This window comes from Taudactylus pleione, unplaced genomic scaffold (genome assembly GCF_031769625.1).
Source record: "Taudactylus pleione unplaced genomic scaffold, aTauple2 ptg001362l, whole genome shotgun sequence".
Taxonomy (NCBI): Eukaryota; Metazoa; Chordata; class Amphibia; order Anura; family Myobatrachidae; genus Taudactylus; species Taudactylus pleione.
This window is the reverse complement of record NW_028285762.1, coordinates 622,294-766,472: the sequence shown is the minus strand read 5'-3', so window position 1 is coordinate 766,472 and position 144,179 is coordinate 622,294. Positions and strand designations below refer to the sequence as shown.

Below are 144,179 nucleotides of genomic sequence, written 5' to 3'. Positions count from 1 at the left end.
CTATAGTGTCAGCCCTCTCCCTCTGTGTCTCTATAGTGTCAGCCCTCCCCCTCTGTGTGTCTCTATAGTGCCAGCCCTCCCCTCTGTGTCTCTATAGTGTCAGCCCTCCCCCTCTGTGTCTCTATAGTGTCAGCCCTCCCCCTCTGTGTGTCTCTATAGAGTCAGCCCTCCCCTGTGTGTCTCTATAGTGTCAGCCCTCCCTGCATGTGTCTCTATAGTGCCAGCCCTCCCCCTCTGTGTCTCTATAGTGTCAGCCCTCCCCCTCTGTGTCTCTATAGTGTCAGCCCTCCCTGTGTATGTCTTTGTAGTGTCAGCCCTCCCCCTCTGTGTGTCTCTATAGTGTTAGCCCTCCCCCTCTGTGTCTCTATAGTGTCAGCCCTCCCCCTCTGTGTCTCTATAGTGTCAGCCCTCCCCCTGTAAGTGTCTCTATAGTGTCAACCCTCCCCCTCTGTGTCTCTATAGTGTCAGCCCTCCTCCTGCATGTGTCTCTGTAGTGTCAGCCCTTCCCCTCTGTGTCTCTATAGTGTCAGCCCTCCCCCTCTGTGTCTCTATAGTGTCAGCCCCCCCTCTGTGTGTCTCTATAGTGTTAGCCCTCCTCCTGCATGTGTCTCTGTAGTGTTAGCCCTCCCCCACTGTGTCTCTATAGTGTCAGCCCTCCCCCTCTGTGTCTCTATAATGTTATCCCTCCCCCTCTGTGTCTAGATAGTGTGAGCCCTCCCCCTCTGTGTGTCTCTATAGTGTCAGCCCTCCCCCTCTATGTGTCTCTATAGTGTCAGCCCTCCCCCTCTGTGTGTCTCTATAGTGTCAGCCCTCCCCCTCTGTGTCTCTATAGTGTCAGCCCTCCCCCTCTGTGTGTCTCTATAGTGTTAGCCCTCCCCATCTTTGTGTCTCTATAGTATCAGCCCTCCCCCTCTGTGTGTCTCTATAGTGTCAGCCCTCCCCCTCTGTCTCTATAGTGCCATCCCTTCCCCTCTGTGTCTCTATAGTGTCAGCCCTCCCCCTCTGTGTCTCTATAGTGTCAACCCTCCCCCTGTGTGTCTCTATAGTGTTAGCCCTCCCCCTGTGTCTCTATAGTGTGTCTCTGTGTCTCTATAGTGTCAGCCCTCCACCTCTGTGTGTCTCTATAGTGCCGGCCCTCCCCCTCTGTGTCTCTATAGTGTCAGCCCCCCCCCCTCTGTGTTTCTATTGTGTCAGCTCTCCCCCTCTGTGTGTCTCTATAGTGTCAGCCTTCCCCCTGTGTGTGTCTCTATAGTGCCAGCCCTCCCCCTCTGTGTCTCTATAATGTCAGCCCTCTCCCTCTGTGTCTCTATAGTGTCAGCCCTCCCCCTTTGTGTGTCTCTATAGTGCCAGCCCTCCCCTCTGTGTCTCTATAGTGTCAGCCCTCCCTCTCTGTGTCTCTATAGTGTCAGCTCTCCCCCTCTGTGTGTCTCTATAGTGTCAGCCCTCCCCCTCTGTGTGTCTCTATAGTGTCAGCTCTCCCCCTCTGTGTGTCTCTATAGAGTCAGCCCTCCCCTGTGTGTCTCTATAGTGTCAGCCCTCCCTGCGTGTGTCTCTTTAGTGCCAGCCCTCCCCCTCTGTGTCTCTATATTGTCAGCCCTCCCCCTCTGTGTCTCTATAGTGTCAGCCCTCCCCCTCTGTGTCTCTGTAGTGTCAGCCCTCCCCCTCTGTGTCTCTATAGTGTCAGCCCTCCCCCTTTGTGTCTCTCTATAGTGTCAGCCCTCCCCCTGCATGTGTCTCTATAGTGTCAACCCTCCCCCTCTGTGTCTCTATAGTGTCAGCCCTCCGCCTCTGTGTCTCTATAGAGTCAGCCCTCCCCTGTGTGTCTCTATAGTGTCAGCCCTCCCTGCGTGTGTCTCTTTAGTGCCAGCCCTCCCCCTCTGTGTCTCTATTGTGTCAGCCCTCCCCCTCTGTGTCTCTATAGTGTCAGCCCTCCCCCTCTGTGTCTCTGTAGTGTCAGCCCTCCCCCTCTGTGTCTCTATTGTGTCAGCCCTCCCCCTTTGTGTCTCTCTATAGTGTCAGCCCTCCCCCTGCATGTGTCTCTATAGTGTCAACCCTCCCCCTCTGTGTCTCTATAGTGTCAGCCCTCCGCCTGTTTGTGTCTCTATAGTGTCAGTCCTCCTCCTGCATGTGTCTCTGTAGTGTCAGCCCTCCCCCTCTGTGTCTCTATAATATCAGCCCTCCCCCTCTGTGTCTCTATAGTGTCAGACCTCCCCCTCTGTTTGTCTCTATAGTGCCGGACCTCCCCCTTTGTGTCTTTTTAGTGTCAGCCCTAAAGTCAAACTCAGATGTTACATTTTACAGCATTGCCAATGTGATCTCTTCGCCATCCACATGGACTCCTACAGATGTTAACTGCTGTGATATGGACATCATTCTGCCAATGTAATCACTCATTCACATAACTTGTTATTATTTAATACATGTCTGAGATCAATTCTCATTAGACCCCCATCTTCATATGCTGCCTGCACGGTTTCCACATGTCTTTTTCCGAAATTGTTCCATGTACTGTATGATAGAATACATGTGTTGCTCTACACTTAAACCAATTGTAACAATGGCTCTCTCTACATCATCTGGGCTTGGACTTTCACCTGGATCCACTATAACTTTCCACTATCTTTAACACTTTAATGGCATTTCCATTGCAAACATCCATGTAGTGTAATTCTCTGCACCCTTCAGTTTGCTGTGGATGCTCTATATTGCAGGGTCTCATTGAGCGAAGTGGAACACATCCATGTTCCACAGAAGCGCTTTGACACAGTGACAAGATGGTGCTACATATGCACAGAATCACAAATGGCAGCCATCTTGGTTAGGGAATGAAGTCTCTTTAAAGGGCATATTTATCATAATACACATCTCAGATGCAGATGGGATGTGATAATATCACCTAAATTTGCAATTCAATATTTCAATACATCGCAAGGATGTATACAGCATGCAGGGACAGGGGGCCTGATTCAGACCCACTTGCAAGTACTATGCGCTCGCAAGTGGGTCAATGGCCGGGCAGTGCGCATGCACGGCATGCGCAGTGCGCATGCGCGAGCCTCGGAGCGAGCGAGAAATCACTCGCTCCGGCGCTCGCATCCAAAAGGGGCGGCCGTCGATGTTGAGCGACAGCTCGCCCCATTTGGTAGGCGGGCCGGGGGGGTGGCTGGCCAAATGGAGGCGTTCCCGAAGGAATGCCTGCCATTTGGGGGCGGCCCCACTGACATCACGAGTGATGTCAGTGGTGAGCTTCCGGCTCTATTAGAGCTGGAAGCTCACTGGGGCTTGCAAAGGATGAGACCCTACCACAAGTGTCTCTTCGCAAGCCCGATGGTCGCGACCGTCGTGACCATCACCTGGCGGCTGACAAAAAGCTGTGGGTGGTCACCCACAGCTATGCGAGCAGCCAGGAGGGCGGTCAAAAGAAAAAGACCGGCCGCCGTGATTCAGAGCGAGCGCTCGCTTTTTGCGAGCGTCTCTGAATCAGGGCCAGAGATTGCAAGAAAGCTCTGTCCCTGCCAATCTTCTCCCCACACTTCTCAGAGTATTATTTAGCAAAAAATAACCTGAGAGTGTGACCACACATGCATCACCTGCAACCCAACAACCCCCCCGCCCTTAGCTAACACTTACCTGCATGGTAATTTGTGATCTCAATGGCATCTGAAACAGCATCTCATTTTACAGCACAGAGCAGCTGACTGGGGTCACTGAGCAGATGCACAGCGGTCAACTGACCAGAGGATATCACCGATCACCAGCTCTTGGTGCAAGTAAGTGTTATTATAAAATTTTATTATTCTAATTTTTATTTTTCTTTGTAATCAGCCTGTGGTCTATTAGACACACAGGCTGATCACAGAAGCCTACTCCAGGTTCTGCTTTCCCTGTCAGCAGGCAGGGAACGCTGAGCTGGAGCAGGGGAAAGGGGGGGAACCCTGCATAACGCCATCTTCAGTATTGTTACTGCTGGGCAACCTCCCGGTATTTTTTCACAATTTCTTCTAGTTAATCTGAAACAGATTGCATTTTCCATTACAAGTATGGGAAAGAAATATGCTTACTTAAAGAATGTGAATTTAAGAGCTTGGAGTAGTTTTTTATGAAAACTGCTCCAAAAGCTCTTTAATACAATTAAGTAATATTAAAATAATGTGAAAAGGGTGTGAAAACACCTGTTTTCACATTAGTTTAGTAAAAAAATTTTGCTAAATATGTTCCTAAAGAAACTAATATGGAGATTGGCTTCAACAATACTGGGTCAGTGATATAGTCAGTGATTAAGACAATTTGGCTCTCTGAGCCTGAGCCGTATGTGTGTCATGGCTGCCCTAGTCCGTGTTTGTCACATATCCCTTCCTCCCACTCTAACTCTGTCACATATGGGCTCTGCGCACATTCCCACTCATAAGTACCATCAAGGGGAGATTCTCGCTCGGATGTCCCAGACCCCACCTGACATAATATTTCAGTAAACTGCTTGTACCATGGGACAGATGGAGTTGGAGCCATCGAACGAGATTTCTCCATCCATCACATCTATTATAATCTGCTGTGGTGAGATCAGGTGTGTCAGGCACTTAGAAAAATGGTTTAGCCCTCTGTACACTTCCATCTTGCCAGCAGAGGCGTAGCATGGAACCTAGCAACACCTATGAGTGCAGCAGTAAAGTGGGCGTGTACAGGGGCGCCGAGAGGGGGGGGGGAGCGGGTACAGATTACCCGGGCCCGGGCTTCCTGAGGGGCCCGGCGGGGGCCCGGGTACGGCGCCGCTCCCCCTTCCTCACAGCAGCCCAGCACACAGCGTGTGCTGAGCTGCAGTGGAGACTGCTCGTGGCTGCCGAGCAACAGCCACAGCAGTCTCCTAAGCCTGTGGGGGGAGCGATCACACTGATCGCGCCCCCCCTGGCTTTGCGCTGGGCTGAGGGGGGAGGGCTGCATATCTTATTTTTCCGGGAAGGGGGCGTGGCCATGTCTCCCACGATTAGGCCACGCCCCCTATTACCCGGGCCCGTCGCAGCTCTCAGCGGGCCTGGGCGTGTCATAAAGGTGATTTACATTCAAATGTAAAAAGCCCCAAAGCTGTTAGCAAGATCTACTTGTTGATGAAAACACACTGGTACTTTTCAGAATATGCATTTAGCCATAGGGATCATTGGCCCTCATTCAGAGCCGTTCGCTATTTGTGGTCGCTCGTTTAAAAACAAGGGGTGGCTATTCAAATGATCCGTATGCACATTGTAGTCTGTTCACACCTCTAAGTCTGAACGAGCGAGCAAAACATACGCTCGTTTATTTGTTAAAAACGCCCCCTGGCCGCTCGCATCCTACGTCATGTCCGCTATTTATTAGATTAATCGAGTACATCGACCAGCGTATGAACTGCTCGCTATTCTTGTGGTTGGTGTTTGCTACCACAAATTTGCGAGCAGTTCTGGCTAAAAAATAACCCAGTGACGTGGTCACTGACGCTGCTGTTTTAAATATGCACACCCATAAAACGCCTGTTTTGACCTTTAAGCACGCCTGCGTTCGGATCTCCACTCCCCATTTTCAAGCACCTTCCCCTGTTACCACCCACATACGCCTCATTCTGTCACTCAAAATAGCAGGCACTCGCTATATTGCGTACCAACGATTTTCGGCCGCACTGACTGGTTCGCGCATGCGTACTAAAAACCGTACGCATGCGCAGAGGTGCAAACATCGCTCGGAACGAGCGTACTGCCGCTAACGAGCGGCTCTGAATGAGGGCCATTGTGCCTTATAACTAATGCAGGATAATTCTATTAATCATCCCATTTAAAGTATATATATATCTCTGTTATTTTGTTAATAACAGCTTCATAATGACTGTAAGATGCAATGAGGGAGATTGCTAGACTCTTCAGGGAGACAGGGAGATTGCTGCTATATCAGGGAGTCTCCCTGACAATCAGGGAGAGTTGGCAAGTATGCTGCAGGGGAACACTGAAGTGAAAAGAAAAACAGCAAACAGTGGCAGCATCACGCTGGGCATTGAGGTACCATTGGGGGAATAGAATGCTTTGGTGATGCACTATCTGATAATAAGGAGTAGTTCCTTTGGCACTGCTTTATTTATGTATAGCACCTAGGATCTGACTTTTATCTCCTTTGAATCATTGTTATTAGCCAATAGAGGAGATTGTAATATATATATATATTCTGAGCATTTAACTTAAATTGACAGAATATGTGTGCTAGAGTTAAATTCCACAGGGTGCACAGCTTATTACTGCAATTACTGCCCCAAGGAGCTGTCACTGGAGTGGGAACACCTATAGGAAACTCCATTCTCAACTATACACTTACTTCGCAAATTTACATTGCACCTATATTAATGTGAGTACTACTAATCATGTTCTGTCTACCACCATTATTATTATTTCAGGTCTCCTAATATATTTTAAAAGACCTTTCAAATAACACTGTGTGGTCATGTCTGGGAACACCTCCATTACTTTAAATAGCAAAGCAGTGACTTTTGTTTTTTAATCTCATACCTTATAATTGATGTTTAGGACTTTACCTCAGATGTGTCACTTTTAAGTCCATTGGAGCACAATGAATGAAAGGGGAGAGAAGGAGGGAGGGGATCACACAGGGGAAGGGGAAAGGCAAAAAGTCAATCAGATAAGGGTTTTGACAGAAACCAATAAGTGAATAGATGGGAGGGGCAAAGAGTTGATCAGAGAGGGGTGGTGACAGAAGCCAATAAGAAAAGAGAGGTGAGGGGCAAAGAGTTGATCAGAGAGGGGTGGTGACACAAGCCAATAAGATAGGAGAGGGGAGGGGCACAGAGTTGATCAGAGAGGGGAGGTGACAGAAACCAATAAGGAAGGAGTGGACAGGGGCAAAGAGCTGATCATAGGGTATAGAGGGGAGGGAATTCAAGAGGTGAGAAGTGAATGTAATCAATCTGACAGGAAAGGGGAGGTGACAGAAGATAATCACAGAGGAGGGAGAGCCGGAGGGGAGGTGACAGAAGATGATTACAGAGGAGGGGGGGCCGGAGGGGAGGTGACAGAAGATGATCACAGAGGAGGAGGGCCGGAGGGGAGGTGACAGAAGATGATCACAGAGGAGGAGGGGCCGGAGGGGAGGTGACAGAAAGGGAACTGTAACATGGGAAGGGGGGGTAACTGTGTAACATGAGAAGGGATAACTGTAACATGGGAAGGGGGGGTAACTGTGTAACATGAGAAGGGGGTAAATGTGTAACATGGGTAACTAACATGGGAAGGGGGTAACAGTGTAACACGGGAAGGAAGGTAACTGTAACATGGGAAGGGGGGTAACTGTGCAACATGGGAAGGGGGGCTAACTGTGTAACATGGGAAGGGGGGTAACTGTGCAACATGGGAAATGGGTAACTGTGTAACATGGGAAGGGGGTAACGGTGTAACATGGGAAGGAAGGTAACTGTAACATGGGAAGGGGGGGTAACTGTGTAACATGGGAAGGGGGGTAACTGTGCAACATGGGAAGGGGAGTAACTGTGCAACATGGGAAATGGGTAACCGTGTAACATGGGAAGGGGGGAAACTGTGTAACATGGGAAATGGGTAACTGTGTAACATGGGAAATGGGTAACTGTGTAACATGGGAAGGGGGGTAACTGTGTAACATGGGAAATGGGTAACTGTGTAACATGGGAAGGGGGTAACGGTGTAACATGGGAAGGAAGGTAACTGTAACATGGGAAGGGGGTTAACGGTGTAACATGGGAAGGGGGTAACTGTGTAACATGGGAAAGGGGTAACTGTGTAAGATGTCAAAGGGGAGGTAACCAGGGGCGTAACTAGGTATTTTAAGGTCCCATAGCAAAAGTTTGTAAGGGCCCCTACTTACCACCCAGTGGTAAAAAATGTATACAACAAATGTAACTTTGACAAGGAAGATGGGCCTCCCTCAGGTCTGGACCCCATAGCAGCTGCACCCCTTGCATCTATGCTAGTTATGCCCATCGGGGTAACTGTTATATGGGAAGAGCTACCTGTGCAACATGAGAAGGGGGGCAACTGTAACATGATAAATGGGGTAACTGTAACATGGGAAGGGGTGCTTGTCTATATAACATGAGAAGGGGGGTAACTGTAATATGATAAATGGGGTAACTGTAACATGGGAAGGGGGGTACTTGTCTATATAACATGAGAAGAACTCTAATATGGGGAAGGGGATAATTAACAAGGGAGGGGGGATGTCTGTAACATGGGAAGGGGGACTGTAGCTGTGGAAACACAATCAGATACACTAATGATCTGAGATACTGCAGAACATTGTGCCCTACTCACCCCTTCATCAACCTGTCCTTTTCAACACCCCGGCCTCCATGCAGTGGCATTAGTGATATTTTTTTTCTGCAATCTGTTTTTATTGAAACAAAGGTAGAATAGCACATACTGTATATGGCCCACAACGGCCTACATAGACACAAAATGAGTAAGAATAACAATACAAAGTCAGTGAATAAACATACTCACAAAAAAACATGAAAAAAAAGTCCCAAAAAGACTAATATCTAGCCGTACTTTCACAACATTGCTAAATAAAATAAAAACAAACATAACTAATAAAATAATATATATGAAAATAAAAGAAATATAATAGATAAATTATACAAATCTGGTAAGAAAAGATAAAGAAAAAGAAAAAAAGGGAAAGAAAAGCAGTAGGGAAAGTCACTATGTCACAGGGGGCGTAGAGGTAATATGTGATCTATACTTAGAAGACTCTTTAAAATTCAACCAACCATACCAAATTGCTGTAAAATCAGAGGAAGGTAATCTTAAAGAGGAGAGAACGTCCATAGACATATACTGGTCTATTCTCTGGAACCATCGAGAGATAGGAGGGCAAGTCGGAGATCTCCAAAAACACGGTATAGTAGCCCTCGCAGCATTCACCAGAAGACGTAGCAAGGATTTTTTGGATATGGAGATAGAGAAGTCCGATAGATTTAGCAACCAAAACTCAGGCGTATCAGATAAGGGAAGACCAGTGATCAGCTCCGTTATCTGTCGAACAAAAAATCTTCAGTGGCATTACAAGTGGGATGCGGGCCGCACCCGGGTGTCACCCGCTGAGGGATGATATCAAAGTGCCGACTCCTCAGTGACAGGAGCTGGGTCCTACACTGTAGTATTATGTACAGCACTCGGCTCCTGTCACAGTGAGGGAGCCAGCACTGCACACAGAGTGGTCCCCGGGGGCAGTCCGCACCTCCGTGACCCACGGAGTGACTAAAACTGGGGTTCGGGTCGCAAGGCCATGCCCCTTACCCACGAGGCCACGCCTCTTGTCTGCGAGTTCCAGCCCCTTTTTGCCGGTGCACCGCCTCACCGCATGCTCTAAAACTCTCCCCGCATGGGGTGTCACCACGGGGAGGGACACCACTGAATTCTCACACTGGCTCAAACTTGATGACCTGTTAATTCTCTCCTGGAGAAGCCAGCAAAATAGAGCCAGCTGACCATTAGGGTAGGGTCCAGGCCAGGCTTACCGACTTTCTGGCTGCCCCTTCCGAGGGAGCAGCCAGATCAGCATGACAGAGGGGCATGTCCAGCACAAGGAGGCGGGGCCGGCCAGACGACAGGTATTTATGGGCGGGGCCACACAATTGCGTCATTTTGGCCCCGCCCCGCTACACAATGCTGATATTACAGGCATTGTGAAGCAGGGGGCGGGGCCAAAATTAAACGATTCAGCGTGAATCGCGTCACCGCCCCCCCCGCTGCGGGTGCTTTAAAGATAATTGCGGGGTGGATAGGAGGGGTGGGCAGCAGCCGGGAGGATTGCCTGCCTTCCCAGGAGGTCGGGAGCGGTACCCGATTTTCGGTAGGCTGCCGACCAAATCAGGAGGGTAGGAAAGTATGGTCCAGGCTCTTTACTTCATTAGGCCACGTGGTTGTGTCACTTTAGCCAGGTCCCCTCTATACAGACTTGCGATTCCCGGTAATTATCTCCTCATCCTGCTCACTAGGAATCCACCCACTGGTGTCACAAGGGGAGTGCGGGGGGGGGGGGTGCGGGCCGCACCCGGGTGTCACCAGCCGAGGGGTGACACCAAAGTGCTAGCTTCCCCTCAGTGACAGGAGCCGGGTGCTGCATTACGTGCAGCACTCAGCTCCTAGAACAGTGAGGGAGCCGGTACTTCACACAGACTAGTCCCCGGGGGGCAGCCTGCACCTCCGGTGTGACAAGAAAGCGGGGGTTGAGGCCACACCCCTACCTGCGAGGCCACGCCCCCTTATTTGGCTGAGCCGTGCACAGTACAAACTCCCCGCACCGGGTGAAGACAGAGTTAGGGACGCCACTGAATCCACCCACTCTTCTGGGGGTGTGCGGGATTACCTGAAAAATCAGGTGTCTGGAGTCTCCTGCAACTTCTGGGAGAGTAGGTGAGTATGCACCGAGTGCTAGTCGACCTGGAGCCGGCGCTGCATGGTGATGACCTCTTTCCTCTGCAAAAATGCCCGAGGTTACCCCTGCTTCATAAATAGACCCCTAAGTATATATTAAATCCCCTGTCTATAGCCTTTACACCTCCACTAGAAGAGACTATTCCAAGTGTCCCCTAATCCTGTTACCCTCCAGTCTGTGTGCATGTCCTCTTCTTCTAATACTTCCCTATGCTGAGGAATCCTGGCCGCCTCTAGTTTATTACAGCCATTGAAATATTTTAAAGTTCCATAACCCCCTCTCCCTTCTCTGTTCCAAGCTTCAGAGTAATAACAACCTCTAAATTAAGAAAACTATAAACCTTTAAATGATTTAGAGTGAGAACAGCACCGAGTGTAAGCATGCATAATGAGCAGCGTAATAAAGCTGCGAGATCTTCCTTACGGCACACTGGGCCTGATTCAGAGATGTGCGCTAATCCCGTCGCTGCTGCTATGAGAAAATATGCAAATGTCGCAGCTGAGCATTTGCGTAAAACCCGCAGCATCTATACACATATACGCAGCACGGGCCGCAGATCATCCGATTGCTGCGGCCCTGAGTGAGTCAATGTGCGCGCAGAATGGCTGTGGGGATTGAGAGGCCACAGCCATATTCCTTCTTGCGTATGGGATCACAGATTCAGGGTGAGACACGATTCTGAAACGGTGGTGACACGGGATCAGCATGAATGACTGCAGGACCTATGCCCGGCGGTTCAAATCCCGACGGTGGAACCCCGGCAGCAGTGACAATCCCGATCAGTAAGTAGAGGACTATCCCTAACCCTTTCCCCTCTAACCCTCCCTTAGGTGTGCCTAACCCTATAACCCTAACCCCCCTGTAAGTGCCTAAACCTAACTCCCCCATCCCCGCAGCCTAACCCTAACCTCCCCCCGTAGTTGCCTAACCCCCCCTTCCCCTAGCCTAACCCTCTCGGGGGGTGCCTAACCCTAAGACCCCCTGGGGGCCCTGAACCTAACCCTCCCCCCCAGCGGCGGTCCACGGCGTACCTTCGTTCAGTATGCCTGGCGTCGGGCTCCCGGCGTAGGGATAATGATAGGCGTCGGGATTTCGACGCCAATCATTAGTCCCCTGTCAGGATTACACAGTCGGGAAGCCGGCGGTTGGCATTTCGACCTTCCTGACTGCATCCCGGTGACACACCTGCTTCCTGACTGCATCCCGGTGACACACCTGCTTCCTAACTGCATCCCGGTGACACACCTGCTTCCTGACTGCATCCCGGTGACACACCAGCTTCCTGACTGCATCCCGGTGACACAACTGCTTCCTGACTGCATCCCGATGACACACCTGCTTCCTGACTGCATCCCGGTGACACACCTGCTTCCTGACTGCATCCCGGTGACACACCTGCTTCCTGACTGCATCCCGGTGACACACCTGCTTCCTGACTGCAGCCCGGTGACACACCGGCTTCCTGACTGCATCCCGGTGACACACCTGCTTCCTGACTGCATCCCGGTGACACACCTGCTTCCTGACTGCATCCCGGTGACACACCTGCTTCCTGACTGCATCCCGGTGACACACCTGCTTCCTGACTGCATCCCGGTGACACACCTGCTTCCTGACTGCAGCCCGGTGACACACTTGCTTTCTTTACCGCCTCTTCCCGTTACCTCCCACAATGGCTCCCTGACTGTCAATCAAACTGCGAGCGACTACGGTAGAGGTACTTTATGAGTGCGCACTGCAAGTTCAATACAGGCGCGGTTTACCGATAATCAATTACCTCCGTACACATTGGACTAGTGGACAACTTTGAGTCAGGACCCTGATTCAGTGGTGGGCAGTAATACAGCCGCGACTGCGTCTTTAGGCCGATAAGATTCGTACAGAGATGCCCACTGGCTGCGACTCAGATCCGCTGCTTTGCGTAATGAGATGCACCATCGGATGCATATCGGTCACAACATCGGACATTAGAGCAGCCCTTTGGTTGCTGAGAATGTCCGTCGGCAGTGGCGTAACTAGGGAAGGGCGAGCGGGGTGCGTGCCCCGGGTGCAGTTGGACCGGTGGCGCGGGGGGGGACGCCGCCGGCCACGGTAGGTTAGTTAGCCAGTGTAGCGCCGACCGCAATGAGTGCGGTTAGCACTACACATTTACAGCGCCGGTCCTGTGCTGCACACCTGAGCCCGTTCCCTCCCCCTGAGCGTTTGCCCAATAGCGCTAGGAGGCGGGCTCAGGCAGTGCATAACACACGCATCGCTGCCAGCGATGGGGGGGACCTCTACTGGGGTTGGGGGCACAACGGGGGAGAGGTGGCTACTACTGGGGGCACCATTATTGGGAGGACCTCTACTGGGGGGGGCTACTACTGGGGGCACTTAATCGGGAGGGGGAACCTCTACTGGGGACTACTACTTGGGGGGGGAACTACCACTGGGGGCATTATAAAAGGGGCCTACTACTAGAGGCACTGCACTCTGGGGACCACTACTGGGGGCAATAATAGGAAGGGCCACTACAGGGGGCACTGGATAGTAGGGATCACTACTGGGTGCCTGCATAAGGGGACCACTACTGGGAAAACTGCATGGGGGGACTACTGCTGGGGGCTCTATATAAAGGGCACTGCATAGGGGGGGACTACTGCTGGGGGCACTATATAAAGGGCACTGCATAGGGGGGGACTACTGCTGGGGGCACTATATAAAGGGCACTGCATAGGGGGGGACTGCTACTGGGGGCACTGCATAAGGGGGAACACTACATGGGGCACTGCATTTGGGGGGGCCACTACTGGGGGTACTGAGTAAGGGGAACTAATTGGGGGCTGTATAAGGGGGACCACTACTGGGGATACTGTATAAGGGGCACTACTATGGGCCTGCATAAGAGGGACCACAACTGCATACTGGGGGTACTGTATAAGGGGTACTACTGGGGTTAAGGTGCATATGGATAGGAATGTTCAGTGTGAAAATAAAGGGGTGTGTCATGTTGACACGCCCCATTTTTAAGTGACCACGCCCATTTTTTTGCACTTCGGCGCGCGCGCACATCGGGGGAGGTGGGGGGCTCCCTTTTCAAATTTGCCCTGGGCTCCAAATACCCTAGTTACACCACTGTCCATTGGAAAATGACCACAGTGGCCAGTGCAAGTGCAAAAATATGCGCAGTCGCTGACCGCGATACACCCGCGTCTAGCTAGCCATCCCGTTACCACCCAGGAATGCCAACAGAAATTGTCTCTCTCTACGTTAAAATTCGTTCTGCGTCTCATGGCGGTAACCATCGGACACATGCGCAGTGCGAGCTGGACACACGCGCAGACCTATAGCTATAGGCAGCGTGTGCCACCATTACATTATGGGACCCATACTGCATTTCCCATCCTGAAGGGTTCTCAGGTCATTTTGTCTATAATCGTAATGTCTACATGGTTATAGGGCCTGATTCAGCAAGCAACGCAAAGGAGAGAACGCACGCATTTGGCCGATGGTTTTGTACTGCGCATGCGTATGCATCGTACTGCGTGAGCATGAACCAGCCAGTATGATTGGGTAAGCATACGCAGACTACACACAGCGTGTACGCAGACCCCTTCTGATATTAATTGACAGGAAGTGCCGTTTGTGGGTGGTGATGTGGGGTGGTCGGGTGAACGCAGGCGTGCCTGTGCATTGGGACACCGTTTTAGGGGTGTCCATAATTAAGCCAGTGCGTCGACGGATGCAGTGATGAGACTCCGTGCACACAGGAAGTTACCAAGATCCTGCACGAGGTCTGGTCAACCACTATTATTCAAATGTGGTCGATGGTTCTCGATGTTACCGATGTTTACGCTATCTTGTGTACTGATCAGGCTGTGAGTATAGGGAGATGGGCGGCTTAATATAGGGCTGCGCGTCTGCATCTTCTGCTGCTGTCTCCGTGCGTATGCATTGATTAGCATATTCTCGCAGCGGATGGGTGCGTGCGTTCTCTCCTTTGCGTTCCTTGCTGAATCAGGCCCATAGTGCTATAAGAATGGCCTTTATACTGTTGTGATGGGGGTGATTCCACTGATGTTCTGATGCTCCACTGACTCTCACACCAGACTAATACAATTGTAATTACATTACTGGGGCATACTTGCTTACTTTTGAAAAAGCATTTCAGGGAGAGTGTGAAAGCAGCACCTATGAGTGCGGCGGTAAAGTGGGCGTGTACTGCTACATCTGAGAGGCGTGTCCTAATACTGACACATCCAAATGTAACAAGCCCCAAAGCTGTTAGTAAGATCTACTTGTTGATGAGAACACACTGATACTTTTAAAAAAATGCATGTAGCCATAGGGATATTTGTGCAATATGACCAATGCAGGGAAATTATACTAATTATCCCATTTGAATGTATATCTCTGTGGGGTTTTTCTATGTAACAGCTGCATAATGGAAATAAGGTGCAATCAGGGAGATTGCTAGACTCTTCAGGGAGTCAGGGAGATTGCTGCTATTTCAGGGAGTCTCCCTGACAATCAGGGAGAGTTGGCAAGTATGTACTGGGACAGACAAATCTCAGGTGCACAACTCCAAATTACTGATAATATATAAATGCAATAACATTTTGCGATCAATAGAGGTTTTTAGCATAATCATGGCCAAGGTTATGGGCCTACCCACCAGGTAACCTCTTTCGGGTAGGTCCCTAACATACTAGGGTTCAAATCCAGAGCGCAGGACCCCCCCAAACTGGCCCAGCTAAGCTGCCCCAGGGCACCGCCATAGTAAGAAAAGTGCAGTGTAAAAGAGATAGTTAAGAGCAGCCACAGCTGCATATAAAGAATGAAAATAAAAAAGTGAGGTACATATATATTAAACACACAGTGAAGGGTTAAAATGTGTTATAAAAGAAAAATGTGTTATAATGAGGTGCTCCGAAACAGATCAACCAAAGCAATCCAGGGGGACCCACGCCCCAATAATGAACCAAAGTTGCACTACAGTATATAACTTGTAGGACTTACCTAGAATTGTGCCTAATACCAGTGTGCATATACATTACCAGACTCCATGCTTTTAAACCAATAAGGAAGGGTGCTAATCTAGACTGAGGGCGTCTCCTTTCCCTCAGATGTGCACACCAGACTAATACAATTGTAATTACATTACTGGGGCATACTTGCCTACTTTTGAAAAAGCATTTCAGGGAGATTGTGAAAGCAACACCTATGAGCGTGGTGGTAAAGTGGGTGTGTACTGCTACATCTGACAGGCGTGTCACAATACTGACTTGAAATGTAAATGAGCCCCAAAGCAGTTAGTAAGATCTATTTGTTGATGAAAACACACTGTTACTTTTAGAAAAATACATGTAGCCATAGGGATCATTGGGCCTGATTCAGAGCCGTTCGCTATTTGCGGTCGTTCGTTCAAAAACAAGGGGTGGCTATTCAAATGATCCGTTCGCAAATTGCAGTCTGTTCACACCTCTAAGTCTGAACGAGCGTGCAAAACATACGCTCATTTATTTGTTAAAAACGCCCCTGGCTGCTCGCACCATACGTCATGTCCGCTAATTATTAGATTAATCGAGTACATCGAACAGCGTATGAACTGCTCGCTATTCTTGTGGTTGGTTTTTTCAACCGCTATTTTGCAAGCAGTTCTGAGTTAAAAAAAAACAAGTGACGTTGTCAATGACGCTGCTGTATTAATTATGCACTCCCTTAAAACGCCCGTTTTGACCTTTAAGCACGCCTGCGTTCGAATTCCACTCCCCCGTTTACAAGCACCTTCCCCTGTTACCACCCACATACGCCTCATTCTGTCACTCAAAATAGCAGGCACTCGCTATATAGCGTACAAACGATTTTCGGCCGCACTGACTGGTTCGCGCATGCGTACTAAAAACCGTACGCATGCGCAGATGTGCGAACATCGCTCAGAACGAGCGTACGGCCGCTAGCGAGCGGCTCTGAATGAGGGCCATTGTGCCTTATACCCAATGCAGGGAAATTATACTAATGATCCCATTTGAATGTATACAGTATATATTGATTTTGTTTGTTTGTTTTATACAATATAACAGCTACATAATGGGGATAAGGTGTAATCAGTGAGATTGCTAGACTCTTCAGGGAGTCAGGGAGATTGCTGCTATTTCAGGGTGTCTCCCTGACAATCAGAGAGAGTTGGCAAGTATGTCTGGGGCCTATGAATGACCTGAGCTTAGAACTTTTCCTTCTAATCAGTAATAGATCTGTCCACTTTATCAGTAGTTTTCTCTGTCACTTGTCTGGCCCATTGCCCCTTATCTGTCTGACTGTGCCCGCCCTTTTATTTTCCCTTTCAAACTCGCTCTCAGCAGAGAAACTTGTGGGTCCATTGAAACCCATGCTATGGGGCTCACACATCTCGCTCCTGAGCGTAGTCACACCCAGGGGGAGATGTCTCGAGTCTTGGAGAGAGATAAAATAGTTGCCCATAGCAGCCAATCATCTTCTGTCACTTATCTTGCATCGTCTGTGAAATGAGAGTTAGAAGCTGATTGGTTGCTTAGTAAAACTTCACTTTATCTCTCTCCAAGGCTTGAGACATCTCGCCCCCAGTGAGAGTCCTTGTAAGGGCAGGAGGGAGACTACAGAGAGATAAAGCAGCTGCTGACGGCATTGATAATCTTTATAGCTAATAAACGTTATCTTTCACATTCAGCTGAAGCTTTTGGGAGCCTCATCGGATCTCCCTCACAGTGACAGAGTTTCAACTACAGACACTATTACACTAATACAGTTATTTAGGATAAATGTAGGCAGATGTCCTTTATGGTTAATCTTAATTTTCCTAATCTCGTTGGTTGATCCAGAGGAAAGCAAAACCCAATAAAGTGTAGTCACAGAGAAAAGTAATTCCTTCATGTCTCTATACTACAGTACAGGCATGGGGACGGAAGTTACCTTCCAGGTGCGTCTAAATTTGACCCACACTTGTCGGACTCGCTGATGACGTATTGAGAGGAGATATCTGAATGGCTTAGATCCCATTGAGGACTGTCTGCCTAATTTGGAGATGGATGCAATGGCGCAGGCATATCGCAACAGTTTTTGTGTGGTGTCTCTGGCCACGACTGCGGTCCCGTACTCAGTATGGCCGACCATTCTGCGCTACCATAGGGTTACACTGAAGTCCGATAATCCTCTGGTCTGCGACCGATGCTGTATACAGTCGCTTGCATTTGCAAAGCTGCTGGTGGGCGTCTCAACCCCAATGCAAATCACGGCGGCTGCGGCACTTGGATATTTTCGCACAGCCGCTGCGTACAAATTCACAGCTGAGGCGGCATTAGCGTCCATCTCTGCATCAGGCCCTGTGTTTGCTGTGTGAAACTGGACTTCGGATGAAACGGGCAATTTTCTTGTATAGACTATGAGGTCAGAGCTGTTATGAGAGACCGTGAAGTCCGAAGTGTGATTCTTCAGGAGGCCTATTTCCGCTTCCCACCCAGCCCTTTGGGAAACATGAGACTTGTATGAAACATTGCTGCAGGCAAAGACCACATAGTAGGGGATTAACCACAGTAAAAGTGAAGGGAATTCTGCTATCCAGAAGGTAGGTGGCCTTGTGCTGCACCTACTTTTTTATGGTTGACCTCCAGGAGATTTGTTGAGGTCCAGGTGGGAGGTGCATTGGACGTGGCGCAATGATTCCCATCATCGTAGCCCCACCCACTTGGCATAATGACATGATTCGCTGCCAGTAGGAGCAGATTTACCACATATTTCGGGAGATTAAGCAAACATGCTTAAAATGGTAGTGACCACTTGGCTGAGATGCCATACGCGGCAACCAGGGAAGGCAAGTCAGTGCGGAACAGTCTCTGCTCCCACAAATCCAACATCCATACCCTCAGAACCATCCCTTACATTCTCTACATTTGAAGTTTATGCTATACGCCTCTTTCAACCAGCACACCTCTGAATAGCTGTCATTTACCATCCTCCTGGTCCTCTCACCAAATTCGCAGACAACTTCGCTTCTTAGCTCCCTCACTTTTTCTCCTCTGACCTTCCCTCCATTAACCTAGTTGATTTTAATATACTAATTAACAATCCCACAGAATCCTCTGCCTCTAAACTTCTTACCCTCTCATCTTCATTTGGTCTCTCCCAATGGACCTCCTCACCCTCACATCTGAGTGGGAACTCATTTGACCTGGCCTTTACTCACCGTTGTGATATTTCTGATTACTCCAGTTCCCCATTCTCCTCTGACCATCACCTTCTCTCTTTTAACCTATCCCTCTCTCCCTGCCCTCCTCTACCTCCTAAGGCTACTATTACTAAGCGTAACATTGAGGCTATTGATACTGTTGCTTTTTCCTCCCTGCTGGACTTGCTTCTCTCCCCTATCCTTTCTGTCTCCTGACCTGAACTGGCCACGTCCCTATACAATGCCTCCATTACTTCTGCTCTTGACTCTGTTGCTTTGGCAATCACTACTCACCCTCGCAGATCCACACCTCAACCCTGGAATTCCAAGTGCACCAGATAGATGCAAAAGTGTTCACGAACTGCTGAGCAACAGTGGAGACAATCACGCACTATGGCAGATTTCCTCCATTACAAATTTATGCTCTCATCCTACAGTGCTGCCCTTTCCTTCTCTAAACAATCATATTTCAAAAACCTAATCTTCTCCCAATCCTTAAACCCCTGGCGTCTCTTCACCACCTTCTACTCCCTCCTCTGCCCACCCCCTCCTCGCCTCCCCTCCACACTCTCTGCCCTTGACTTTGCCACCTACTTTACATCTAAAATTAACTCCATACGTCAGGACATTATATCCCACCAGACCCTCAGCATTCCTCTCCCTCCTTACCCTGATCACCCCTCCCCATCCATCTTACTGAATCTGACATCCTTCTCCCCTATCCCTTCTCACCTCCTCCGCTACCTTTCTCCCCTTGCCTGTTCCCATCTCGCCCACCTCCTCAATGTGTCTCTTTCTTCTGGCACTGTCCTTTCTACATTCAAACATGCCCTTGTCTCCCCCACTTTTAAAAAACCTACCCTTGATCCTAACACTCTCCCCAACTACCGGCCCATCTCTCTCCTCCCTTTTGCCCAAGCACCTTTCTTTCCTCCCACTCCCTGCTTGACCCATTTCAATCAGTCTTCTGTTCTCTCCACTCCATGGAAACAGTCCTTACAAAAGTCAGCAATGACCTCCTTGCTGCCAAATCTAAGGGGCCACTACTCTCTGCTCATTCTCCTTGACCTCTCTGCTGCTTTTGACACTGTAGACCACCCTCTCCTCATGCAGATCCTTCACTCCCTTGGTCTACATGATACTGCCCTCTCCTGGCTGTCCTTCTACCTCTCCAATCATTCCTTCTCTGGCTCCTCTCTTGTCTCCTCTCCCCCCCCCCATTTCCACTAGTGGTAGGTGTTTCCCAAGGTTCTGTTCTTGGACCTCTCCTATTCCCCCTCTATACATCTTCTTTAGGTGATCTATCAGCTCTTTTGCCCTCCATTATCATCTCTATGCTGATGATGCTCAGATCTACCTTTCCTTCCCTGACCTCGCCCCCTCTCTCCTCACTCGTATCTCCAACTGTCTCTCTGCTATCTCTTCCTGGATGTCCCAGCGCTTTCTTAAACTTAATATGTCTAAGACTGAGCTGATCATCTTCCCACCCTCCCGCATAACCTCACTGCCCACAATTTAATTATCTATTAACGGCACAACCATCTGCTCTAGCCCCCAAGTGCGCTGTTTTGAAGTTATTCTGGACTTGCTCAGCTCATCTTCTTCTCCAAATGTTCTTCATCTGCATTCCCTCTCCAACAAGCCCTATGGGTCATTGCATGCCAGATCACCACAAAAAAAAGTAACTTTTCAACCCGACCGTCCGTGAAATTTGGTAGGGTGATAGACGGCATAAAGTAACTTTCATATGTTAAATTTTAGATCTCAGTGATACACAGTGTTCATGCTACAGGGTTGCAAACATGACAAAAAGTGTAAAATTTATGCTTACAAGGTCAACTAAAATGAATCATAACTTTGCTTCTAATTGTGGTAGAGCTTTCATGTTGGTCTTGCTTTGAAGCTAAGGAACCATAGTTTTCCTAAAAAAAAATTTCAATTTAAATATTGACTTTTACATTTCAATTTCACATGATGTGACCTTTGACCTTGAATATCTAAAAAAAAAAAAAAAGGTGTATGTTTAATTTTTTTGTACATAAAGTATGTTAGACACTTAAATACAATCTCTCTTTGGTATAAGTTTAATTTTGGAGACCTCTGGGAACAGGAGTAAAAAAAAATATAAAGTATGGCATTTCAACTCTTCTTGCACTAACTAGGCAACTGGCAAGTTCAGACTTGTCTTGTAGTGTCTCTCTCTGTGGGCCTGATTCAGAGCTGAACGCTCTGACCAGAGCGCTCGCTCTGAATCAGGGCCCTCCTACCTTTTTTTGGAGCGTCCTCATGGACGCTCGCATAGCTGTGGGTTACCACCCACAGCTATAGCAAGCGTCCAAGATGATAGTCGCAATGGTCTTGACCATCGCGACCATCGGGCTTGTGATGGAGACCCTGCGGTAGGGTCTCGCTGCCGCAAGCCCTGATAGAGCCAAAATCACTCCCACTGACATCACTAGTGATGTCAGTGGGGCCGGCTTGAGACGGTAGGCGTTCCCATGGGAACGCCTCCGTCTGGCAGGCACGACCCCAGCACGCCCACCAAAAGGGGCGTGCTGTCAATCAACATCGACAGCACGCCCCCTTTGGTGCGAGACCCGGAGCGATGGAAAGCCCGTCGCTCCCCGGGTCACGTGCATGCGCACGACGGAGCTCCCTCCGTCGTGCGCATGCGCAGTGGGGAACATCGACCCGCTTGCGAGCATACTGCCACTCACGAGCGGGTCTGAATGACCCCCTGTGTTCTAGGGATGGTCATCGGTGGTTTTCCATCGATGGTCACCATCATTGATAACCATCAATGCTACAATAACAATCTGTGGTGAACCATCAATGGTTTGCACCACTCGGTAGCCATTGCTGCCGGGTGTCTGGCAAGCCGCAGGCTAATGAGAAAACAGGGGACAGGGCTTATGTGGCGGGGCTTAGCGGACAGGCAGGGGGTGGGTCTAAACTCTGTGTCATGAGCAGAAAAAAAAGCATCAGGTTCCACTTTGCCATCGATGGCAGAAAATAATTGCCTCCTTGTCATCGGTGGCAAAACAATCGACCATCGTTAGTGAACCATCAATATTTGTAAACTATTGATGGTCGATCTCTATCCCTACTGTGTTCTTCTCAGTCTGGCTGCAGCTTTTGCATTGAGAACTAGTGATAGAAAGCACTAGGACAGTTTACCTAATACAGTTTATCAGTGAATAGTGGTAGTTTGATCAAGAGTGTGACAAATGGATAAAAAGCACATTAAGACCATACTTGCCGACAACCTGGCTGCTCCTTCCGGGAGGGAGCAGCCAGATCAGCAGAACAGGGGGCGTGGTCGGCAAAAGGGGGCGGTCCAAACGAGGTGAGGTCGGTTTGCGGGCGTGACAGGGGCGGGGCCACGTGATCGCGTCATTTTAGCCCCGCCCCGCTACACAATGCAGGAAAAAAAGGCATTGCGAAGCAGGGGGCGGGGCCAAAATGACGCGAATCGCCTCAGCGCCCCCCCCCGCTGCGGGGGTTTATCAGGTAATTCAGAGGGGGGGTCGGGGGATCGGCGGCAGGCGGGAGGCTTGCCTGTCTTTCGGGGGGGCGGGAGCTGCACCCGTTTGGTGCCTTGCTCAGCAAGCAGATTTCACGAATGCGTGGCCACATCATGATGCGACTGCGTCATGACGTCATTACGCAATGTCACGACCAAGCCCCATGGCAATGGGGGCAGTGGGAATCTGTCAGCTGCCCGGGAGGAGCCGCATGAGGAGCTGAGGCAAAGTACACGCCATTCAGAGGAGCCGCACTTCCGGGTTCCATGCTGTTAATGAAACACGGCCATCAGCTAGTACAGTGCAGCAGGACGCTGTACTGCATATGGTGACTAGGTAAAACCTCTGTACACTTCAAAACTACATAAGGTATCTCTCTCTGCCATCTACACCATTAATTTCCTTCTGTCTCTCATCTCACCTTATTCCTCCTCCTCCTTTTCTGTTTCCCCCTATTCCCATCTCATCTCCCCCTATTCCTAAACTCTGCTGCCTGCCCTTATTCCTCCTATCTCCATTCTCACCCTATTCCTACCCTCTATCTCCCATCTCCCTCTATTCCTCCTCTCTGTCCCAGCTCCCCCTCTTTCTCCTATGGGCTCGATTCAATACAACGCGAATTGAATAGCGCTGGGAATGAGCTCCCAGAGCTATTAAATTCTGCGAGTTGTTAGGTCGGAGAATACCCATTTCCCCCCCCCATCGCGCCTTAAACAGGGTGTTTAGTCGCGAGAACGGGCATTCTCTGACTAAACTTCCTGACGCGATGCTGTTTCCGCCGTGCTAAGGGCAGAAAACATTGCGCCTGGACTTTTGTCTGATTTTTGCTTGCATCCCAGAAGGGATGTGAGAAGAAATCCTTAGTCGGGCTTAACAGTGCGCTGAATTGAATAGCTCCGGGAGCTCATTCCCGGCGCTATTCAATTCGCGTTGAATTGAATCGAGCCCAATGTTTCTCTCGGCTTTCCCTATTCCTTCTCTCTCTTTCTCCCTCCCAGCTTCCACTCTTTCTCCTATGTCTCTCCTGGCTTTCCCTATTCTCTCTCTCTCTCTCTCTCTCTCTCTCTTTCTCTTTCTCTTTCTCTCTCCCAGCTTCCCCTATTCCTCCTCTCTCTGCCATCTCCCCCTATTCCTTCTCTCTCTTTCCCAGGTTCCCCTCTTTCTCCTATGTCTCTCCCGTCTCCCCATATTCCTCATCTCTCTTCCAGCTTCCCCTCTTTCTCCTATCTCTCCCGGCTTCTCCAATTTCTTCTCTCTCTCTCCCAGCTCCCCCTATTTCTCCTATGTCTCTCCCGACTTCCCCTATTCCTCCTCTCTCTCTTCTCTTTCCCTATTCCTTCTCTCTTTTTCCTAGGTTCCTCTCTTTCTCCTATGTCTCTCCCATCTCCCCCTATTCCTCCTCTCTCTCCCAGCTTCCCCTCTTTCTCCTATGTCTCTCCCATTTCCCCCTATTCCTCTTCTCTCTCCCAGGTTCCCCTTTTACTCCTATGTCTCTCTTGGCTTCCCCTATTCTTTCTCTCTCTCTCCCAGCTCCCCGTATTTCTCCTATGTCTCTCCCGGCTTCCCCTATTCCTCCCCTCTCTCTCATCTTTCCCTATTCCTTCTCTCTCTTTCCTAGGTTCCCCTTTTTCTCCTATGTCTCTCCCGTCTCCCCCTATTCCTCCTCTCTCTCTCTCCCAGCTTCCCCTCTTTCTCCTTTGTTTCTCCCAGGTTCCCCAATTTCTTCTCTCTTTCTCTCAGCTTCCTCTCTTTTTCCTAGGTCTCTCCCATCTCCCCCTATTCATACCCTCTATCTCCCAGCTTCCACTCTTTCTCCTATGTCTCTCCTGGCTTCCCTTCTTCCTTCTCTCTCTCTCCCAGCTTCCCCTCTTTCTCCTATGTCTCTCCTGGCTTCCCCTATTCCTCCTCTCTCTCTTGTCTTTCCCTATTCCTTCCTACTCTCTCCCAGCTCCCTGCTCCTATGTCTTTCCTGGCCTCCCCAATTGTTCTGTCTCTCCCGGCTTCCCTTATTCCTTCTTTCTCTCCCAGCTCACCATATTTCTCCTATATCTCTCTAGCTTCCCCAATTCCTACTCTCTTTCTCTCGGCTCAACCTGTTCCTTCACTCTCTCACAGCTCTCCCTATTTCTGCTCTCTCCTGGTTCAACCTATACCTTCTCTTTCTCTCCTGGCTCTCCCTATTTCTTCTCTCTCTTCTCCTATGTCTCTCCTGGCTCCCCATATTCTCTCTCTCTACCCCAGTTCCTCCTATTCCTCCTCTCTCTCTCCTGGCTTTCCTTAATTCTCCTATGTTGGGTCCCCTCTTTCCTTCTCTCTCCCCAGCTGCCCAAATTCCTCCTCTCTTTTTCTCCTGGCTCCCTCCTTTCCTCCGCTCTTTTTCCTGTCTCCCTCTACTCCTTTTAGTATGTTGCTATTTCAAACCTGCAGATCCATGTAGTATTAATATTAATAGTATACAATATATTGTTTATAATATTTATTTTTCATAATATATGTTATGTGCAAATATTCATGTTGGTGTATGTGAATAAGGGACACTATTGTGTGACATAATGTGAAAAAGGGACACTGACGTAATGTGAAAAAGGGACACTACTGTGTGTCGTAACATGAAAAAGGGACACTACTGTGTGTCGTAACATGAAAAAGGGACACTACTGTCTGATGAAAGGTGAAAAAGAGCACTACTGTGTGATGTAAGATGAATAAGTGTAGTATGATGAAGGGACACTACCGTGTGGTGTAATGTGACTATGGAACACTACTGTGTGACGTAACGTGACTATGGGGCACTACCGTGTGACATAATGTGAAAAAGAGACACTACTGTGTGACGTAATGTGAAAAAGAGACACTACTGTGTGACCTAATGTGAAAAAGAGACACTACTGTGTGACGTAATGTGAAAAAGAGACACTCCTGTGTGACGTTTTGTGAAAAAGCGATACTACTGTGTGACGTAATGTGAAAAAGAGACACTACTGTATGACGTAATGTGAAAAAGAGATACTACTGTGTGACGTAATGTGAAAAAGAGACACTACTGTGTGACGTTTTGTGAAAAAGCGATACTACTGTGTGACGTAATGTGAAAAAGAGAATCTACTGTGTGACGTAATGTGAAAAAGAGACACTACTGTATGACGTAATGTGAAAAAGAGATACTACTGTGTGACGTAATGTGAAAAAGAGACACTACTGTGTGACGTAATGTGAAAAAGAGATACTACTGTGTGACGTAATGTGAAAAAGGGACACTACTGTGTGACGTAATGTGAAAAAGAGACACTACTGTGTGACGTAATGTGAAAAAGAGACACTACTGTGTGACGTAATGTGAAAAAGAGATACTACTGTGTGACATAATGTGAAAAAGAGACACTACTGTGTGACGTAATGTGAAAAAGAGACACTACTGTGTGACGTAATGTGAAAAATAGACACTACTGTGTGACGTAATGTGAAAAAGAGATACTACTGTGTGACGTAATGTGAAAAATAGACACTACTGTGTGACGTAATGTGAAAAAGAGACACTGCTGTGTGACGTAAAATTAGATGGCTACGCCCCTTCCCAGCAAGACCACACCTGAATTTTTTTGAAGGCACGCGCTCTCCCTGCTCTGCCTATGGATGGCGATACATGCGCAAAATGTGTAGTTATGGCTCTGCGTTGGTGTGCACAGATGTGTCCTCTGCGTTCAGCACCCCTGCCCTATAAACGTCCTACAGTGAACACTATCTAATCTTCTACAACTGCTAAACTAGGGCTTGGGAAAATGCTTTCCCCTTTCTTTGTGTATGACCTACACCAGTGAAGTGCCAGCTTTACCTATAGATATCTGTCCAATCTGTCTGGTGGGAAAGAAAATCTGGTCCATTTTCCAGCATCTGGGAGCAAATTTCTATTGTTATTTGCTCCTATACATTCCCACATTTTCTGTCCCACCACACGAATTGGACAGATAGGTGTGTACACAGCTTAACAGAACAAACACAATACCAAATGGTACGCGATCACAGTTAGTAGTTCACGCACACGCACAACAAAGCACACGCATGCACGTACACAGAACATCGGGCCGCTTGTGAGCGCATGCATATAGGGAACGGGTCTGAATCAGGCCCTTAGTCCTTTGTATCATACTTGCCTACTCACCTGAAATGGCTGGGAGCCTCCCAAAATCGGAAAAGCAGGCAAGGCTTGCATCATCATGGCCTCGCCCCTTGCTTCACAATGCTGGCAATCTCGGCAGTGTGTAGCGGTGGTGGGGCCAAAATGATGTGATTGCCTTAAAATGTAGGTTAATATCTCTAGCCACACCCTCTATGCTGCCCCCCCCCATTATGCTGACCTGGCCGCCCCCTCCTGGAGGCAAGTATCTCTTGTATCACTAGTTCTCTATGCAAAAGCTGCAGGTGCAACCATCGATAGTTCACCATAGATTGTTATTGTACCATCGATGGTTATTGATGGCACCATCTAAGGTGACCATCGATGTAAACCCACCGATGACCATCCCTAGAACATAGAGAGAGACACTACACAATTCTGAAGTCTGAAATTGCCAGTTGCATGATTATTGCAAGAATGTTTTAACTGCCGTTACTTAATATTTTTTTACTCCTGTTCCCAAAGTCTTCCCAAAATGAAACTTATACCAAAGAGAGATTGTATTTAAGTGTATAACATACTTTATGTACAAAAAAATTTAACATACACTTTTTTTTAGATATACAAGGTCAAAGGTCACATCATTGACCTTGAAAAGTAAACATCAATATTTATATATATAAAACTATTTGTTATGAAAACTACGGTCCATTAAGGTGCGTACAAAATCGTCCTGTGTGTCCCCGGCAGGGGTGTGCTCAGTGTTGTTAACAACACTGGGCACAAACAATGATTTCATTCAGTGCTGGGCTCCCTCCCTCATCCCCGAACATGTTCAACCTGACAATATCGTCAGGTTGGACAGGAGGTTCGGGCGATGAACGGCAACTACCAGCTGCAAACGGGAGCATGCATTGGTATGAGCGGCAGTTTCGCCGCGCATGTACACACCTAACACCAGCTTCTCGGGGCTGCATTGTTTGCAGTCCCAAGAAGTCCTGTAGGGCTGCCCGAAAGACAGAGCAGCGGTTTCCACTGGAAGCCGCTCTCTGCTGATCGCAGCCCGGACTGACAGTCACATGGGGGGGAGACTCCTCCCCCTGGCTGCCTGTCTACAGCATGACTGGCATGTGGCGCTTCCACTAGGAAGCCACCGCCAGTCACAGACTGCACTGGCTCACTGAACAGTGGAGAATTTTACTGGGGGGGGGGGGCTGCGGCCTTGCCCCTAGGTAAGATCCACCACTGATAATTAGGTGAGATGGAGGCCACTGATTAGTCAGGTTAAAATTAGAGATACCAGCATCAGATGCAGTTACTTGCACTGGGAGAGCCCAGCATTGTTGAACCTGGTAGTAACTGAGGGAGGAAACCGTTCAATCAGCTACATGCTTTGGGGTGGTTTCAGCCGCCCATCAATGCTCCAGAACAGGTGACCCAGGTTCTGCTTATGGATTGAGTTACACAGGGGCTCAATCTGACACTTGTGTGTTGGGTAGGACTAGAGTGACCCTCACAGTTTGGGTTTGGTATTATGCGGAGAATACTGAAACCTAGACCTCAACAAACAATGCCAGCATTATATCAGAGGCAGCTTGTAGAGCAGTGTTATAACGGGGGCAAGGGGTTTGGTTTGAATGTGGCAGCGTCGGGAATATACGGGTACAGGGTCGAGTGCTACGGTATCTGATGGACAGCAGTATGCTCTAGCCCAGAACTACAACAGTTATTGTACAACCCTCTTGTCACCTACAACCGACCATGCTAGTTTGAATTCTCACAAATCTCTTTTTCTTCCATTCCTGAATAATCCCGACTTCCAAGAAGGGCTAGCTGGGTACCCATTTACTTTATGGCGGGTTGGGGGCATTACTAATATAGGCTGTTTAATTGATAAAAATACAAAGCAAATACTATAATTTACAGACTCTGTGGAGAAGTATGCCACGTTACCTGGTCATCCCCTGGCTTTTCTTCAGGCCAAGCACTTTATTCATACAGTAGCTAGGCATTTTTCAGGCAAGGAGTGGACTCTAGACTCGATACTGTCACATCCTCCTGAAAAAGGCTATCTCCTGCTACTATGTCTTTTTTCATGAAGACATTGGCCCTCATTCAGAGCCGCTCGTTAGCGGCAGTACGCTCGTTCCGAGCGATGTTTGCACATCTGCGCATGCGTACGCTTTTTAGTACGCATGCGCGAACCAGTCAGTGCGGCCGAAAATCCTTTGTACGCTATATAGCGAGTGCCTGCTATTTTGAGTGACAGAATGAGGCGTATGTGGGTGGTAACAGGGGAAGGTGCTTGAAAATGGGGAGTGGAGATCCGAACGCAGGCGTGCTTAAAGGTCAAAACGGGCATTTTATGGGTGTGTATATTTAAAACAGCAGCGTCATTGACCACGTCACTGGGTTATTTTATAGCCAGAACTGCTCGCAAATTTGTGGTAGCAAACACCAACCACAAGAATAGCGAGCAGTTCATACGCTGGTCGATGTACTCGATTAATCTAATAAATAGCGGACATGACGTAGGATGCGTGCGGCCAGGGGGCGTTTTTAACAAATAAACGAGCGTATGTTTTGCTCGTTCGTTCAGACTTAGAGGTGTGAACAGACTGCAATGTGCGTACGGATCATTTGAATAGCCACCCCTTGTTTTTAAACGAACGACCGCAAATAGCGAACGGCTCTGAATGAGGGCCATAGACTACTCCATTTCTACTACAGGGATGGCACAGTGGCTGCCACGATCTTTTTTGTTTGTTTGTTTATTGTTTGATTATATCAGTGTGAATTTATGTTCTTTTTCTTTTCTTTTTCTCTATGACCGATCCAAGAATGTTGTATAAATAAATAATAAATTCTTATTACTTTTAAATATGTCATTTATTTTCCTCTGTGTATTTTTATGACGGACCTATAGTTCTGTGAAAGCTTTTTATGGTATCTATTAAGTACATTAATTATCTGAAAGCTGTATGAAACGACAAAAGGATTGTTTATATATTTTGCACAGTACATAGCACTTTTTAGCACTGTTTGCACAATTGTAGAGTAACTAGCTGCTGCTATAATTAATCTGTGCGGATTCATTGATTTTGTTGATATATGTTTGACCCTTCTTTTTATACATGTGAATAAATTGTTTTAAAGCTATTTCCGGAAGCTAAAACTAATTATTTTATGTACTTTATGTCACAATATACTTTTTGATGAATATAGCTCGTATACTGTATATATTGCAAATTTTTGCACTTTATTTCACTAAACAAGTTGATATAGATTACCTATGGTGTGTTTTTTCAACACGCCAGTCACTTGGATTGACTATGTGTAACAATAATTTATATATATATATATATATATATACACATACAGTGAGGTCCATAAATATTGGGACATTGACAGAATTTTCAGATTTTGGCCTCTATTCACCACCACAATGGTTTTGAAATGAAACAAACAAGATGTGCTTTAACTGCAGACTTTCAGATTTAATTTGAGGGTAATTACATCCAAATCGGGTGAACGGTGTAGGAATTACAACGGTTTCAATATGTGCCTCCCACTTTTTAAGGGGCCAAAAGTAATGGGACTATCAACTCAAAAGCTATTTCATGGACAGGTGTGGGCTATTCCCTCGTTATTTCATTATTAATTAAGAAGGTAAAAGGTCTGGCGTTGATTCTAGGTGTGACATTTGCATTTGGAATCAGTTGATGTCAACTCTCAATATGAGATCCAAAGAGCTGTCACTATCAGTGAAGCAAGCCATCATTAGGCTGAAAAATCAAAACAAAGAGAGATAGCAAAAACATTAGGTGTGGCCAAATCAACTGTTTGGAACATTCTTAAAAAGAAAGAACACACCAGAGAGCTCAGCAACACCAAAAGACCCGGAAGGCCACGGAAAACAACTGCGGTGGATGACAGAAGAATTATTTCCCTGGTGAAGAAAAACCCCTTCACAACAGTTGGCCAAATCAAGAACACTCTCCAGGAGGTAAATGTATATGTGTCAAAGTCAACAATCAAGAGAAGACTTCACAAGAGTGAATATAGAGGGTTCACCACAAAATGCAAACCATTGGTGAGCCACAAAAACAGGAAGACCAGATTAGAGTTTGCCAAATAAAATCTAAAAAAGCCATTACAGTTCTGGAACAACATCCTATGGACAGATGAGACAAAGATCAACTTGTACCAGAGTGATGGGAAGAGAAGAGTACGGAGAAGGAAAGGAATTGCTCATGATCCAAAACATACCACCTTATCAGTGAAGCGTGGGCATGTATTTTCTGCCAATGGAACTGGTTCCCTTGTATTTATTGATGATGTGACTGCTGACAAAAGCAGCAGAATGAATTCTGAAGTGTTTCAGGCAATATTATATGCTCATATTCAGTCAAATGCTTCAGAACTCATTGGACAGCGCTTCACAGTGCAGATGGACAATGACCCGAAGCATACTGCAAAAGCAACCAAACAGTTTTTAAGGCTAAAAAGTGGAATGTTATGCAATGGCCAAGTCAATCCCCTGACCTGAATCCGATTGAGCATGCATTTCACTTGATGAAGACAAAACTGAAGGGAAAATGCCCCAAGAACAAGCAGGAACTGAAGACATTTGCAGTAGAGGCCTGGCAGAGCATCACCAGGGATGAAACCCGGCGGGGGTGATGTCTATGCATTCCAGACTTCAGGCTGTATTTGCCTGCAAAGGATTTACAACAAAGTATTAAAAAGTGAAAGTTAGATTTAGGATTGTTTAGTTTGTCCCATTACTTTTGGCCCCTTAAAAAGTGGGAGGCACATATAGAAACCGTTGTAATTCCTACAATGTTCACCCGATTTGGATGTAATTACCCTCAAATTAAATCTGAAAGTCTGCAGTTAAAGCACATCTTGTTTGTTTCATTTCAAAACCATTGTGGTGGTGAATAGAGGCCAAAATCTGAAAATTCTGTCAATGTCCCAGTATTTATGGACCTCACTGTATATATATATATATATAGAGAGAGAGATATATATATACATATATATATATTCTTTTTTATATTATTATTAATTTAATTTTCTCAAATATGGGCTGGAATCTAAGTCTGGGATTCAAATTCTGCTTGGAATGTGCGTAAGACCCGCGTCCTCTTGCCGCTGCCAGCCAGCACTTTCGGGGAACTTAGCATCAGCAAACTTTTTCTCGTTAAATTTTATCAATAGAAGATCTTCTATCGCTGGGACAAGCAGTTATAGAGAATCTTTTCTACCGACGCATAATGATAGTAGAGCTCTTAGACAGCAGCATAGATTAGATGAAGGGATGTATTTATCAAGCTCCTTTCCCTTTAAAATCTGGGCAATTCAGCTCTATTTACCAAGCTCTGAAAAGTCCTGCCCTGTTAGGTAGCACCATCTTCAGATGATGTTCACTGTGCTGTACCGAGAAGTCATTACACTTATTATCAGTGACATTATTGTACAAGCAAAGGGTATCAGACTAATACAGTATGTCCCACTAGGTATGGCTTGGTGATAATTTATGGAAAAAGGCCCAGCTGCTGAGGAGTTAAATTAACCCTATAAGATGTGAAACAGCTGAGTGAGAGAGTCACTCTCACCACTAACAAAGGATAAGAACAACAAGGACAGCCGTCGCATCTGAGGGTTTAAATGAATATCACTCTGAACAGTTCTAACTGTAATTACAACATTTATTACTACAATAGACACATAACAAGGTAAATAATAAAAAAGCAGATGTAATATAAAACTGCAACAATGTAAAATTGAACATGTAATAATACTTCAATAATCAATTGATCCTGGAGTCCAGACCACTAAGTGATGGATTGTTAAAATGTTCCTTGTTTAGGAAAAAATATCCATATTGGGTATATTAGAGATGGTGCACGCACTAAGTAAATATAATTCCAGATAAGCACGTATTGTGTGGATAATCCACAGCACTGGATAATACCTGCAAGAATGATGGTACCATCCCGTTTATAAATGAGTGGAAATCCGGCAATAGCGGTACAGTAAACCACGTCCACGGATGGCTGGCTCCGGTGTTCAACCCAATCTGTGGGGAACTTACATGGAATGAGGAAGCCGCTCTGGAGGGTCCGTGTGACAGGCAAAGTCCGGGAAGTCTCAGGTGGAAATGTTATCCCAGGAGGACGTCGAAACGCGTAGGTGCTTCATACCTATCTTCTCATGTCCTGTGAGCACTGAATGGAAACACCTGCACTTTTCTCAGCAGACTGACACGGAGACTGCTGCCCCAACTATTACAGCCTGTGAGCGGCTTCACCTACAGCCTCACATGCATGTCTCCCACCTACCTGCGGATAACATTTCCACCTGAGACTTCCCGGACTTTGCCTGTCACACGGACCCTCCAGAGCGGCTTCCTCATTCCATGTAAGTTCCCCACAGATTGGGTTGAACACCGGAGCCAGCCATCCGTGGATGTGGTTTACTGTACCGCTATTGCAGAATTTTTAGAAACCAACCCCCCTCCCTCCCCAACTTTTTGTTTTGTGGCATGCTTGAGGAGCGTTCTCCCAGGATGGACCTATATGGATCTTTCTTGGCTCTGGAAATGTTTCCTCTTCTTTATTTTTAATTATATATTTGCAAATAAGTCATAATTTTTCATTATGTTTCACTCTGGTGTGCTGAGTTGACATCATCAAAAATGGGCCTCATGGAAAAGGTCAGTTTGTTTCCTCGCAGCAGCATTTGCAGGAGAAGCTGAGAAACTGAAGCATCAGCTGAAGCAGGAGAAGTCGCCGTGTCACGTGCTACTTGAGCTGAGAACTTGCTTGGAAGGAACACTCTCTTAAGATCTGTGTCAGCTGGAAAAAAAGACATTATGTATGAACTAAACCAGTGTGGTTACCAATTTGTACTGATTCAATTGCAAGATGTTGCAAACCCTTTGGTCCTGGCAAAGCGAATAAAGAACTTGATCTACAAGACCAACATGCATAGCAGAATTGCTTAGTTTCATCTCCTCCTCCAGCTTCTCTAGCTGCTTTTCCAGTAGTTTAATTAATGGTATGACCTGACTCAGACTGGCAGTGTCTGAATACACTTTATTGATTATAATTTCAAACGGTTTCAGTAGCTTGCATAAAATCGATAGTATTCTCCAGTGTGCTACAGTAAGGATGTAACATGTCCCCCCTTTCTCTAGTTCATGCCTTGATGTCTACATCATGATGGCTTGTTTCTATTCCTTCAATCACTGAAGCATATAAAGGGTGGTATGGTTACTACCTCTTACTTCAGTTGGTGCATTGGCAAAGTGAACTTTTCTTGCGGCTGCTGCAATATTCTACATGCGGTTGCTGAATGCCGAAAATACCCAGAAATTTGATACCAGAATGCTTCTTAGTGACACATATAGAGAGGAGCCTGGCTGTGAATGAGCTGACATTGTATGTAAGATACTGCTGCTGAAGGCGATACACCCACCCAGTGGGCTCTCACAGGCATAAAATATTTAGTTTGACCAGTACCACTTGTCCACATACAGTATTTGTAGTTTAGTGGATAGTAAGTACAATGGCATTCTCTAGGCAAAGAAAAACTTTTTGTTTAATGTCCCAGTACAGGTGAGGACACTACTGTGTGGTGTAATGTGAATTGGTACTTTTGTGTGGCCATGTCATTTGCCCATGAGGCCACGCTCTTTTATTTTTGGCACATGCCTTTGCACTATACCTCTTTAAAATATAGGGAGGGAGGTAGGGCACCAAAGTTCTTCTGGCACAGGGCACCAAAATGCCTGGCTATGGCTCTGGATCCATGTGGTTCTCATCATGCCCATGACGGAACCATCTGAGGCAGTTATCTTTACAGCACTGCATAGGTTACATCTGGAAGGATGAGCAACTCATAGCAGTATAATATCCAGGTGAAGAAAATAAAATTCTGAAATCAGAGGCATAAATGGCAGCATTAAATCAATGGCAATATAAAATCTATGTAAAGATTAACTCACAATTAGAAGAAAAGACAAATACAAATTGCAACAAGTCCTGCGATTCAGCAACCATGACACAGGGTCCATTTCAGCATTCACCATGCTGCATTGCTCAGTATGTCCCAGTTCCAGGCGGTCCAGCAGATTGCATGGGGAGATCATTTAGGAGTGGATCAGGAGGGCAGGGGAGGGGATCCAGGAGCAGACACAATCCAGAGGCAACAGGGTGAGAGTGAAAATGGGGTGCAAGGCAGCAGGCTGCAGACAGCGGTGGAAATCCAAGATGGCGCCGGCAACATGCACCGCACCAGTGGCCTGGCCCAAATGGAGGTGACCTAGCAGTTCAATGTGGAGCTCCACGCTGGGGCAATCAGCCAATGCAGAAGAGCTGGTGCAGAGGGGCTTACCCCCCGCACCAGGGTCCATTAACCAGAGTGCGTCCGCCACATGTCCTCTCTGAACATGCACTCTGCAGGCTTCCGGGTGTCCTCTCCAGCTAAGCCCTCCCCAGGCCGGCGACCAGCATGAGCGGCTGACGTTACTATGGCCACGAAGGCATCAGCAGAGGCAGGTAAGTGGTGTGCAAGGGATGGCCATACTTTAATATGTTACATGGGTAATAAGACATTTAGGACCTGGATAGCTGTATAAACTGTTACAGGTGTAATAAGACACTGAGAAGCTGGGTTACAGCAATAAAATGTTACCATAGTAATAAGGCACTCAGGAGCTGGGTTACTGTAATAAGATGTTACAGGGGTAATAAGACACTCAGGAGCTGTATTACTGTAATAAGATATTAAAGGGGCAATATGACACTCAGGAGCAGTCTTACTGTAATAAGATGTTACAGGGGTAATAAGACACTCAGAGCTGGGTTACAGTAATACGATGCTACAGAGGTAATAACACACTCTTGGAGGTGAGTTACTGTAATAAGATGTTACAGGGGTAATAAGATACTCATGAGCTGGATTACTGTTATAAGATGTTACTGGGGAAATAGGACACTCTGGAGCTGTGTTGCTATAATAAGATGTGACAGGGGTATTAGGACACTCAGAAGCTGGGTTACTGTAATAAGATGTTACTGGGGTAATGAGACACTCAGTAGCTGGGTTACTGTAATAAGATATTACAGGGGTAATATGACACTCAGAAGCCGGGTTACTGTAATAATATGTTGCAGGGGTAATGAGACACTCAGGAACTGGGTCAATGTAATAAGATGCAACAAGGGTAATTAGACACTCTGGAGCAGGGTCACTGTAATAAGATGTTACATGGTAATAAGGTACTTAGGAGCTGGGTTACTGTAATAAGATGTTACAGGTTAATAAGATACTTAGGAGCTGGGTTACTGTAATAATATGTCACAGGAGTAATAAGACACTCAGGAGCTGGGTTACTGTAATAAGATGTTACAGGGGTAATAAGATATTCTGGAGCTGGGCTACTGTAATAAGATGTTACAGGGTAATAAGGTACTTAGGAGCTGTGTTACTGTAATAAAATGTCACAGGAGTAATAAGTTACTTAGGAGCTAGGTTACTGCAATAAGATGTTACAGGAGTAATAAGCTACTTAGGAGCTGGGTTACTGTAATAAGATGTTAGAGGATAATAAGATACTTAGGAGCTGGGTTACTGTAATAAGATGTTCCAGGATAATAAGGTACTTAGGTACTTAGGAGGTGGGTTACTGTAATAAGATGTTACAGGATAATAAGATACTTAGGAGCTGTGTTACTGTAATAATATGTAACAGGGGTAATAAGACACTCAGAGCTGGGTTACAGTAATACGATGCTACAGAGGTAATAACACACTCTTGGAGGTGAGTTACTGTAATAAGATGTTACAGGGGTAATAAGATACTCATGAGCTGGATTACTGTTATAAGATGTTACTGGGGAAATAGGACACTCTGGAGCTGTGTTGCTATAATAAGATGTGACAGGGGTATTAGGACACTCAGAAGCTGGGTTACTGTAATAAGATGTTACTGGGGTAATGAGACACTCAGTAGCTGGGTTACTGTAATAAGATATTACAGGGGTAATATGACACTCAGAAGCTGGGTTACTGTAATAATATGTTGCAGGGGTAATGAGACACTCAGGAACTGGGTCAATGTAATAAGATGCAACAAGGGTAATTAGACACTCTGGAGCAGGGTCACTGTAATAAGATGTTACATGGTAATAAGGTACTTAGGAGCTGGGTTACTGTAATAAGATGTTACAGGTTAATAAGATACTTAGGAGCTGGGTTACTGTAATAATATGTCACAGGAGTAATAAGACACTCAGGAGCTGGGTTACTGTAATAAGATGTTACAGGGGTAATAAGATATTCTGGAGCTGGGTTACTGTAATAAGATGTTACAGGGTAATAAGGTACTTAGGAGCTGTGTTACTGTAATAAAATGTCACAGGAGTAATAAGTTACTTAGGAGCTAGGTTACTGCAATAAGATGTTACAGGAGTAATAAGCTACTTAGGAGCTGGGTTACTGTAATAAGATGTTAGAGGATAATAAGATACTTAGGAGCTGGGTTACTGTAATAAGATGTTCCAGGATAATAAGGTACTTAGGTACTTAGGAGGTGGGTTACTGTAATAAGATGTTACAGGATAATAAGATACTTAGGAGCTGTGTTACTGTAATAATATGTAACAGGGGTAATAAGACATTCAGGAGCTGGGTTACTGTAATAAGATGTTACAGGGTAATAAGGTACTTAGGAGCTGGGTTACTGTAATAAGATGTTACAGGGTAATAAGGTACTTAGGAGCTGTGTTACTGTAATAAAATGTCACAGGAGTAATAAGTTACTTAGGAGCTAGGTTACTGCAATAAGATGTTACAGGAGTAATAAGCTACTTAGGAGCTGGGTTACTGTAATAAGATGTTACAGAATAATAAGACACTCAGGAGCTGGGCTACTGTAATAAGATGTAATAGGTGTAATAAGACACTCATGAGCTGTGTCACTGTAATAAGATTTTGAAGCTTTATAAATAATTTGCTTAGGAGCTGGGTCACTCTAGTAAGATTTTACATGGGTTATATAATAAGACACTCAGGAACTGGGCTATTGTAATAAGATGTTACAGGGATAATAAGACACTCGGGAACTGGGCTGGTGTAATAAGTTGTAATGAGCTGGGTTAATGTAATAAGATATTACAAGGGTAATAACACTCTGGAGCAGGGTCACTGTAATAAGATGTTACAGGGTAATAAGGTACTTAGGAGCTGGGTTACTGTAATAAGATGTTACAGGTTAATAAGATACTTAGGAGCTGTGTTACTGTAATAATATGTCACAGGAGTAATAAGACACTCAGGAGCTGGGTTACTGTAATAAGATGTTACAGGTTAATAAGATACTTAGGAGCTGTGTTACTGTAATAATATGTTACAGGGGTAATAAGACATTCTGGAGGTGGGTTACTGTAATAAGATGTTGCAGGTTAATAAGGTACTTAGGAGCTGTGTTACTGTAATAAGATGAAACAGGAATAATAAGCTACTTAGGAGCTGGGTTACTGTAATAAGATGTTCTAGGCTAATAAGGTACTTAGGTACTTAGGAGGTGGGTTACTGTAATAAGATGTTACAGGATAATAAGATACTTAGGAGCTGTGTTACTGTAATAATATGTAACGGGTAATAAGACATTCTGGAGCTGGGTTACTGTAATACGATGTTACAGGTTAAGATACTTAGGAGCTGTGTTACTGTAATAAGATGTAACAGGGGTAATAAGACATTCAGGAGGTGGGTTACTGTAATAAGATGTTACAGGATAATAAGATACTTAGGAGCTGTGTTACTGTAATAAGATGTAACGGGTAATAAGACATTCTGGAGCTGGGTTACTGTAATAAGATGTTACAGGTTAAGATACTTAGGAGCTGGGTTACTGTAATAAAATGTTACAGTACAGTATAATAGGACACTGGTGAGCTTAGTTACTATACTAAGATATTACAAGACTTTAGAATTGTTCAATGATCTATTCCACTCGTTTAACTTAAATAAATAAAGATGTATATAATAAAGACGTGCAGGGAATTCCAGGCATATACTATCCTTATAAGTACAGATGTATATATACAAACATCTGTACGTAAACGCTGGAGAAAAGGCGCTAATGGATCTCTTCAGTCTATCGCTGGAAGAGGAGCAGAGCATGACATGCTTCTCTGCGGAGCTTGCAATCTAAAAGAATTGCACTGCCTCCATTTAACCCTAGCTGAGATTCTCTTCCCTGGAGAACCGTCGCCTGGATCCTCCCCTGTTCAGCATGAATCTGTCCCAATCTCACTCTTGCTCCTCTGCTGTTCACTTTCCCAAACTGTTCCCTGATATATTATACCCAGTGGCTTGTCCCCTTTATTGTTCTAACTTTGTAGCTCTATCTCTCCTACAGCCTGATCCTCCCCCCCCCATCACATTAACCGTTTACAGTCCAACCTTACTTAATTTCTATCTCCCCCTGTTTTCTTTTTATCAGACCCGTCTCCATTCCTCTCTTCCCTCTCATGCTTTCTCCTCCCCCTCTCTCTACCATCATCGCTCCAAAAATCCAAAGTTGGAAAATATGACACACTCCTGATATCTCTCACTATATAAATAATATATATATATATTTCATCTCTTTTTTTTTTTTTAATACCAACACGTTGACATCAGAGGAAATTCTGTTCCACCATTGGCCAGGGATCGGACCAATCTCTGTTGCTTTTTCCAGACACACATCTCCCAGAGATTGAGACATTTAAAACTTGCAGGAAACGTTTTGAGAGCATCTTCTGACGGAGAGAGGCAACAAGACAGATCAGTCAACATGTCTGCTCACTTTAACAGAGGCCCAGCCTATGGACTCAGTGCGGAGGTTAAGAACAAGGTGAGGATTTTGGCCCAAGAGCGTACACTCTATTGCCAGCTGAGAATATAAATATATATATATTTATATATTATATGTATATGTGTGTGTAAAATCAATAATTGTTGCTTCTGTACATTATGCAAATATTGTAATGTGTGTCTATTTAACAGACACAAGATGAGGGTTCCCAAGAGCTCACACTTCACTTAGTTAACTGTTTGTTACATTGTGGTCTAAATCACTGGCACTTTTTTTTAAATAATAAATTATTTTTATTAAAATTTGATTGAGTCTAAGTGGTAAATTTACTAAGATGGGAGTTCTATTAAGAAGTAATGTTGCCCATAGCAACCAATCAGATGCCAGGTATTATCTTCTAGAAGGTACTAGATAAATGGCCAACATCACTTCTTAATAAAACTCCCATCTTAGTAAATTTACCCCTAAGAGCTGACATTTTATTAATATAAAGGGATGTTTTTGTCTTGTTTAAAGAGACAGCACTTTAATTGTGTTGTCGTGAGCTGGTCTAAAGAGCTGATGCAGTATTTTGATTTTTGTCCGTTGAGCTAACATTCTAGTTACACGACTTTTTTGTTGCTGTCACATTTGAGTACACTAAGCTGTTGACAGAGTAGTTTAATACACTTAATGTGTAATCTGAAGCATATATAAAGATATATTGTGTCATTTTGATTATGGTGTAAAATGACCCTGTAACTGGTCTATTTATAAATATGATAGAACTAAAATTCACATTACTCGCCACTGTCCATCTTATATGAAGCTCTATTGAATCCATATACCCGGACCTGGACTATAAGGTACAGAGTGTATTCTCTATAGAGAATAGTGTTTTCTACTTTAGTCGAAAGAGCTGACACTTTACTTATATAAGTGTACCTGACACCCCTGTTCTCAGGGGCTGACACTCTATTCAGGTGACTGATGTAAATATTGGACGTTTTAGAGTGTTGTGAATACATGTCTCAACCAAAGAGCTGACACTCTAATTACATAGGTACCTATTTATTTTTTAGTGGGAATCTACGTATCAGTTTGCCATTATTCTGGCACATGTGTTGCTAATAGATTGTGTTGACTATTGTATAATAATGTGTACTAAACGCAGAATCTAGAACTGCAGTCAGGGTCCGACTCACAGGCTTTCACCTATGATTTATTAGTCTATATTAATGTTTATAGAACATGTAGACTTTTAATGACTGAACTGTAGAGCTGACAGTCTATATTGTAAATGATGGTCTAGTTGATTGTAAGTATTAAGTACCCCATGACTTTTCTGAGTGGCTTTGTAATAGCATAATAAACCTGTCTTGAGAGATTTATTTGTTTCTTGGATAAAAACAGGTGAAACTACTTTTTACCATCAGAGCAGGATCCCCAAAATCATCTGTGCTGATGCTGACTACACACTGGCCGACATATCGGGCGTACAATTGAACGGACGATATTTTGCGTGTGCGTCGGCCAGTGTGCACAGACGATATGTCTGTGAACTACACTGTTCACAGACATATTGCATCCGGCTCATCGTGCTGTATGTACTGGTGGTCAGCCAATCGCCCGTACACATGTTGCAAAGGCCGCGGGTCACTGACATCACGACTCCACGGGTACATGGCCGCCCAGTTGTGATGTCAGGCACGACACTTTGGGGCGAAGATTGGTAAGTGTGTATGCTTTTACCAATCGTAAGATAGGACGGTGGATCGTTCGGTGGGCTGATCCGTAGTCCGAGTGTGTACCCACCTTTAAACGACAACTAGTATTGAATCTCAAGTGTGGTGTTGAAAAGTCTCCACTTGGTGAAAGAACATACACACAGTTGATTAGAAGTAAATCTAGTTGAGATAGTAACAAATGAGACAGACATCTTGGACCCCCGAACATACCTCTACTTATCTCAGAAACACCCACCTCCCCTTTGGTTCATGCTGTCTGCCAGATATCGTACACACTCATGTCACCTCACAGCCACTATAGCCTGGGGCCCTTTCCCATCTTACGTCCTTTATAAAGATATTAGTAGTCACCATTTAGTTCATAGCATTCTTCTTGTACCTGGTGCTGTTCAGTAACTTCTACCATCCTTACAGTAAGGGTATGTTGTTCCTTATGATACATAGATTTATAGCAAAACAAAATTTAGAGGAAAGTCTTCTTTGACTCGGTTCTCCATGTGCTTCGGTCATTTCGTGGATCCCACCTCTCAAGGGTGGCACTGACTGTCCAGCTTGTGCCATGTCTGTAGCTCCCTGGAAAGACCTCTGTGTCCTCTCTGGACTCACTCTGGCCTCCGCCAAGCTCTAGAAAGGGTGTTGTTCCATTTCTGGCTAGAAGACATAATGTGACTGATGGATAAGCTCTGGGAACACCTTGCATCAACAGTGAGCCAGCTCAGCACATGTGGAAATGGGGTTCTCCTTGGGTCCACACCTGGCTGTAACAGAAGTTTCAGGACCTGATTTATGAAGTGTATTGGATGCACCCACTGTCTCTCTCACCTCATCTCCCTTGTATGTCCTCCCTAGCTCCTGCGGTTCCACTCACCTCTCCTCTTCCTATCTGTGGACTTTGACTAATGAAACCAATTCAGTAGTCACTGGAACATTATCATCATCATCATCACCATAGAGAGCTAAAAATTGGATAGGTCCCTATTGCCTCCAGGTTCTTATACCAACAAACTTAATCAATGGACCCTAGAACCCATGTAGCATATAGGGGTCACACGTCTAGTGGGACTACATGTTCAACAGAAGACAACGCAGCCCCCATATCTGAAGTGTATCTAACTGGCATATCAAAGATGGCGTGTTTTACTTTAAATATCATTGCTGGTTTAAATTTTGGATTCAAACCTGCTGCTTAGTAAATTTACCTGTATATTTCCTTTTTATATTGTGGACAAAAAGAAAGTCAACCAGCAGCCAGGGACTAAATAGGTCTGATCTGCTGCTCGTAAAGTGCCTCAGACCTCATACAGCACCTCGTACAGAATATTCTTTCACGGGACGTTCCTAAACTTTGGTTCTTCTCTTTAACTTTAATAGAACAAAGTGCAAAGCCAGGGTGACAGGGTGAATGTACTGACAACCATTAAAGATATTTAACATTTTCAACCATCCGGCAGATAAAAAAAAATGGCCAGAAACATTCCTCCTGCTTTAGGTGGGCATATTTGTGTGGGCAATTGCTGTCCTAGTTCCCCGCTGAGACAATAAAGTTACGCAAGAACTCTAGACATAAAGAAAGACCAACCCAGGATGAAGACTCTATTTAGAGTCACCAAGATGAGCCTAAGGAGCCATAATCCATACCACTTACGCCGGCAATGGTGACCCAGCAAGAGCCTTCCAGGCTTTGCTGAGCCCCCAGTCGGTGAAAGTGCACTACACATATGTAGGGCATGCACATTACTCATTAGCCTATCGCTTGCTGCCGGTTTTAGTATCGCTGTTAAAGGGAGCCTCCAGTCTACAAGAATACAAAAAAAATAGAAGGTTTTTTTTTTTAAATAGTAATTTTTGATAAAGTGACCTAATATATTTCATATGGGAAACTACACACTCACCAGTTTTGGGTGGTCCTGTAGATGATAGTGCAAGGCATTTCTGGAACTCCGTTGTGACAGACAGGGGGGCGATTAAATTGTTTATCCGGCGGCAATTTTTTTTTAAAGCCGCTCGAAGGAGCAATTCAATTACTGCTTCATTCGGGCGCATTAGCCGTCAATGCTGACATTTCTGCTTGCACCCTCAGGAGGGTGCGAGCAAAAATGTGCTATAAACTCGTGGTTAGGGTGCCAAAACACTAGTTTGGGCTCCCTAAACAGGACTTTAGACGGGTCGAGCTGTTTTACACGGCTAAATCCAGTCTAAAAGGGCGTGAAGACCGTGATAATTAATCGTCGCCCAGAACAATTGAATTGCAACACTGGGCACCTATTAATTATCATGGCTTAAAAAACAATTGAATCACGCCCAGTTACTGCAAACCTCCGAACTGATTTCAGCAGCATCTGGAAAGTTATGTCCCATTTACCACTGTTCTACATATTAGAGCAGCAGTGAAAGGATTTGCAGCATTCAAAGCATACTTACCTAGTCTCCCAGAACATCGGGGAGCTCCTGAATCTCGGTTGGCTCTCCCAGATGGCAGTAACAGTAGTCAAATCTCCCGGAGGCTGACCGACTGAAGTGGACGGTCCAGGTGGCTTGATGATGTGATTTGTGGTGATTCTACAGCGCCAGTAATTGCAGCATCGCTGACCTGGGAGCCCTTTCTTTGTCGGCAAGTATGATTTAATCAGGAAGAAATATGATGGGGGTCAGTCCAGCACATTGGAACCGCTGGTTATACATTGTGACACAAATGCTCTGGTCCCAATTCCAATGGGGTTAAATCTTGGGAGGTATGCAGATACTAGAGCATTATGTGACAGAGACAGGTGGTGACATGGAGTCTGTCCCTCCCCCCACAGAGTGACACAGAATGGAGGAGCTATGTGACATGGGGTCTGTCCCTCCCACCACAGGGTGACACAGACAAGAGGGGGCTATGTGACATGGAGTCTATCCCTCCCACCACAGGATGACACAGACAGGAAGAAGCTATGTGACATTGCGTCTGTCCCTCCCACCACAGGGTGACACAGACAGGAGGGAGCTATGTGACATGGAGTCTGTTCCTCCCACCACAGGGTGACACAGACAGGAGGGAGCTATGTGACATGGAGTCTATCCCTCCCACCACAGGGTGACACAGACAGGAGGGAGCTATGTGACATGGGGTTTGTCCCTCCCACCACAGGGTGACACAGACAGGAGGGAGCTATGTGACATGGGGACTGTCCCTCCCCCCACAGGGTGACACAGACAGGAGGGAGCTATGTGACATGGAGTCTGTCCCTCCCACCACAGGGTGACACAGACAGGAGGGAGCTATGTGACAGAGACAGGTGGTGACATGGAGTCTGTCCCTCCCCCCACAGGGTGACACAGAATGGAAGGAGCTATGTGATATGGGGTCTGTCCCTCCCACCACAGGGTGACACAGACAGGAAAAAGCTATGTGACATGGAGTCTGTCCCTCCCACCACAGGGTGACACAGACAGGAGGGAGCTATGTGACATGGGGTCTGTCCCTCCCACCACAGGATGACAGACAGGAGGAAGCTATGTGACATGGGGTCTATTCATTATGCTAATTATTGGGGTTCGAACGGACCACCATAATTGGCATACTAACCCACCGCGAGCGCCGGAGAAATTCATCATTGCTGTGGCGAGGAGACAGCTGATCCAAAAATCAGCTGTCTCCCCGAACGCCTTCACTTCGGAGCAGTGAAACTTACCACTGCCAAGTTGACTCGGCAGTGCTAGTGTGCCTGCGTAACTTAGAGTTCATGCAGACACACAAACCCCTGACGCCCGGCGGAAGGAGCCTAACAGGGGCGGAGGGAACTGAAAGGATCCCTTTTTGCAACCCAGGGCTCCTTCCCATAGGAGAGTAGCTGGGTGTGCTCTATGATTGGGAGCAAACACCATCTGAAGATGGCAAATGCACCCGCAGTCAAACTCTGAAAGTATTGTATTTTCAGCGCTTGATGAATTTCTGTCCCCGTACTATTGTATGGGGACAGCTGGCCACATCAGGAGAGACAGGCAAGTAGGAGATATATGTGATATCTCCTACATTACCTTTTTGATGAATGGCCCCGACACTTAATTTCTACAAAAGCAGGTGAAAATGTTAATTTCACCTGCTTTAGTAGAAATTAAGTGATAATGAAAAGACCCCATGGAGTCTGTCCCTCCAACCACAGGGTGACACAGACAGGAGGGAGCTATGTGACATGGGGTCCTATCCCTCCCCCATAGAGTGGCACATACAGGGGGAAGCTATGTGACATGGAGTCTGTCCATCCCACCACAGGGTGACACAGAAAGAAGGGAGCTATATGACATGGAGTCTGTCCATCCCACCACAGGGTGACACAGACAGAAGGGAGCTATGTGACATGGAGTCTGTCCCTCCCACCACAGGGTGACACAGACAGAAGTGAGCTATGTGACATGGGGTCTGTCCCTCCCACCACAGGGTGACATTGACATGAGGGAGCTGTGTGACATGGAGTCTGTCCATCCCACCACAGGGCGACACAGAGGAGGGAACTATGTGACATGGAGTCTGTCCCTCCCACCACAGTGTGACACCAGCAGGAGGAAGCTATGTGATATGTAGTCTGTCCCTATGTGACATGGTGTCTGTCCCTCCCACCACAGGGTGACACAGACAGGAGGGAGCCATGTGACATGGAGTCTGTCCCTCCCACCACAGGGTGACACAAACAGGAGGGAGCCATGTGACATGGAGTCTGTCCCTCCCACCACAGGGTGACACAGACAGGAGGGAGTTATGTGACATGGAGTCTGTCCCTCCCACCACAGGGTGACACAGACAGGAGGGAGCCATGTGACATGGAGTCTGTCCCTCCCACCACAGGGTGACACAGACAGGAGGGAGCCATGTGACATGGAGTCTGTCCCTCCCACCACAGGGTGACACAGACAGGAGGGAGCCATGTGACATGGAGTCTGTCTCTCCCACCACAGGGTGACACAGACAGGAGGGAGCTATGTAACATGGAGTCTGTCCCTCCCACCACAGGGTGACACAGACAGGAGGGAGCCATGTGACATGGAGTCTGTCCCTCCCATCACAGGGTAACAGACAGGAGGGAGCTATGTGACATGGAGTCTGTCCCTCCCATCACTGGGTGACAGAGAGAGGAGAGAGCTATGTGACATGGAGTCTGTCCCTCCCATCACAGGGTGACACAGACAGAAGGGAGCTATGTGACATGGGGTCTGTCCCTCCCACAACAGGGTGACATTGACATGAGGGAGCTGTGTGACATGGAGTCTGTCCATCCCACCACAGGGTGACACAGAGGAGGGAGCTATGTGACATGGAGTCTGTCCCTCCCACCACAGTGTGACACCAGCAGGAGGAAGCTATGTGATATGGAGTCTGTCCCTATGTGACATGGTGTCTGTCCCTCCCACCACAGGGTGACACAGACAGGAGGGAGCCATGTGACATGGAGTCTGTCCCTCCCACCACAGGGTGACACAGACAGGAGGGAGCCATGTGACATGGTGTCTGTCCCTCCCACCACAGGGTGACACAGACAGGAGGGAGTTATGTGACATGGAGTCTGTCCCTCCCACCACAGGGTGACACAGACAGGAGGGAGCCATGTAACATGGAGTCTGCCCCTCCCACCACAGGGTGACACAGACAGGAGGGAGCTAAGTGACATGGAGTCTGTCCCTCCCATCACAGGGTGACACAGACAGGAGGGAGTTATGTGACATGGAGTCTGTTCCTCCCATCACAGGGTGACTCAGACTGGAAGGAGCTACTGTATGTGACCTGGAGTCTGTTCCTCCCATCACAGGGTAACAGATAGGAGGGAGCTATGTGACATGGAGTCTGTCCCTTCCATCACAGGGTAACAGACAGGAGGGAGCTATGTGACTTAAAGTCTGTCCCTCCCATCACAGGGTAACAGACAGGAGGGAGCTATGTGACATGGGGTCTGTCCCTCCCATCACAGGGTGACACAGACAGAAGGGAGCTATGTGACATGGGGTCTGTCCCTCCCACCACAGGGTGACACAGACAGGAAGCAGCTGTGTGACATGGAGTCTGTCCATCCCACCACAGTGTGACACCAGCAGGAGGAAGCTATGTGATATGGAGTCTGTCCCTATGTGACATGGTGTCTGTCCCTCCCACCACAGGGTGTACACAGACAGGAGGGAGCCATGTGACATGGAGTCTGTCCCTCCCACCACAGGGTGACACAGACAGGAGGGAGTTATGTGACATGGAGTCTGTCCCTCCCACCACAGGGTGACACAGACAGGAGGGAGCCATGTGACATGGAGTCTGTCCCTCCCACCACAGGGTGACACAGACAGGAGGGAGCCATGTGACATGGAGTCTGTCCCTCCCACCACAGGGTGACACAGACAGGAGGGAGCCATGTGACATGGAGTCTGTCCCTCCCACCACAGGCTGACACAGACAGGAGGGAGCCATGTGACATGGAGTCTGTCCCTCCCACCACAGGGTGACACAGACAGGAGGGAGCCATGTGACATGGAGTCTGTCCCTCCCATCACAGGGTGACACAGACAGGAGGGAGTTATGTGACCTGGAGTCTGTTCCTCCCATCACAGGGTGACACAGACAGGAGGGAGCTATGTGGCATGGAGTCTGTCCCTCCCATCACAGGGTAACAGACAGGAGGGAGCTGTGACATGGAGTCTGTCCCTCCCATCACAGGGTAACAGACTGGAGGGAGCTATGTGACATGGAGTCTGTCCCTCCCATCACAGCGTAACAGACATGAGGGAGCTATGTGACATGGAGTCTGTCCCTTCCATCACAGGGTGACTCAGACTGGAAGGAGCTACTGTATGTGACCTGGAGTCTGTTCCTCCCATCACAGGGTAACAGACAGGAGGGAGCTATGTGACATGGAGTCTGTCCCTCCCACCACAGGGTGACACAGTGTACAGACCAGGCACTAATAGATGAGATATACGTCTATACCACACACAGTTGCACTGTGACCTGTACAGAATGCAGAGAGCAGGGCGCTCTCCCTCCATCCTGACATGTAGACAGGGAACAGGTAAAATAACTCTAGTATAAATGACATATTTACCAGTCTGGGAGCACAGTATGTAGACTTGGTTATTTTAACTCTGCGTGTTCCAGCCATGAACTGCAGGGCCTTACAAAGTACATAATCTGCCCTGGAATAGAGTGCAGACCATATAAGGCTGCCTGTGCTCTCACATGAAATATCTCTACTATATAAGGGTATTGGTGAAATCGAGTCTATAAGGGGGATAAACCAGGTGTGAATTGACCCCCTCCTTCCCCTGTCACTATATTTTCACATCCCCCCATTCATACTGTCTGCCCAGCCTGTTAATTAGCAGCTGGCAATTAGAAGGGATCCCGGAGCAGAAGATTCCTGTATGGGAAATTCTCAGTCGCCAGCCTCTGCACTCTGCAGCTATTCTTAGGCAGCGGATTCTCTGGCAGACTGCTTACTTTGGGGATATTCTGAGGGAATATTTGGGTTCATAGAGACTTTCCCCAGGACTCAGAGAAAATGGGCCAAACATGAGATGCTTACTGCCAGGATTATAAGATTACTGCCCCTGTATCTGTTTGGGAAAATGAAATGCAAAAAAAAGTTCTCTGTAGATTCTATGCAATGTTGGTGCTCAGCTCATTATATAGTGCAATGTGATCACTATCGGTGTATAGATACTCAGTATCATTATACAGTGCAGTGTGATCACTATCAGTGTATAGATACTCAGTATCATTATACAGCGCAGTGTGATCACTATCAGTGTATAGATACTCAGTATCATTATACAGCGCAGTGTGATCACTATCAGTGTATAGATACTCAGTATCATTATACAGTGCAGTGTGATCACTATCAGTGTATAGATACTCAGTATCATTATACAGTGCAGTGTGATCATTATCAGTGTATAGATACTCAGTATCATTATACAGCGCAGTGTGATCACTATCAGTGTATATATAATATCATTATACAGTGCAGTGTGATCACTATCAGGGTATAGATACTCAGTATCATTATACAGTGCAGTGTGATCACTATCAGTTTATAGATACTCAGTAACATTATACAGTGCAGTGTGGTCACTATCAGTGTATAGATACTCAGTATCATTATACAGTGCAGTGTGATCACTATCAGTGTATAGATACTCAGTATCATTATACAGTGCAGTGTGATCACTATCAGTTTATAGATACTCAGTAACATTATACAGTGCAGTGTGATCACTATCAGTGTATACTCAGTATCATTATACAGTGCAGTGTGATCACTATCAGTGTATACTCAGTATCATTATACAGTGCAGTGTGGTCACTATCAGTGTATAGATACTCAGTATCATTATACAGCGCAGTGTGATCACTATCAGTGTATAGATACTCAGTAACATTATACAGTGCAGTGTGATCACTATCAGTGTATAGATACTCAGTATCATTATACAGAGCAGTGTGATCAGTATCAGTGTATAGATACTCAGTATCATTATACAGTGCAGTGTGGGCAGTATCGGTGTATACATACTCAGTATCATTATACAGCGCAGTGTGATCACTATCAGTGTATATATACTCAGTATCATTATACAGTGCAATGTGATAATTATAAGTGTATAGATACTCAGTATCATTATACAGTGCAGTGTGATCACTATCAGTGTATAGATACTCAGTATCATTATACAGTGCAATGTGATAATTATCAGTGTATAGATACTCAGTATCATTATACAGCGCAGTGTGATCACTATCAGTGTATAGATACTCAGTATCATTATACTGTGCAGTGTGATCACTATCAGTGTATAGATACTCAGTATCATTATACAGTGCAGTGTGATCATTATCAGTGTATAGATACTTAGGGGTAAATTTACTAAAGGTAAATTTTGCATTTTTGTACAATTTGCCATATAGTTTGCAAATCAGAGATTTACTAAAGTCAAAACTGTTGCAAAATCAATAAAAAATGTGACTTTAGGACAGTATAGAACAGTAGTTCTCAAACTGGGTGCCGTGGCACCCTGGGGTGCCTCAGGACACTTGCAGGGGTGCCTTGGGTTGGTGGTCCAGTACCAAATATAAAGATACTTAGTCAGTGTGATAGGCAAAGCTGGTGCTAATGACTGCCAATCAACGTGCCCAAACAATAGACCTGCCTGGGGCAGGCAAGTTTGGGAGAAGCACAGCTCTATCACTATTATCTGTGAGAAGGCTTCCCAGGTTTATTAGAAGTGAAATAGTTACAATTAAAATATAAAACAGGGGGCCTGATTCAGAGCCACTCGCAAAAAGCGAGCGCTCGCTTTGAATTAGGGCGGCCACTTTGTTTTAAAAAAACCGGCCAGGTGATGGTTGCGACCATCTGGCTTGCGACGAGACCCTTGTGGTAGGGTCTCATCTGCCGCAAGCCCCAGTGAGCTACCAGCTCTAATAGAGCTGGAAGCTCACTACTGACATCACTCGTGATGTCAGTAGGGCCGCCCACAAAAGGCAGGCATTCCTTCAGGAACGCCTCTATTTGTCCAGCCACCCCCCCCCACCCCGCCTACAAAACGGAGCGAGCTGTCGATGAACATCGACAGCCACCCGTTTGTAGCGAGCCCCGGAGCGAGAGAATTTCTCCCGCTCCGGGGCTTGCGCCCATGCGCAATGCCCCACCATCGACCCGCTTGCGAGCGCATTGCGCTTGCGAGCGGGTCTGAATCAGGCCCAGAGTGTAGTCACCCCCTAAATCCATATTTATTATCTGTCAGGTTTCAACTTCAATTGAAACCCGAAGTCGATGTCAGTTGGATTTGGCAGGTGTAAATGCCGTCGGTTTTGAACTTTCAGTTCCAAATCTGCGCCTTACTCGTCCAAAAAAAGAAGCACTAAACAGATCTATATGAAGTGTGCAGGCTTCTTAGTGTATAAAAAAATTAAATAGTTAAAAAAAAAAATGGCTGTTCACCTGTGTGGTGTGTACGGACGGCACAATATGTCGTCCATTGCATCTGCCGTAGGCTGGATCGTCATTCGCGTCTTCCGCCATCTAATGTGTACCCACCTTATGTATAGCGCTAACAGGGATCTGACACTTCCCACGTGGGACACTGCACTACACAAGGGTCAAGCACTGATTGGCTAAGAGTTAGACACTGCTTGCTGCCATAAAACATGTCCATTGATTGGCTGAGACTATCTGGCTCAACTGTTAGATCCCTGTTAATGCTGTACATAGTGTACAGCGTGTCCATGGGCTCGGGTGTTAGCATTTTTTTTTTTTTTTTACCAAAACCCTGGACTTCTACTGGACTATGGGACCGAGCACATCCAAGGAGTAAGTAAATATGAAGTGTGAGTGTGTGTAATAAAGAGTTAAACCAATCGGTGTGTGTATCCTGTCGAGTGTGTAATATTTCTCCACAGTGCTCCGGGCGGCTCAGCAGCAGTGCTACTAGCTGCAGGGTGCCATTCTGTAATCCACTTGCATGTACTGTGGGGCAGCACCACTTGCACACCCCTAGTTATGGCCCTGAATGCACTCTGCAATCGCTGACTGAGGGCATTACAATCAGTGTGGCATAATGTGACCTATTGAGGGCAGGGGTGTAACAGGGAACAAATGCACCCTGTGCCAACTCTGACCCCTGAGTGCACGATGCCATGACGTTGCGCAATAGGCACGGTGGCGGCAGCACCAGAACAGTGCTGACCGGGCTTCCTGAGAGCACCCGGTCAGCTGCAGAAATTGCAGGCACTGTACAAGCAATCCTGGCTGCAGGGTGCCGGAGTATTACAGTGTGGCATGGTATTACAGTATGGCATAATGTGACCTATGGGGGTATTATATTGTGGTATAATGTGACCTACAGGGGTATTATGGTCTGGTGTAATGTGACCTACAGGGGTATTACAGTGTGGCATAATGTGAACTAGGAGGGTATTACAGTGTGGCATAATGTGACCTAGGAGGGTATTACAGTGTGGCATAATGTGAACTACTGTAGGAGGGTATTACAGTGTGACATAATGTGAACTAGGAGGGTATTACAGTGTGGCATAATGTGAACTAGGAGGGTAATACGGTGTGATCTAATGTGAACTAGGAAGGTATTACGGTGTGGCATAATGTGAACTAGAAAGGTATTACAGTGTGGCATAAGGTGAACTAGGAGGGTATTACAGTGTGGCATAATGTGAACTAAGAGGGTATTACAGTGTGGCATATTGTGAACTAGGAGGGTATTACAGTGTGGAATAATGTGATCTGGTTGCACTACAGTATGGCATAATGTGATCTGGGGGCACTGCAATGATAAAATCTGATGGTACACCAACATGAGGCCACCGGCAGAATTTTTCTCCAAGGCCACTTTATGTTTCCGAGCCACCCCGGATCAACACCCTTTTGACTGGTTTCCAGAAGACCAAGGAGGTCTATTGATTACAATTTCCCCCGGTTACATGTAATTTCAGTCACAATTAAATAATTTTTTAAAAGAAGCATAAGCAGGACAGCTCTTCAGATAAGAAGCTGTCCTGGCATGGTCCCCACTTACGGGGGAGGGATCAGACCCTTCTCTGGGCAGGCTTCCCTCATTGGGGAAAGAGGGCTATTATCAGCTAACAGAGACAATCTCCTAAAAACATTGCTTGCTAAATAGTGCCTGAGGACCTGATTCAGACCCGCTCGCTAAGATACATTCGCACGCAGCCAGACGATTGTTTGCATTCTGCGCATGCATACGCATCACAGTGCGCGAACCAGTGCGAGAGATCGGGAAGCGTTCGCTCGTTGCGCATAGACAGCCCAGCTGAAGGAGTGACAGGAGAAGCCGTTTGTGGGTGGTGACGGGGCTGGACGCTAAAAACGGGGGAGTAGAGGTGCAAACGCAGACGTGCCTAAGCGTCTCAACGCCGTTTCAGAGGCGTGCATAATTAAGAGGCAGCATCGTTGTACATGTCACCTGGCTGAAATTTACACTGAAGCGCTCGCAGTGCTTGCGGCAGGGTATGGTCTACCACAAGTGCTGCGATCGCATTCGATGGTACTCGATGTTACTGATGGTTGCATACACTTCCTGGAGATAACGTGTGCAAGTGGGTGTCTTAAGACATGCTTGTGGGCGTCTGCATACACAATGAGATCTCACGCTAAGATATAGTGGGCTTGCTAATGCCTTGCCGTGCGATTGCCTGCCTTGCTGAATTTACATACGTATCTAGCGAGCGAACGCATTTAGTGAGCGGGTCTGAATCAGGTCCAGATTCCGATGCATACAGTGTAATTAATTGTGCAGTTCAGTGATTACTTGCGCAAAACGTACTGGAAACGCCTATGGTGCAGGTGTGCCACTGAGTGTAGGCAGAATTGTGTGTTGCATACGCAATCGCACTCATTTAAGTTGGCAGCAGAATGCCATGGGCAATCCTTGGAGGTGTCTGTGACATAGCCTGAAATGAACGCACAGGGTCCTGGGGGTGGCACCGTCACTGTCCCACGGCATCTGGATGTGGCTTGCAGGGTACCTGGAATGGCAGCCTGTGGAGTCCCCCTCTCCCCGCCCTCCTAGAAATTACGTCATGATGACATGTGTTTAGGAGCGGGGTCGGCACAGGGGGGCATGGAACCCTGCTTCGGCCCTGGCTGTGCTGACCATTGTTGTAAATGTGAAACACGAGAAGAGTTGTGTATTGGTGTAGTCTTGTTTTTAGCATAGTGTATTCTATATTGGATTTGGTAAAATACCCGCAACCAGTGTAGGGACTCACAAAGTGTTACAGCAGTACAAAACCAGTCTAGCCGCTGTGTTGGTCAGGGGAAGACCGGCAAGGAGGCTATTGCATTATTCAATGTGGAAGATAATGGGAGCGTGAATTTGTTTTTGCGGAGTCCTGTGTCTGTGTGAGATATGTGTATTTTATGCAAATGTTATTTAGCTGAACTGTATGTAGCAGGAATTGAATACAGATTGGGGGCCTCAGGTAGAGTTGGTCGTACGCATCACCAAACAGACAATAAATGTATCCCTCCACCAGTCCTATGCTAATAGCACTTCGGCTCTTCCTAAATACTCCTGGGCTGTGGATATGGGGTACAGTGGGTGTGCTAGCGGTGCCACCACACAGAAAGCAGTGCCTTGTGGGTGGCACCGCCGCTCACCCACAGCCCTGCATCTGACCAGCAGGGTCCCTGGAACCAGAATCGTTGCTTCAGTGCCACTGGACACTCCAGGCAGACACCCTACAGATCTAACAGCCCCCCAGAGCATCCGCTTTAGAGAATGTTCTGGTCACATGCTCCCTGATGGGGTAATAAAATTGCAAAAGTACACATTTATTGTGAACCTGTTTACAAATGATTGCTACATTCATTGTAGCATCCCCAAACCTGGCTTGGCCAAAAAAAACTAAAAAAAAAAACTGCATAGAATGACGATAGAGTCTCTCCGAAAGGAACCGCAGTGTGTATGACTGTGTTAAGTTTGTCATTGTGGGTCCTATTATTATTACCAGTTATTTATATAGCGCACACATAGTCCGCAGCGCATTACAGAGAATAGTTGGCCATTCACATCAGTCCCTGCCCCAGTGGAGCTTACAATCTATGGCCCTGATTCCGAGCCGGACGCTCTGACCAGAGCGCTCGCTCTGAATCAGGGCCCACCTCCATTAATATGGAGCGTCCTCCTGGACGCTCATATAGCTGTGGGTCACCACCCACAGCATATACGAGCGTGCAGGATGATGGTTGCGATGGTCTTGACCATCGCGACCATCGAAACTGCGAGCAAAAGCCTGCGGTTGACTTTTTCAACCGCAAGGCCAGGAGTGATTTTGGCTCAGAGCTCACTAGTGATGTCAGTGGGGCCGGCTTCAGACGGTAGGCGTTCCCCTGGGAACGCCTCCGTCTGGCAGGCATGCCCCCGACACGCCCACCAAAGGGGGCGTGCTGTCAGTCAACATCGACAACACGCCCCCATTGATGAGACACTCCGAGTTAAGGAAAGTCCTTCGCTCGTCGGGTCTCGCGCATGCGCACGACAGAGCTCCCTCCGTCGTGCGCATGCGCAGTGCGGACCATCGACCCACTTGCGAGCGGACAGCCACTCGCGAGTGGGTCTGAATGAGGGCCAATGTTTCCTATCACATGCTCACACACATACACACTAGGGTTATTTTTTGTTTGTTGGGAGCCAATTGGCCTATCAGTATATTTTTGGAGTGTGGGAGGAAACCGGAGCACCCGAAGGAAACCCACGCAGGCACAGGGAGAATATACAAACTCCACACAGTTAGGGCCGTGGTGGGAATTGAACCCACGACCTCAGTGCTGTGAGGCAGTAATGCTAACTGTTACACCGTCTGTGCTGCCTATTCATCATAACTAAAATATCGATGGTGGTAATTAGGTTTAGAACTCGCATGGAGTTCTACCTAATTACCGGAGGAATTCATCATTCCTCCTCTCCATAATTATCTATTCCGAAAAGTTGTAATTTTTGCGATGACGGCTCTTCGGAAAATAGATACTTTTCCCTCTCTTCTCTAACTTACCGCAGCTGTAATCAGTGCTGCGCATGCGCCGTTATGTTCAGCTGCTGTACACTAGTATCACAGATATCACCTACTTACCTTCCTCTTGTGGAATGGCCCGCTGTCCCCATACACTAGTATCACAGATATCACCTACTTACCTTCCTCTTGTGGAATGGCCCGCTGTCCCCATACACTAGTATCACAGATATCACCTACTTACCTTCCTCTGGTGGAATGGCCCGCTGTTCCCATACACTAGTATCACAGATATCTCCTGCTTACCTTCCTCTGGCGGAATGGCCAGCTGTCCCCATACACTAGTATCACAGATATCTCCTACTTACCTTCCTCTGGCGGAATGGCCCGCTGTCCCCATACACTAGTATCACAGATATCTCCTACTTACCCTCCTCTGGCGGAATGGCCCGCTGTCCCCATACACTAGTATGGGGACAGTATTTATCAAGCTCTGAAAATATAATATATTCGGAGCTTGACTGCGGGAGCATTCACCATCCTCAGATGGCGAATGCTACTGCTCCGGCATCGCAACCTGCTCCTTCCCTATGGGAAGAAGGTCCGGGTTGCGAAGAAGGATCCTTTTGGATCCCTCTGGCCCTGTCCGGCTCCTTTTGCGGGACGTTGGCGCTCTTGTGCGCATGCGTGACCTGTAGGTCAGTGTCTGATTGTGTCAGCCATGTCTATGTTGTTGCCAGAAGGTTGAGGTTTTTAGAGACAACTAAAGGTCATGGATGAAGGTTAGTGTGTTACACACAGAGCCTGCACTCCATAGGGCTCTTTCAAATGAGACAGCACTAACACATAACAATGCACATTATATACCCTGTAACATTAGTGAAACTTCAATAGTAGGCTGAATAATATAGTGCATGTAGGGTAGTAATACCACTCTGACCCTGTGCATGGTACATGTATATGCTGGTGGCTTCGGGATAATGGAGGTGAGAAGTGGCAGACTAAGTATTGGTACTCACCCCCCGTAGATAGCTGCGGTTCTACCTGAAAATGATCCTCTGGCAGACTGGTGGTGCAGAGACTGCTGAATCATAGAACTATTGTGCATAATGCACGGGGGTCTTTAAATCCATAGTATGCCAGAAGCTATACAGCGCATGAGAAGATGCAAATGTACACATTTTTTGCGTATCTACGTCCTATTCTGAGTTGGACGGAAATTGGATCTGTATTTCCTTTGAAATAGGCGGAAATTGGTCGGCAACAATACGAGCGCATGGAACTGCCCTGCGTTGTGGGAGTTTCATGGGCAGTTATGTAAAGTTGTGTGCGTACAGAAATCCTGTGCCCGTGCCGATATTAATGATGGCGGTTGCAGCAGCTGGTGGAAAATCAATGGGCAGCACAGGTTCCACTTTCAGACGCAATGGACCCCCGCATTAGCCCTACGGATTGTCACGGTATCATAAGGCAGTACATCTGGCTTACGCGACTGCCCGCAAATACAGCGCGCTTTGTATGCATCTCAGTATCAGCCGATGTGAAACAGACCCAAAATAGGGGGAATATGTTACATTTTACTCACTTTGTGTGTAGGTCCACGAGCCCGCTGCGGTGAGCCGGCTCCTGCACACGCCTATGATCATCGCCTTACACACTACATGATCCGCCATACAATGACACGATATATCATTACATGCTTCATGTAACAGCACCAGGTCGTCAGTGGAATCATCCTATTTGAGTTTTACTTGGATTCAGCTATTGTTAGCCATGCGAAGCAAATGAATGGCGATTATGCTCTCGCACAGAAGATTCACTCACAAACTGGTAGTCAGCGTTTGGGAGAGGTAACGGGGGGTGTTTAAAGAAACATAAGCGTGTTGGTAGCGTTTAAACACTGTTTTCTGGGCACCATAAATTAGCCCCTGCTCGCAGGAGGAGAGCCCTCTACATATTTGGAGGCCCACTGTGTCTGCGTCAGCTTAGATTAGCTCAGAAGGCCGATGGCCGCCGGATCTGCATTCGATGTTTACAATGTGTGTGAGTGGCGGGTGTGAGATGCTATCAGTGGGCGTGTCTAAGCACTGGGCGGCAGGTGAGCCATTCGAATATGTTCGCAATTGCGATCAGTGAGAGATTGCAGGTGCGACGGCATTTGTGTGCGGATCTGAATCAGGCCCAGCGTGTACCCAGCTTTAGGATAATTATTATATATAATGTAGTGTTATTATCACTATCACTATGTTACACTTGGGCAACTGCTAGCGCTCTGCACCCTTTGTATGCTGCAAGACATACGTTCAACCAGGTTGCTTCCGTCTAGTGTAGATATTCACTATCATTATATAGCGCAGAGCGCAGTAGACTCTAGACCCTGAGTACTAGATATACTGTCAGTATGTATGATGGGTGAGAAGTCTGGCAAATGCACCTGTAGAAGTAATAGTGATACTCAGTGTCACTGTATGAAGCAGCGTGTGCACTTTGGTGCTGTCTCTTGTCGATTTTTATGTCTTCTGCATAGTTTGGTAGATTCCAGATCAGTCAATGTTTAGGTTGGCAGAACAGAGAGGGAGAGGGGGGAGAGTATGTTTAATGTCACTACCTCATCATCCCAGCCCTCTGTTCTCTCTGCTATTCCTCTGCTCTACTGCCCCCCTTGCTATCTATCCCACTGCCCTCATTCTGTTATTCCAACACTGACAGCACAACAGCTGTCTCTGCTATTCCTCTACTGCGGCTACTGTATATCTGCCCCACTGCCCTCATTCTGTTATTCCAACACTAACACCATAACGGTTCTCTCTCTGCTATTCCTCTACTGCCCCTACTGTATATCTACCCCACTGCCCTCATTCTGTTATTCCAACACTAACACCACAACGGTTCTCTCTCTGCTATTCCTCTACTGCCCCTACTGCTACTGTATATCTACCCCACTGCCATCATTCTGTTATTTCAACACTAACACCACAACGGTTCTTTCTGCTATTCCTCTACTGCCCCTACTGCTACTGTATATCTACCCCACTGCCTTCATTCTGTTATTCCAACACTAACACCACAACGGTTCTCTCTGCTATTCCTCTACTGCCCCTACTGCTACTGTATATCTACCCCATTGCCTTCTTTCTGTTATTCCAACACTGACACTACAACAGTTCTCTCTGCTATTCCTCTACTGGCACTACGGCTACTGTATATCTGCCCCACTGCCATCATTCTGTTATTCCAACACTGACACCACAACGGTTCTCCCTGCTATTCCTCTACTGCTACTGTATATCTACCCCACTGCCTTCATTCTGTTATTCCAACACTGACACTACAACAGTTCTCTCTGCGATTCCCCTACTGGCACTACGGCTACTGTATATCTGCCCCACTGCCTTCATTCTGTTATTCCAACACTAACACCACATACAGCACTGTCATTACATCCCAGCCTGCCATTATCTCTGCTGTTACTCTACTGCTCCTGTGATATATGGTCAAATGGTTGACACAAAAATGGCCGACACATGGGGGTCTATGCACTAAGCCTTGGAGAGAGATAAAGTTGACAGAGATAAAGTGCCAACCAATCAGCTCCTAACTGTCACTTTAAAGACCGTTTGAAAATGACAGGAGCTGATTGGTTGGTAGTTTATCTCCGTCCACTTTATCTCCCCCAAGTCTTAGTACATAGACCCCCATGGTTTTTTATGTTTTTTTCAACATCTTTAAGGTCAGGGGTTAGGATTAGGCACTTGGGAGAGGGTTATGCTAGGGTTAGGTTTAGGCACTAGGGTGAGGGGGAGGGTTAGGCTAGGGTTAGGTTTAGGCACTAGGGGGAGGGTTAGGCTAGGGTTAGGATTAGGCACTAAGGGGAGGGGGAGGGTTAGGCTAGGGTTAGGTTTAGACACTAGGGGGCGGGGGAGGGTTAGGATTAGGCACTTGGGAGAGGGTTAGGCTAGGGTTAGGTTTAGGCACTAGGGGGAGGGGGAGGGTTAGGCTAGGGTTAGGTTTAGGCGCTAGGGGGAGGGTTAGGCTAGGGTTAGGTTTAGGCACTAAGGGGAGGGGGAGGGTTAAGCTAGGGTTAGGTTTAGGCACTAGGGGGAGAGGGACGGTTAGTCTAGGGTTAGGTTTAGGCACTAAGGGGAGGGGGAGGGTTAGGCTAGGGTTAGGTTTAGGCACTTGGGGGAGGGGGAGGGTTAGGCTAGGATTAGGTTTAGGCACTAAGGGAAGGGGGAGAGTTAGGTTTAGGCACTAAGGGGAGTTGGAGGGTTAGGCTAGGATTAGGTTTAGGCACTAGGGGGAGGGGGAGGGTTAGGCTAGGGTTAGGTTTAGGCACTTGGGAGAGGGGGAGGGTTAGGCTAGGGTTAGGTTTAGGCACTAGGGGGAGGGGGAGGGTTAGGTTTAGGCACTAAGGGAAGGGGGAGGGTTAAGTTTAGGCACTAAGGGGAGGGTTAGGCTAGGGTTAGGTTTAGGCACTAGGGGGAGGGTTAGGCTAGGGTTGGGTTTAAGCACTTGGGAGAGGGGGAGGGTTAGGCTAGGGTTAGGTTTAGGCACTAGGGGGGGGTTAGGCACCAGTTGGAGTGTTAGATTTAGGATTAGGGTTAAAAAAAACATTTGGGTATCGAAGATTTTAACCCTTCAACCATTTAACCCTGTCGACTTTTTGCACTGTCAACCTTTTGTCCCTGCTGACCTATTGCATGTCGACAATTTGGTGTCGACCTATTGATTGTCAATCTTTTATGCCACACCCCTTTACATCCTGCTGTCTCCACATCTATTCTGAATGTTATTCTCTTTACTATTCCTACTATTGTTACAACATACCTACAGCACTTACACTACACCTCCATTATGCACTGTAGCACCTGCTACTATTCCTATTGTTACAGCGTAATCACTACTCTGACAATACACCTCCATGTTGTCCTGTAGCTCTCTCTACTATTCCTATTGTTACAGTGTAATCACTACTCTGACACTACACCTCAATGCCGTTCTGTAGCTCTCTCTCTACTATTCCTTTTGTTACAGCGTAATCACTACTCTGAAACTACACCTCAATGCTGTTCTGTAGCTCTCTCTACTATTCCTACTGTTACAGCGTAATCACTACTCTGACACTAAACCTCCATGCTGTCCTGTAGCTCTCTCTACTATTCCTATTGTTACAGCGTAATCACTACTCTGACATTACACATCCATGCTGTCCTGTAGCTCTCTCTACTATTCCTATTGTTACAGTGTAATCACTGCTCTGACACTACACCTCAATGCTGTTCTGTAGCTCTCTCTCTACTATTCCTATTGTTACAGCGTAATCACTACTCTGACACTACACCTCCATGCTGTCCTGTAGCTCTCTCTCTACTATTCCTATTGTTACAGCGTAATCACTACTCTGACACTAAACCTCAATGCTGTTCTGTAGCTCTCTCTCTCTACTATTCCTATTGTTACAGCGTAATCACTACTCTGACACTAAACCTCCATGCTGTCCTGTAGCTCTCTCTACTATTCCTATTGTTACAGCGTAATCACTACTCTGACACTACACCTCAATGCTGTTCTGTAGCTCTCTCTACTATTCCTATTGTTACAGCGTAATCACTACTCTGACACTAAACCTCCATGCTGTCCTGTAGCTCTCTCTACTATTCCTATTGTTACAGCGTAATCACTACTCTGACACTACACCTCAATGCTGTCCTGTAGCTCTCTCTCTACTATTCCTATTGTTACAGCGTAATCACTAATCTGACACTACACCTCCATGCTGTTCTGTAGCACCCATCTCTATTCCTATTGTTACAGCGTAATCACTACTCTGACACTACACCTCAATGCTGTCCTGTAGCTCTCTCTCTACTATTCCTATTGTTACAGCGTAATCACTAATCTGACACTACACCTCCATGCTGTTCTGTAGCTCTCTCTCTACTATTCCTATTGTTACAGCGTAATCACTACTCTGACACTACACCTCAATGCTGTCCTGTAGCTCTCTCGCTACTATTCCTATTGTTACAGCGTAATCACTACTCTGATACTACACCTCAATGCTGTTCTGTAGCTCTCTCTACTATTCCTATTCCTAATCACTACTCTGACACTACACCTCCATGCTGTCCTGTAGCTCTCTCTCTACTATTCCTATTGTTACAGCGTAATCACTACTCTGACACTACACCTCAATGCTGTTCTGTAGCTCTCTCTACTATTCCTATTGTTACAGCGTAATCACTACTCTGACACTACACCTCCATGTTGTCCTGTAGCTCTCTCTACTATTCCTATTCCTAATCACTACTCTGACACTAAACCTCCATGCTGTTCTGTAGCTCTCTCTCTACTATTCTTATTGTTACAGCGTAATCACTACTCTGACATTACACCTCAATGCTGTTCTGTAGCTCTCTCTACTATTCCTACTGTTACAACGTAATCACTACTCTGACACTACACCTCAATGCTGTCCTGTAGCTCTCTCTCTACTATTCCTATTGTTACAGCGTAATCACTACTCTGACACTACACCTCCATGCTGTTCTGTAGCTCTCTCTCTCTACTATTCCTATTGTTACAGCGTAATCACTACTCTGACACTACACCTCCATGCTATCCTGTAAGCTCTCTCTACTATTCCTATTGTTACAGCGTAATCACTACTCTGACACTACACCTCCATGCTGTCCTGTAGCTCTCTCTCTACTATTCCTATTGTTAGAGCGTAATCACTACTCTGACACTACACCTCCATGCTGTCCTGTAGCTCTCTCTACTATTCCTATTGTTACAGCGTAATCACTACTCTGACACTCAACCTCCATGCTGTCCTGTCGCTCTCTCTCTACTATCCCTATTGTTACAGCGTAATCACTACTCTGACACTCAACCTCAATGCTGTTCTGTAGCTCTCTCTACTATTCCTATTGTTACAGCGTAATCACTACTCTGACACTCAACCTCAATGCTGTTCTGTAGCTCTCTCTACTATTCCTATTGTTACAGTGTAATCACTACTCTGACACTACACCTCCATGCTGTTCTGTAGCTCTCTCTACTATTCCTATTGTTACAGCGTAATCACTACTCTGACACTACACCTCAATGCTGTTCTGTAGCTCTCTCTACTATTCCTATTGTTACAGCGTAATCACTACTCTGACACTAAACCTCCATGCTGTCCTGTAGCTCTCTCTACTATTCCTATTGTTACAGCGTAATCACTACTCTGACACTACACCTCAATGCTGTCCTGTAGCTCTCTCTCTACTATTCCTATTGTTACAGCGTAATCACTAATCTGACACTACACCTCCATGCTGTTCTGTAGCACCCATCTCTATTCCTATTGTTACAGCGTAATCACTACTCTGACACTACACCTCAATGCTGTCCTGTAGCTCTCTCTCTACTATTCCTATTGTTACAGCGTAATCACTAATCTGACACTACACCTCCATGCTGTTCTGTAGCTCTCTCTCTACTATTCCTATTGTTACAGCGTAATCACTACTCTGACACTACACCTCAATGCTGTCCTGTAGCTCTCTCGCTACTATTCCTATTGTTACAGCGTAATCACTACTCTGATACTACACCTCAATGCTGTTCTGTAGCTCTCTCTACTATTCCTATTCCTAATCACTACTCTGACACTACACCTCCATGCTGTCCTGTAGCTCTCTCTCTACTATTCCTATTGTTACAGCGTAATCACTACTCTGACACTACACCTCAATGCTGTTCTGTAGCTCTCTCTACTATTCCTATTGTTACAGCGTAATCACTACTCTGACACTACACCTCCATGTTGTCCTGTAGCTCTCTCTACTATTCCTATTCCTAATCACTACTCTGACACTAAACCTCCATGCTGTTCTGTAGCTCTCTCTCTACTATTCTTATTGTTACAGCGTAATCACTACTCTGACATTACACCTCAATGCTGTTCTGTAGCTCTCTCTACTATTCCTACTGTTACAACGTAATCACTACTCTGACACTACACCTCAATGCTGTCCTGTAGCTCTCTCTCTACTATTCCTATTGTTACAGCGTAATCACTACTCTGACACTACACCTCCATGCTGTTCTGTAGCTCTCTCTCTCTACTATTCCTATTGTTACAGCGTAATCACTACTCTGACACTACACCTCCATGCTGTCCTGTAAGCTCTCTCTACTATTCCTATTGTTACAGCGTAATCACTACTCTGACACTACACCTCCATGCTGTCCTGTAGCTCTCTCTCTACTATTCCTATTGTTAGAGCGTAATCACTACTCTGACACTATACCTCCATGCTGTCCTGTAGCTCTCTCTACTATTCCTATTGTTACAGCGTAATCACTACTCTGACACTCAACCTCCATGCTGTCCTGTCGCTCTCTCTCTACTATCCCTATTGTTACAGCGTAATCACTACTCTGACACTCAACCTCAATGCTGTTCTGTAGCTCTCTCTACTATTCCTATTGTTACAGCGTAATCACTACTCTGACACTCAACCTCAATGCTGTTCTGTAGCTCTCTCTACTATTCCTATTGTTACAGTGTAATCACTACTCTGACACTACACCTCCATGCTGTTCTGTAGCTCTCTACTATTCCTATTATTACAGCGTAATCACTAATCTGACACTACACCTCCATGCTGTTCTGTAGCTCTCTCTCTACTATTCCTATTGTTACAGCATAATCACTACTCTGACACTCAACCTCAATGCTGTTCTGTAGCTCTCTCTACTATTCCTATTGTTACAGTGTAATCACTACTCTGACACTACACCTCTATGCTGTTCTGTAGCTCTCTCTCTACTATTCCTATTGTTACAGCGTAATCACTACTCTGACACTACACTTCAATGCTGTTCTGTAGCTCTCTCTACTATTCCTACTGTTACAACGTAATCACTACTCTGACACTACACCTCAATGCTGTCCTGTAGCTCTCTCTCTACTATTCCTATTGTTACAGCGTAATCACTACTCTGACACTACACCTCCATGCTGTTCTGTAGCTCTCTCTCTCTACTATTCCTATTGTTACAGCGTAATCACTACTCTGACACTACACCTCCATGCTGTCTTGTAGCTCTCTCTACTATTCCTTTTGTTACAGCATAATCACTACTCTGACACTACACCTCCATGCTGTCCTGTAGCTCTCTCTCTACTATTCCTATTGTTACAGCGTAATCACTACTCTGACACTACACCTCCATGCTGTCCTGTAGCTCTCTCTACTATTCCTATTGTTACAGCGTAATCACTACTCTGACACTACACATCCATGCTGTCCTGTAGCTCTCTCTCTACTATTCCTATTGTTACAGCATAATCACTACTCTGACACTCAACCTCAATGCTGTTCTGTAGGTCTCTCTCTACTATTCCTATTGTTACAGCGTAATCACTACTCTGACACTACACCTCAATGCTGTTCTGTAGCTCTCTCTACTATTCCTATTGTTACAGTGTAATCACTACTCTGACACTACACCTCCATGCTGTCCTGTAGCTCTCTCTCTACTATTCCTATTGTTACAGCATAATCACTACTCTGACACTCAACCTCAATGCTGTTCTGTAGGTCTCTCTCTACTATTCCTATTGTTACAGCGTAATCACTACTCTGACACTCAACCTCAATGCTGTTCTGTAGGTCTCTCTCTACTATTCCTATTGTTACAGCGTAATCACTACTCTGACACTCAACCTCAATGCTGTTCTGTAGGTCTCTCTCTACTATTCCTATTGTTACAGCGTAATCACTACTCTGACACTACACCTTATGCTGTTCTGTAGCTCTCTCTACTATTCCTATTGTTACAGTGTAATCACTACTCTGACACTACACCTCCATGCTGTCCTGTAGCTCTCTCTCTACTATTCCTATTGTTACAGCATAATCACTACTCTGACACTCAACCTCAATGCTGTTCTGTAGGTCTCTCTCTACTATTCCTATTGTTACAGCGTAATCACTACTCTGACACTCAACCTCAATGCTGTTCTGTAGGTCTCTCTACTATTCCTATTGTTACAGTGTAATCACTACTCTGACACTACACCTCCATGCTGTCCTGTAGCTCTCTCTCTACTATTCCTATTGTTACAGCATAATCACTACTCTGACACTCAACCTCAATGCTGTTCTGTAGGTCTCTCTCTACTATTCCTATTGTTACAGCGTAATCACTACTCTGACACTCAACCTCAATGCTGTTCTGTAGGTCTCTCTCTACTATTCCTATTGTTACAGCGTAATCACTACTCTGACACTACACCTCAATGCTGTTCTGTAGCTCTCTCTACTATTCCTATTGTTACAGCGTAATCACTACTCTGACACTACACCTTATGCTGTTCTGTAGCTCTCTCTACTATTCCTATTGTTACAGCATAATCACTACTCTGACACTCAACCTCAATGCTGTTCTGTAGGTCTCTCTCTACTATTCCTATTGTTACAGCGTAATCACTACTCTGACACTACACCTCAATGCTGTTCTGTAGCTCTCTCTACTATTCCTATTGTTACAGTGTAATCACTACTCTGACACTACACCTCCATGCTGTCCTGTAGCTCTCTCTCTACTATTCCTATTGTTACAGCATAATCACTACTCTGACACTCAACCTCAATGCTGTTCTGTAGGTCTCTCTCTACTATTCCTATTGTTACAGCGTAATCACTACTCTGACACTCAACCTCAATGCTGTTCTGTAGGTCTCTCTCTACTATTCCTATTGTTACAGTGTAATCACTACTCTGACACTACACCTCTATGCTGTTCTGTAGCTCTCTCTCTACTATTCCTATTGTTACAGCGTAATCACTACTCTGACACTACACCTCAATGCTGTTCTGTAGCTCTCTGTACTATTCCTATTGTTACAGCGTAATCACTACTCTGACACTACACATCCATGCTGTCCTGTAGCTCTCTCTCTACTATTCCTATTGTTACAGCATAATCACTACTCTGACACTCAACCTCAATGCTGTTCTGTAGGTCTCTCTCTACTATTCCTATTGTTACAGCGTAATCACTACTCTGACACTACACCTGAATGCTGTTCTGTAGCTCTCTCTACTATTCCTATTGTTACAGTGTAATCACTACTCTGACACTACACCTCCATGCTGTCCTGTAGCTCTCTCTCTACTATTCCTATTGTTACAGCATAATCACTACTCTGACACTCAACCTCAATGCTGTTCTGTAGGTCTCTCTCTACTATTCCTATTGTTACAGCGTAATCACTACTCTGACACTCAACCTCAATGCTGTTCTGTAGGTCTCTCTCTACTATTCCTATTGTTACAGCGTAATCACTACTCTGACACTACACCTCAATGCTGTTCTGTAGCTCTCTCTACTATTCCTATTGTTACAGCGTAATCACTACTCTGACACTACACCTTATGCTGTTCTGTAGCTCTCTCTACTATTCCTATTGTTACAGCGTAATCACTACTCTGACACTACACCTCAATGCTGTTCTGTAGCTCTCTCTACTATTCCTATTGTTACAGTGTAATCACTACTCTGACACTACACCTCCATGCTGTCCTGTAGCTCTCTCTCTACTATTCCTATTGTTACAGCATAATCACTACTCTGACACTCAACCTCAATGCTGTTCTGTAGGTCTCTCTCTACTATTCCTATTGTTACAGCGTAATCACTACTCTGACACTCAACCTCAATGCTGTTCTGTAGGTCTCTCTCTACTATTCCTATTGTTACAGCGTAATCACTACTCTGACACTACACCTCAATGCTGTTCTGTAGCTCTCTCTACTATTCCTATTGTTACAGCGTAATCACTACTCTGACACTACACCTTATGCTGTTCTGTAGCTCTCTCTACTATTCCTATTGTTACAGCATAATCACTACTCTGACACTCAACCTCAATGCTGTTCTGTAGGTCTCTCTCTACTATTCCTATTGTTACAGCGTAATCACTACTCTGACACTACACCTCAATGCTGTTCTGTAGCTCTCTCTACTATTCCTATTGTTACAGTGTAATCACTACTCTGACACTACACCTCCATGCTGTCCTGTAGCTCTCTCTCTACTATTCCTATTGTTACAGCATAATCACTACTCTGACACTCAACCTCAATGCTGTTCTGTAGGTCTCTCTCTACTATTCCTATTGTTACAGCGTAATCACTACTCTGACACTCAACCTCAATGCTGTTCTGTAGGTCTCTCTCTACTATTCCTATTGTTACAGTGTAATCACTACTCTGACACTACACCTCTATGCTGTTCTGTAGCTCTCTCTCTACTATTCCTATTGTTACAGCGTAATCACTACTCTGACACTACACCTCAATGCTGTTCTGTAGCTCTCTGTACTATTCCTATTGTTACAGCGTAATCACTACTCTGACACTACACATCCATGCTGTCCTGTAGCTCTCTCTCTACTATTCCTATTGTTACAGCATAATCACTACTCTGACACTCAACCTCAATGCTGTTCTGTAGATCTCTCTCTACTATTCCTATTGTTACAGCGTAATCAATACTCTGACACTACACCTGAATGCTGTTCTGTAGCTCTCTCTACTATTCCTATTGTTACAGTGTAATCACTACTCTGACACTACACCTCCATGCTGTCCTGTAGCTCTCTCTCTACTATTCCTATTGTTACAGCATAATCACTACTCTGACACTCAACCTCAATGCTGTTCTGTAGGTCTCTCTCTACTATTCCTATTGTTACAGCGTAATCACTACTCTGACACTCAACCTCAATGCTGTTCTGTAGTTCTCTCTCTACTATTCCTATTGTTACAGCGTAATCACTACTCTGACACTACACCTCAATGCTGTTCTGTAGCTCTCTCTACTATTCCTATTGTTACAGCGTAATCACTACTCTGACACTACACCTTATGCTGTTCTGTAGCTCTCTCTACTATTCCTATTGTTACAGCGTAATCACTACTCTGACACTACACCTCAATGCTGTTCTGTAGCTCTCTCTACTATTCCTATTGTTACAGTGTAATCACTACTCTGACACTACACCTCCATGCTGTCCTGTAGCTCTCTCTCTACTATTCCTATTGTTACAGCATAATCACTACTCTGACACTCAACCTCAATGCTGTTCTGTAGGTCTGTCTCTACTATTCCTATTGTTACAGCGTAATCACTACTCTGACACTCAACCTCAATGCTGTTCTGTAGGTCTCTCTCTACTATTCCTATTGTTACAGCGTAATCACTACTCTGACACTACACCTCAATGCTGTTCTGTAGCTCTCTCTACTATTCCTATTGTTACAGCGTAATCACTACTCTGACACTACACCTTATGCTGTTCTGTAGCTCTCTCTACTATTCCTATTGTTACAGCGTAATCACTACTCTGACACTACACCTCCGTCCTTAGCTATGGTCTATCATCTACAGTGACTGTTGTGACGGTGTACACACAGCTCTGCCCTCCACCTTCCTGCAGTACTCAGCATTACCTACAGCGCCTGTATCAGTCACCTTTATTTATATAACACTGACACATTGCACTGTACACACATACATTACGGAGCTGCCAATCTACCACAATGTCAGGGGACAGTCCCAGGTTTTCCGGATGTCTCTTCCGTCCTGAGCCCTATCCTGCATGTTACAGGCATTTCTGATATATAACTGGAGTGTTTTATATATAGCAAGTGCACTATTATCGCATTCAGCGACTATGGATGATGGGGACTGTAGTCCTTCAATCAAGTATGAGTTGCATAATTGCTCCGGCTCTGCTGTAGTATTACCTGGAAAATATTTCAGAATGTTGGCATCTGTGTTTATACTATTTACACGTGACAGCACGCCCAGATACAGAACACTTTGTCACTGCCCAACTGAGTTTTCCTGTCACTGGGATTCATACTGGGATTAGGCTTATATACTATTGTGTTCTATTAATAGCCTGTCTGACACAACAATACAAGAGGCCACTGGTCCTATAGGTGCTGCTGTGTGGTCCTAGCAGCCTGGCATGCAGTGAATGTTGGCACGCCCGCCTGGTAATTTCTCACAAAGCTGTGTACTTGGCTCATGCTGAGATTTATTGGGTCATTGTTCTTTATATAAACCTCACATATCCCCGAATTATGCCCCTAAGGCTGGAATTTGCCCGACCCCCTCCTCCTCTCTCCACCCACACATTCTTCTATACCCCCTACATTCCTTTCTTCCCCATCCCTCCTGGCATTGTGTCTGAATGCTACACACATACAGGGCTTACATTTAACACTCCCCTCACGCCTGGGTGTGCAGCCAGAACAAGTCACACGACCTGGGCTCCACCGCAGGTGTGCAACCAGAACAAGTCACATGACCTGTGCTCCACCGCAGGTGTGCAACCAGTACAAGTCACATGACCTGTGCTCCACCGCAGGTGTGCAACCAGTACAAGTCACATGACATGACCTGTGCTCCACCGCAGGTGTGCAACAAGAACAAGTCACATGACCTTAGCACTGTGGCGGATATGTGGATGGAGCAGGTGATACGGCCTTTGCTGTCAGGGGAGAGGATGAGTTGTTGCTATCAGCAACGCATGTTTTTTTTTCCTACGCCCCAATTTTCATAATAGCACAGAAACATAAGTAAGATAAAATGTGCATACGCTACTAGAACAGCTGGATACAGCATAGTAAAATATATTAGTTTCCACTCCTGAATGATATCTAAAATTATGATTCTGTGTACTACAAATTATTGGAACAACCAACACTTTGAAATGAGACCTCTGCCATGAAATGACCTGTTGAATCTTCAGAAACACACTGTTGCTGCCATATGACAGATATGTATAATACTGACCTTCTTTAGCAAAGTGTGGACTACACTGATTGTTTCCATAGTTACAGGGGTTGCTAAGGAAAGTCAGCCATCCAGAAACCAGCAACTATTTAGGTAATTTACGAGGGCTGATTGAAAAGTAATGGGACGGTTTTTTTTATTCAGAATCGGATGACGCCACAGAATCTGAAAATTTTTCTTTTTCAAAGTAGCGTCCTTCATATTCAATACATTTTTTGCAGCGTTTCAACAACGATTCAAAGACGTGCAGTATACTGTTTTGTGACATCACTGTTAGTGCTGCAGCTGTGGCATTTTCACCTCATGATCTGTTGAGAACTTTCCGCGCAGTTGTTTTTTCAGGTTGGGAATATCCAGAAATCACAGGGCGCTAAGTCCGGGCTATTCCAGTACTACTGTCCCAATAATTAGTCAGTGCTGTCAATGCAGCAACAGCAACATGTGGTCGGGCATTGTCTTGGAGCAAAAACCACTGTTTCTTCGGCAAATGTGGTCTTTTCTGCCTCATGGCTCCAGGCAAATGGGTTTTCAGGACGTTTGCATAGTAGTCACCATTAAGTGTCTGTCCACGATGCATTACTTTACACGGCAAAGGAATCGCACAGAATTTTTGTGGGCGGTGGCGAATTCATTTGTTTCCATACACTGGACTGTTGTTTGGATTCGGGATCATAATGACCAATCCACGATTCACAATCGTTGTCAGGAAATCGACATTTGAACGGTGTTCTTGCACAATTCAACCATACTTGCCAACAAGCCTCCGGGAGGAGGCAGCCTAGATTGGCATAGCAGGGGGGGGGCGTGACACTAAATTGGGGGTGGATCGGGGGCGTGACTGCGCGATCGCATCATCGCGTCCACGTCCCCACCACAGATTACCAGCATTGTGCAGCCGGGGGCGGGGCCACGGTGACGCAATTCAGTGCAAATCGCGTCATTGGCTTACAAGGGGGAGGCGGACGCCTGCGGGGGGATACCCACCTGGCACACATGCGAAGCATTTTCAGTTCCTTTGTCACAATATGCTGAACCCGCTGGAATGAGATGCCAAGTGAAGCCGAAAGTTCACGTAAAGTTACCTTCTGTCATTTTGCAACATCTCCGCAGCTTTGGCAATGTTGACATCTGTATCCATGGTGGATGATCTCTCAGAACGCGCTTCGCCAGTCACTCGCGTATTGCCCTCTTTGAAGTGCCTCCACCACCGATATACTGCAGCACGGCTAATTGTTTCTCCACCCTATGCTTGAAGTAACATTTCATGAGTTTCATTTCCACTTTTTCCAAGTTAACATAATATTCAGTCGTACATCTCTGACGTAATCTCGCAGGCACGTCTTCCTCATTCGCCATGACGAAACGTACGAAGATCTTCCACTTGCTGTAACCAAACAAAGAAGACTACGGCAGTCCAACCGCAGGTTCAGACACATCGATGTATGAGCTTCACAATAACCAGCATAGCGTTGTCACATCTACCTATGGGGCAGAAAAACAGAGGCAGTCTCATCAATCAGCCCTCGTATGTTGTGTAAACTTTCTGATAACACATACAACAGCTTTAGACCCCAATGGACTCTTCCATGTGCCAAATGCACTTAGATTTCTCTCATGGGACATTGGCCCTGATTCAGAGCCGGACGCTCTGACCAGAGCGCTCGCTCTGAATCAGGGCCCTCCTCCATTAATATGGAGCGTCCTCCTGGATGCTCGTATAGCTGTGGGTCACCACCCACAGCATATACGAGCGTGCAAAAAGATGGTCGCGATGGTCTTGACCATTGCGACCATCGGAATTGCGAGGGAAACCCTGCGGTTGGGTTTCCCAGCCGCAAGGCCAGGAGTGATTTTGGCTCTATCAGAGCCAAAATCACTCCCACTGACATCACTAGTGATGTCAGTGGGGCCGGCTTCAGACGGTAGGCGTTCCCATGGGAACGCCTCCGTCTGGCAGGCACGCCCCCGGCACGCCCACCAAAGGGGGCGTGCTGTCAATCAACATCGACAGCACGCCCCCTTTGGTGCGAGACCTGGAGCGATGGAAAGTCCTTCGCTCGCCGGGTCTCGCACATGCGCACGATGGAGCTCCCTCCGTCATGCGCAGTGGGGACCATCGACCCACTTGCGAGCGTACTGCCGCTCGCGAGTGGGTCTGAATGACCCCCATAGAGGGGTAAGGTAAGGCAGAGTCCCAGTGTGTCTAAGGGCAAGATGTACGAAGCAGGGCCGTAGCTAGGGTAGTGCGGCTGGTGCCATCGCACAGGGCACCACAGGTCAGGGGGCGCTGTTTGGGCCTGCCAAATATCTGTTTATTATCATTCTTGCTTGTAGCTTCCTCTTATTTCATCCCCAGGATCTCCTGGCCTCTCCTATCTCTTCCCTGGCCCTTCCCCATGAAGCCATGGCCCTTTTTTGGGTGCATTATGTCCTTGAAAAATGAGGGGGGGCGCCAATGCTTTTTCTGGCACATGGCACCAAAAAGTCTAGTTTTGGCTCTGGTACTAAGCATCGCATTAGAAATGCGGTACATCCCCCCACTCTCACTCTGGGTACATACCGCGGTTCATTACTGCAGTATGTAACTAGAATTTCGCAAAGGACAGCTCTCCCGACAAGAGATGTCTTTTGCGATGCTACCGGGCAGAGGAACTTCTGGGCATTACCCATCGGGCGAAGCACCGGAATGCATCACATTCCAGGTGCTTAGTACATTTGAGGAATGCGGTAAAACACCCCAAAACTGCATTTTTGGGGGGTTTTACCTTTAATACATCCTGCCCTAAGTATTGTGGGGCTGGGAGCCTCAGGCATCTGCACTACCAGTTTGCAGAGGCCGCATGTGGATGGAAGATGTGGAACTTCTTGTGGGAGGACCAACAAGGTGCATTGGTGAAAATCCTATGTGTATTGCCGCCCACATCAAGGGCCTTATTCCTAGTTGCACACAACGCCATTATGAGGACAGATTTCGCGATTTTTAGCACCGCTCATGCTCCGACACTGGGCGTACACAACTGTGAGCAACTTCGAGTCTTTCAGAGTCATATATGAATCTCAGTAGCATCTGCACATATGAGGGCATTTTATGGGCATGTAGGCAGACTTGCGGGTTGCGCAGAGTTGAGCGCACATAGATCTCCGATCTCTTGCACCATGTACAGGGTAGGTGTAAGCGCAGTCTGATAGTGATGATGGCTACTTTTACAAGCAAATGGATTGGAACGGTATGCCCACATATTTGATGTGAACAACATCTGAACCTCTTGATCATGTTCGCACCCCTTTATGCTTCGAGTTGCGGCCATATGATTGACTGATTAGATATTTGCATTAGCAGGTGTACTTAATAAAAGTGACAACTGATAGTAATGGGCCTGATTCAGCAAGGAACGCAGTTGCTTATATGCCCGCAATCGGATGATTCACACGCACTGCGCATGTGTAAACGGAGGATACGGAGACCCATGGCAGGGTGATTGACAGGAAGTGCCGTTTGTGGGTGGTGTTGGGGGGGTGCCCGTGCGTTCGCACACCATTGCAGTAGTGTGCAAAAATTAGCCACTGCGATACCATACGCAACCTGAGGACTCATAGACTGCGCTGAAGTAAGCAGCTCCTGAGTGAGGTCTGATCTGCCTTAGCTGTGTGTATGGGTCCGATGTTACCGATTGTTTTGCTATATCACCCAAGTATACGGATGTGAGTAAGGGTAAGTGGTCGTCCTTATATTAGGCTGCGATCGCAATGCCAATGCAAACATTTACATATCACCGCTAATATAAGCAACTGCGTTGTGTGCGTATAAACAGAATAGCGATCCATGCTGAATTAGGCCCAATGTGCCTTCACTTGTTTTCCCTGCAGCTTGCTATATGTCCATTAGGTGGCAGCATGGAACACAGGGTTTTCTCTGAGTGGAACATACAGGAAATTCAGTATTGCACCCTATAGGCCAGTGGTTCCCAAACCACGATGCGCAAGTAACGGTAAAGTTCAGCAAGCCACCATGTCCTGGCTTCACTGATTTTTTTTCTATGCCAGGCTAGATGCCTTGGTGCACCGTTAGAACAAATGATTAGACAAGTATGGGGATCATGTGGAAAAATAATCTCTATCAAGGCCATACTATTGATTATTCGTATATGTTGAAAGAATTTATGCAATGAGAGGTTTTGTTACATATATATGTAGTAATATATGTATGACTTGTACATGTGAGATATTTTACCTGAGGACTTACATATTTATATGGCCATAACAATGGCTGCTGAAATGGGCGTTGTAGTATCTATATAGATAGTTTATGTGCATTGTCATGTAATAGTAATATGAGGTAGTGTATCAGGATATAACAGGCGTGGCCACACCATGTTGGGTGTGTGGCTGTGTACCTTTGTTAGGACTGAGCCCTGGTACTTTGTAAAGCCCCCCCCTCTACGCCCGTCAACCTACCTTCAGTGCACATGGCAATTCAAAAGGAAAAGAAGCGGGTTGGGGGGCAGCCTAGCTATTTGAAAGTGCTAAGTATGCCCCCCAGTGTGGTGTGACTGTGCTCCCAGTAGCGTGCACATGGTGTCCCAATTTGGACCAGAACCCAATGTTAGGAGGCATGGTTTGCAGACATTACTATAACAATTTTCCAATCATCTATACTGGTTTTATCTGAAGTCAAATCTGGATGAGAATTATTGTTTCCAGAGAATAGCAACGTAATGTGCTGTAGAGTATATGGGCAGCACAGACTATCCAGGAGCGGAAGGTAGTAATAATGACAGTATTAGGTCCTCGGTGCATTAAGCAGAGGACTAGGCATGTAGCGGATAGAGACATATGATGGGCCAGCAGGATGCCGTATTGAGTGACAGATATAATGGTGCTGGGTCAATGGATCATTTTTTTACATGTTGCTTTGTCTGCTTCCAGCTGGCTTCAAAGTATGATCCTCAGAGGGAGGCTGAGCTGAGGGAATGGATAGAGAGCACCACTGGGAGGAACATCGGAAACAAGTTCATGGAATCGCTGAAAGATGGAGTCATCCTGTGCGAGTGAGTCGAGTTTCATAAAAAAAAAGAGAGGCTGATATCTCTTCCTTCTCCATAAAGACAGGCAGCTGTTCCTTCTTCAGGCCTCAAAAGAGAGGCTGACTCCTCTAACTTCTCATGAATAGAGTATGCTGTCTCATCCAGTGCCTCATAAAGAGAGGCTGACATTTGTTACTGTCTACATGAGGGGAGGCTGCAGTCTATTCCTACACTATATAAAGGGAGGCTGCAGGTTCTTCCTGTGCTACGTGAGGGAAGGCTGCCATCTTTTCCTGTGCTACAGTATATAAAGGGAGGCTGCAGTCTCTTCCTGCGCTACAGTATATAAAGGGAGGCTGCAGTCTCTTCCTGTGCTACAGTATATAAAGGGAGGCTGCAGTCTTTTCCTGTGCTATGAAAGGAGGCTTCTGTATTTCACTGTACTACATGAGGGATGTAGTTATGTCGCAGGTCACAATCCCGACTGCTGAATGCCGGCAAAGGATTCATGATAGGCGTTGAAATACCGACACCTATCATAATCCCGGAGCAGTAATCCAGGAGTATGTATGCCCGAACAAGGTAAGTACGGGCAGCGCCTCCTCTTAGCCGCCGGAGGGTGGGGGGGAGGGCTGGTTTAGGGCAGTTAGTGGGGTTAGTGTTAGGTTTTGGGGGGGGAAGGAGGTTAGTATTAGGCACCTCTAGGGGGGAGAGTTAGGTACCCCCAGGGAGAGGTTAGGGTTAGGCAGCCCACAGGAGGGTTAGGTTTAGGGAGCGGTAAGGGGGGTTAGGGTTAGGCACCCCCGGGGGGAGGTTAGGGCTAGGGCAATAGGATGGAAGGTTAGGGTTAGGCACCACTATGGGAGGATTAGGGTTAGAGGGGGGGCAGAGGAGGTTAGGGTACTTACCCGCCTCTGTCGGGATCTTCATTCTTCCGGGGAAGCCGCTGTCGGGATTTGAACCAGCGGCATTTCAATCCCATTCCCTACGTGAGGGGAGGTGGGTGTGGATTGATAGATGCAACTGGTAAACACCTAAAAGGTCAACATGTTGTTTTTTTTTGTTATTTTAACCTAACCCTAACCCTAAAAATCATGAAAAACCATAAAAACATTTGTCAATATTTTTATGTTGACCATTTACCTGTCAACCTTTTAACCCTGTCGACATATTCACTGTCTACCTTCTGGTGTCTATCTATTGACTGTCCATCTAGTTACTGTCTATCTACCATCCGGAAACTGAGGAGGCTGCAGTCTCTTTATGTGCTATATAATGGGAGCCAGCAGTCTCTTCCAGAGCTACATGAGGGGAGACTGTGCTACATGCAGTCTCTTCCTGTGCCGTGTAAGGGTAGGCTATAGTCTCTTCCATTGCTATGCGAGGGGAGGCTGCAGTCTCTTCCTGCGCTACGTGAAGGGAGGCTGCAGTCTCTTCCTGCGCTACGTGAGGGGAGGCTGCAGTTTATCCCTGCGCTGTGTGAGGGGAGGCTGCAGTTTATCCCTGCACTGTGTGAGGGGAGGCTGCAGTTTATCCCTGCGCTACGTGAGGGGAGGCTGCAGTTTATCCCTGGGCTGTGTGAGGGGAGGCTGCAGTTTATCCCTGGGCTGTGTGAGGGGAGGCTGCAGTTTATCCCTGCGCTACGTGAGGGGAGGCTGCAGTTTATCCCTGGGCTGTGTGAGGGGAGGCTGCAGTTTATCCCTGGGCTGTGTGAGGGGAGGCTGCAGTTTATCCCTGGGCTGTGTGAGGGGAGGCTGCAGTTTATCCCTGGGCTGTGTGAGGGGAGGCTGCAGTTTATCCCTGGGCTGTGTGAGGGGAGGCTGCAGTTTATCCCTGGGCTGTGTGAGGGGAGGCTGCAGTTTATCCCTGGGCTGTGTGAGGGGAGGCTGCAGTTTATCCCTGGGCTGTGTGAGGGGGGCCCTAGGCATAGGCATTATACGCAAATGCCTAGGGCGGCTGGAATGCCTAGTGGCATTCCAGGGCTCTGCCGCTGCTGCGATTGGCGCTCAGCTCTGACAAGGCAATGCACCTGTCAGCCGGTCAGATGACTATGACTGCACAGAAGCTCATTCTGTATACAGGAGCGGGCAAGATGGCGCATGCCCAGCCGCGGACACAATCCTCTCATGGGCATTTGTGGAGTAGAGCTGTTAGTGACAACTTACGGGCTCTGCCTCTGTTATCCGTACCCCTACCCTACAATATGACCCATTCCATCAGGTACACAATGCTCTACTCCTGGACTTCCCACCTACTGTATGATTGCAGTCACCTGTGTTGAACTAGTTAATTGATGAGAAGGGAGTTTCAACACAGGTGGCTGCAATCATCAATTAAGAGGGAAGTCCAGGAGCAGAGCATTTTGTACCTATTGGAAGGGGTTATGTTGGCGGGTCTGCGTACCCAGCCATCGGACCGGGCATCTGCAGTGCAGCAGGAGCAGCATTAGCTGCATCAAGAAAGAAGGTGCCAGCCAGGGCGAGTGAGTCCTTTCTCACTCTTGGCAAGTTTAGCTCAGGCTAGCTGGGAGACAGTATGAGAGAGGCGGTGGGGCCACCATCCACTGGGCACTGGGGGGCAGAGAGGGTTACTGGCCCATGAGTGAAATGGCGCAGAGTCCCAGTCGCGGCGCCTTATATAGAAACTAACTCTCGCAAGAATCTGACGTCGGGAGGATGACATTCGGCTTTGAAGTGGGATCCAAGTCAGGCTGGAACACCCGGATCCCCGGTGTTCGGAGCAGTTTGGATTCCACAGAATCCGAACCACTCATCTCTAATATATATAATATATACACAGTATAATTTATTCCTTATCTTGCGCTAAAATCAAAAGCAGCAACCTCAAAGTGAATCTCCTGTTAGTGGGCTCCAAACAACATACAATGGCACAATAAATACTTGAGGGCGTTAGTGCATTGTAATACATCGATCAGCCTTAATCAATTCGATCAGCATAAAGAATAGTCCTTATTTAAGCATTCAAGATGATTCACTGGAAGCCATATGATTTCTTTATTCAATTTATGAGTGTTTCTTCGCATATCAGATCGAAAAATTTAATATCCTGGAAATACACCCGCTCACCAGAAAATCACCCAAGAAAACTGTCCGAATGGCCTGTCATTATTAAATGCCAAAAGCATCTATTTGGATAAAATACAAATACATGTACAATTGCGTATATTTAAAACATGATGTCAAGAACCCCACTGCTTTTGTAGGACAGATGTTTTATCCCACCAACATCCCTGCAGATGTGAGCTCACTGGTGGTAGGCCCCATAGATGGCAGAAGGGATCGAATGTCTCTACCCATCCGTTTCGTCCCGTAGATGGGACTTCCTCAGGGGTACAATCCAACACCAAAGCTTAGACAATTGAAGGCAAAATTTTCCCCCAATATTATATAAAAAGGAGAGGTTTAGTCACCGTAAGGCAATCTCCTTCACGTATGTATGTATGTTTATATATATATACAGTCAGGTCCATAAATATTGGGACATTGACAGAATTTTCATATTTTGGCCTCTATTCACCACCACAATGGCTTTGAAATGAAACAAACAAGATGTGATTTAACTGCAAACTTTCAGATTTAATTTGAGGGTAATTACATCCAAATCTGGTGAACGGTGTAGGAATTACAATGGTTTCTATATGTGCCTCCCGCTTTTTAAGTGCCCAAAAGTAATGGGACAAACTAAACAATCCTAAATCTAACTTTCACTTTTTAATACTTTGATGCAAATCCTTTGCAGGCAATCACAGCCTGAAGTCTGGAACGCATAGACATCACCAGACGCTGGGTTTCATCCCTGGTGATGCTCTGCCAGGCCTCTACTGCAAATGTCTTCAGTTCCTACTTGTTCTTGGGGCATTTTCCCTTAAGTTTTGTCTTCATCAAGTGAAATGCATGCTCAATCGGATTCAGGTCAGGGGATTGACTTGGCCATTGCATAACATTCCACTTTTTAGCCTTAAAAAACTCTTTGGTTGCTTTTGCAGTATGCTTCGGATCGTTGTCCATCTGCACTGTGAAGCGCCGTCCAATGAGTTCTGAAGCATTTAAGTGAATATGAGCATATAATATTGCCCGAAACACTTCAGAATTCATTCTGCTGCTTTTGTCAGCAGTCACATCATCAATAAATACAAGGAAACCAGTTTCATTGGCAGCCATACATACCCACGCCATGACACTACCACCACCATGCTTCACTGGTGAGGTGGTATGTTTTGGATCATGAGCAGTTCCTTTCCTTCTCTTCTCTTCCCATCACTCTGGTACAAGTTGATCTTTGTCTCATCTGTCAATAGGATGTTGTTCCAGAACTGTAATGGCTTTTTTAGATGTTGTTTGGCAAACTCTAATCTGGTCTTCCTGTTTTTGTGGCTCACCAATGGTTTGCTCTTGTGGTGAACCCTCTATATTCACTCTTGTGAAGTCTTCTCTTGATTGTTGACTTTGACACATATACATCTACCTCCTGGAGAGTGTTCTTGATTTGCCCAACTGTTGTGAAGGGGTTTTTCTTCACCAGGGAAATAATTCTTTTGTCATCCACCACAGTTGTTTTTCCGTGGTCTTCCGGGTCTTTTGGTGTTGCTGAGCTCTCCGGTGCATTCTTTCTTTTTAAGAATGTTCCAAACAGTTGATTTGGCCACACCTAATGTTTTTGCTATCTCTCTGATGGGTTTGTTTTGATTTTTCAGCCTAATGATGGCTTGCTTCACGGATAGTGACAGCTCTTTGGATCTCATATTGAGAGTTGACAGCAACTAATTCCAAATGCAAATGTCACACCTAGAATCAACTCCAGACCTTTTACCTGCTTAATTGATAATGAAATAACGAGGGAATAGCTCACACCTGTCCATGAAATAGCTTTTGAGTTGATAGTCCCATTACTTTTGGCCCCTTAAAAAGTGGGAGGCACATATAGAAACCGTTGTAATTCCTACACCGTTCACCCGATTTGGATGTAATTACCCTCAAATTAAATCTGAAAGTCTGCAGTTAAATCACATCTTGTTTTATTTCATCTCAAAACCATTGTGGTGGTGAATAGAGGCCAATATCTGAAAATTCTGTCAATGTCCCACTATTTATGGACTTATATATATATATATATATATATATATATATATAGTCATTATATATATAGTCATTATATATATATATATATATATATATATATATATATATATATATATATATATATATATATATATATAGTATTCCCATACAGTGGCACTCCTCGGTCCTTTTCATATAAACCACAACATCAATCCAATATTTCAATGTTTCAGGTTTATTTCAACCCGTCATCAGAATGCATCAGACACCCTAATACTTACCGTTGGTGCCGGTATTCTGAGTGACGGCATCCCGACCGCGTGGATGGTGACTACATCCCGTGTGTGCAAGCAGCTTTCTCTTCCTGTGCTACAGGGGAGGGTGCATCTTTTCCTGCGCTATATAAAGGGAGGATGCGCTCTATTCCTGTGCTGTGTGAGAGGATGCTGCGCTCTATTCCTGTGCTGTGTGAGAGGAGGCTGCGCTCTATTCCTGTGCTGTGTGAGAGGAGGCTGCTCTCTATTCCTGTGCTGTGTGACAGGAGGCTGCGCTCTATTCCTGTGCTGTGTGAGAGGAGGCTGCGCTCTATTCCTGTGCTGTGTGAGAGGAGGCTGCGCTCTATTCCTGTGCTGTGTGAGAGGAGGCTGCGCTCTATTCCTGTGCTGTGTGAGAGGAGGCTGCTCTCTATTCCTGTGCTGTGTGAGAGGAGGCTGCGCTCTATTCCTGTGCTGTGTGAGAGGAGGCTGCTCTCTATTCCTCTGCTGTGTGAGAGGAGGCTGCGCTCTATTCCTGTGCTGTGTGAGAGGAGGCTGCGCTCTATTCCTGTGCTGTGTGAGAGGAGGCTGCGCTCTATTCCTGTGCTGTGTGAGAGGAGGCTGCTCTCTATTCCTGTGCTGTGTGAGAGGAGGCTGCGCTCTATTCCTGTGCTGTGTGAGAGGAGGCTGCTCTCTATTCCTGTGCTGTGTGAGAGGAGGCTGCGCTCTATTCCTGTGCTGTGTGAGAGGAGGCTGCTCTCTATTCCTGTGCTGTGTGAGAGGAGGCTGCGCTCTATTCCTGTGCTGTGTGAGAGGAGGCTGCGCTCTATTCCTGTGCTGTGTGAGAGGAGGCTGCGCTCTATTCCTGTGCTGTGTGAGAGGAGGCTGCGCTCTATTCCTGTGCTGTGTGAGAGGAGGCTGCTCTCTATTCCTGTGCTGTGTGACAGGAGGCTGCGCTCTATTCCTGTGCTGTGTGAGAGGATGCTGCGCTCTATTCCTGTGCTGTGTGAGAGGAGGCTGCTCTCTATTCCTGTGCTGTGTGAGAGGAGGCTGCACTCTATTCCTGTGCTGTGCAACAGGAGGCTGCGCTCTATTCCTGTGCTGTGTGAGAGGAGACTGCGCTCTATTCCTTTGCTGTGTGAGAGGAGGCTGTGCACTATTCCTGTGCTGTGTGAGAGGAGGCTGCGCTCTATTCCTGTGCTGTGTGAGAGGAGACTGCTCTCTATTCCTGTGCTATGTGAGAGGAGGCTGTGCACTATTCCTGTGCTGTGTGAGAGGAGGCTGCGCTCTATTCCTGTGCTGTGCGAGAGGATGCTGCGCTCTATTCCTGTGCTGTGCGAGAGGATGCTGCGCTCTATTCCTGTGCTGTGCGAGAGGAGGCTGCGCTCTATTCCTGTGCCAAGTGAATGGGGTCTGCAGTCTCTTAGGCCCTACATTTGGTGGTAAATGTAATTTTTCAGCTTTCTCCTGCTATAATGTGTGAAGGTTAGTTAGCAGTCACCTCTCTGCACTATGGCCTTAGTATAAGGTAGTCCAGGGCAGGGGTGGCAGTGCCTGCAGGTGGGTGACATCAGGGTAGAGGCACTGCCAGTCCTGTGTAAGAGAAAATAACATCACTCCTTTTTCCACAGATTAATTAACAAGCTGCAGCCTGGGTCCGTCAAGAAGATCAATGAGTCTACACAAAACTGGCATCAGGTAACTGGCATAATTACACAGACAGGTCCCGAAGTGTTACATCCCCCCTCCCCAATACAGACAGGTCCCGAGTGTCACATCCCCCCTCCCCAATACAGACAGGTCCCGAGTGTCACATCCCCCCTCCCCAATATAGACAGATCCCCGAAGTGTTACATCCCAACCCCCCCAATACAGACAGGCTCCCGAAGTGTCACATCCCCCGTCCCCAATACAGACATTTCCCCGAAGTGTTACATCCCAACCCCCCCAATACAGACAGGTCCCCGAAGTGCCACATCCCCCCTCCCCAATACAGACAGGTCCCCGAAGTGTCACATCCCCCCTCCCCAATAGAGACAGGTCCCCGAAGTGTCACATCCCCCCTCCCCAATGCAGATAGGTCCCTGGAGTGTTACATCCCCCCTCCCCAATACAGACATTTCCCCGAAGTGTTACATCCCAACCCCCCCCCAATACAGACAGGCTCCCGAAGTGTCACATCCCCCCTCCCCAATACAGACATTTCCCCAAAGTGTTACATCCCAACCCCCCCCCCCAATAGAGACAGGCTCCCGAAGTGTCACATCCCCCGTCCCCAATACAGACAGATCCCGAAAGTGTCACATCCCAACCCCCCCAATACAGACAGGTCCCCGAAGTGTCACATTCCCCCTTCCCAATACAGACAGATCCCCAAAGTGTCACATCCCCCCTCCCCAATACAGACAGGTCCCCAAAGTGTCACATCCCCCCTCCCCAATACAGACAGGTCCCCAAAGTGTCACATCCCCCCTCCCCAATACAGACAGGTCCCGAAGTGTCACATCCCCCCTCCCCAATACAGACATTTCCCCGAAGTGTTACATCCCAACGCCCCCCCCAATACAGACAGGCTCCCGAAGTGTCACATCCCCCGTCCCCAATACAGACAGATCCCCAAAGTGTCACATCCCAACCCCCCCAATACAGACAGGTCCCCGAAGTGTCACATTCCCCCTTCCCAATACAGACAGATCCCCAAAGTGTCACATCCCCCCTCCCCAATACAGACAGGTCCCCAAAGTGTCACATCCCCCCTCCCCAATACAGACAGATCCCCAAAGTGTCACATCCCCCCTCCCTAATACAGACAGATCCCCAAAGTGTCACATCCCCCCTCCCCAATACAGACAGATCCCCGAAGTGTCACATCCCAACCCCCCCAATACAGACAGGTCCCCGAAGTGTCACATCCCCCCTCCCCAATACAGACAGGTCCCCGAAGTGTCACATCCCCCCCTCCCCAATAGAGACAGGTCCTTGAAGTGTTACATCCCAACCCCCCCCAATACAGACAGGTCCCGAAAGTGTCACATCCCCCTCCCCAATACAGACAGATCCCCGAAGTGTCACATCCCAACCCCCCCAATACAGACAGGTCCCCGAAGTGTCACATTCCCCCTTCCCAATACAGACAGATCCCCAAAGTGTCACATCCCCCCTCCCCAATACAGACAGGTCCCCAAAGTGTCACATCCCCCCTCCCCAATACAGACAGATCCCCAAAGTGTCACATCCCCCCTCCCTAATACAGACAGATCCCCAAAGTGTCACATCCCCCCTCCCCAATACAGACAGATCCCCAAAGTGTCACATCCCAACCCCCCCAATACAGACAGGTCCCCGAAGTGTCACATCCCCCCTCCCCAATACAGACAGGTCCCCGAAGTGTCACATCCCCCCCTCCCCAATAGAGACAGGTCCCTGAAGTGTTACATCCCAACCCCCCCAATACAGACAGGTCCCGAAAGTGTCACATCCCCCTCCCCAATACAGACAGATCCCCGAAGTGTCACATCCCCCCTCCCCAATACAGACAGATCCCCGAAGTGTCACATCCCCCTCCCCAATACAGACAGATCCCCGAAGTGTCACATCCCCCCTCCCCAATAGAGACAGGTCCCCGAAGTGCCACATCCCCCTCCCCAATAGAGACAGGTCCCCAAAGTGCCACATCCCCCCTCCCCAATACAGACAGGTCCCCGAAGTGTCACATCCCCCCTCCCCAATAGAGACAGGTCCCCGAAGTGTCACATCCCCCCTTTCCCAATGCAGACAGATCCCTGGAGTGTTACATCCCCCCTCCCCAATAGAGACAGGTCCCCGAGGTGTCACATCCCCCTCCCCAATATAGACAGATCCCCAAAGTGTCACATCCCCCCTCCCCAATAGAGACAGGTCCCCGAAGTGTCACATCCCCCCTCCCAAATAGAGACAGGTCCCCGAAGTGTCACATCCCCCCTCCCCAATACAGACAGATCCCCGAAGTGTTACATCCCAACACTCCCAATGGAGACAGGTCCCCGAAGTGTCACATCCCCCCTCCCCAATAGAGACAGGTTCCCGAGGTGTCACATCCCCTCTCCCCAATATAGACAGATCCCGAAAGTGTCACATCCCAACCCCCCCAATACAGACAGGTCCCCGAAGTGTCACATCCCCCCTTCCCAATACAGACAGATCCCCAAAGTGTCACATCCCCCCTCCAAAATACAGACAGGTCCCCGAAGTGTCACATCCCCCCTCCCCAATACAGACAGATCCCCAAAGTGTCACATCCCCCCTCCCCAATACAGACAGATCCCCAAAGTGTCACATCCCCCCTCCCTAATACAAACAGATCCCCAAAGTGTCACATCCCCCCTCCCCAATACAGACAGATCCCCAAAGTGTCACATCCCAACCCCCCCAATACAGACAGGTCCCCGAAGTGTCACATCCCCCCTCCCCAATACAGACAGGTCCCCGAAGTGTCACATCCCCCCTCCCCAATAGAGACAGGTCCCTGAAGTGTTACATCCCAACCCCCCCCAATACAGACAGGTCCCGAAAGTGTCACATCCCCCTCCCCAATACAGACCCCCGAAGTGTCACATCCCCCCTCCCCAATACAGACAGATCCCCAAAGTGTCACATCCCCCCTCCCCAATAGAGACAGGTCCCCGAAGTGTCACATCCCCCCTCCCCAATAGAGACAGGTTCCCGAGGTGTCACATCCCCTCTCCCCAATATAGACAGATCCCCGAAGTGTCACATCCCCCCTCCCCAATAGAGACAGGTCCCCGAAGTGCCACATCCCCCCTCCCCAATACAGACAGGTCCCCGAAGTGCCACATCCCCCCCCCCCCAATACAGACAGGTCCCCGAAGTGCCACATCCCCCCTACCCAATACAGACAGGTCCCCGAAGTGTCACATCCCCCCTCCCCAATAGAGACAGGTCTCCGAAGTGTCACATCCCAACACCCCCAATACAGACAGGTCCCCAAAGTGTTACATCCCAACACCCCCAATACAGACAGGTCCCTGAAGTGTCACATCCCCCCTCCCCAATACAGACAGGTCTCCGAAGTGTCACATCCCCCTTTCCCAATACTTTCAGGTCCTCAAAGTGTCACATCTCCCCTCCCCAATACAGACAGGTCCCCAAAGTGTCACATCCCCCCTCTCAATACAAACAGGTCTCCGATGTGTCATGGTATAATGTCACATTTCCCCCTCCCCAATACAGACAGGAAGTGGCGTAACTAGGGTATTTGGAGCCCAGGGCAAATTGAAAAATAGAGCACCCCCCTATGTGCACCAAAAAATAGGCGTGGTCACATGCCACAAGGGGTGTGGCCACTGAAAAATGGGGTGTGCCAACATTACACACACCCCTTTCTTGTGCAATGTCCCCAGTAGCAGTGCCCCATGTAGTAGTGCCCTTTATACAGTGCCTCCAGTAGTGCACCCTTATACAGTGCCCCCCTATGCAGTGCCCCTTATACAGTTCCCCAGTAGTGGTCCCCGTTATGCAGGCCCCCAGTAATGCCCCTTATACAGTACCCTCAGTATGCAGTGCCCCCAATAGTGGTACCTCTTATGCAAGCCCCCAGTAGTGCCCTTTATACAGTACCCCCAGTAGCAGTCCCCCTTATACAGTGCCCCCCGTAGTGATCCCCTCTATGCTGTGCCCCTTATACAGTGCCCCCAGTAGTGATCCCCCCAATGATTTGCCCCTTATACAGTGCCTTCCATAGTGCATAAAACACACAGACAGACAGACATACCACTGACTTGACTTACCTGAATCCCCACACTCGCCGCTGTCTGCTGCTCCTCCGTCCTCCCGCTGGGTCCAGCTTAGTACTATGGGAGAGACGTCATGACGTCTCTCCCATCACCCACTGCAGGAGCCGGAAGGCGGAGCTTATGAGTGACCTCCAGCCCGGCTCTTGCAGTGGGCGCGCAGCAGCCAATGAGAGTCTGTCTGACTCTCATTAGCTGCTGAAACACACACATGGCCACCGGGTAATACGAGTGTACTACCCAGCGCCGGCGGCAATGTGTGTGTAACAGTGTAGTGTGGACCGCACTCACTGCGGTCTGCACTACACTGGCTGACTAGGGTGGGCCTGTACCGTGGCCGGCGGCACACACACACACACACACCCTCCCGCCCGCGCCGCTGGTCCCACAGCGCCCAGGGCACAAGCCCCGGCGGCCCTGCCCTAGTTACGCCACTGCTTACAGGTCCCCACAGTATGTCACATTTCCCCCTCCCCAATACAGACAGGTCAGTGGGCGTCTCCATACAAATCCTGGCGACTGCGACATTTGCATATTTTGCGCACAGCCACTGCGTAGCTGTTGCGGCATTAGCGCTCATCGCTGAATAAGACCCTGAGGCCGGGGCCCTTTGTAATAAGGAAATAATAAGGACGATTACTCGCAGCTCAGACCCAATAGAGCGAGATCTGAGAGGAAAGAACATCGTACAGCTCCTGACCAGAGATCATAAAGGTTTTGCAGTCACCAGAAATCCAAGCTGGTAAATCTGATCACAGCTCCGCGTTACTGCACAGCATAAATAGACACATCTCCCCCTCCCCAATACAGCCAAGTGTCTGATGAATCACATTATAAATGTCTCATCTCCCCCTCCCCAACACAGACAGGCCCCCGACGCCACGCCGTATAAGCAGCCATGTTTTCTCATTGTCATCATTGTCCGCCCTTCCCTGTCTCTGCAGCTGGAAAACATTGGAAACTTCACTAAGGCAATCACAGCGTATGGCATCAAACCACATGATATCTTTGAGGCAAACGACCTGTTTGAGAACACCAACCTCACCCAAGTCCAGTCCACACTACTGACGTTGGCCAGCGTGGTAAGTCACGGTAGACACCGCCGTGCTCTCACACATTGCTAATCGCTGTCATTTGTACATATATGAGGCTCGGAATGAAGGGCCCCATTTAACAACGATACATGTCATCTATTCTGTATCTAAGATTACCGCTATTTGTCACTGGATCAAAGTCGCCATCTTTAGTTAGATCATGCATACTTACTCTCCCGGGACAATCGGGAGGCTCCCGAAAATCATTTCCCCCCCCCCGCATCCACAAACACAGACCCCCGCAGTGGGGGGGGGGGGCAATGAATCGCGTCATTTTGGCCCCACACCCTGCTTCACAATGCCATTAATATCGGCATTGCGAACAGGGGGTGGGGCCACAATGACGCAACCGCGCAATCATGTCCTCTGGGCCTGATTCAGAGCCGCTCGTAAGCGGCCGCTCGTTCGCTCCGAGCGATGTTCGCACATCTGCACATGCGTAGGGATCATAATGCGCATGCGCCAACCAGTCAGTGTGGTCGGAAATCGTGTGCTCGCCAAAATAGCGAGTGCCTGCTAATTTGAGTGACAGGATGAGGCGTTTGTGGGTGGTAACAGGGGAAGGTGCTTGAAAACGGGGAGTGGAGATCCGAACGCAGGCGTGCCAAACGGTCAAAATGGGCATTTTAATGGTGTGCATAATTAATACAGCAGCGTCATCGACCACGTCACTTGGTTGTCTTTTAGCCAGAACTGCTCGCATGATTGCGGTAGGAAAATGCTACCACAAGAATAGCGAGCAGTTCATACGCCTTTCGATGCCCCTTTTTCTGAACGAGCGAGCGCAAATAGCGTCCGGCTCTGAATCAGGCCCTCTGTTCCCAATATTACACATGCTAGCCGACATTTAGCTCCCTCCTTCCGGGAGGGACCTGTTGGGCTTTCACAGAGGGGGGAGGGGCATGTCACTGTAAAAGGAGGTGTGGCCAGGCAGATGATGCATCTTTGAGGGCGTGACAGCACAATCGTGGCCCCGCCCCCTCCACACTGCCGATATTAATTTAATTGTGAAGCAGGGGGTGAGGCCACTATGCCATGCGAATCGCATCGGTTGGACGGGTCGGCGGGGGCCGGGAGGCTGGCCTGCCTCTTCTGGGGCGGCGGGAATGGCAAGCGATTTTTGGGAGGTTCCCGGCCGAATCAGGACGGTAAGCAAGTATGATATTACATCATCTCCCCAGCGCTGTAGAAGTCTGGCTGCCCTCTCCCGGAAGGAGGCAGCTGAATGTCGGCAAGTTTGCTTTAGATGCGCTGGGTACAATTATGCACCCTGTGTAGAAAAAATGTGTTTTGTATCTTATAAATGAGATCCAGTGAAGAAAAAATATATATATGTACAAGCATCTATTTTATGCTTTAAGAGATCAGATTAAAACAATGGGGGAGATTTATCAAAGCTTGGAGATAAAGTACTAACCAATCAGCTCCTGTCATTTTTTCAAACACAGTCTGTAAAATGACAGTTAGCAACTGACTGGTTGGTATAAATTTCCCCAGATGTTCTGTTCTTATTCTATATGTGCCACCTTGTGGTTCATTTTGGAACAGCACAGGGAATGGTTTACGGTAGTCTGATTTTAAGATTTACTATAAATGATTGCTTTAACTATGAACATTTATATATGTATATATGCACTGCACATGTACAATTGAAATGACCTGCCTTGGTGCCCTCCCCGGCACATAGAAATCCAGATATATAACTTACAAGTAGTCGGCACTCACAGATCACTTATGTTTGTAGGAAAAATTTGGGCACGCAGTCTAGGGGGGTATAGTTACTAAAGTGCGGGTTTATAGAAGTGGAGGTGTTGACCATAGCAACCAATTCATCTAGCATCTTCTAAAAGATAATATCTAGAATCTGATTGGTTGCTATGGGCAACATCTCCACTTCTATAGAGCCACACTTTAGTAACTATACCCCTAAGCGTCCAGTTCCAACGTTTCAGTCCTGTTTATTAAGACTTTCCTCAGGAAAAGTCTGAATATATTACGCTTCAGTCCACGGCACTCCTCATCTATCAGTGGTGCAAGAGGTATGTGACCACATTATTTAAACAAAAGATAAATAAATATATAAGTATGTATAATTTTGTTTATTTTACCCTGAAGGAGCACTACCTTGTTACCTTCATGTTGTTTTATGGATTTTCTAGGAAGGTGTCAATGAGAGATTTTATATCATACGCCCTCTCTATGACTGGTGAACAGGAAATGTATGTATGATCTGTACCGTAATCTATTTCTGTAACGTGTCTAGGGGCCGCTGCGCCATGGCGCCTCTCCTCTGCACCTACCTGACAAAATATAAAGTGAATAGAGATAGACATAAAGACGCCATCTCGCTGCCTTAACTAGCCCTGACCTAACTCATTATTCCTCTACTCTTGTGTTGTTTAAGGCCATGTCAAAAGGTGTCAAAGTCAATTTCGGAGTTAAGTATGCTGACCCGCAGGAGAGGAAATTTAACCCTCAAAAACTCAGGGAAGGAAGAAATATTATCGGCCTGCAGGTGAGTGCTTGCTGTAAGGCAATGAGCACGTGTGATTCCACTGGGCACCACCAGAGGGCTTGGTGGGCTTTTGTTGGCCCAGCATGTTAGAGAGGAGCAGTATTAGGCTGGCCATACGCTGCAGCAGACCAGCCAGCAGCGACAGGGAGATGGCAGCCCGATAGTTGGAGCGCCATCACACACCACACGTCTATGGACTTGGAGGTGATGTCCACTTCTGCAGCGCTTCACTTTTCTTTTAATGTATATGAAAGGAGAATAATTCGTTATTCCGATTGTCAATACAGTTGGACACACAGCCATCCACTCCTCAACCTACTGCGAACCTATTACACACAAGGAAAAAAACATAAACGTGTGGGATATGTGGTGGGCAGCTCGGTTGGTGTAGTGGTTAGCATTACTGCCTCACAGCTCCGAGATCATAATTACAATTTCTGAGCTAGTCACAGGTTTGCTCACACTCTTAAAACATACTGACAGATTAATCGGCTTCTGACAAAAACTTTGTGTGTCCATGTGATAGTCTAGTGGTTCTCAAACTCGGTCCTCAGGACCCCACACGGTTCATGTTTTCCAGGTCACCCAGCAGCTGCACAGGTGCAATCATTACTTGCTGATGCATTTGAAAAGATCCACAAGTGGAGCTAATTATCTCACTTGTGATCTTGTGAGGAGACCTGGAAAACATGCACTGTTTGGGGTCCTGAGGACTGAGTTTGAGAACCTGTGTGATAGGGAATATAGGCCCTCATTCAGAGCCGGACGCTCTGAGCAGAGCGCACGCTCTGAATGAGGGCCGCCCTCCATAAAAATGGAGCGTCCTCCTGGACGCTCGTATAGCTGTGGGTCACCACCCACAGGCTATACGAGCGTGCAGTTTGATGGCCGCGATGGTCGTGACCATCGAAACTGCGAGCCGGAGCCTGCGGTTGAGGTTTTCAACCGCAAGCCCCGGAGTGATTTTGGCTCTATCAGAGCCAAAATCACTCCCACTGACATCACTAGTGATGTCAGTGGGCCGGCTTCTGATGGGAGGCGTTCCCGTGGGAACGCCCCCGTCAGGGAGGCATGCCCCCGGCACACCCACCAAAGGGGGCGTGCTGTCAATCAACATCGACAGCACGCCCCCTTTGATCAGACACAACGAGCGAAGGAAAGTCCTTCGCTCGTCGCGTCTGGCGCATGCGCACGACGGAGCTCCCGCCGTCGTGCGCATGCGCAGAGCACAACATCGACCCACTTGCGAGCGGACAGCCGCTTGCGAGTGGGTCTGAATCAGGCCCATAGATTGTAAGCTCCACTGGGACAGGAACTGCAGTGAATGACTAAACACTCTTTGTAACGGTATGCAATCGGGAAGCCGACTGCCTAAATACCGGCAACCGGCTTCCCGACTGTCATATCCCGGCAAGGGTGAAATGCCGGGCGTCTAGATGTAGACGCCCGGCATCGCGATCGTAGTGATCCCGGGCGCCGCGAGCGGACAGCCGCGGGGGGGGGAGGGTTAGGTTTAGGGCTCCCGGGGGGACTTAGGGTTAGGCACCCCCCCGGGAGGGTTAGGGTTAGGCACCCCAGGGGGGGGACTTAGGGTTAGGCACCCCCCCGGGAGACTTGGGTTAGGCAGCGGGGAAGGGGGGGATTAGGGTTAGGCACTTAGAGGGGGAGGTTAGGGTTAGGCACTTGGGGGGGAGGTTAGGGTTAGGCACCCCTAAGGAGGGTTAGGGGGGTTAGGTTAGACAATACTTACCTATCCACGATCGGGATTTCCAGCGCTGTCGGGCTTCCGCTGCCAGGATCTATGCTGATATCGGGCTGCCGCTGCCGGGAATCGAACCGGCCGGCGGTATTTCATACCAATTCCCTTTGTAACATGCTGCTTAATTTGTGAGTGCTATATAAATAATGGTTAGTTAATAGAGTTATGGGAGTTGAAGTTGTCATATTTCAATTAAACAACAAGATGGCAGCACAGATATTATGGGGTAAATTTACTAAGATTGGAGTTATAAGTAAGAAGTGATGTTGCCCATAGCAACCAATCAGATTTTACTTCTCATTTATCTAGCACCTTCTAGAAGATAATACCTGGAATGTGATTGGTTGCTATGGGCAACATCTCTTCTTAATAGAACTCCCATCTTAGTAAATTTACCCCTATGACTTGGGGCTGGATTCATTTAGCCGCGAAAAGCAGAGATTGGTGAAAAGCGTGTTTTTTTCGCCTCATTCGCCTGTTTTGAAGCGAAGTGTTCACCTGCTTTCACAACGCGTGTCCCCGCTTTTCGCCCTATTCAATTGCAAAACAGGCGAAAACGCATATGTACAAATGCAGCTAATAGCGAAAAGGACAGGTTTTCTGGGGAAATCAGTCTGTACCCCCTAAAGAGCAGAACTGACTCAGGGAATCAATATAGAAGTGTATTAATAACCCTAATAAAAGTAATTAGGGTATTTAAATTGAGTCAAAGGGCTGTTATATGTATATTTGCAGGTGTGGAAAAATGATGGAAAGCAATGCCTTTTGGGAAAAATAATCGCTGTAGTTAAATTGGGGGTACATTAAAATGGGTACTAGTATATTTTTGTGTCTATAAAGTGCAGATTATTATTTTTATTTTTTTTAAAACACACCAGCTGCAGCCTCCTGCAATACTAAAACACCTGTCCCATCCATACAGCAGCCCCAAACACCTGCCCCATCCATACAGCAGCCCCAAACACCTGCCCCATCCATACAGCACCCAAAACACCTGCCCCATCCATACAGCACCCCCAAACACCTGCCCCATCCATACAGCACCCAAAACACCTGCCCCATCCAAACAGCACCCCCAAACACCTGCCCCATCCAAACAGCACCCCCAAACACCTGCCCCATCCATACAGCACCCCCAAACACCTGCCCCATCCATACAGCACCCAAAACACCTGCCCCATCCATACAGCACCCAAAACACCTGTCCCATCCAAACAGCACCCCCAAACACCTGTCCCATCCAAACAGCACCCCCAAACACCTGCCCCATCCATACAGCAGCCCCAAACACCTGCCCCATCCATACAGCAGCCCCAAACACCTGCCCCATCCATACAGCACCCCCAAACACCTGCCCCATCCATACAGCACCCCCAAACACCTGCCCCATCCATACAGCAGCCCCAAACACCTGCCCCATCCATACAGCAGCCCCAAACACCTGCCCCATCCATACAGCACCCAAAACACCTGCCCCATCCATACAGCACCCAAAACACATGCCCCATCCATACAGCACCCCCAAACACCTGCCCCATCCATACAGCACCCAAAACACCTGCCCCATCCAAACAGCACCCCCAAACACCTGCCCCATCCATACAGCACCCAAAACACCTGCCCCATCCATACAGCACCCAAAACACATGCCCCATCCATACAGCACCCCCAAACACCTGCCCCATCCATACAGCACCCAAAACACCTGCCCCATCCAAACAGCACCCCCAAACACCTGCCCCATCCATACAGCAGCCCCAAACACCTGCCCCATCCATACAGCACCCAAAACACCTGCCCCATCCATACAGCACCCAAAACACATGCCCCATCCATACAGCAGCCCCAAACACCTGCCCCATCCATACAGCACCCAAAACACCTGCCCCATCCATACAGCACACAAAACACCTGTCCCATCCATACAGCACCCAAAACACCTGTCCCATCCATACAGCACCCCAAAACACCTGTCCCATCCATACAGCACCCAAAACACCTGCCCCATCCATACAGCACCCAAAACACCTGTCCCATCCATACAGCACCCCAAAACACCTGCCCCATCCATACAGCACCCAAAACACCTGTCCCATCCATACAGCACCCCAAAACACCTGTCCCATCCATACAGCACCCCAAAACACCTGTCCCATCCATACAGCACCCAAAACACCTGCCTCAGCCATACAGCACCCAAAACACCTGTCCCAGTACTTGAGACTCATTTTCCCACACTTTTTATATTTTCGCCCCAAAAATGACATGTCTTTTTTGGGGTGAATTAAGATGTTTTTATTTTTTTTGGTCTAATTAGTCATTAGGGGGGTGTCCACAGTGTTCTGAACCAAGTCCCCACATGTGTACCCCAAAATATGGATTTTGCACCACTTTTCTGCTGCCTTTGGGTGGAGAAACTTTTTCACCTGCTTTTGCCTATGGAGAAAACGTCCTGGGATTGAATAGGGCGAAAACCGCGCATCGGCAAAAACTTTTCGCCGATCGTGGCTTTTCGCCTCCAATTGAATACGGGCCATAAAAGGAAAAGGCTAGGGGGCCTATTCATCAAACAATAAATGGCCCGGTAACCATGCGGAACACTAGTTTCCGCATGTTTTAGTTACCTGCTCATTCATCATCAGGAGTCCGATAGGACCCCGATATTCCACAAACTCCAAAAACTGAAAGTTTTGGAGTTTGCTCACAAGAACAAGCGCCATCTTCAGACGCCACTTGCTCTGGTAGCCCCGCTCCTTCCTATGGGAAGGAGTTCCGGGGATGCGAAGAGGATCCTAGCGGATCCCTCCACCGCCTTCTCACTGAGGTAAGTAACGCAGCTACATCTGTAGCTGTGATACTAAACGAGGGGACAGATGCTTTTCGGAGCAGCTGTCCCCTCACAGGAGCAATAATGAATTACTCTGGTGTAATCTATCCCCCGCTGCGAGTTAGGTACTTTAGTTATCCCTCGCAGCAAGCTCAATACTTCATCATCGGAGGCCGTACGGCTGGCGTGGTACCCAATCACCGCCGACTTTATATCCCACTACACCAAACCTGTACATGCACTGTCCTCTCAGCCAGCGTGTAAGATAGGCTGACAATGTTGATTGTTTCAGGCCCTGTATTCTGTATACTTATTATAATAACACTCGTTGCCAGTCAGTAGGATGCAGGAGGTGCCTGGCAACCCGTCAGCCCTAATGATGCTAATTTGTAGAAATACAGCTGCAGATTCAGGAGAAGTGTTCACACAGAGTTGGATATGATATCCCGGATGTCGGGATCCCGCTGTTCAGAATACCGACAGCGGCATTTCGACAGCAAGGATCCCGACACCCATAGAACCTAACGGTCAGTACTTTTCTATCCCCTATCCTAACCCCCCATTCCTAGTGCATAAACCTAACCTCCCCCTCCCCACACCCTTACCGCCCCTCTCCGGTGCCTAACCCTAAGCCCGCTAGCTAATGCTACCCTCCCCCTGCACCCCGATACTTACCTTTGGGATGCTGACGGTCGGGATACTGGTGCCGACACACCTTTAAACAAGCCCCTAAGACTCACACCAGCCTATCAGCAATCATTATCCCTCTAATCAGCACCCATGACCATCCACCTGCCCTCTCTACCGGCATCGGTATGATTTGCTGCCGGACCCCTGGCCGGCGGTTCAAATCCCGACAGCGGCAGCCTGACAAGGATGAAAATCCCGCTTGTCCCCAGGTAAGTATTGACAAACCTATTCTGCCCCCTAACCCTCCTTAGGGGTGCCTAACCCTATTGCCCCTTTCCCCGCTGCCTAAACCTAAGTCTCCCAGGGGGGGGGGGGTGCCTAACCCCAAGTCCCCACCGGGAGCCCCTAACCTAACCCTCCCCCCCCTAGATTTAGACGCCTGTCATTTAACACTCGCCGGGATTAAGCAGTCGGGAAGCCGGCTGTCGGGATTAGGTCCGCCGGCTTCCCGACTGCATACCATCTCTACCAGTTCACCCTCCTGTTTACTCCCTTCCTAATATATGGGGCTCATACAGGTAACTAGTATCGGGGCAATTCTCCATTCTGCCGACGCCGGGCTATCAAAGAAAACCGACATGTTGGACAATCTCGGTTTCCCTCCGGAAATGGCCAGGATTTGGGAGTCGGTGGATTTTTAACACGTTGAATTTCCCTGATTCGTTGACGGATTGCCAATCATCCATGTCCACCAATCAGAATGGGCAGTACGGGGAATGGGCCTGTAGGTGTAAGGCTCAAAATACAACTGTAAGCTCTCAGGGACAGGACTCTCTTCCCTCGTTCTCTCCTCCTAGCACTATCCCCGTCACCAGTGCACACCTGTTCCCCATTCTTCCTTCCAGTGACCCCGATCCTGTCTGTGCACCCGCTTTGAGGGCAGAGGCTCATTTTATGCTCCCTACTCCCCATTGTCACACCCATTATAACTTGCTTTAGGCCCCAGTGAGTCCCCCCCTATCCATCCCTCTTCCCCAACCATTGTTGGTTTATGTGTATTGTGGTTTTCTTGTGTATTTTTTTATGTTGTTTCCACCGACACCTTTTGGCATCCTATAAATAAGAATTATAATACATTTCTCACATCCATTGGCAGATGGGAACTAACAAATTTGCCAGCCAAAAGGGAATGACATCATATGGCACCCGTAGACACCTGTATGACCCCAAACTGGGCAATGATCAGCCCCTGGACCAAGCAACCATAAGCTTACAGATGGGCACCAATAAAGGAGCATCCCAGGTGAGTGGTGTGTAATGTACCAGCTGCTATCCAGCTCTCAAGGGAATTGTAACAGGACTGCGGGCATGAGGCGCTGTGTGACCAATGTACCATTCCCTCTCTCCTCAGTCTGGCATGACGGCTCCAGGTACCAAGCGTCAGATCTTCGAGCAGAAGCTCGGCATGGAGCAATGCGACACCCAGACCATACCCTTGCAAATGGGAACAAACAAGGGGGCATCTCAACAAGGCATGACTGTGTATGGGCTTCCGCGCCAAGTCTACGATTCCAAGTACTGCATGGAGGCCAGCGGCGAGGAGGATGGCCACTATGACAACAGCCATCAGTATTACAACTCTGAGTAACAGCATCCATTCCCAAAATAACCTCTACACGCCCTCTTTTGTGCCAGTGTGTGCCTGCTACTGTGACAGAGAACGGTGTTATTGCTGCCCACTCTGTGCCAGCATGTGCTAGTTGCTCTGGCAAAGGGGGGCGGTTAAATGCTACCCACTCTCCGTGTTTGCTCTTGCAGAGTAAGAATAAATGATACCCGCTCTATGCCAGCCTGCCTCCTGGCATGTAGACACTGCCCATCCCCATACCTGCTGTTCTGGCAGAGAATGATAATCGTCCGATCCACTTTCTGCTTTCCTGGCAGAAAAGGGGTAAAACTGCCCATTCTGTGCCAGACACCGCCCCCCCCCCCCCCCCCCCCTGCATTGGCATAAAGGAATAAAACCTATTTCTTACATGCCTGGCAGGCTGCAGCGCGTCACCTTTTTTTTTTTTTTTTCGTGGAACCAAAAACAGCTCATTTTTCATATTGCCGTCTGCAGAGCATTGCTCCTACGGTTTCACTCTAAAGTCGTCTAACAAGACATTGTGCCCTCCCCCTCCTCTTTATATCACATCTCCAGCTTGGTCGTGTTGAAGGCCTGAGAAAGACATTTCAATCTTTTTGTGCCCCTAACGCGATAGGTTTGGGAGGGTCTGAGGGTAGATTTAGGCTACACTAAGGTCACAATTCTATGTAAGGCTTGCGTTCATGTGAATGAAGCTCTGCGACATTTAACTGTCCTTTGCTGCCAATGCCACGTCGTAGCTTAGTGTCCGCAGAGCATCACTCCAGCCGTGGACAGAAGGGTAAGCGGATTAAACAGGTGTAAGGGGTCAGGGCAGCAATGCTCTGGGGAGTTAGGCGTTTACCACCAATGCCATCTGCAGTGATGGTGATATAGGATGTTGTACAGGTCTCTGACGGGAGGCAGAATAATGCTCTGGCAGGTGAGAGGTTGATAGGGGCAATGATCTTCAGTGATGACCACCCCTGCGACGGGTGCAATGCTCTGCAGACTACAATGCCATGCCTGGCTCTGTTTTGTGCATGTCCCCAGCCCCCCCTCTCAGCACCGCAGTAGTCATCAACCACCTCACGTCTGCTCTGTTCAAGACCCGACTGCAAATATATTTCTATATATATTTCTAACCGGCCTCAGTTTGGTTTATTGGGGTGTGTGGACCTGGAATAAGTATTGCTGTAGTGACACAATGCAGAATGATAGGGGGATTATGTGTACAGACCAGTCTATCATACAGCAACACACAGGAGTCTCTCTCCCAGAACCCCCTGCACGGTGCCAGTCCTAACTGATCTATAGTGAGCGGCTGGATGTAGGACACCATGTGCTGGATGTACCACCTGGAAGCATACACGCACATACATATACACACATACATGATCCTGGGAGGAGAGCGCCCAACAATGGCAGAGATACCCACATTACATGATCCTGGGAGAGAGCCTAACAATGGGTGAATCATCCACAGTACATAACGCAGAGTAATACAGCTGACACTAGGATATACAGCCACACTATACTGATAACAGGGTAGCTCAGTGGTTAGCATTGTAGCCTCAGCTCTCTGGTCAGGAGTCCACCTCCTGTTGAGGTCCTTATCTATGTACAGCTTGTATGTTCTCCATGTGTTTCGATTGGTTCCCACCGGGTACTCCAAAGGGCCCAGGATCTGGTACCTCTAGTGCAGAAGTTCTCAAACTCGGTCCTCAGAACCCCACACAGGTCATGTTTTCCATGTCTCCCAGCAGGGACACTCATTACTCACTGACAAATTCTTAAAGATCCACAGGTACAGCTAAGTTTGAGAACCTGTGCTCTAGTGAAATCAGCATCAGATTATTTAGTCTGTTCTGCTTCATGCAATTCCTTACACAGGTTTTCATACATTTTGGAGTAGAAAATCCTTAGAGCAGACCAGACACTACCCCAGCTTGCTGGCGGGACCGCTGGCCAGCCCAGACACTACCCCAGCTTGCTGGCGGGACCGCTGGCCAGCCCAGACACTACCCCAGCTTGCTGGCGGGACCGCTGGCCAGCCCAGACACTACCCCAGCTTGCTGGCGGGACCGCTGGCCAGCCCAGACACTACCCCAGCTTGCTGGCGGGACCGCTGGCCAGCCCAGACACTACCCCAGCTTGCTGGCGGGACCGATGGCCAGTGGGGGCTGTGTCTGGGCTGGCTATCTAGACACAGAAGGCAGCGCTGCCCAGATACTTCTGTGTAGCCAACAAGTGGGGCAGTAACAAACACACGGCCACTGAAAAGCAGACAGTCCACTCTTCATCGGTGACTGTTTCCACTGTCAACCGGGCGCCCTTCCTCTTACACTGAGCGAGAGATCAGCTCTGCCCTCCAGTCTGATGGCACCTGGCACTGATAACGCCAATAAGTTCTGTTGCACCAACGTTTCTACGTAAAACATCAGTACAGTGTGCCTTCACAGTGCCAGGCGGCAGGAGAATTTTGCCGGGCTGATCGCCTGAGAAATAAAGTGTGGGGAGAACACTGGATGCAGTATATAATCAGAACACTTACCCAGGCATTTAGCACAACACATCAGTCACTTGTGTCACACAATCTCCATTTTAATATTACAGAAAAAAAAAAAAAACTAAAAACACTTTTACAGCAAAGTGATAAATTGTTGCTCACTGGGTTCAAACACCCCTTCACAATGAAGTTCCTTTAATTATGTACAGTATAGTGTGATCCGGTAACTTTAACACTGCAGATCAATACAGGTCTGGAAATTACAATAGAGATGGGGGGGGGTTAGAATTAGCAATTGATACTATAACAACGGATTGTGGAACTAAATTAATTTGTTTCACTATAACCCTCTACAAACAAAGCAAATAAAAAGAAATAAGGCAACTAATTCTATTTACACCACAATCCTCTCAAATGCTACATTACCAAATCCAGGACAGAGGGGAGCAAACACGTGGCTCTCAGCAGATGTGGCACTATAAGGTCCAACAAGCGTCTGGCTGTTGTTGGACTACAAACTCCATCACGACCAGGCTGGCTAACTTAGGAGATAGTTACTGGTGCAGCTGTATTTAGTATAAAGGGCACACACCAGGGTTTACTCTCTTCAGCAGAAGTTATTTATATTTTCCCTTTACACTTTGTATTGCTATGTAGTTCTGATATAAAGCTATGTCTACCATGGTCGTTGTTGGATCAGGATGAAGGACCACTTTATAATCTTAAAATCAGCATCTACATTATTAAAGTATGATCAGATAACTGCCCACAATCTGCACGCTATTCCGCCCAGTCCACTGCGGGCAGTTCCCGGTCATATTAAGAATCTTAATTGATGGAAGCAAGTAATACAATGAACATTTCAATTCTGGTGATCATGACCATCACCAATGGCACCATCTTGTGGCAGATTAAGGGTACTGCATGTTACACCATATAACTATAAACATGAATGCAACCCATGGACACCGATACAATGGAAATGTGCAACATAACAGTAGAATGAATATAAAATCCAGACCACAGAGCCTGTACTTTGTCTTTAATAAAACAACCAAGTACAATAACAATGTGTAATTACAAAATGGCCAATTAACCTAAAATAAGACTTGTGCCAATAAGGATATCATGTAACAGTAACAGATGCAACATACCATCCCCATTTTAAAACAGGAAGTGTGCTGTGCACAGGAAAAAAATACCCCACCCACCCTTCGTCACTTATCTCAAAATCCTTTAGGCCAATAAAATAAGTTAATACTATATTGGCACACACAGCAGATGTTATCTAGATCAATGGTTCTCAACTCCATTCCTTAAGTACCACTAACAAGCCATGTTTTCAGGATTTTTGTCTGTGGAATCCAGTGGGATAATACCTGACCAAGTGAAAGATTAACTCAACTGTGCATGATTTAAGAAATCCAAAAAAACATGACCTGTTGGGGCACTTGAGGAATGGAGTAGAGAACCACTGATCTTAAAGCAAGGTGCATGTCGGGTTAAGTTGTAGTGCATTGGGGTACAGCAAAGCTGCTATTAGCACCAGTATTAGTTTGGTTGCTGGGTCTTTTCCTATTGCGGATCAGGGAGTCCCGGTCACTCAGGAAGCTGCTCACGCAAAGCTTTGCTTCCTCAGTCATTAGAGAGCCTGGAAATATTTAATCAACGCAATATTAATTTATACATAATTTCATGGCAAAACCTTACACACCTGGGTACGTTCCAGTGTCACAGCGATAGTTGAGTGGGAAGCTACAGGCAACGAGATCAGACCCCATCACTACTCCCTCACCAGAAGCAGCTAGTGTTCATTCTAGCACCCTGCACCAGTCACTATCCATGCAGTTCTTCTTTCCTGCCTGGAGGGTAACTCTTTACTCTGGTGCTTCTAGCACACGCTGGTCTGTATCTCAGCAGTTTGTTGCATCAGCTGAATGTGCTAGAAGCACCAGAGAGCTACACCCCAAGCAGGAATGAGGAACTGCACAGGTTGCGACAGGTGCAGGGTGCTAGAATGAACATTAAGCAGTGATTCTGCCAATACAGTGAACTCCACCTAAAAACAGAATTTGTTTAGCTTTGGGTCAAGTTATCCTTTAAAGCTACTTAAATAAGAGCTTCAGATTTATTTATACGACCCATGCTTGTACTGGTGAGTGTTCAGGTACCCACGTGCGACATCACCAGGGACCCACCTCCAGCAGCTGAAGGAGAAAGGATTCTACATCCATCCGTTATGTCAAACAAATGTTACGTTATAACCAAATACCGAAATCAGGTCACATGACAAGAACTGGGATGAACAATGAAATTCTAAATAAAAAAAAAAAAATTGGTAAAAATAAAAGTATTTTTCTAAATCCTGCTTAAAAAAAAAACAAAAAAAAACTTTAAGCGTATCCAACGGTGACTGAACTTTTACCGAAGGGATGGACCATCTGCAAACAGTCTCCAGCTACTGAATTATCCATGTACAACAGCCGGTCACAGGCAACGTACCCAATTTGTGCACCTTCCCTTGTACAATTCACACTGTGCTTATTTATTAACAGGAGGGGTGTGGTCACTACTCAAAAAAAAACAAAAACTAAAACCCTTTAAGGGTAACCCAAGGATCATGAAGGCTTGTTGCCTAAAGCACAGGCCAGAGCCAGTCTGCAGCACATCATCCCGGGATAAGGAAGGTGGTACTTATACTATAAGGAGATAGTGCGTCCCACTGAACACACGGTAACCATGCTTTTATAGCATAAAAGATACTATAGTACCAAACAATGATTAAACAGCAGCTAAACCCACTACTGGGTATTGCTAAATATCCATGGCTATGTACTAATTAAATCTAAAAATTTATATATGAACACAAAAATAAAAATGTGCTTCGGCCTGGCTAACCGTGTCCGATGCGCCTCCCGTCACTTCTCTGGTGGCACGGCTAGTAACATCGCTGGAAATATATCATTTCTCACCATCTCAGCTTTATAGCCCATAGGAGCCGTTTTCATGACAATACTTCCTAACTGTGTAATTCAGCTTCATATATACGAGGAAAACTGAGGCCTAGCTTCTGTACGATGCTTGTGCGCTTCACTAGCTCTCCTCCTACACACAAAGGCGTTACCTTCTATGAAGTACTCACATACTGGGTAATGTCAGCAACTATTAGAAATGGGTTTTTTTGACCATCTTTTTTTTTTTTTTAGGACTTCCCGACCCTCCCATGTACACGTGCTGGGTGCCAGGTAAAGAATCCAATGAGATCGTCATATAAATAAATCATCTGAGAATTTATCATGAGATAAAAAAAATAAAATAAAAAAAATTCTAAATAAAAGCAAAAAACTTTTAAATGAAGTTAGCCGGACAATTGCGACCCGTTAGAATCAGCTATTATAGCAGCTGAGGTCCCATGGATGCTGAAGTCTTGGACAACGCTACTGTAAATCCCGCAGATGCAGGTAGAGGGCGCTCTCGATTTTCCAGTCATTACATCAGGAGCGGTGAGAACTGTAGATTGAGGGGGTGCAGATTTGTTAAATCAGTTTCGTGAAAGGAGACGGACGCCTGCTACTGATTGGCTGCTTCGCAGGCATCGATCCAGTCGCTGTAAACATCCACCGGCTCTGAGAGATCTGAGGTGCGGAGTTAAAGGTAGAACGGACTTCCGAGGTTATACAGTGCCGTAGACACCAGCCACAATCTCTGCATGTTACTATTATAACGCATCGGGACGTGTCTGTACAATGTGGAGCGAGCACACTAAATATGGCCATCACCGTCCCCCATCTGTGAATGCACAGCCACTAATAATGCATAAAGAGTACAAAAAACACATTCTAGTATAACGTGATGTTCACCAGGTCATAACATTAAAGGCTGCTTCTTGTGCCCAAGCAGCCAGGCCGTGCCAGGAAGATCCCAACATGTCCGTATCAATCCCACCGGCACCATTACGACAGACAATGATATTCCTATAGATTGCAAGCTGGTGAGCAGGGCCCTCCTACCTCTATGGTCGTCTGTTATTACCCAGTCTTGTTTTATTACAGTGTGTTCCCATCTGTAACGTGCAAAGTAATCTGCCTGAGGTACACAGAGGTAACTAATAATAATGTTGCCAACATCTGTGGATCAAGCAAACCAGCCGCCATACCATGGAGGGGATCTGGAGAAATGGGTGAAAAGACGGGACAGTCCCACCAGCCTACCCCACATTAATACAATGGCTTCTGCTGAGACCCCTGCCCATAATATCAGTCACAGGTGTGACACCAGTAATGAGGGGGGGTGGAGGGAGTAATCCCTTGTAGGGCCAGGTGTACATATTACCAGGTAGACGGGAGACTTCTGTTATAGAAAGGATACAAGTTATCGGGGTCTGGAACTCCTCCAGGCACACTGTGCATGAGATGACCCCTGTATTTCGAGTTCTGTCCCTGGAACAAGTAAAATAGAACAGATTAATACAATACCACCATTATTAGGTGCATAGGATTCCCACAGTAACCACAGGATATTTATCGGCAATAATATGTACCATACATAGTGCTCTAGTATAATGTAACACAGTATAAGCCTCCAAAAAACAAAAAAAAACAGTTCTGAGAAAACATTTACAGGTGTCACATCCACATCACACAGAGGACACAAGAACACGTGGGTGCTGTCACGTGGGGAGATGAGCCAGTGATGAATGACCCACACAGGCTGCAGCCATAGACACTGGGGTGTACATGGGAAGGCATAGGAAGAAAGGCTTGAACACCGCTATCAGGCAAACTGGGTGTCACAACAAAAACCACCCGGGGCTTCCCACAATCACACCTGGGCAACCATGGTCCGGTGTGACCAGCAATGAGGCATTAACAGCCTTATTCTTGGAACAAAGTGTTTTTTTTTCCTCCCACATCACAGTGTAAATTGAATTGATAAAATGAAAATAAATTCTGTTAATTCACGCTAAAACATATAGGGGTCAGAGCCATGAGGTGCGAGAGGCTCCATTGTAAAGGCGTAGAAATGGCGACAACGGCACTTAAGTCTTTTTTGTTTTATACTTTAACTATAGTTATTGTTGCAACAAATTTCATGTTAATAAATAGGACCTATGGCACCAGATAACCCACTGCTTGGCTGTGCTGGGTGACATAGGGGCCATTTATTACATGTACAGTTCCTCATCAAATAGGACAAGTCTAATGGAGCAAACACACGGTCAGATTTTTCTTCAGATCTGAATGATATCGATTTTAAAAATCGTTTAATCGTTCATATCTGAAGGAAAATCTGACATATCTGACATGTTTGTCAGATGAACGACGAACGATGCGCGTTCCCGCTGGTCAGGTAACGATATCTGACATCTGATGTGTTTGCAGTCAGATTTGGACGATTCCATTCACTTTAATGCAGTCAAAAATCGTTCATCAAATCGTTCAGATTGTTCAAAACAGTCAATCGTTCATCTGACAGCGTGTATGCTCCATAACAGCAGAACGCAGAGCGGTTTAGGTTACATGAATTATCCGTCTCCGCAGACACCACCAGGGCCATCTGGCAGGCCAGACCTACACTGCTTTCCAATTATGGATTACTACAAGGTGCAGCAGGGACAAATGTGCCCAAATGAACGATTCTAAGCCACACATCAGTGCAACCTTTTCAGAGACTGAGTGGCGGATATTCGGGGATGGGGGCAGCAGACATCACAAAGTCATTTTAAAAGATCTCAGACTGGGGAGTGAAACTCCCCTCCACACTCATTGGTAGACAGGAACACAAGGCCACTCGTCTTCAACCATTTTAGGTGTTTTAAGATGGCACCGTTACCCAACTATGACTTACCAAGATCACCGCCACCGTAAGATGATATAGATAGATATCTATCCACACACACACAGTACCAGTCAATACTTTGGCCACTTTCTCATTCAACGGTTTTTGTTTATTTGAATTATTTTCAACATAGTAGATTAATACTGAAGACATCAAAACTATGAAAGAACACACATGGAATTATGTTGTAAACAAAAATAAGAGTTATGGTATAACATACCTTCGTTAACGCTCTTTCTTCGAGGTCCATGGGGTCCACAGACGATACGTTGGGGTATATAATCCAGACAGCAAACAGTTAAACGAGCTCTCTGCTCCCAGGATGCACCGGTCCTTCACTTATATACCCCGCCCCCGGCCATAGGTAGCCAGTTCGTTATCAAGCTCAAGCAGGCGAAGAAAAAGACAAGAAGAACCACCCATGTTCTCTAGACCACTCTCTCATAAAGGAGGGAAAATTATAGATACCTAAAACCACAGGTGCGTTAGGGTGGGTGTCCTGTGGACCCCATGGACCTCGAAGAAAAAGTTAACGAAGGTATGTTATACCATAGCTCTTATTTTCTTTTTCGGGGTCCACAGCCGATACGTTGGGGATATCCCAAAGCAATAACCTCTAAGGGCGGGGACGCTCCTGTATCTCGGAAGAGAGGAGAATCCTACGCCCCGAAGGAGGCATCCTGAGAGGCAAAGGTGTCAAATGCGTAGAACTTGACAAAAAGTATGGACGGGAGACCATGTGGCTGCCTTGCACAATTGTTCAGGTCCCACTGACCATGTAGAATGAGCCGTTACTGAGCCCGGCACCACCAGACTAGCCTGTGTGTATGCCTGAGAAATTGTCATCCGAATCCATCTTGCCAACGTCTGCTTATTGGCTGGCCAGCCCCGCTTAGGACAGCCAAACAGTACAAAAAAGGAATCAGACTTCCTCATGCTGCGATCCACATATATTCGTAGCGCACGGACAACATCTAAGGAAGCCTCACCTACCGAAAGGCTTGTATTCTGAAAGGCTGGAACCACAATTTCTTCATTCATAAGGAACCTGGATACCACTTTTCGAAGGTATCCTGCCTTAGTACGAAGTACCGCTCTATCCCAATGAAAAATTAAAAAGGGGGAGCGGAAAGAAAACGCTGCTAGATCAGAGACTCTGCGTGCAGATGCAATGGCGAGAAATAACACGGTCTTCGCTGTCAACCATTTGAGGTCCACCGATTTCAGGGGCTCAAACGGTGGAGCCTGTAAAGCCCTGGGAACTAGTGACAAATCCCACGGGGCCACCAGGGGAAAAAAAGAGGGACGCTGAACCCTTAGCACCCCCTGAAAAAATGTCCTCACATCTGGCATCAGCACGATTTTCCGCTGAAACCAAACCGAGAGGGCAGAAACCTGCACCCTCAAGGTGGCTAGGCGGAGCCCCTTCTCCAAACCAGTTTAAAAGAAAGGCTAGCACTCGAGACCCTAAAAATCTCCGGGTCATATTTCCTCAGTTCACACCAGTGAAAAAACGAGTGCCAAATTCTATAGTAAATCCTGGCAGAGGCTGGTTTACGTGCCTTCAACATTGTCTGTATCACAGACTCAGAAAACCCCTTCTTCCTCAAGACGGAGGCCTCAAGAGCCATGCTGTCAGATAGATGAGGCAGATCCGGGTACAGACATGGACCCTGTATTAACAGATCTCGTCTTAACGGAAGCAGCCACGGAGTGCCCACGGCGTGACCCTGTAGATCGGTGAACCAATGGCGTCCCGGCCATGCTGGAGCTATTAGTATCACCGTACTGCCTTCTTGCTTGATCTTCCTGATGACTCTGGGAAGAAGAGCAAAAGGCGGAAAGATAATCCTGCGTACCAGAGCAAGGCAAAACATATACATGTCACAAGTAGATAAGTTCTAATATTCCCTCCAGGCCTGGATACCTCTACTCGGATATGTTGTTCTAGTTCCTCTCCTCTGGTCCTGCAGTGATTCCCCACCTTCACCTCTGGTACGCAGGATTACTCACCCCTATAAGTGCACTAATATTTGCTTGTTTGTGGTGATTAAACAGTATTACGCTATGTGGAATATTTCCGGTGTTCTTTTTTGAGGTCCACTAAGACTGAGGTATCCTAAAGGGAACGTGGAGAAGGAGAAATTCAAAAAAAAAATTGTTTTGGAAGAAAATTCACTATTGGGACTTTGATGAACATTATTTATTCTTGTATGGTATAACATATAATTTGTTCTTGTCCTGGAAGGAGCGCAATTTTCATTTGTCTATTTTCTATGTGTATTTAGTATTGGTGGTACTATTGGGATTATTTGCTGCGCCTGATATTGTGCGCGATAGGGATTACCGTATTATTACTTACTGCCTCTGTCCATCTCCTCTGAAACGTGTGCAGACCAGTCATTGCCCCCAGCCCTGAAGACTGGCATCGGTCTCGAGAAGTACCCAATCCGACACCCAAAACGGACTACCTTGGCTGAGATTACTTGTTCGCAACCACCATGACCGAACCTCTGGAGAGAGATGAAGTATCTGAGACTTGATTGCGCGATGATTCTGTTGCCCAGTTTCACTCCAGACTAACTGCTGTAATGGTCTGGAGTGAAACTGGGTGTACTCCACCATACTGAAAGTGGATACCATCGACCCCTGCACTCGCATTGCTGACTGTACAGATATCAGTCTGTTGTGAAGCAATCTGCGTATCCGCAACTGCAGGGCCATCATTTTTTCCTTCGGCAGATATATCCTGTGAGCCACGGAGTCTAAGCTTGCCCCTAAGTGACACATCTGCTGTACCGGGAGAGGTGATGACTTTTTGAAGTTTATGATCCAGCCGTGACTGCGCAGGCAGGACACAGTCAGTCCCAGATGATTCTGCAACTGCTGTGGATATCGTCCCAACAACAGGAGATCGTCTAAGTATGGTAAGATCCTGACGCCCTGGCGTCTGAGACATGCCATCTCCTTGGTAAACACCCGGGGAGCTGTGGGCAGGCCAAAAGGCAGAGCTTGGAATTGAAAGTGCTCGCCCCCTACCGCAAATGGTGATTGGTATATGGAGGTACGCGTCCTGTATATCCAAGGACACCATATAATCCCACTCTTCCATTGCCAATACGATCGACTGCAAAATTTCCATACGAAACCTGGGTGCTCGGATAAACTTGTTGAGCCCTTTCAAGTTTAGAATAGGCCGGTAGGACCCATTTGGTTTCTGAAATAGATTGGAATAAAAGCCTTTCAGTAATTGATTCTCTGGAACCGGGATAACTCCCGAAATCAGCAGGGATTGTATTGCCTGTTTAAGGGCCAAGGCCTTTACAGAACAGTCCTCCGGTTTTATGGCAAAAATTTTTTGAGGAGGACTTCTCTAGAATGTCAGGGCGTACCCCCGGGAGACCACTTCCCGAACCCAGGCATCTGTTGTCGTGAGATGCCAGGCTTCTGAAAACCGAAGAAGTCGGCCCCCTACCCTGGGATCCCCAAGGGGGAGGCCAGTCCCATCAGGCCACTGGTTTATCCTGAGCTCTGGCAACTGGACGCTTGTTCTGCCAGGGTTTCCTAGATCCCGTACTTTTAGTCTAAATAAATCTCAATGAGGGCTGACCTCTAGCCTACCCTGTGGCCGAAAAAAAAGAAAAGACGACCGTTTGGGTCTAGCCAAAGCTGCTGACGATAGGCCAGCTGCTTTAGAGGCGGCCACCGTAGCTACAAATTTTGTCCAATTCTGCACCAAAAAGAATACCTCCTGTGAATAGAAGGGATTCTAGGGCCTTCTTGGACCCCGCATCTGCCTTCCAATCTTTCAACCACAGGACCCTGCGTGCCACCACCGAGACCGCTGATACCTTGGAAGACAGTATACCAGCGTCTAATGCTGCATCTCCCAGATAAGACGCTACTTCCTTAACAAAAGGAAATAATCTCCAGCTGTTCCTTGGATGCATCTGGTAGAGGTTCTGCCTATGTCTTCATCCATTCTTCAATGGTCTTGGAAACCAAAGCTGTAGCCATAGCTGGACGAGTGGCCGCTCCTGAGAGCGAGAAGACTGCCTTGAGACAACCTTCAAGCCTTCTATCAGTGGCATCTTTAAGTGAGGATGCAGATGGTATAGGTAGTGTGGCACCCCCTATACGCATATGCAATTTTTAAGCTCTTGTCACTACGAACAGCCCTAGGCTTAGTAGGATAGAGAGCACTGTAAAACCTGTCACCGTAGGAGAGGTATACAGGGAGACTGATCCAGCCTCCTGAGTGTGCAGCCGCTGAGAGCACCTGAAAGTGTTCTGAGGCTGACATATGAGGAAGCTGTGAACATCATGCTGGGCCAGCGTGTGAATCTGGGGAGGGGCCGCCGGGGACAGCAGACCTCCCCTATGCTGCCTGGACCCACCCGGCAAACTAACATGGCTGCCGCCAACTAACCCCCGGCTGTCAGGAACCATCATGTCCCGGTGGTCTAGTGCGGGAGACAGTTTACCTGACTCCTCACTGCAGCGCGCCCCTGGCCAGTCTCCACCGCTGGAGGCCGGACCGCCACGTGGTCCCGGCGTCAGCGGTCGCCGATCCCACCTTACCTGCATCCCCTGTCCCGGTTGCAGTCCAGGGCCCTGTGACCCTACCGAAATCACTGGCTCGACACCAGTGTTGCGGCGCCGGAGGGGGGTAGATGGAGCGGGCGACCGGCGCATCTCCCATCAGACACTTAGCTGCTTCCTTCAGTCAGAGAGTTAGATTCTCTCTTTTTTTTATTTTAACTCGTTTTCGGGACTGCTCTAGCAGTCCCACTGTCTATGTATATAATCCTCACCAAACAGGAAGAACTGGCTACCTATGGCCGGGGGCAGGGTATATAAGTTGAGGACCCGGTGCATCCTGGGAGCAGAGAGCTCGTTTAACTGTTTGGTGACTGGATTATATACACCAACGTATCGGCTGTGGACCCCATGGACCCCGAAGAAGAAAGTGTTAAACAAATCAAAATAGGTTTTATATTTTAGATTCCTCAAATTAGCTCCCCTTTTGCTTGGATGACAGCTTTGCACAGTCCTGGCATTCTCTCAATCAGCTTCATGAGGTAGTCTCCTGGAATGGTTTTGAATTAACTTTAAGACACGGTGGTCAGTCGATACGGAAAATTTCAAGAACTTTGAATGTATCCTCAAGTGCAGTTGCAAAAACCATCAAATGCTATGATGAAACTGGCTCTCATGAGGACCACCCTAGGAAAGGAAGACCAAGAGTTACCTCTGCTGCAGAGGACAAGTTCATTAGAGTTACCAGCCTCAGAAACCGCTACTTAACAGCACCTCAGATTAGAGACCACATAAAGTCTTCACAGAGTTCAAGTAGCAGACATATCTCAACATCAACTGTTCAGAGGAGACTGCGTGAATCAGGCCTTCATGGTCGTATTGGTGCGAAGAAGCCTCTACTGAGGATGAAGAACAAGAAGAATTGTTTAGGCCAAGAAACACAAGGAATGGACATTAGACCAGTGGAAATCTGTAGTTTGGTCTGATGAGTCCAAATTTGAGATTCTTGGTTCCAACCGCCGTTTCTTTGGGAGACGCAGAGAAGGTGAGCGGATAGTTTCTGCATGTGTGGTTCCCACTGTGAAACATGGATGAGGAGGTGTGATGGTGTGGGGGTGCTTTGCTGGTGACACTGTTGGTGATTTATTCAAAATTCAAGGCACACTTAACCACAGCATTCTGCAGCGCCATACCATCCCATCTGGTTTGCGCTTACTGGGACCATCAATTGTTTTTCAACAAGACAATGACCCCAAACCCATTTCTTAAACTGGGTACACACTACACGGTTTGTTGTACAGTGTAAGGGCTACTTGACCAAGAAGGAAAGTGATGGGGTGCTGAGTCAGATGACCTGGCCTCCACAATCACCCGACCTAAACCCAATTGAGCTGGTTTGGGATGAGTTGGACCGCAGAGTGAAGGAAAAGCAGCCAGCAAGTGCTCAGCATCTCTGGAAATCCTTCAAGACTGTTGGAAAACCATTCCAGGAGACTACCTCATGAGGCTGATTGAGAGAATGCCAAGAGTGTGCAAAGGGGTCATCAAAGCAATAGGGGGCTACTTTGAGGAATCTACAATATAAAACATTTTGATTTAACCCTTTTTTGTTTACAACATAATTCCATGTGTGTTCTTTCATAGTTTTGATGTCTTCAGTATTAATCTACTATGTTGAAAATAATTTGAATAAACAAAAACCATTGAATGAGAAGGTGTGTCCAAACTTTTGACTGGTACTGTATGTATGTATATACACACACACGCACACACTATATAAAAGGGGTCACCAATTACTGAAAGCCGACACTTACATTTTGACGTCACAGGATTTTTCGTGGTTACAGAAGGGACATGTAAACTGGGTGTCCAAATTCCCAGTCATCTTCTTCTTGGGTGGGGGCTTCCTCTTCGACTTCCTGCGTCCCATTTCCTCCGCTAAATTAGAAACACAACAATTCTTAAACCGCATGTAAGAAAGCTTCATACTTATTAAATCAGATGCTCAAGAGGAGGGAAATGGTGACCACCAGACATTGTTTGGTCCTGATAATGTGTAATGCCCGGTAACCGTGCTCATATTACCGAACCTGATCTGTGTATAGTAGTCTTCCAATTACACTAAGGCAGAATTTCCCAAACTCCGCCATTACAGTCCAGGTTTTAAGGATATCCATGCTCGAGTCCAGTTGGTTAAATCAAATTGACTGAGGTACTAATAAAAAGTCAAACCTGGACTGTAATAGAGTTTGGGAAACCCTGCACCAAACGGCCCCTACATAAGATAACAACCCGATCACACGTCTAACATTACCCCACCACTTCCACGTGCTTATAATGTGCAGGTAAGGAGCTTAGGATTGTAGAGGTTTATAGACATTACCTGGGCACTTTTCCTGCTTTAGTATTTGCCTATTCAGCTTTGCTACACACAGTGCAATCCCTTCATTTGTGGTGAATGATGAAATCACTGGGCAATGTCGCATATCGATGAAATGCCGGCTGGACGAATTCGTACTATCAGATGGGAGAGGGCCCAAACATCGTCACCAGCCAAGGCTATGACGCACACTGTGGCCACCTGCTGACAATAATGTCTGTTCTGCCCTGATTTACACAGTGATACGGAATGGTTACTCCTCCCCGACCAACAGCCATCTTAACTCCTGTCCCACACCCATTCATTTAATCACACAAATTAAAGAGGAGTTCTCTAGCTATTTCTTAAACTGGGTACACGCTACACTGTTTGATGTACACCCACGGTACCTGCGACCACTCTGCCTGACCACTGTGTACACAATTCATGATTTGATGAATTGTGTGGTCACATTGTCCCATCTGGTGAGCGGCACATCAGATGGGACCGGTGCGATGTACCACGCGGTGTAGTACTATCAAGCATGTAACAATATATCTCGTCGCACGGCGGATTGTGCGGTGTGTGAGGACGTGATATATTCATACATCACATTGTCGCATCGCTGGCTCGCCGAGGTGTGTACCCAGCTTTACACTCATCTGTACACCCTACCCAATCCTGCCAACTGCTCAGTTCATAGGAATGGCCAATCGGTGGGCCCATATTATCGATCTTTTGGATCCAAGCACGCCTGCTCTGTCTGCATGGACGATCAGTAAAATGATTTTGATCTTGTCAAAGATCAATATTAATTTTGGTGCATGCATAGCCAGGGATTTGATAAAGATTGCTGATGACAGTTTCAAAAAAGAAAAAAAAAAAAAAGGGAAAGCGCTTGCGCAGCGTATCGGGAGAGGCCGGGGACCAGGTAAGTATATCGCTGCTGCAGCATCAGACCACTTCCATTAAAACCTCAGTTCCCCGGAATCGATCCAAAGATCTTAATGATTGGAGATCAATGCCCATCCCTGTCAGTTCACTTCTTTCTGTGCTCACCAAGCCTTATCCGACATCTGTAATATCGCCATCTGCGCTGGTATCTTTCTATCAGTATACAGGCCTGCCTACATTCACCTCACACACAGTACTGAACCCTTTTAGTTAAGACTTTTGCTCCCAACATTCAGACAGCACTGGCTAAGGCGGTCAATGATTTAACCACTGCTAAATCAAACGGCCATTACTCATTTCTAATTCTCCTGGACGTCTCATCTCTTTACACTGGTGACGATTTTCCTCTTTTACACACACTACAATCCCTGGGTCATCAGGGGGACTCTCTTATCCTGGTTCTTATCCTACATAGCAGATAACTTTCAGTGCTCGCTTCCCTTTCTCCAGCTTCCTTTATTAGTTGGGAGGCCACAAGGCTCAGTCCGAGTTCCTCGGCTCTTCTCATCTATACTACTTCTCTTAAATGGCAGTATAATCTCCGAGGATGACACAGAAATGTACCTATCCTCTGCGAATCTCTCACCATCTGTGTTAGCCAGCGTTACCGTCTGTCATGTCATCTTGGATGTCCTCTTGTAACCTCAATATTTCAAAATGGAGCTAATAATATTCCCACCATCCAAGAGAAATATAAGCCCTAGAACCCAAGCTGCGCTGTGACATGGCCAATAAGTTGTGTTGATGTAACTATATGAAGCGTCAGTGCAGCACGACTTTCAGCCTGGTCAGTGCCGGACGGCAAGGAAGTTTTACTGGGCGGACTGCCCAGGCAATATGACGTGGGAAAAACACTGATCCGTTTACAAATCATATTACATACAACTATGAAACATCTCAGGTTATCACGATAGTCCTACTGGACCTCCCCCAAACACTTTCACCCCTAAGATCCAATTGGAACACACGGAGCAGCTAGACTAATCATCTCCTTGCAAAAGTGTTCTTCTACCTCTGGTCCGTTCTGTCAAGAGCTATACTGTGTGACCCTATCTTACCAAATCCAATATGAAATACCTTTAACATAAAAGGCTATCACCAAAACGACATTATTATCATCCTATATTTGTATGGCGCCACAGGGGTTCCACAGTGCATAACAGTACATAAACAATTGAGCAGAACAAGGGAACAGTGACTTACAGTACAAGACAATGCAGGACAAGTGCATGGTATATAAATATCGCTGCAGCAGCGGTCATGGCATTTAATTATGTAGTACGGTGGCAGAAGTCAGGTTCCATAAGTAATAGTAAGGGAAGGAAAAGCACATGGGGGAAGAGGGCCCTGCTTGTGAGAGCGTACATTGTAAAGGGGACGCCACCAGTCGACGGGGAAATCCCAACAAGGGACTTGAGATAGGGGTGGAGGGTTAGGCTTAGGCACAAAGGGGGGAGGGTTAGGCTACAAGAAGGGAGGGGAAGTATATTTACCCGACTCCTGTCAGTATACCAGCCATCAGGATGCCGCTGTCGGTATTCTGACAGGTGGCATCCCTACAGCTGGCATTACAAAGCCATTCCTTCTAAAGGGGTGACACAAATGGGGTAGATAGTGAGCATGGGACAGAGTGTTAGGATGAATGATGGATGTCTTTGATGAAGTAGTGGGTCTTGAGAGACTTTTTGAAGTTTTGCAGAGACATGGAGAGGTAGAGAATTCCAGATAGGGACAGCACACGCAAAATCTTGGAGACGGTCGTGGGAAGAAGTAATCAGTTGGCAGGAGAGGTGGCATTCATTAGCGGAGCAAAGAGGATGGAGGGGAGTGTGAAGGGAGATAAGGTCAAAGATGTAAATGGGAGAGGAATTGGGGAAGGCTTTGTAAGTGAGTGTAAGAACCTTGAATTTGGTTCGGAATTGGAGCCAGTGGAGGGCATGTAGGAGAGGGGAGACAGACGTAGAGCGTTTGGAGAGAAAGATGAACCGACCAGCAGCAATGAGGACAGATTGGAGTAGAGAGAGGTGGGAGTCAGGGAGGCCAGATAGGAGGAGGTTACAGTAGTCCAAATCAGGAGATGACCAGATGAAAGGGTCTGATCCTGGAAATATTTTAGACATGAAAACAGCAGGAGTGCGAAAGGAACTGAATGTGTGGGTTGAAGAAGAGGGAGAAGTTAAGGATAACTTCAAGACAGCGCACTTGGGGTTAGAGGAGATGGTTGTGCAGTCAATAGATAATGAAATTGTGGGAAGTGAGGTTATGCAGGAGGGTGGGAAGATTATCAGCTCAGGCTTCGATTTATTAAGCTTAATCTACATCTCCCCCCTAGCCTCGAAATATCTCCAAGCTCAACCCCCTCCGCACAAGACCGAGACTCTCAGCCACAGGAAACTATTCAGGCTGCAGCCACCCGGTGGAACGCCCTCCCTCACACAACACGACTTTCTTATAGCCTCCATACGGTCCCTGAAACTCACCTCTCCAAACAGCTCATCACATTCCGCAACCACCTATTAGACACATAGCGCTTCCGCTAGGCTGTTTCTGCAGGACGCCGCACCCTTCCCTATTTCTAAAAGGGCAAAAAGAAATCTGCCCCCCCCCGGCATGGCGCCACGCTGAAAGCCTGCGGGTGCAGTCTTTACCCGCGGGTCGCAGTGTCCCGTGGGCGAGGAAAACTGCATTGTAGCGGTCACCGCCGGTGAATAGATGCCGGGTACATGCGCCCAGCATCCATTCACACTGACAGCAGCGCTTGGGGGCAGCCTGGCATATCTATAAGTGCAGGGTACGCCCCCAAGAGTGACAAACAGGGGGACGCATCTTAAAGACACACCCCCTTTTCCCTGCCACACCCCTTAGACCTAGAGTGAACACTAGACACACAAATACTACATATCTAAACAATCCACACAACTTATATGTGTTCTTTTTCGATACTCAAACACTCTGACCCCAGATCAACATTTTTGTGACTCGAGACTGCATTATATAGCCCTGTGGTTCTCAAACTCGGTCCTCAGGACCCCACACAGGTCACCCAGCAGCTGCACAGGTGTATTCATTACTCAATTACACATTTTTAAAAGATCCGCAGGTGGAGACAATTATTTCACTTGTGATTCTGTGAGGTGACCTGAAAAAAAATACATGCACTGTTTCTGGTCCTGAGGACCGAGTTTGAGAACCTGTGATATAGCCCACCAAGCACTTTTTACCCTTGCAATATGGCTGGACCAACCTGAAATAGGCAGCATTTATCCTCATATATCAGACTCCTATTTCCCTATAGTTGGCAAGCAGGACCCTTTTACCATCGTTAGGGCCCATTCTCTTTATCATGGTGTTTAATGGTAAAGCACAACAGAATATGTAGGAGCTATATGAAAAGAAAAGTCAATAAATAATGTGATCACTGCTAAATCACTACTCCCAATTCTCCGAGACCACTCTCTTCTCATACAAAACACTACATTCCCTCAGGACACGGTCTGATGCTCGGTCTCGCGCTACTTCCCAATTCACCCTCTTTCACCGAACCATCGCCCGTCAGCTTCTCTAATCAGCCTGGAGACGTGGCCCACCTCTCTTTATTTGTACCACTTTCCATTGGGGAAATAAACTAACACCTTTGGATTTCTGTATCACTTCTAAGTGGAAATCCTTCTAACACGCAGATTCATCAGCAAAGCCGCACCACTAGAGATCTCTGCCCTTATCCCAACTCCGCTCTGCGCTTTCCATGCCCACTCATGACCCACTCCCACTCACGGTACTGCAAACCGCAATTTTAAACCGCTGGCGCCAGATAGATTGTTAATCACGGGACAAGCAGGATGCAGTAAAATTCATGGGACTATAGATGCACATTTCATATCAGGGGCCTGCAGGCCCCCAGCTCACAGCGCGATGGCAGCGCCCTCCGCAGGCCCCTACAGAAATGGCATCAACAATCGTGCATTCAGGAAGCGCAGACATTGGATAATGCGAGGCACTGTGCTGCTGGGATCAGCTGACTGGGTGCAAGCAGCACCCTTCACCCTGCATGTGCTACATGACTCATATGCACACCCAGGCCCAGGGACATGAGCCCACTGCAGTGCTGCCAGGCAGCATGTGGCCTCACAGGGGGCTATATAAGCACCTGCTAACAGTCATAGCAGCTCAGCACAAATAACTGCATGTAAGTGATCAGCACTGGACTGAATGTAAACAAGGAGCATCCCTACACCACGTGGGGGGAGCCCAGCACTGGGTGTGTGAGGTAGGGGGCGCTCACAGTATCTCCCCCCTCCCCCGCAATAATTACCTGTCCGTTCCCGCCCGCTGCAGCAACACCGCACTCACTACACTGATCAGCAACGAGGACAGCCAGCCCAGCAGCTGCAGACGCCCGGAAGTCCCCTCTGCCAACTACACTTCCTGTCTTGCTGAAAGGATCCAATCAGAGAGGGCTGAATAGCCGTTATCCCGCCTCCTTTGCCTGCCGATTGGATGGCTGGCAGGCGTGCGTTCACTGGTCCCGAGGGGATGCCAATCACCGCGAGGGGGGACGGGATGCGATTGGCGGGCAGCTGGGGCGGAGCCGGTGCTGATTGGTCGCGGCTCTGGTTCGTCAGCGTAGCCGGCGGTTGCTAAGCGTTACTGGTTGCTAAGGGAGGCCTAGAGCATGAGGCCGAGCCTCAGCCAGACGTAGGACCTACGTGTCCACATAGTGGGGTGGCCTTTTATGTGCGGGATTCATTTTTTTTTTTTTCATAGAAAGGAAAGTTACATGTTTATACTTTTTAGAGGGTGTTTTTTTTTGTTTGTCTCTTTGTTTTGAGGGGGGGAATTAATTCGTTTTTCTGGGGTTGTATTCAAAGTGTTTTCCCCTCTGGTATGGGTGTTTTGTGTCTTACATCGTTTATTTTGAGGTAAAGGGTGTTGACATTGTTTAATTTTTAAAACCATGCTTCCCAGCAGTCCCTATTATTGTGGCTGGTCTGTTCCAGTCAGAGCCCCCCCCCCCCCAAATAAAAAGGGTTTGCCCCCCGCTACCGAGGGAACAGGTACCTATCTTGCGCGGTTGGTGCCCCTGTGCGTCCTACACTACTATCTGCCGTATACCTCAGCCTTCGCCGTCTGCATTATTAACATCTCTACTGCTGACTTATTAACCTTGTTTGTGTTACTGTCATTATTTTTATTTATTTTTACATTTCTCCAATATATATTTTAGTTTATTAAGAAAATTCAAACACAATTTAACTATAGACTTTTTTACAACCTCGTAATCAAAGCCCCGAAACTCAGTATATGCTCTCTCATGACATCATCAAACCCCAAAACATTGTATGTCCCTCCCCCCCACATCATTTTATGGCCGAACCACAGTGCGTCAACCTTCCTGCCACAGAATCCACATTAACAAAGCCACAAAACTTAATACACTTCAATACCACCTCAGACAGATCCTGTTCTCTAAAGTACACAATTAAAGTGTTGCAGATACTTCATACTATTCCAGTTATTTTTGTTAAAAACTCATGTCCTAAATATTTCGCCAATCTAATTTCTAGTATCAAACACTTGGGGTGAACATATTTCTCTTTCATCTAATTGGGGTACATACACTGCATTTATGGATATGTCTATTTTGGGGACAGATTTTGCGATTTTTAGCAATGTGCTTGCTCAATATCCACCAGCTGCTCTTAATGTATATAACTATGGGTGGTTCAGAGTCGTACTCCTGTCAGTCGCAACTCTGCTTGTGGCTGAATGAGAGTAACTGGGTATCAATGGGGCATTTGCAAGTAAGCTACATTTAGTAAGGTCGTGTAGTCATAATTGTGGGCTGTGCTGAATTGTGCGTATACTGAAATACAATATCTTGTACTACAGCCATGGCCAAAAGTTTTGAAAGTGACACAAGTATTGGTTTTCACAAAGTCTGCTTCTTCAGTTTTTATGATGGCAATTTGCACATACTCCAGAATGTCATGAAGAGTGATCAGATGAATTGCAATTAATTGCAAAGTCCCTCTTTGCCATGACAATGAACTTAGGGCCTAATTCAGACCCGCTCGCGAGCGCTCGTAAGCAGGTCGATGTTGGCCCAGTGCTCATGCGCACGACGGAGGCGGCTCCGTCCTGCGCATGCGCAAGACCCGGATAGCGACGGGCAAGCCGTCGCTATGGTTCTCGCTACAAAGGGGGCGTGCTGTCGATGGTGAGTGACAGCACGCCCCCTTTAGTGGGCGTGCCGGGGGCGTAGCTGGCCAGACGGAGGCGCTCCCATGGGAGCGCCTACCGTCTGGGGCCGGCCCAACTGACATCACAAGTGATGTCAGTGGGAGTGCTTTCGGCTCTGATAGAGCCAAAAGCACTCCAGGGCTTGCGGCAACAAGACCCTACCGCAAGGGTCTCGTCGCAAGCCCGATGGTCTTGACCATCGCGACCATCTTCCTGGCTGCTCACTATAGCTGTGGGTGGTCACCCACAGCTATACGAGCGGCCAGGAGGCCGCTCTAAAAATTCAGAAGGACGGCTCTGATTCAGAGCGAGCGCTCTGTCAGAGCGTTCGGCTCTGAATCAGGGCCTAAATCCCAAAAACATATCCACTGCATTTCATCCCTGCCACATAAGGACCTGCTGACATCATGTCAGTGATTCTCTCGTTAACACAGGTGAGAAAGTTGACGAGGACAAGGCTGGAGATCACTCTGTCATGCTGATTGAGTTAGAATAACAGACTGGAAGCTTTAAAAGGAGGGTGGAGCTTGGAATCATTGTTCTTCCTCTGTTAACCATGGTTACCTGCAATGAACCATGTACAGTCATCATTGCTTTGCACAAAAAGGGCTTCACAGGCAAGGATATTGCTGCTAGTAAGATTGTACCTAAATCAACCATTTATCGGATAATCAAGAACTTCAAGGAGAGAGGTTCAATAGTTGTGAAGAAGGCTTCAGGGCGCCCAAGAATGTTCAGCAAGCGACAGGATCATCTCCTAAAGTTGATTCAGCTGTGGGATCGGGGCACCACCAGTGCAGAGCTTGCTCAGGAATGGCAGCAGGCAAGTGTGAGTGCATCTTCGCGCACAGTGAGGCGAAGACTTTTGGAGGATGGCCTCAAGAAGGGCAGCAAAGAAGCTACTTACCTCCAGGAAAACAGGTACAGACTGATATTCTGCAAAAGGTACAGGGATTGGACTGCTGAGGACTGGGGTAAAGTTATTTTCTCTGATGAATCCCCTTTCAGATTGTTTGGGGCATCTGGAAAAACGCTTGCTGGAGAAGGAAAGGTGAGCGCTACCATCAGTCCTGTGTCATGCCAATAGTAAAGCATCCTGAGACCATTCATGTGTGGGGTTGCTTCTCAGCCAAGGGAGAGGGCTCACTCACAATTTTGCCTAAGAACACAGCCATGAATAAAGAATGGTACCAAAACATCCTCCAAGAGCAACTTCTCCTAAGCATCCAAGAACAGTTTGGTTACGAACAATGGGCCTGATTCAGAGCCGCTCATAAGCGGCCGCTCGTTCGCTCCGAGCGATGTTTGCCCAACTGCGCATGCGTACGGATCGTAATACGCATGCGCGAACCAGTCAGTGCGGCCGAAAATCTTTGTACGCTAAATAGCGAATGCCTGCTAATATGAGTGACAGGAGGAGGCGTATGTGGGTGGTAACGGGAAGGTGCTTGAAAACGGGGAGTGGAAATCAGAACGCAGGCATGCTTAAAGGTCAAAACGGGCGTTTTAAGGGTGTGCATAATTAATACTGGAGCGTCATTGACCACGTCACTGGGTTATTTTATAGCCAGAACTGCTCGCAAATTTGTGGTAGCAAACACCAGCCACAAGAATAGCGAGCAGTTCATACGCTGTTCGATGTACTCGTTTAATCTAATAAATAGCGGACATGACGTATGGTGCGAGCGGCCAGGGGGCGTCTTTTTCAAAATTACAACCGCAAGTTTTGTTCGCTCGTTCAGACATAGAGGCGTCAACAGACCGCAAAGAGCGAATGGTTCATTTGAATAGACACCCCTTTTTGTTGAACGAACGACCGCAAATAGCGACCGGCTCTGAATCAGGCCTAATGCCTTTTCCAGCATGATGGAGCACCTTGCCATAAGGCAAAAGTCATAACTAAGTGGCTCGGGGAACAAAACATCAAAATATTGAGTCCATGGCAAGGAAACTCCCCAGACCTTAATCCCATTGAGAAATTGTGGTCAATCCTCAAGAGGTGGGTGGACAAACAAAACCCCACAAATTCTGACAAACTCCAAGCATTGATTAGGCAACAATGGGCGGCCATCAGTCAGTATGTGGCCCAGAAGTTGATTGACAGCCTGCTAGGGCGAATTGCAGAGATCTTGAAAAAGAAGGGTCAACACTGCAAATATTGACTCTTTGCATAAACTTAATGTAATTGTCAATAAAAGCCTTTGACACTTATGAAATGCTTGTAATGTTACTTCAGTATATCATAGTAACCTCTGACACTCATCTAATGCTGTAATGTTACCTCAGTATACCATAGTAACATCTGACACTTATGTAATGTTACCTCAGTATACCATAGTAACATCTGACACTTATGTAATGTTACCTCAGTATACCATAGTAACATCTGACACTCATCTAATGCTGTAATGTTACCTCAGTATACCATAGTAACTTCTGACACAAAGGTCTAAAAACACTGAAGCAGCAAATTGTGTGAAAACCAATACTTGTGTCATTCTCAAAACTTTTGGCCATGGCTGTAGGTATAGCACTGGTGCGAGTGCAAGCTGATAATAATGATGTCCAGTTGAGCATGCACATGAATAATGGTGCGGTTGCATAGATGCGTACAACTAGTAGTATACTAGTAGGTCAATATGCTCCCAACAAAAAAAAATTAACCCTAGTGTGTAAGTATGTATGTGAGCATGTGGTAGGGAATATAGAGTGTAAGCTCCACTGGGGCAGGGACTGATGTGAATGGGCAAATATTCTCTGTAAAGCGCTGCGGAATATGGGCCTCATTCAGACCCACTCACAAGCGGCTGTCCGCTCGCAAGTGGGTCGATGGTGTGCACTGCGCATGCGCACGACGGATATCACTAGTGATGTCAGTGGGAGTGAATTTGGGTCTGATAGAGCCAAAATCACTCCAGGGCTTGTGGTCGAAAAACCCGACCACAGGCTTCTGGTCGCACTGGCGATGGTCAAGATCATCGCGACCATCATCCTGCACGCTCATGTGCTGTGGGTGGTGACCCACAGCTATACGAGCGTCCAGGAGGACGCTCCATTTTTATGGAGGACGGCCCTCATTCAGAACGAGCGCTCTGCTCAGAGCGTCCGGCTCTGAATCAGGGCCAATGTGTGTGCTATTTAAATAACTGGTAATAAATAAATAAAACTACGTATATGGGCTTATATTTACATTTAGTTTAGTGCATGTATAGCGAATGTAATATCCGGCTTGCGTGCAATTCCAAATCAGCCCCTTAGATTAAATCCTGTACAAATTGAAAAGGAACAATTCAGAATCACACAGCTGCCTGCATGTCTCTATGGGGTGTGAGGCTAGATTGTTGATTTTGTTGATCACAATGTGCCGTTCAGTGAGCAGAATTGAATCGCCCCCTCAAAAGCTCCATTCCTCCCCTCTATATCCCATCAGATCAACTCTGTTTAACTAGGTGCCCTAGGAGTGTGCGTGCTTCTGCACAAGCTGCCTAAGGCAACTTCCTATGTATTTTATTTAATTTATTTGTTTCTATTTTATTTATTTTATTGTTTCATTGTTTATTTCAGTTCACCTACTGCCCTTCTCACGGAATTGGTATGAAATACCGTCGGCCGCATGGCCAGCGGTTCGATTCCCGTCAGCGGCAGCCCGACAGAAGCAGAGTGCGACGCAGCGGAAGCCCGACAGCGCTGGAAATCCCGATCGTGGATAGGTAAGCATCCACTAACCTAACCTCCCTAACCTCCCTAACGATCGTGATGCTGGGCGCCGGTCTCCCGGCGTCGGGGAAATGCGGGCGTCTATATCTAGACGCCCGGCATTTCACCCATGCCGGGATAAGACAGTCGGGAAGCCGGCTGCCGGTATTTAGGCAGTCGGCTTCCCAATTGCCTCCCCTTCTCACAGTCTAATCAGTAAGGCTGTAGGATACCGAATCAGTTCTAATTACGAGCACAGTGGAAAGGGTGCCTGATTCAATGCCTATGTACACGCAGTTGGGCGATTATCGGTAATCTGCACATGCGTCAAACTTCATTGTCGATGTCGCCCGCAGTGATTGACTGGCAGGGACCATTTGAGGTCGGGAACAAGGAGTTACACCCCGAAATGGATAGCTGCAGTTGCCGGAAGGGTCAGTGCCACTGTTCATAGTCACACCAGATCAGAGCCCTGTCTATGTATAGCAGTGCTCCTGTCATTCTGATCACTCCCCGGCATTTTTACATACAGGGAAGCAGAGACTGCAACACATAACGTGCTCAGACTTCTTCCCCATTTGTCTTAACTGTTCCAAAGCCATTCTCACCTGGTTACTATGGGCCTGATTCAGATATGTACAGTACGTAAACCCGATGGACCCATTCTGTGCATGTGCAGAACAAGTCCTACGTGTTAGCACCTAGTGTCCCCAAGCCGCAGCATGATTGACACACGCAGGTGGCGCTGGACTGCGTTCCTGGAAATGGGGGTGGGGGGTGTTGCCGGCCTGTTTTCTGGCCGAGGCCTGGGTCTACGTTGTAGGTTGCAGATTTTCTAGCCTTACAAGTGGCCAGGAGCCGTACAGGCTGAGTAGGCTTCGGCTTATACTGCCTGGCCAAAGCAGCAACGAACGCTGCACTCGGATCGCAGATGCATGCAGGAGGTGTTTATTTGCATTTTAGTTGGACAGTGGTTTTGTACAGCCGCCTCCTTGCAGCTGTGCAATGCTGTCCACATCTCAATCAGGCCCCTGTATTCCTCCAGAAAGCAAGAGAATATGAAAATGACATCTAATTAGAGAACCATGAATTTATTCAATAAATCTCTTCATATCTTGTTTTGGAACACGGCCGAAGCATTACAGCAATGTGGCTGATACTTAGGGGTTTATAGAAGTGGAAGTGTCGCCCATAGCAACCAATCAGATTCTAGCTATCATTTTCTGGAAGGTAATAGATAAATGATAAGAAGAATCTGATTGGTTGCCATGGGCAACAACTCCACTTTTGTAAATCCGTACTTTAGTAAATTTACCCCCTATAGTGACCAGAATGAGAGCAGAAATTTAGAAATAACTTGATGAAAGAGGGCAGAATTAAGAGGTAGTGGGCACTTATTTTTTTATCTCACTATCTTTTGTAGTGTCTAAAAGGAATCCCATTAGAAAGGTACAAGGTCGCGTAGGGCGTCTAAACAGTGAGGGGAGAGCCTGGGGGCAGCCCAGCAGCTCAGAGAGCACAGGGCATGCCCACAGTGTGCTGTATACAGGGGCGTGATGTAAGGTCCCTACTTCATCCTTCTAGAAGTTGGGAGATATGGTGTAGATCAGGCCCACCGATGGTTACTGTAGTGCAGACCGCAGTAAGCGCAGTCTGCACTACAGACAGAAACAAACGCGCTGGCAGCAGTATGTTTGTTTTGACAGCCAGCCAATGAGAGTCAGAAAGACTCTCATTGGCTGCTGCGCCCACTGCAGGAGCCGGGCTAGAGCTCACTCATGAGCTTCATCTTCTGGCTCCCGCAGTGGGTAATGGGAGAGACGTAATAACGTAATTGCCAGAATTCAGAGCGGGCCGCCCCGGGAGGACAAGGGACCGGACTGCGGCAGAAGCAAGAGCAGGGATTCAGGTGTTTTTTTTTCTTTTTATTTACGTGTGTTTGTTTGCACTACTGGGGGGGGGGGGAAATACTACTTGGGGCACTACTGCGGGGGAACACTGTTGGGTGTACTGCACCACAGGGGGGGACTACTTGGTGGGGACCACTACTGGGGGCACTGCATCGGGGGACCACTATGGGGGGCACCACCCACAGGCTATACGAGCGTGCTTTGTGATGGCCGCGATGGTCCAGACCATCGCGACCATCGAAATTGCGAGCCGGAGCCTGCGGTTGAGGTTTTCAACCGCAAGCTCCGGAGTGATTTTGGCTCTATCAGAGCCAAAATCACTCCCACTGACATCACTAGTGATGTCAGTGGGCCGGCTTCTGACGGGAGGCGTTCCCGTGGGAACGCCCCCGTCAGGGAGGCACGCCCCCGGCACGCCCACCAAAGGGGGCGTGCTGTCAATCAACATTGACAGCACGCCCCCTTTGATCGGACACAACGAGCGAAGGACTTTCCCTCCGTCGTGCGCATGCTCAGTCCATAACATCGACCCACTTGCGAGCGGACAGCCGCTCGCGAGTGGGTCTGAATCAGGCCCATGATCAGGAGAAGGGCCTTTGATCATGTCTCACATGAGTTTATGAGCAGGGCACTGCAGATATATGGTCTGGGTGAAATGGTTTATTCGTATACTAACCTGAGGTGCCTTGCCATGTACAGCTTGGTGCTGGTGAGTAGCTGTAGGACTGACCACTGTATGGGAACAGCCAGAAGTTCAGCAGATGAGGAGGTCGTGGAGTAGGGATTCCATTCCAGCTTCCAGTCCCTAATTTGTCAATATGTTTGAAGACTTGCATCAATGATTGCAGGATATCAGGGACTGAGTATTGTAAATAAAGGGCCAATGTATTAGGGTGAGAGTTTAGCAGTACCCTCTCACATTGGTCGAGCTTTATCTTCAAATGGGGAAACATCTGGATGAGAGTTTAAATCGTGAGAGTTTTTTGAGTCTAAAAACATGCAAGTTTTTTCTCGGACTCTATTACATCGGCCGCGTTCGAAAAGTGTGAGAGATTACTGCTAAACGCTCACATTTTGTAAACTCTCACCCAATTACATTTGGCCCAAAGTCTTTAATTTGCTCTAAAAACCCAACCAAATGTGCTGGTTCATTCCATCCACACTTAGAGCCTGATTCGGAGCTGTACACTTAGGGCCTGATTCAGAGCCGGACGCTATTTGCGCTCGCTCGTTCAGAAAAAGGGGCCGGATATTTAAATAGAGAGCTCGCTCTTTGCGGTCTCTTGAATCCTCTATGTCTGAGCGAGCGAACGAAATATGCGCTCGCTATTTTGTAAAACTGCCCCTTGGCCATTCGCATCATCTCCGCTATTTATTAGATTAATCGAGTACATCGAAAGGCGTCTGAACTACTCGCAGTGCTTGTGTTTGGATTTTCCTAGCGCAATCATGCGAACAGTTCAGGCTAAGAGGCAACCAAGTGTCTCGCAGCAATGACGCTGCTTTGTTAATTATGCACACTCCCCGTTTTCAAGCACCTTCCCCTGTTACCACCCACAAACGCCTCATCCTGTCACTCAAATTAGCAGGCACTCGCTATTTTGCGAACACACGATTTCCGACCGCACTGACTGGTTGGCGCATGCGCATTACGACCCATACGCGTGCACAGATGTGCGAACATCGCTCGGAGTGAACGAGCGGCCGCTTACGAGCGGCTCTGAATCAGGCCCTTAGGCCCTGAATCAGAGCCGGACGCTCTGACAGAGCGCTCACTCGGAATCAGGGCCAGCCTTCTTGTTTTTGAGAGCGGACTCCTGACTCCTATAGCGAGCGGCCAGGAAGATGGTCGCGATGGTCAAGACCATTGCGACCATCGGGCTTGCGACGAGACCCTTGTGGTAGGGTCTCGTTGCTGCAAGCCCAAGAGAGATTTCGTCTCAAGCAGAGCTGAAATCTCTCCCACTGACATCACATGTGAGGTCAGTGGGGCCGCCCCAAAACGGAGGCGTTCACATGGGAATGCCTCCGTTTGGGCAGCCACTCCCCTGGCCCGCTTACCAAAGGGGGCGTGCTGTCACTCAACATCGACAGCACGCCCCCTTTGGTACGAGACCCGAGCGACGGTTTGCCCATCGCTATCCGGGTCTCGCGCATGCGCACTGGGCCACCATCGACCCGTTTGCGAGCGGGTCTGAATCAGGCCCACAATATAGCTGCGATTTTCACAGCTGTGGATGCACGAAAATATGCTAATGCAGCAACGGCAGAAACTTGTATTGAGACGCCCACCGGAGCCTTTGTAGCTGTCCGCAACTACGCTGCCCTTATAGGCTCACACAAGCGCACGCTGCCCCCGTAGCCTCATACACATATGGTGGCCCCATAGACCCCTCTTTTTTTCTTGTACAACAACTACTTATCATTTTATTTAACTATTACACTGTGCCATGTACACTTACAATAAAACATCTTTATACAAGTAATAAGAACCATCCATTTAGGGAAGCTCTGTAGTGTACACATCACCTGTGTGAAATGATGAGGTGCTCACACCAGAGCCAATTTGCACAAGGACTTTTTATCTTCTTTTTAAAAGTTTCAAAATGATGCAATGAATGCGAACTCTATACATCACACGGCGGGTCACTGGAGCGGATTGTAACACACTGGAAAGATTGGTGATCTGATATGGCTTTAACAGACATAACAGTGAACTTAGGACCTCATTCAGAGCCGGACGCTATTTGCGGTCGTTCGTTCAGAAAAAAGGGACCGGCTATTCAAATGAACCGTTCGCTCTTTGCGGTCTGTTCACGCCTCTAGGTCTGAACGAGCGAACAAACTATGTGGTCGTTTTTTGGAAAAATACGCCCCCTGGCCGCTCGCATCCTACGTCATGTCCGCTATTTATTAGATTAATCGAGTACATCGACCAGCGTATGAACTGCTTGCTATTCTTGTGGTTGGTTTTTCCTACCGCAATCTTGCAAGCAGTTCTGACTATAAAATAACCCAGTGACGTGGTCGATGACGCTGCTGTATTAATTATGCACACCCATAAAACGCCCGTTTTGACCTTTAAGCACGCCTGCGTTCAGATCTCCACTCCCCGTTTTCAAGCACCTTCCCCTGTTACCACCCACATACGCCTCCTCATGTCACTCAAAATAGCAGGCATTCACCATTTAGCGAACAAACGATTTTCGGCCGCACTGACTGGTTCGCGCATGTGTATTACGATCCGTACGCATGCGCAGTTGTGCAAACATCGCTCGGAACGAACGAGCGGCCACTTACGAGAGGCTCTGAATCAGGCCCTTACATCCTTATCATGGCAGTAGTAGTGTGCACCCCACAGCAAGGATTTGCAGGCCCACGTGGCTCTGAAGCAAAATACCTGAGCGGCGCCTCTCCCTCACTGTGCTCCTCACAAATGCCAGGCGTTACGCCCTCATGCTTGGTATTCTGGGAGGAGAGAGGAGGAGTCTGTACTGTATTCAAATCTCAGCGGTGGCAGGCGTGACCTCATCTTAGTAGTCAATCATTGACTGCGATAGTGCATGTGGCTACACCCCCGGTTACCAGACTAGGGAGCGATGACGGGGTGCCAGCAGCTGCGCCCCTAGACTACAGCACATCGGGCAATAGTCCTGCCAGCCCGCCCCCTGCAGCCGCCCCATGTGTAACATAAGGGCAGATTTGGAACCTAGCGCTATTGAATTTAAATTGCAGAGACAATGATTGTTTATTTTTAAAAAAATATTACATTTAAACAAGAGATAATAATGAATGTTTGCCATCCCAAGGTAAAGTTGAATGTAGAAAAATACAATAATTGAATATTTGTACATTCTTAAGCTGGCCACACATCTAAAGATTATCTGTCCAACCATCCAACTAGTTGATTGGTTGGAATGAAAATCTGGTAAGGTATGAAAGCAAATGACAATCAGCAATTTGCTCCCAAATGCTGGAAAATGGACAAAAACTGTTGTTTGAACAAATTGTTTAGATCAAACATTTAACAAACTTGTCTGAACGACCATTTTCATCTGTTTTCTGGCATTTAGGAGCAAATTGCTGATCATCATTTACTCCCATACCTTACCAGATTTTCATTCCAACCAATCAACTAGTTGGCTGGTTGGACAGATAATCTTTAGATTTGTGGCCAGCTTCAGGTGTGCTGCACTTTGTTTGAGTTGCACATAAAGTATTTATGTATACGTATTACATATGATATGATGCAGTTTGATGTACAGTACAATTGTATTTAGGGTAATACTGCCACCTACTGTCTATTGTTTGTATTGCATAAGCATGGATTCTTCTTTTATTACAAGGCGCCACAAAGTGTCCACAGGGCAGTACAGGGTAAAATACACGGCAGTAAACCATTGCGTAATTACTAAACATTCATTTCTGTTTGAAGAAAGATCTAGAATGACATTGTGAAGACATTCTTTAGATCTCTCTAGTAGGTGAACAGCCTTGTTAGTCTCCTCTGTGAAGATTATAAGATTCAAACTCAGGGTCCTCACAGAGTTGGACACATTTAACGCAAAGATGCTGAATAGGACACATTTTGCACAGTATCTCAAGGTGCGTCCGGCTCTGCAAACATACTGTGGGCCTGATTCAGCCCAATGGTTAGCGCACATCTCCGCGCGTGTGCAGAATGGGTCCTGCGGTCTCACTCACCGTAGCAGGATTGACATGCTGCGGCGTCTGGGGGGAGGAGCGGTGGCTAGTGGGTGTTTTTCGGGATGGACGGAGCCAGGGTCTGACTCGTTGGAGATTTGGCCTCATAAGTGACCAGTCACAGGCCGGGTGAGGTAAACTTCAGCTTACGCAGCATGGTTAATGGAGCTACCATTGCGGCCAATGATCCGAGGCAGTGTCTACAGGTGCAGCACTGGATCGCAAATCCAGCAAGAAGGTGCTTACTTCATACAGACGCCTCCTGCTGCATTTACATTTCTTATTCGGGGTCCATAGGGTTCACAGGAATTACCTTGGGATATATAGTTGGACAGTGTCCATTGCACCAAACAGCAAAGCTCCTCCTCCCTATATACCCCACCCCCAGCATTCAGGTTTTTTTTTGTTTGGTGCGTGGCAAGACGCACCTGTTATAACAGCGGGACTGTCCTAAGCTTTTTTATCTTATGTTTTACCTTAAGTTTGTGAGTTTAGCGGCAAAAGCGCCAGAAATGACGCTCTACTGCGGCTCCACCTACCTCCACCGATGCCGAAACAGCAGACCGCTTCGGGCCCAGAGGTTCTCGGCAGATCACAGCGCGGCTTACCTGGCAGCCAGAAAGACGCTGGGGTCCGGGACTGCGGTCGGGTAAACGGGGATGTCAGGTAAGGATTCCTCTCAGAGAATCTTGCGCAAAACAGTCCCTAGCCTCTGGTGTTGAGACGCGCCAGAGGCCGCTATGGGTGAAGGACGTTCTGTGATTCTCACTAAGGCGGCCGCGACTATATCGTCTGTTGCCGGGGATGGGTGGTAAGATGCACTAGAGCACACTATTCAACGTCTTATTACGTTGCAGTGCGGCGTACCCGGCCGTCAAAATCGCAGCTTAGGGGAGATAAGGTGCTCCCCCGGCCGCGCCTGCCCCCAGACGCCAACTTCTGAGTACGGATTCCCGCGTCTGGTACAAATGGCCACCTCCTGTGTGAGACGCGCAGTTTAGCGTCTGTCCACGGCTGTAGCAGTTGGTCTCAGAGGTTTGGTCGGTCTCTCTATATACCTCTCCCTTGGGTTTGGCATATAACTTACTTTATATCCTACCATCCCCCTCCGGGGGCCGGTTTAGCTGATTGAGTCCATATTCCTGTAGCAATTGCGCGCCTTTTTGCATTGAATCATACTTGCCGACAATCAGCTCCAGCCTTCCGGGAGGGAACTGATTGTCGGCTAACAGCGGGGGGGCGGGGGCGGTCATTGGGGCGGAGCTGGGGGCGGGCCAGCCAGAAGGTGGTATATTGGGGGTGGAGCCGGGGGCGGAGCTGCACGATCGCGTCATCGTGGCTCTGCCCCTCTTCACAATGCTGTTATTTTTGGCAGTGTGAAGCAGGGGGCGGGGCCGCAATTCAGCGCGAATCGCGTCGCCGGCTCCCCCGCTGCGGGGGTTTCTAAACTTTTCAGGGGGGAGGACGGGAGGGTCGGAGGCTTCCGGGAGGCTTGCCTGACTTTCCGGGGGGCCGGGAGCGGCACCCGAAAATCGGGAGGCTCCCAGCCAAATTGGGAGGGTAGGCAAGCCTGCATTGAATGTGACTGTATGCCAGCTGCTGTATGTACACTGCCTATGTTTTCAAAAACTGGCAGGTAAAGCTATCACTGTGTTTCTCCTTATCCCTCTGAGGGTAGGGTGTGTTACTGATAGAAGTCATGTTACATTTAGACTTGTATATATTGTACCATTTATACATTTCATTATGTCAGAAGGTAAAGATAAGGATGAGAGTCCGCTGGTGGTTATATCCTGTAAGTCCTGTGCCGCAGGCCTGTCTGAGCAGAATGTGTATCTGAATGGGTTCTGTAAAAACTGTAGCAAACAGTTACCTAGTACACCTGCACCAGCACCATCTTGAATGGCCATCACACCTGAGGTCCTGTCCTAGCTAATAGGAAGGTCCACAGAGGTACGGGCTCCTGCTGCTCCTCACGGTATGGGGTTCCCACAGCATGTTCATCCTATGTGTATGCCCCCCCATAAATCCCGTTGGTAGTAAGGAAGCGGGGGCATAAGAGCGCTCGCAATGTGTTGCCTCAAGAGTCGGGCTCAACCTTCTCGTCAGACGAGGATTCTCAGACTTCTGGGTTAGTCTCAGTAAAGGAGGACCATCAATCATTAGTGGATGTTCCCTCTTTGGTAAGAGCGGTGAGGTCGGTCCTCAATATTGAGGAGGAGGAAGTTGCACAGACGTCTATGGAGGTGGTCTTTAGACATCAGGCGGTGGCTAAGGACTATTTCCCGCACTCAGGACAGTTGACGAATTTCATGTCAGAGGCATGGGAAACTCCTAGCAAGCATTTTACGCCCACTAGAAAGGTAACCTCTTGGTACCTATTTGCGCCAGGTGCGTGTAATAAATGGGAGTTTTCCCCCACAGTAGACACACATCACTAGATTAAATTAGGAGCGCTACGTTGCCTATTCTAGCATCATCTTCCTTAAAGGAGAGTAAGGATGAGAAACTTGATAGTTATCTTAAGTCAATGTTTTCTTTATCTGAGGCTATCACCAGACCAGCTATGGCTGTAGCTTCGTTGGCAAAGGCTATGGAAGATTGGACGAAGTCTCTGAAGGAGACTATAGTCGACCCAATAAGAGAGCAGAAGTACCTTCTGGACCAGAGCGATCAATCACCAACGATGGAGGAAAGACCAGACAAGATGGAGGAAAGAGAGTGTCCTGGGAGTGGCAATATATATGAAGATCAACGATATCGTTCAAATCGGCCTGCATGTACGGGCGATGAACGAAAATGATCAACGACCTATGGGAGCGCACATCGTTCGTCGTTATCACTTATAGGGAAAACAAAAATGAACGATAACGATATCGTTGGGTTGGGCAAAATATCGCCCAGTGTGTACACACCTTAAGCCCACTGTCTGATGGGGCGGGCCTTCCCCTGAAGGATATCAGGGTTGGAGGCAGACTGTTACAGTTCTCTCAGGCCTGGCATCAGACCACTACAGATGTCTGGGTACGAGAGCTGGTCTCCCAGGGTTATGCCATAACATTCCAAAGGCATCCCCCTCAGAGGTTTGTGGTTACAAAATCTTCCTGCAGACCCAGAGTCTCTGCCTACTGGGATTCTGTGGGGGCCCTCCTGAACTCAGGAGTCATAGTCCCAGTTCCTGTGTTGCAACAGGGAAAGGCTTACTACTCAAATTTATTTTTGATCCAATAACCCAATGGGTCACACCGGCCTATCCTGAATCTAAGATCTTTCAAAAGATTTGTCAGGGTACCAAAGTTTAGTATGGAGACTCTACGGTCAATCATGCTGGCAATGGAGACGGGAGACTTCATGGTTTCACTGGACATTCAGGATGCATATCTGCATGTCCCGATTGCAGAATCCCACCAGACCTTTCTCAGGCTTTCAGTGGATCAGCAACATTTTCAATTCCAGGCTCTTACCTTCGGTCTGGCCACAGCCCCACGGGTATTTACAAAGATAATGACAGTTATGACGGCCTGTCTCAGGCGACAAGGAGTCAGGATACCACCATATCTGGACGAAACCTGATACTGGCCCAGTCTCAGGAGATGTTGCAATGTCATCTACGAATGACTATTGTTTGCTTACAGGAGCACGGCTGGGTGATCAACTGGAAGAAGTCTTCCCGGTCACCGACTCGATTCAGCGAATGGTGCACCTGGGGGCACTGCTGGACTCTCTGCAACAGAGGATCTTTCTGCCGTAAGACAAGATTGTGGCACTACATTCTCGAGTGCACAGTCTATTGGGCAAGCAAGTAGTGTCAGTCCCCTTGGCGATGCAGATACTGGGCTCCATGGTAGCCACATTCGACATGGTGGCTTATGCCCAGTTCTACTCCAAGGCATTACAGCTGTGGATCCTGGCCCAGTGGGATGGTCAGATAAAGCGCCAGATGATTTCAGTCTCAGCAGAAGTTCGGCTCTCCCTGGCTTGGTGGCTGGAGACTACTCACTTATACAGGGGTCGTCCATTATGGGTCCCCGAATGGGTACTCCTCACCACAGATGCAAGTCTACGAGGGTGGGGAGCAGTGATTCGTCAGCACACCTTTCAGGGAAGGTGGACAGACCAAGGAAGCCATCTACCAATAAATATATTGGAGTTTCGTGCAGTGCACAGGGCACTTCTGGCGCATGACCTTCTTCAGGGCAGGCCTGTCCAGGTTCAGTCAGACAATGCGACGGCAGTGGCCTACATAAACAGTCATGGAGGCACACAAAGTCCAGCAGCTATGAAGGAGGTGGCAAAGATTCGACTGTGGGCAGAGATCCATCTTCTTGTAATCTCGGCAGTTTTTATCCTAGGTGTGCTCAACTGGGAAGCGGACTTCTTAAGTCGCCAAGGCATACACGCCGCAGAATGGGCTCTTCATCCGGAGGTGTTTCAAATCCTGGTGGACAAGTGGGTGTTACCAGACGTAGACCTTATGGTGTCACGTCACAACCACAAGATCCCCAGGTACGGGTCCAGGACAAGGGACTCCACAGCAGCCTTCGTGAACACCCTGGTGGTGAGATGGATCTTCAGGTTAGCGTACCTATTTCCACCAATCTCCCTCCTGGCAAGGGTTGTCAGGAAATTCAAACAGGAAGGCGGCAGGATGATTCGTATAGCTCCTGCCTGGCCCAGGAGGCATTGGTATTCGGATCTGACACATCTATCAATAAACATCCGTTTCCACTGACTCTGCGACAGGATCTGTTAAAATATGACCTGTGTCTTTACCAGGATTTACCATGGCTGGTCTTATCGTCTTGGCTCTTGAGTCTTCCGTTTTAAAGGCCAGGGGGGGGTTTTCTCAGTCAGTGATACAGACGGTGCGAAGAGCGAGGAAGCCTGCTTCTGCTCACATCAGTCACAGGATTTGGCGGTAATTTTTCCTGTGATGTTACAACAGGAAACAGAACCCTAAGATATTCAAGGTGGCCAGGGTACTTGGTTTTCTCCAGGCTGGATTAGACCTAGGTCTTCGCCTGGCTACCCTGAGAGTCCAAGTTTCGGCTTTGACTGTTTGGTTTAAGCGCAAAATTGCCCCTCTGCCGGATATTAGAACATCCATGCAGGAGGTACGGAGACTGCAACCAGTAGCAGCGTGGGATTTGTCATTGGTTCTTAGGGCACTGCAGGCGCATCCCTTTGAACCCTTGGATAAGGTGGACTTTTCTCCTGGCAATCTCTTCAGCTCGCAGAGTGTCTGACCTGGCAGCTCTGTCATGTCGCTCTCCATATTTGGTGTTTCATCAGAATAGCGCTGTCCTCTATACCAAGGTGGTTTCCAGTTTCCATATTAATGAGGAAATTATAGTCCCGGCCTTTCAGTCTTCAGACCTGTCTACAGGTGAAGCTTCCCTTGATGTGGTTCGAGCTGTCAGGATTTATGTGGATCGGACCAAATCCATCAGGAAAACAGATTCTCTATTTGTGTTGTATGGATTCCACAAAAGATGTTGGCCAGCAAACAAACAGACTTTGTCCCGCTGGCTACGTATGACCATTTCCCAGGTCTATACTCTGATTTACCTGTTCCTAACAGGGTGACTGCCCATTCCACTCGGTCTGTCAGACCATTGTGGGCGTTAAGACGGGGCACCTCTGCTGAACAGCTCTGCAAGGCAGCCACCTGGTCTTCCATGAGTACGTTCATAAAGTTTTATGCTTTTGATACGTATGTCTCCCCGGATGCTTCCTTTGGGCGGCGGATTCTCCTATCTTCTCAGGAGCGTCCCCATCCCTAAGGGCACTGCTTTAGGACGTCCCAAGGTACTTCCTGCGGACCCTATGGAACCTGAAGAAGAAATACAGAATTATGGTATAACATACCTTTTGATAATTCTTTTTCTTCGAGGTCCATAGGGTCCACAGGGCACCCACCCTGACGCACCTGGCCTCAGATGGACCTGTTCTTAAAGCTTTATCACAGATTTTCTCTTCGCTTGTTGAGTGGTTTCTTGTGAAATGTTTCTCTTTCTTCTCCATTCTCAGGACCTCACTCATTCAGAGGCGGTCGTTAGTTGCAAACGGTCGCCCTGGATCAGGGCGGCCGCTTGCATCCTGAACGACCGCCTCCTTGTCAATCGCTAAACTGTGGGTTAACACCCACAGCTCTAGCGACCGACATGGGTGATGGTCAAGACCATCGCGACCATCGGGGCTTACAACCAGACCCTAAGGTTGGGTCTGGGCACTCGTAAGCCCCAGGGAGCTTCCTGCTCTGATCGAGCAGGAAGCTCCCCACTGACATCAGCAATGATGTCAGTGGGGCCGCCCCCAAACGGCAAGCGTTCCGGCGGGAACGCTTCCGTTTGGGCAGGCACGACCCCTGCCCGCCTCCCAAACGGGGCGAGCTGTCACTCACCATGAACAGCTCGCCCCCTTTGGTGCGAGACCTCTAGCTACGGAGCGTCTGTCGCTAGCCGGGTCTTGTGCATGCGCACGACGGAGCTGGCTCCGTCGTGCGTATGCCCAGGGGGGCAACATCGAGTCGGTTGCGAGCGCTCAGCGCTTGCGACAGACTCTGAATGACCCCCTCAGTCCCTTGCCGTGAGGCTTAGTCACAAACTGAATGCTTGTGGCTGGGGGCGGGGTGTATATAGGGACTAGGACCAGTGCATGCTGGGAGCTCGAAAGCTTTGCTATTTGGTGCAAAGGACGCTGTCTAACTATATATCTCAAGGTAATTCCTGTGGACCCTATGAACCTCGAAGAAAAAGAATTATCAAAAGGTATGTTATACCATAATTCTGTATTTTGTTGGATTTGTCCATCTCTGAATCAGGCCCTGTATGTGCCAAGTTTACACCAGATGTCGCCCGACAGCATTACAAGTAAAAACTAAAGTTATAATGCCCAATGTAGTACTCAAATGAATTGCCATATAATAAATTAGTCAGTCTGTGCATTGTTTTTTTTTTTAAAAATACTAAAGTTGTATTTACCATGTAAAATACGACTAAATATAAAAATACTAATGAAGGTTCAAATAAATACAAACATAATTTTTCTTGCTCTTTAAAAAACTCCAAAAAGGGACTCTTCTTCCCTGCCGCGGGCTGCAAGCAAATATTAAATACATAATGTGAATAGACTCCAACGGCCACACTAAATAGGGGCACCCACAAGATATAGGCCTGGTGGCACAGGGCAGTCTGCACCTCTGGCACCCCACATGGGTTTGGCCCTGTCGGTGAGGCCACACCACTTTTCACAGCGCACAGAGCAACTGCTCTTCTGTCCCTCCACTATTAGCGTAGGACGCAACCAAATCTAAAATGCATGTTAGACATTTTTTGTAATCATACATAGTATCAAGATAAATATTTTCTACTAAAAAATAAACATTGTACCTGAGCCCCTGAATGTGGGTTCTCCATGCTGAAAATTCAGGGGGAAAAAAAAATTGCATAGAAAATTTAAGTTGAAATAAACATTTTTATATTATGAAATAATTTTCTTATCCATATTTTGTGTCCGTTAGTAATTTTTTCTTTTTTGCACTAGTTTGTCAGGATTGTCATGTTGGAACCTGTTACAATTTCTGCACTGTAACCCATATTATTTTGTTGTAACCTCTGTACATGGCTGCAGAAAGGGTTTGTGTTGTGTTAATAAAAAAAAAAGGTAACAGATCAAGAAAAAAATTAAATAAAATAAAATAAAAAAACAACAGCATTATTGCAAACATTTAATGTCTGTACAATTTAAAAAGATACAAAATACTGTTGAAAGGATAAATGTAAACAAAAATCCCAACAAGAAAGATTAAAAAGACAAACACTTTTGAAATATGCAGAAACCACAAATATAAATAATTAGCATCATGTGTCACGTACACAGGAGGCATCATGTGCTGATCAACAGCTGCACGTCATATGAAGGAATGACAAGAACACGTGCTAGTTCCTTAAATCGAACGTTCTCAGAACTCATTAGTCCCTCCCTATAGTCCTGTGACAAGTACATGACAAATACGACAAACCATTGGGAGTTTTAAGTTTATACTTAAAAAAAAAAAAAAAAAAAAAAAGAAAATATACACACACAATAACAGTGGCCTAAATCAGAATTTGTAATTTAAACGTTCGCTTATTATCGCCTATATTTCAGATATATTTGTAGAAAATATATGTTGAGAAGATTAGATAAGATTTATTATATAATAATTACATAGTGCTGGTTACATCCAATTTGTGCGCTGGACCAATATTCCATCTACTGGGAACTAGTGAAAGCAGACACTTTGCGTGTCACGCAGGGCCAGCTCAAGGGGCGGGCTGTCAGGGCAGCCACCCATAGCGCTTTCACCCCTGTCTTGGGCTGTCAAAGAGTACAGCAGCCTTCAGAGCCCAGTTCCCATGTAACCCATTCTGTTACCCCGCAGGCTGCGGTCTTACATTTCCCCCCCGACATGCAGCAGTCCACACCGTCCATAGCAGGCAGCCATCTTGTCTGGAGTGGAGACGGGTCACTATGCCAGCCGGCAAGGGAGGGGGCTCCGGCGCATTGACAAGCGGGGAGCTTAACAGAGTCGCAGGGCATCAGACAGAAAGCAACCTACCGGGGTCACCAGAGGAAATCTTTGCCCTGAGCTCCACTTGGTCTAGAACAGGCCCTGGTCCCTGGTCTCCTGCCTCGGAGATGTCCCAAGCTCCACCTAGGCTGTACGCTTGCGAATATTGCTTCAGCGCACAAAATTACCTCCACATTTTAAACCGCTTTCTACCTGGATTTTGACTTCTACAAATCAGAATGATTAAAATTGTAAAAACAAACAGTAAAATTCAACGTCATTTATAAACCAATTATTTGTTCACATTGAATGGCACAATCATAAATATTAAATATTGCTACTTAAAAATGGTTAGTCCCTGATCTACTCAGTAGAAGACCGACGCCATAGTCTTCACGTCATGGAAAGGATCTGATTAACGATCAACGGAAAAACGTCCACTATTATGCCAGGACAGCTAGCGATGGTTGCGTAGCGGAGGAGGTTACAGCTGCCGTGGATGCAGGGTGGTGTGGAAGGTACTTTTGCCCCCAGACTGTATATAGGTTATATTCAGTTCCTTAGGGGTAGCCTGCATGTAGACAAAGCTCCCCATAGTCTCCTCATCACCTTGGAAGAAACGTAGATAACCTTCAGGAACGTCGTGCTCGTGCTTCCGGGAATTCTCCATAAAATTTCCAGCACCGCTCAGCACATACCCGATGCCGCTCTCATCCTGCAGGTACTAGAGCAAGAAAAGCAAAAAGGTGACCGTGAAAATGTGGTGTAGAAAAGAGGAGTCTCCAATTCTGCACACCTCACAAAAGACAAAAGGGTGAAAGTACCAAGCTGACAATATGCCACTTAACCCCCCCCACTGGTTATTTAGAGCTAAACATTGGACAACGAGATGGAATAATAGGCACAGTAAGAACTGCTTTGCCCTGATTTGGGCACAATGAAGGGGATTTGGGGAGGGGTATTACAAGGTATTGTGAGAGATTTAAAATACTCTCTCGACAATATGCAAAACAGAAAAACTCTCTGATCCCTGAGCCATTGGGAACCTTATATTGGAGAGTAGTCTGCCATCTGTGGTGTCATGTTGTGTCTATGAAAGGCTACCTTAGTATTGCAGAGCTGAAGAGAATCGTAAATGAAGACACACCCATCTACTTTACACAGATCACAGTTATGTCCCTCAGTATTTGCTGCTCAAACTGATTGTCTGGGAGGGATGCGATCAGAATGCCGACCACTGGGATTCCGGCATTCAGAATGCCGACACTGGAATCCAGACAGCAGTCAGAATCCCGAACGCTAACATCCCAACGGTCAAGTATTAGGGTTAGGGAGGGGGGTTGGGTTAGGCTGCTGGGGGGGGGGGGGGAGGGCTAGATTTAGGGAAAGAGTTAGAGTGGTTACCTACAGGGGTGGCGCATAGCAGGATCTGTACCCAACCCAAGCTATTGATACCTCTGCCCCAATCTCATTCCATCATTATGTTCTTTAAACAGATGTTTTTACAGACGGGTCGTTGGTATAAACCCCACAATACTAGAGTGTACTTAATTGTAACAGATACCTACACCCGACTCCCCATTCTATTCCTATGAAGGTAAAGGGTTTTGGGCAGCAGTTACCTGCATGTTGTGGTCATGACCACACAGATAGGCAGTCACTCTGTATTTCTTCAGCAAGGGCTCCACGTGATGTTGGAGGCAATGAGTGGGACCATGCTCCGCTATGGACCACACCGGGTAATGCCCGGCCACCAGCAGGTATTCCTCCTTGGAACTCTGCAGTTTCTCCGTCAGCCACGCCAGCTGTTGGTCTGCCAGCTTGGCATTGGTCGCCCCGGTGGGTTGCTCCCCCAGCGAATCATCAGAATTCCCGCACAAGACGATGGTGTCCAGGAGAAGCAGCCGCAGAGAGACATTCGTGCTTGGGATCCTGAAGGACAGGTCATAGTACAGATCCGGGTATTTCCTGTACGGAGGGACGAAAAGTCATCGGTTTCCAGCTCTTCTCCATTTATTATGGGGTGTTAGTGAGCAAAAAACAAACACATTCCGCAATAACCTGGTCCTTAAATATTCCAGTACAATAAATGGCATTACCATCGAGAGGAGACGTTGGAGTAAGCCATCTGAGCAGTCACGTTTCCGCTGTGGTCGTGGTTCCCAGCTATAACGTACCAGGAAACATTGCGCAGGGAGGGCGCGTTGAACACCGACTCGAAGGTCGTCTGGGGAGGTGATGAAGTCACAGGTGATTAATGTATCCTAGTGAATCCTAATTAAAACCCCTTATAGATGACCAAAAAAATATATAAATAAAACTAGAACCTATCACCTTCCTTGTCCCATCAGGTTTAGCATACGTAATAAAAGGTGCCCAGCATGGAAAGTGCACCCACTACTGTAGCTTTGCCCCACATCAGTGAGAAGTGACGACATGGGGGGGGGGTAGATGCTGCTGGCTGTGTAAATTACATACATAATGTGATGTATATCTGCCCTTTCCCCTGGCATGAAACCATACACATGAGAATGCAGCCTGTACATTAGGAATCGGTGATATCACAGAGGCGCTCTGTCAGTATTCATGAGGCCTTGCCTTGGCTGCTGGTGAATGGATGGGCTAAATGCTCAGCATTGTTTTAGCCCAGAACATGGCTTCCTCCTCTGCGTGGGCGACCAGTACACACTGGAAAAGACATTTTCGCTAAAGAACATAATGAACCAACTCCTGTCTTGTTATTCAGTGGAAATTACAACAGAACTGGTCGAGCACGGATAAGCCAGCTATCCACGTTCCCTATATATTATCCAACCACTGGACCTTCGTAAAGGAACTTGAAAGTCTAGTAAACGTTGTAGGGATCCACAATGGGCCTCATTTGTGCTTCAGAGCACATCCCTAATCCACAGATTCTCAAACTCGGTCCTCAGGACCCAAACAGTGCATGTTTTCCAAGTCTCCTCAAGGAATCACAAGTGAAATAATTAGCGCCACCTGTGGATCTTTTAAAATGTGTCAGTGAGTAATGAATACACCTGTGCACCTGCTGGGTGACCTGGAAAACGTGACCTGTGTGGGGTCCTGAGGGCTGAAGTTCAGAACCACTGCACAACGGTCAGGCAGACTTTCAGAGCCGATTCTGAGTAGGGAGCAAATACAAAATTACTTTTTTTTTTTTATCTGGAACAGACCATGGTGCAATGCAAGGGATGCAAATACATTTATTATTTGTGCATGCAGGGTATATACTAGCTGCTTTTACATGCAGCTTACAAATACTGGGCAGTTTTATTTTTATACTGTCATTTAGATTTGGGTTTGGTCAGGTCCCTCTCATATCTACATCTCTCTGCACATGTTACATCTGCCCCCTGCAGTGCAGTATGGTTTTGCCCAGGTGCAAAGTTACTTGTCCTTTTTTTTTTTTTTTTGCTTTGTTCCCAATCAGCAGCGGCCCCTATCCTCTTGGATGAAGGGGGCTGCCGCTACTGAAGGAGAGGGGGAGACACTGCAGTCCCAGGCCAGCACCTGTGTAATGGATCTGGCAAGCGCACAAGCGGCGATCCTGCCAATTAGGTCCTGCAAAGGATATTATTTTGGGTTATACATCCTCTGCCTTGAGATACATGGGGGAATTAATCGAAACTTGGAGAGATAAAATATCAACCAATCAGCTTCTCGCTATCAGGTTACAGGCCGAGTTAAAAAAAAAAAAGAGTCAGGAGCTGATTGATCGTTACTTTATCTCTCTCCACGCTTTGATAAATCTCCCCCATGATGGCCATTACTAAACCACACAAAGTATATAAGGCATTTATTTTTATTACCTCAAACCTGAGATCCGTTACATCTGTCACTCCGTCATAGTAGAAGTTGTCTCCAACAGACACGATGAAGTCGGCCCCCCAGTTGGAAACCGTTTCGCCCAGCTGAGTTGCAACCAAGGTCTCCTGCTTGGTGAAGTAAGGAGGAAGAGGCAGGCCGCCCCAGTCTCCAATCACCGCAAAGCGAAGTGAGGGCACAGTGTCTGCCAGCGGGTAGCAGAGAGCCTTACCAAGCACAGACAGGATAACGGCCAACAGGACAACAAGCTTCTCCATTTGGGACCTGGGTGAGACAGTGTAAGGATACTTAGGAGTGAATGGAACAGGATAGCTAGCTGGACAAGTAGAGCATGCAAACCTTCGTTAAGAACTTGGACAAGCAGTCAGCCAGTGCCAGTTTAATCCATGCAGGGTAAGATGATCAAAAGTTACTGACACCCAGAAAATGTTACAGCGTTTGACACAAACAAGAACAGTAATTTAGAGAAGATAATAAAAACAGTTCACAATAATATTCAACCAATAATACGAGGTGTGGCTATTAAATAACGAGACTGATGCTTTAATTTATCTTTAATTATATCAAATACATTTTAACTCCGTTCCCCTTCTATATCCACACACCCAGGGCCACCATCAGAAATTGTGACACCGGGACCGACAAAATAGACAGGGCCGCCCCAGCCCCCATTAAACAGGGAACCTCTAGAAAATGGAGGCATATGAAAAATAGCTGGAGCCAGGATAGGGGATAGTGACCGCAGCGCGCTGGTAGGAGTGGGCCCCCGGCCGGGCCTGTTAGTGACATTTACTTACTTTTATTGTGGCAGGGCGGGAGGGAAGTAGCAGATGGGCTCCTCGAGTGTCCAAGCCGGGGATTCCAATCCCGGCAGTCCCCCCCTGATGGCGGCCCTGCATTCTTATGTTCCATTGGTCAAAGCCGTGCTGAAGCTCATTATCTGTCAGCTGTCTCAACAGCTTCATTGTTTTATTCTTTACCTCAGTAACTGATGCAAAACGGGTTCTCGAGTACAGATTTGACTTTAGGGAAAAGAAAGAAGTCACAGGGTGCTAGGTCTGGCGAGTATGGAGGGAGTCTTGCACTGTAATTTGAGATGGAGCTGTGTGGGCTGGTGCGTGTCCTGGTGGAGGATGAAACCATTTTTTCACAACTCTGGCCTCTCATTTTTGTGGTAATGTGGATTCGCTGGTGCACCTTCTGGTACCCAGTCTTCCAAAATAACACCCTTGAAAACAATTAACATGGCTTTGAATTTGGATTTGCCTTGACGTGCTTTCTTCATTCTTAGTGGTGATGTTGTTTTCCAGTGCATGGACACGGGACGATGTGCTGTATGAACGATATCGTCCAAATTGGCCTGCTTGTACATACAACCAAAGATATAGTTATCGTCCAGAGGGAGCGCACATCGTTGGTCATTCATTGTACACACAAGGAACAATATATCGTTGAACAATATAGTTATCGTTCAAAGATATTGTCTCGTGTGTATGCCCCCTTAGCGATCGTACTGGAAGATCCAGGTTTCATCACAGGTAATAACTATCTAAAAAATGCGAATCTGCTTGAATTTGATCTAAAATGTCAAGTGTCTGTACAAACTCGCTTTAGATTTCTTTCTGCTCAGCAGTGAGAAGCCTTGGAACCATCTTAGCATCAAGATCTTATCATGACAAAAGTTTGTGCTAACTCGCCTAACAGTTTCATTGTCAATGTTTACCATTCGGATGCGGAGTTGACGGCCAATTAAAAAATTTTCTCAATTATTTCCACATTTCCGTTTGTTTTTGATGCGCAAGGCCCTCCGGGACGTTAATCATCTTTGACATCCTCACGACCGTCACTAAAACTTTTGTGCCACTCAAACACACGTGCAATACAGTATAATCTGCCCCGTAGGCCTCGGTGAGCATATGGAAAGATTCGGTGGGCAGTTTTGTCCAATTTAACAAAACATTTTAAGTTAACACGTTGCTCTACTTTTGTACGAAGCATTTTTTATGATGCACGAGAAAAACACAGCTTATTCGAACGCTGTGTGACAGCAAACTATCTGTGAGAGAGGGGTGAAACTTGCAAAACCGTTTTGGGATAGACCAAGGTCAATGTTCGGAGACTCCCTTAGCGTGTTTTTTTTTTTTTTTACAAGTACAGTCTTGATATTTAATAGCCACACCTGGTAATACAACCAG

General features: G+C 47.2%; 3 protein-coding genes across 4 annotated transcripts in view; 1 reads left to right on the top strand and 2 right to left on the bottom strand.

Moving 5' to 3' along the window:
• Nucleotides 1-39,084: 39,084 nt before the first annotated feature.
• On the top strand, nt 39,085-97,969 carry CNN1 (calponin 1). The gene is made up of 7 exons (XM_088463415.1): nt 39,085-39,173; nt 75,165-75,286; nt 82,226-82,292; nt 87,328-87,465; nt 89,882-89,992; nt 96,365-96,511; nt 96,620-97,969. Exons 1-7 carry the CDS (start codon nt 39,114-39,116, stop codon nt 96,854-96,856), a joined length of 882 nt encoding a protein of 293 aa, XP_088319541.1. The 5' UTR covers nt 39,085-39,113; the 3' UTR covers nt 96,857-97,969.
• A 2,384-nt stretch (nt 97,970-100,353) lies between these two features.
• ELOF1 (elongation factor 1) lies at nt 100,354-117,472 on the bottom strand. The gene is made up of 4 exons (XM_088463414.1): nt 117,347-117,472; nt 111,536-111,659; nt 103,713-103,783; nt 100,354-102,979 (listed from the first exon to the last, which is right to left on the bottom strand). Exons 2-4 carry the CDS (start codon nt 111,649-111,651, stop codon nt 102,915-102,917), a joined length of 252 nt encoding a protein of 83 aa, XP_088319540.1. The 5' UTR covers nt 111,652-111,659; nt 117,347-117,472; the 3' UTR covers nt 100,354-102,914.
• A 19,828-nt stretch (nt 117,473-137,300) lies between these two features.
• The window catches only part of ACP5 (acid phosphatase 5, tartrate resistant), an 8,873-nt gene continuing 1,994 nt past the window's right edge, over nt 137,301-144,179 (bottom strand). For both annotated transcript variants that reach the window (XM_088463409.1, XM_088463408.1), the window contains exons 3-6: nt 141,969-142,248; nt 140,238-140,365; nt 139,761-140,106; nt 137,301-138,862 (exon numbers count right to left, since the gene is read on the bottom strand). In XM_088463409.1, coding sequence (XP_088319535.1) covers nt 138,623-138,862; nt 139,761-140,106; nt 140,238-140,365; nt 141,969-142,241 — 987 coding nt within the window. In that variant the 5' untranslated portion in view covers nt 142,242-142,248 and the 3' untranslated portion in view covers nt 137,301-138,622. The remainder of the gene's footprint in view (nt 138,863-139,760; nt 140,107-140,237; nt 140,366-141,968; nt 142,249-144,179) is intronic.

What these genes read in the sequence shown, in the direction of transcription:
- CNN1 (XM_088463415.1), top strand. Translation starts at nt 39,114, where the DNA reads ATGTCTGCTCACTTTAACAGAGGCCCAGCCTATGGACTCAGTGCGGAG. An exon ending in GTGCGGAGGTTAAGAACAAG is followed by an intron (nt 39,174 to 75,164) that starts GTGAGGATTTTG and finishes GTCTGCTTCCAG; the next exon opens with CTGGCTTCAAAGTATGATCC. An exon ending in TACTGACGTTGGCCAGCGTG is followed by an intron (nt 87,466 to 89,881) that starts GTAAGTCACGGT and finishes GTGTTGTTTAAG; the next exon opens with GCCATGTCAAAAGGTGTCAA.
- ELOF1 (XM_088463414.1), bottom strand. Translation starts at nt 111,651, where the DNA reads ATGGGACGCAGGAAGTCGAAGAGGAAGCCCCCACCCAAGAAGAAGATG. An exon ending in AAATCCTGTGACGTCAAAAT is followed by an intron (nt 103,784 to 111,535) that starts GTAAGTGTCGGC and finishes TACTTGTTCCAG; the next exon opens with GGACAGAACTCGAAATACAG. An exon ending in GTTCCAGACCCCGATAACTT is followed by an intron (nt 102,980 to 103,712) that starts GTATCCTTTCTA and finishes TCCGCACCTCAG; the next exon opens with ATCTCTCAGAGCCGGTGGAT.